This window comes from Oryctolagus cuniculus, chromosome 15 (genome assembly GCF_964237555.1).
Source record: "Oryctolagus cuniculus chromosome 15, mOryCun1.1, whole genome shotgun sequence".
NCBI lineage: Eukaryota > Metazoa > Chordata > Mammalia > Lagomorpha > Leporidae > Oryctolagus > Oryctolagus cuniculus.
The window spans coordinates 16,355,297-16,489,656 of NC_091446.1; the positions used below are offsets into that span (position 1 = coordinate 16,355,297).

A 134,360-nucleotide genomic window follows, 5' to 3' on the forward strand; every position below is an offset into this window, starting at 1 on the left:
CGGTTCAAGTCCCAGCTGCTCCTCTTCTGATCCAGCTCTCTGTTGTGGCCTGGGAAAGCAGTAGAAGGTGGCCCAAGTCCTTGGGCCCCTTCACCCACGTGGGAGACCCTGAAGAAGCTCCTGATCCTGGCTTTCGATCAGTCCAGCTCTGGCTGTTGAGGCCACCTGGGGAGTGAACCAGCGATGGAAGACCTTCCTCTCTGTCTTTCCCTCTCTCTGTCTGTAACTCTGTCCCTCAAATAAATAAAATCTTTTTTAAAAAAAAATCAAGGCACCAGCAGATTCAGTGTGTGCTGAGGGCCTGTTCCTTAGATGGCAGCTTCTTGTGGCATCCTCATATGACAGGAGGGCTAAGGGGCATCTTTTTTTTTTTTTTAAATAATTATTTATTCATTCGAAAGGCAGAGTTAGTGTAAGAGAGAGATCTTCCATCTGCTGGTTCACTCTCCAAATGGCTGCCAACAGTCAGGCTGAAGCCAGGAGCCAGGAGCTTCATCTGGGTCTCCGACGTGGGCCATCTTCCTTTGCTTTCTCAGGCCATAGCAGAGAGGTGGATCACAAGTGGAGCAGCAGGGACATGAACCAGTGGCCGTACTCCAGTAGTTGCCTTGGGCTACTGAATCCGCTAACCAGCTCTCGCAGGCTCTAGTTCCCACTTTGGGGGTTACTAGAGCTTTAGATGACTGCATTGGCCCCATCTAACAAACCTGTCTTACAAAGAGACCAAAGGCAAGATGCTTTGCCTCCCAGATACAGATGTCTAGCCATGCTCTGGGAAGTGAGACCAGCCTGCCACACCCTCCCAGACATACCCTGGGCAGGTGCTGTTCAGTGCTACTGCCCAGAATGAGGCTGACAGACACTGTGGTTAAATGAGGGGTCCTGTACTTGGCGAAGCAACAGCATTCAATGAAGCCTGCAGCGATTATCCAGTCGGCCAGCAAAACTTACCCTGTGCCCAATCAGAGTGATGGAGGTGTTTGCAGGGGGTTTGGAATGTTCCCTATTTAGTTCCAAAATGCACGTCCTTGTCTCCATGTTGCAGGCAGGCCAGCTGTCTCTCAGTGGGAGTGCATTTCTTTCTGAAATATGCTTATGTGACATTGTCACACCAGCTCCACTTGAAAACCAAGTTCACTTACCTAACCAGAAGCACTGAAAACCCAAGTGTCACTCTATCACTATAATGTGTGTGGCTTAACTGCTCACTGGGCAAGGTATAGATGTCTTTTTTTTTTTTTTTTTTGGACAGGCAGAGTGGATAGTGAGAGAGACAGAGAGACAGAGAGAAAGGTCTTCCTTTTGCCGTTGGTTCACCCTCCAATGGCCGCCACGGCTGGTGCGCTGTAGCTGGAGCACCGCGCTGATCCGAAGGCAGGAGCCAGGTGCTTCTCCTGGTCTCTCGTGGGATGCAGGGCCCAAGCACTTGGGCCATCCTCCACTGCCTTCCCGGGCCACAGCAGAGAGCTGGCTTGGAAGAGGGGCAACCGGGACAGAATCCGGCGTCCTGACCAGGACTGGAACCCGGTGTGCCGGCGCCGCTAGGTGGAGGATTAGCCTATTGAGCTGCGGCGCCGGCCAGATATCATTTCAGTGTGCTACATAAACAGAAATAAAAGCTTGGTAGCAGATCCTCCCCACCCCCAACTTTTATTAAAGATTTATTTATTTGAAGGCCGGTGCTGTGGCTCAATAGGCTAACCTAGGCTAACCCTGTCTTTTGGGGAAGAGTTTAGGGAGGGAGATGTGTACGGTAGACAGGAAAATAAGGCAGCCTTTAAGGTGAGGGAGGGAATTCTCACCATGCTGCTGAATTTACCTGGGCACTGCCTGTATGTGCCCATATGTGCCACTGTCTGCCTTGCCACACAGTGGATAAAATCAGGAGTTTCCCTAAGCAGAGACCACTGTTGAATGTCCCTCCAAAATCCAAACAGTGGCCATCACCAATCACCAAAACCAAGAGCAACAGAGCTGCTCCTGTGCTTTGGGGACAATCCATATTTTTAAAGAGAGTATTTCCCTTTGAGGGCCTAAGGCTGTTTTAAAAGATCCTTTCCCTTCCTCCCCGCCTCCCCACCCACAGAGTCACAGGCTCCAGAGGATATTGTAAAAGGAGGAGGCGGGTTGGATAAGTACTCATCAAATTCCCTCTAGACGGGTCTTACTTCGGGGGTGGGGTGGGGACAGCAGCCTGATGTAGATTAGGAAATGGTGTTCATTTATGATAAAGCTTGAGGTTGGGAAAAGGCAAATTAATAGTCTTTTGACAACGACCAACAGTACGTCATTGTTTTAAATCTCTAATCTGGCTACCATATGTTGTTTCTGAAGGATTAATTAAAAGATCTTATTTTAAGAACAAGCTTGACTAGCATTGGCAATGTGCCAGAAAATGGGGGGAGGGAGTAGTTAATATCTGCAGATAGTTATATCTAAAAACAATGCTCAATAAAATTTTTGAGTTTCATTATCTTTTTACTATATGTATTGCAGGTATACAAGTTGATTTGATGCATTTATCTTGTGAAATAATCATAATCAAGCTAATTACCATATGTCCATCACTTCATATAATTACATCCTCCTCTTCATTTTTTTGGTTAGAACACTCAGAATCTGCCGTCTTAGCAAACTGCAAGTCCATAGAGCAGCACTGTTAACCATGGTCGCAATGCTATACTAGATCTCCAGAACTTATCCATTTGTGTAACTGAAATCTGTACTCCTTGACTAGCATTTCCCCCTCTCCCTAGCTCCAGCTTCCCTCATTCTACGCTCTGCTTCCTTGAGTTTGGCTATCTTAGAATCTATGTATAAATGAGGTCCTACAGTATTTGTCTTTTCTCTGTCTGGCTTATTTCACTTAGCACAATGTCCTACAAGTCCGTCCCTGTTGTTACAAGCAACAGGATTTCCTTCTTTGTAAAGGACAAATAATATTCCCTTTTGTAGAGACACTACAGTTTCTTTATGCATTCATCTGGTGATGGACATTTAGGTTATTTCCATTATTGGTTATTGTTTGACAGAATTCAACACCCTTTCATGATAAAAACTCTCAACAAATTAATACAGAAGAAATGCACCTAACCAAGGCCAGATATGCCACGTCTATGGTTAACAGTAAACTCACTGGTGAACAGACAGCTCAACTTCCTTCCCTTACGATTAGGAAAAAGCAAGAGTGCTGACTCTTGCCACTTCCATCCCACAAAGCACTGGATATCCCAACCAGAGCAACCAGGTAAGAAAAGAGAGAGAAAAGTCATCCAAACTGCAAAGGAGTAACACTGTCTCTGTTTGCAGATGACATACATGGTCTCATATCCAGAAAACTCTATAAAGACTATACCACTAATCTGTATGAACTAACAGGCGAATTCATGGTGAATGTTATGGCACAGTGGGTTAAATTACCACTTGGGATACCTGTATTCCATATCAGAGTGCCTGGATCAGAAAGTACCAGCTACTCCACTTCTGATCTGGTCAGGTCCTGCATGGATGGCAGATGATGGCCCAAGTACTTGGGTTCCTGCTACATGCATGGGAGACTCAGATGGAGTTCCTGGCTTCTGATGTTGGCCTGGCCCCGTCCTAGATGTTGCAGGCATCTGGGGAGTGAGTCAGCGAATGGGAGACTGATATCTTTCTTTCTCTCTGTTTCTCCCTGTCACTCTGCTTTCCAAAATAAATAAATAAATCTTTCAAATAATCACAAAAAGAACTAACAAATGAATTGAGTAAAGCTGCAGGATTCTTGAAAAACCAAGAAACAAATACAGTTACTTAAAGAATATGATTAAAATTTTCTGGTTGTAGTATTATGACACATCTAAATTAATAGCATTTTGGAGGTGAGGTTTAAGCTGTACCACCAGTAAGCAAGTACTATAGAATTCAATATTGATTTTTTTAGAAAAACAATTGTAAATGTTTGTGTACAGTTAGTTTATAAGGTTCATGCATTAGTTTCTTAGTAACAAAGTACCACCAATCTGATGGCTTTCTTTTCTCTTTCCCAGTTCTGGGGAACTTAAGTCCAAACTCCTGGTGTCACCAAGGCTGTATTCCCACCGAGGCTCTGGTGAGGGATCTGTTCTGTTTCTCTCTCAGTTCTCATGGCTTCTGGCAATCTGGGCATTCTTTGGTTATGGTAGCATGACGTCAGTCTCTTTCTTTACATAGTCTCACCTTCTGTGTTACTGCGTCTCTAGGTGTTCACATAACCTTTCCCCCTTTTGTATCCGTTTCAATTTCCCTCTTTTACAACAATCATCAGATCTACCCTAATTAAGTGTGAATTCATTTTAATTATGTCTGTAAAGACCCTATTTCCAGATAAAGTTACCCACTGAGGTTCTAGGTGGACACGAATTTTGGAGGGACACTATTGAACCCAGTACGGTTTCCATTTCATCATCTATGAAGTGGGAATCAGATGGCTTATTCATGTTTGGTTTCAGCATAATGGGTACATTATTATTCTCCAATAAGACTCATTCTTTGAGTCTTACTCCAAGATCCAATAAGATCTGGAAGCCAAACTCCTGGAATTACTTTTATATAACCTGAAAATTATTCAACAAGGAATCTTTCTTCATGTACTTTCTTCAGATTAGCATTGGAAAATACCTTGGGAAATAATAGCAGTTACCAGGGATTAGTGGGGAGAGAAGGAAAAATAGGAGAGCATAGGACATCTGTAGGTAGTGAACGAGCCTGTATAATACAGTAGTGGAGAATATGTGTCACTGTACACTAGTCAAAATCCATAGAGGGGCCAGCGCTGTGGCGTAGTGGGCTAAGCCTCCACCTGAGGCTCCAGCATCCCATATGGGCACCAGTTCTAGTCCCAGATGCTCCTCTTCTGATTTAGTTCTCTGCTCTGGCCGGGGAAGGCAGTGGAGGATGGTCCAAGTGCTTGGGCCCCTTCACCCACATGGGAGACCTGGAAGAAGCTCCTGGCTTCAGATTGGCCCAACTCTAGCCATTGTGGCCATTTGGGGAGTGAACTAGTGGATAGAAGATCTTTCTCTCTGTCTCTCCCTCTGTCTGAAACTCTACTTCTCAAATAAATTTAAAAAAAAAAAAATCTATAGAACATATAGTGCAGAGAATGACCCTAATGAAGACTGTGCACTTTGGATGACAATGATGTGTCAGTACAGGTTCACTGATTATAAGTAATGTACTACTCCACTGTTAGATGCGGAGAGTGGGGGAGGCTGTGTGTGCTCGGTGGAAGGAGGTATATCACAACTCTGTATTTTCTACTTTTCTGTGAATCTAGAACTCTAAAAAGCAAAGTCTATTTAAAAACATTCAGTAAAGGCATTTAGCACTAGATGTTCTACATGTTTTTGGACTATGAGGGAATGAAATCAGAAATCAATAGCAGGGAAAAACATGGGAAACTCACAATATATAGAAATTAAACAACACACTAATAGCAAATGGGTCAAAGAAGAAACCAAAGAAAAATCAGAAGAGAGTTTGAGGTGAACAAAACTGAAGACCCAACATATCAAGACTTATGGGATGCAACAAAACTAGTGTTCAGAGGCACATTGCATAGCTGTAAATGCCTACACTAAAAAAGAAAAAAAAATCTCAAATCAATAACCTAAATTATATGTTAAGAAACTGTGAAAAATGAACCCTATAACAAGAAGGAAGGAAACTGTAAAGATTAGAGAATCAGTAATGAAATGGAAAATAGAGAAAATCGAAAGTTGGTTCTTTGAAAATATTAACAAAACTGATAAGCCTTTAGTTAGAGCAAGGGGGAAAAAAAGGAAGACTCACTCAAATTACTTGAATCAAACATTATGAACAGGCATTTGACATACTGGTTAAGACAACTGCTTGGGATGCCTGCTGCCCATATTAGAATGCCTGGGTTTGAGTGCTGGCCCTGTCCCCGATTCCAGCTTTCTGACAAGCACACTCTGGGAGGCAGCACGTCATGCTCAAGTAGTTGGGTCCCTGTCACCAGCTTGGGAGACCTGAATTTAGTTTCTGGCCTCTGGCTTTGACCTTGACAGCCTTGACTGTTGTGGGCATTTGGAGTGAACCAGCGGATGGGGGATCTGTCTGTCTCTCTCAGTGGCTCTGCCTTTCAAAATAAATTTAAACAAATTTAAGTAGAAACATTACTGACCTTATAGAAATAAAAGGGATTATTAAATAATACTATGAACAACTATAGGTCAGTGAATTAGACAATTTAGATGAACAAATTCCTAGAAATCCCCATTGCCATAAAGAAGTACCACAAACTGGAGGGCTTGAAACAACAGAAATGTTTCTTGCAGAATTCTGGAGGCATGAAGTCTGAAGGGAAGGTGTCGGTAGGGCTGCACTCCCTCTGAACACTCTAGGGGAAGATCCTTCTTGGCCTAACTTCCAGGGGTTGCCAGCAATTCTTGGAGTTTCATGGCTTGTGGCAGCATCATGCCCATCTCTGATATACGGCCATTTTCTCTCTCATCTTGATCACATGTACAAAGACCCTATTTCAAACAAGATCATATGCGTGGTTCCATTGTGGGAAGACACTACTGAACACAGTAAGACACACACTACTGAACTGAATCAAAAGAGCAATAGGCTTCTGAATACATCTGTAACAAGTGAAGAGACTCAATTAGTAACTGTGGGGAGCAACTCGGACTAGACTAAGTTACTGGAATTAAGACTTATTCTATGCATCTGCTCTCCCACAATATGGTGCTGAGAAGGGAGAAACAGCTTCTACACAGCTGCCTCCAGTTCAACCAATAAACTGTAGGACCTGCTCCTGATTGGAGGAGGGCAGCGTACTCGGCGTGTGGGTAGCCGAGTTGGGATTGGCGGAGGAGGACTATAAAGGAGGAGAGAGATGGCATGCATCAGGAACATCTAAGGGGAACATCTATCTGAAGGAACACCTGTGCAGCCCCCGAGAGAGCCGGCCGGCGGTGTGCCGCTCCCCCGCGGAAGTGGGGAAAGTGGCCAGGGGGAACCGCCCTTCCACGGAGGTGGAAGGGTCAGTAGCCAACCCGGGAAGAACCAGCAGCAAACCCGGGGAGGGCCGAGCAGACGAAAGAACAGCGCAGGGTCCTGTGTCGTTCCTCCACGAAGACGGGGAGCGACATAATGGTGCCGTGACTCGGATATGAAGCCTAGGCAGGGTTCAGTGTCGCTCCTCCACGAAGAGGGGGAGCGACATAATGGTGCCGTGACTCGGATAGGAAACCTAGGAGGGAAGAAACGGGAAGAAGTGGAAAATACCGGAGAGAGAGACTAGCAAAGAGCCTAGGGAAAAGCCGGACAAAAAAGGTGCTGGAAGAAGCTATCGAAAGCCTAGGCATAGACTCGGATACGGACTGTGGGAAAGAAGTTAGGATTTAAAGTGAAAGCAAGAAGAAACTTAGACTCAGATACGGACTGCAGGTTGAAAGTGAAAGTGAAACCTATAAGAAACTTAGACTTGGATACGGACTGTGGGGAGAGGCCAGGAGAAATGAGGGAGGAATATTGTTGGAAGAAAACTTAGGGAAATATACCGGGTAGAGAAAAATGTTAGGGAGGATGAAGCCGCGAGTGCAGGCCGAGGCGGAAACAGAAGCCATCTTGGAATTCTTCAAGTCAGCCCGGGGAGCAAAAGGCGAAGATCTGGAACCAGAGGCAGAGACTTGGGCCGCCAGGTTGGAATTCACCAGGTTAGTCCGGGGAACTTGGATTGAATGCTAGTGGCGGAAACGTGAGCTACGCTGTGTGATTCGCGGAAGCTGCCGCGTGCAGAGAGAGCACGGGGCATGAATAGATAGGGAACACGGGGCTAGTGCGAGGCCGTGGTGTGGGCGCGAAGGGGCGCGGAGACCGCGGAGTGCGTGCGCGAAGCCGGGAAGCCGCGCAGATGAGAGAAGTGCGGGCTGAAGTGGCGCAAAGCTGGGAAGCCGCCGCGGGGCGGCGAGGCGCTGGGAAGCCGCGCAGAGCCGTAAAGCTGCCGCGGGGCGAGGTGCCGAGAAGCAGCCTCGGGGCGGGCGCCGGGAAGCCGCAGGGATAAGAGAAACAGAAGTTTAGAAGTAAAATGAGAGAAATAGGAATGCCGGTAGATAGAAGTAAAATAGGAGAGATAGGAATGCCCGGAGATAGAGAAATAGAGAAAAATAAAGCCTCCCCACAACATGGCAATGAGAGAGCTTGGATTCGGTCTGCCTGATTAGGGAGGTGGTGAGCACCTGTGGGAGGCTAGCAGCTTATGCGCCGCAGGTCACCGAAGACAGGCACGAATTAACATCAATAAGTCTCCCCACAATACCGCAATGAGAGAGCTTGGATTCGGTCTGCCTGATTATTAAGGTGGTAAGCACCAGCAGGCAGCTCGACCAGAGTATGAGCTGCAGGTCACCGAAGATAGGCACGAATCAACACCAATAAGTCTCCCCACAATACAGCAATGAGAGGGCTTGGATTCGGTTTGCCTGATAGAGCTTGTAAGCACCTGCAGGCAGTTCTAGCAGGGAAGAGCATGCGCTGCAGGGCACCGAACACAGGCACGCATCAGCGCCTAAAAACCTCCTCACAACATGGCGAAGAGAGGACCCGGATTCGGTTTGCCTGATTGATAGGACTTGTAAGCACCTGTGGGCAACTCTAGCAAGCAGAGCAGAGTGTGTGCCGTGGGGCACCGAAGACAGGCGCGTATCATCGCCAAAAATAAAAAGAAAGGGGGATCTGTGGGGAGCAACTGGGAGCAACTCGGACTAGACTAAGTTACTGGAATTAAGACTTATTCTATGCATCTGCTCTCCCACAATATGGCGCTGGGAGAGGAGAAAACAGCTTCTACGCAGCTGCCTCTTGCCAACTTGAGTGATGACCTCCAGGAGCTGATCCTGCTCCTGATTGGAGGAGAGCAGCGTACTCGGCGTGTGGGCAGCCGAGTTGGGATTGGCGGAGGAGGACTATAAAGGAGGAGAGAGACGGCATGCACCAGGAACATCTAAGGGGAACACCTGTGCAGCCCCCGAGAGAGCCGGCCGGCGGTGTGCCGCTCCCCCGCGGAAGTGGGGAAAGTGGCCAGGGGGAACCGCCCTTCCACGGAGGTGGAAGGGTCAGTAGCCAACCCGGGAAGAACCAGCAGCAAACCCGGGGAGGGCCGAGCAGACGAAAGAACAGCGCAGGGTCCTGTGTCGTTCCTCCACGAAGACGAGGAGCGACAGTAACAAAGAAAGAAAAAATCAACAAAGAAAGCCTAGGCCTGGATGGCTTCACTATTGAATCTACCACACAAAATCTTCACAAAATTTTTTCAAAAACTGAACACTACTCCACTCACTGTACAAGGCCAATATTAATGATACCAAGTCAGACAAAGATTCACAAGAGGCTGGCGCTGTGGCTCACTAGGCTAATCCTCCACCTAGTGGCGCCGGCACACCGGGTTCTAGTCCCAGCCGGGGCGCTGGAGTCTTTCCCGGTTGCCCCTCTTCCAGGCCAGCTCTCTGCTGTGGCCCGGGAAGGCAGTGGAGGATGGCCCAAGTGCTTGGGCCCTGCACCCCATGGGAGACCAGGAGAAGCACCTGGCTCCTGTCTTCGGATCAGCGCGGTGCGCCGGCCACAGCGCGTCAGCCGTGGCGGCCATTGGAGGGTGAACCAACGGCAAAAGGAAGACCTTTCTCTCTGTCTTTCTCTCTCACTATCCACTCTGCCTGTCAAGAAAATAAAAATTCACAAGAAAAATACAGACCACTAACTTTTATGCATATGCACACAAAACTACCCAATCTACTAGCAAACCAAGCCCAGCCACAGAAGTAAAACAAATTATACACCATGCTGAAGTAGGATTTACCTTAGGAATGCAAAGTGGGTTCACTGTCTAAAAATCAATAAACATGTATCAATAAGAGAAAAATTACATGCTTATCTCAACAGACACAGAAAAAGCATTTGACAAAATCTAACACTTTTTCATGATAAAGCTCATCAACAAACTAGGAAAATAAGGGCACTTCTTCAACCTGATGAAGGGCATCTGTGAAAAACTCACTGCTAACACTGTGAGACTGAGTGCCTTCTCCCTAAGATCGGGAAGAAAACTACAGTGTTCACTCATGCCACTTCTACTCTACACTGGACGGTGGTCCTATCCAGGGCAGTAAGGCAAGAAAATGAAATACAGAACAAAAGGCATCCAGATGCGAAAGGAAGATGTAAAACTATCCACCAATAACACGATCTTGTATATAGAAAATCCCTAGGACTCCACTAAAAGATTATCAGAATAAAAGAGGATTCTATTATCAAAAGCAGTTTTAGCTACGGGGCTTTTTATGATGTTATTAGATTGAGGGAGTTGCTTTCTGAGTTTGAATGCTTTTGTCATGAAAGGGTGTTGAATTCTGTCCAGTGAGTTTCTGCATCTATTGATGTTTATGTAATGTTTGTTCTGTATTCCATTGATACGGTGTATTAAATTAATTGATTTTCAGACATTAAACAAATGCTGCATTCCTGGAATGCGTATCAGTTGGTGATTGTCCTGACGTCAACTGGTATGCTGCTGTTCACTTTCAGCCCTAACCAGTCAAAGTCAGCTCACATCCCACAGGTGAAGAATCATACTGGGTAGAGCTTGAGGGGTTCTGAACACAGAGCTCCTTTGTCTTCTCATAGAATCAGGGTGAGTCACCCTCCTGGGGCACCAATGTGCTTGCCAACAACAGAGCCCCAACGATCATGTCCAGGGTTCATTACATAGGCAGGGTTTGTTAAACACTGCCCTGTGACTAGCCCCTGGAAGTTGGGAGGTCAGGCTCAAGTTTAGCTGGCAGTGATGAGGATGCTGGCAGCTGCCCCTCCTGGGGACGGCCACAGCCCTTTACTGGGAACTTGAGGGAAGAGAGTCTCATGCTCTTGGTCACATGTGGAGTGGAGCTTCCATCACACTGACCTGGGGAACAGGCGGAGGAAGCGGGTCATGGCTCATGTGCCACCGTTTTTAATCAGTATTTAGTAGATTTGCTTGAAAAAATGTTTCATTAGCTGCATGCCGCTTGGGAGAATTCCCAGAGACTTTAAAGTTATTTAAAGATAATTTTTCACGGTTGTGGTTGTTCACTGAAGAGCTTAGAGCTCCTTGTGTGTCACTAGGGAAGAACACTTTAATCCCCAGCACTGGTCACCTGTTCCATGGCTCCATGACTTCAAGTGGCTGCGAACAGTGCAGGGACGGCTAGTACACGAAGACTGATAAAACGACCTGGCAGGCTTATATGTCAGGAATTGATATAGAAGAAAATGTTAAAATATGGAATTACTAACTTTGACAAGAGAAGGTTAAAGGCTGTGAAGAGCCAGTATACCTGCTCACTGAGTAAGAGATGAAGCGGATGACTACAATGCACAGCAAGGTCATAGATCAGACCCAGGAGGACTCTCCTGATAAGGCTGCTAAATAAGAGAATGCATTTTCTGCCAAGTTTACAGAACTGCATTTAAAATAGGCTAGCTCCTTATCTTCATGTGATTGATCTCATGAGTAACTAAAATGCAGCTTCTCTATCATCTCATTTGTAGAATTTCACAGAGGCACCTTATTAACACAGATTATTTTAAAAAAATATTTTTCATCTACTTGACAGGCAGAGGGAGTAGGAGAGAGAGGGGGAAGAGAAAGAGTGAGAGTGAGTGAGTGAGAGAATCTCCCATCTGCCGGTTCACTTCCTAAATGCCCACAAAAGCCACGGCTGGGCCAGGCATAGTCAGGAGCCAGGAACTCCATCCGAGTCTCACCTGTGGGGCCTAAGCACTTGAACCATCATCTGCTGCCTTCCAGGATCCATTAGCAGAAGCTGCGGTGTGGGGACTCCAACTGGCACTCTGATATCAGATGTGGACATTACCAGTGGTGGCTTAGCCCACCGCACAACGACTGCCCCAACACAAAATCACTAACATGAATTCCGAGTTGTACATTTTACTTCCTTACAACACAGACCCAACAACAACAATCCAAGATGATCTTAAAGATTGTAGCAGCAAAGTGCAAGAAGACCAAATACTCTTCTTGGCCAAGTAGATATCTCATTCTTCCTTCCAGAAAGTTAAACAAATGAAAGAAGCTGTTTTATTTTCTACTTGACTTTCTGCAAGGCTGTGTTAGGTGTGTTCCTGTAGGAAGACAACGGGGCGGGGCACACAGCCTCATCAGCCCCTTGCAATGCTTGGATTCTTAAGTCATGTCAGCTTCCTGAACAGGGTAAGCTATTGTTTGCCCCTTTCCAGGATGGTGAGATAATCTATACTTCAAATATTTACCCTTCTTATCTTGCTTATTCTAATAAGGGACTCGATGGTGGAGTCATTTCAAATGCAATGCCAAATATAGAAACAATTTTAATTTAAAGTTACAGCTATGTTTAATGACTGCTTTCCAATTAAAATACCAAACATATCAGGGGAAATGAGTGCATCTCACGAGTTGGCAGAACTCAGCCATGCTTAGGGATCCACCCACTCTGCCAATGGCAGTTCAGTGATTCTTCAATAAGTGGAAGTAACAGCAGACACATTGTACAGTGATGCTATCTGTTAGCTTTTCTTAGCATGTAAATATGTCTGACATATTTTTAAATCACAATTCTCAAAGTTTAAAGCATTTATTACAGTACTTGCTAAAGTTGTACCCTAAGCTCTAGTACAATTTGACTTTAAGGTCACTAATGGGAAACTAGAAATTACAACTGTAACACACCCAAATTATATACAAGGGGACCTTACAAAGCTCCTGGAAAATGCATAATATTTTCATTCCATTTTTTGTTACCTTTTTGAGATACACCTATTATAAAATTGAGGAATGTATACATAATTAGTACACATACCTTGAATGTGTATATATCTTATAATAGAGACACAGCATAGTTTGAAAGTTATGGAGACATCTTGACATCTTCAATTTTGTTTTTAGACTTATTTATTTGAAAGGGAGAGAGGGAAGGAGGTCGAGATCTTCCACCTGCTGGTTCACTCCCTAAATGGCTGAGTTCAAGGCCTTTCTATTAAGTGAGGGGCATGTTAGCTGGCACAGAGTTGGGTGTTCTGGACACAACACTGCTGTGTGACAAACTGACTTTCATTTTTACATTTTTCTTCAAATGTTCTATGATAATCAACATAAGCTTTTCTTCTCCAGCCAGCACTTATTCAAAATTGCCTCACATTGCTCCTCGGCCTTCTCATTTCCTTTTCCAGGATGCACACAGGGCAATTCAAGTGAGAGTAGAAAACAGGAGTAAACTTTCTCCCCCACTCAATTTTGCTCTACAAGATTACACTGTTAATTTGTTTTAAAGATTTATTTATTTTACTTGAAAGTCAGAGTTACACAGAGAGAGGAGAGGCAGAGAGAGAGAGAGAGAGAGAGAGAGAGAGAGAATCTTCCATTTATGGTTCATTCCCCAGATGGCTGCAACAGCTGGACTGCGTCGATCTGGAGCCAGGAGCCAGGAGCCAGGAGCCAGGAGCTTCCTCCAGGTCTCCCACATGGGTGCAGGGGCCCAAGGACTTGGGCCATCTTCTACTGCTTTCCCAGGCCACAGCAGAGAGCTGGACAGGAAGTAGAGCAGCCAGGTCTCGAACCAGCGCCCATATGGGATGCCAGCGCTTCAGGCCAGGGTGTTAACTTGTTACACTACAGCGCTGGCCCCTATACTGTTAATTTGTAAAAATTCAAATCACACAAAATTTGTGTAGATCAAAAATACTAGTTCCTTCCTATGTCCTTCCAAACTATGGAATTATTAGTTACTGTGCATATATATGTTACTATTCTTGTATGTTCCCAAGTGTGTGTGTGTATGTTTTTACATATATATGAAGTATTTGCTTTAAGCAATTCTAACATGCACGATTCCAGTTATTATGGTTTAAATAATGCTGGTCCTAGGCCGGCGCCGCGGCTCACTAGGCTAATCCTCTGCCTTGTGGCGCCGGCACACCGGGTTCTAGTCCCGGTCAGGGCGCCGGATTCTGTCCCGGTTGCCCCTCTTCCAGGCCAGCTCTCTGCTGTGGCCCAGGAGTGCAGTGGAGGATGGCCCAAGTGCTTGGGCCCTGCACCCCATGGGAGACCAGGAGAAGCACCTGGCTCCGGCCATTGGATCAGCGCGGTGCACTGGCCGCAGCGCGCTGGCCGTGGCGGCCATTGGAGGGTGAACCAACGGCAAAAGGAAGACCTTTCTCTGTCTCTCTCTCTCACTGTCCACTCTGCCTGTCAATAAATAAATAAATAAATAAATAATGCTGGTCCTCCAATAACATGGGTCAAATGTCTGTTACCATGGCATATCAACTTTGAGTACTAAGTATAAACTTCACTCCACAAATCACTATGTAGTAACAGATGGCCCCGTGATCAGTACAATGTCACATCTCTCAAAGCCTGCCAGTGACTGGCCACTGGGCATCCATGCCTCAGTTTATGCACATACAGCAAAGCAGACAGGCGTGCTGCCTTGTTTCCTAGATACAATGACATGACAGTTTACAAAAATGGAGAGTCTAAGAGGGTACTGGCCAACGAAGATAAAAAGTACTGTGAAGAAATATGAAAACTGATGACACTGGTAGTGAAATGTGAGCTTAGGGTGGGAATGCAGTTACTATCTGATGCTCTTGAAAACAAGCCAGAGTGAGTTAATCATGAACTTCAGCAAGGAAAGTAGTTGTGATGGAAAGGTGAGGTCCTAGACAAAGTGATCCTGCCGTAAAATTTCACAGTAAAGAACTCTTAGAGGTATTTCACAACACTGAAAGCATGAAAGAAAGGAGTCATGGGAAAGACACTTGCTTTGTCTTAGAAATCATATCATGGGGCTGGCACTGTGATGTGGCAGGTTAAGCCACGTTCTGTGGCATTGGCATCCCATGTGGGTGCCAGTTCATCTCCCAGCTGCTCCACTTCTGATCCAGCTTCCTGCTGGTGTGCCTGGGAGGGCAGCTGAAGATGGCCCAAGTGCTTGGGTCCCACATGGGGGACCGGAATGAAAACTGGCTCCTGGCTTCAGTTTGGCCCAGTACTGGCTGTTGTGACCATCTGGGGAATGGACCAGTGGATGGAAGACTTCTCTCTCTGTGCCTTTGCCTCTCCCTCTCTGTAACTCCATCTTTCAAATAAATAAATAATTTTTTAAAGATTTATTTATTTGAGAGAATTATAGACAGAGTACATGTCAATCTTTCCAGTCATTGCTTTTGGGTTTTAGGTCATTCTCAAGATTGTCATCATCAATTCCAACACTAGATATCCCCTTAGCTTCTTCTGACATTTTTGTAATGTCATTTTTATGTTGTCACAATTACTTTCTAAATCTTGTGTGTAAATGTCAAGTAGAGATCTAATTTTTGTCTTTTTCAAATGTTTCCAATACCATTCACTGAGTAGATTACTCTTCCCCAATATAATTTTTTTAAAAATCCCTATAGCAATGATGATTGTATGACTTGAAGTACCTGCTTGCAGTTTTTCTTAAAAACTAAATGTTATGCTCCTCATCTCCCCACAAGTTCAAATAAATTGTGGGTTGCAGGTCTCCAGGTTATAAAATGATGTCATGCTATACTTAAAACAGGAAGCATATTAAAAACAGAAGCGTGGCTTTACAGAGAAAATATTTAATCTATTTCTTGAAAAAAGTTTACAAAGCTTTAGAAAAGAGGCATCCGATTTCCTCTGGGACAGTACAAGCGCATTCTTGCTTTCTATGATCACACAGATTATATTTTCTTTTGAACTGGTGGAAAAGGCCCCTGTGCTCTCATTCCACACCGTCTTCTGCTCACAAATGCATTTGAAAAAGTCACTGAAGAATACAGTCTTGAAATAAATGTGGAAATATACTGTACAAAAATATATTAATCTGTCTATATAGAACACTTTAAAAACGCACACCAAGTAAATTCTTTCAGAACCAGACCATGTTGAGAACTTGTACATTAGGCTTTCATTGCATTTTCAACCATTAATTTAACAGAAAAAAAAAATCAAACCTTTGGAATGACAGGTATGAAGTCAGCACAGCAGACCAATTCTAGTGTCAAAAACAAACCCACACGCTTTAACCACACAAAAGTTGACAAGCAGTCTGAGTCTCTGCAGGTTGAGAAATCCATGAAATGTTACAACTGGAAACACTGACACACACACACACCTCAACCACACAGCACTCTGACTTGTCCACACCCACACGTGAAGTGACGAGAGCAGTCACCTTTCTCAGCTGGGTGTTTGTGCAGCCTAACAGTAAGAATTCAGATGTGCGGGTTTTTTATTCGCCTATGTAAAATATCGTGACATAGAAAGCAGAAGGAAACCATCTGAAGTCACATAGGGTATTTGCTCCCTTCCTTTTGAAAACAGGTATCAGGAATTCTAGAAAAAAATAGTCCACCACAACAAAACAATTCTGCCCTATCTGGTACTTGTGTAACCGTATTTCCTCATTGAAACTTCTACAGGAGCAACCACTGTTTTTAAAGAAAGGGAAGCCTGGATGTGAAGAGGAAGTGAGAGGGTATTCTTGACAGCTAAATTTTGACGATGAGTATCACAGGCATGCATGCACAATAAATTTCAACTCCATCCAAACAAGAACTTGCTAGCATTTTAAAAAGCAAAGTGAATGGTTCACGACAGGCAGCCCAGCCTGTACATGCTCATAGAATGTGCGTTTCTGGTGGGACTGAAAATCATGCCACAAATTCTAAAAACACAAGACAGTCACATGGCAGAGTCCCAGATTTTCAGAAACGAACTTGTCTGACGTTTCCTTTATTAGCGTAATTCATCAACTGATGTTTCGCCCTATGTCCTTCAACGTGTGTTTCTCAGAAGCACAGCATTCAAAAGATTAGAAAAGGATAACAAAAACGCTGTTTAAATTGGGCTATTTACATCGGAGGGCTGATTTTCTCCGTTTCTCAGCATTATGAGGTCTTGTTCACTTAAAAGTATGTAACCAGGGACATTAAAAGCAAAAGGTAGTAAGTCATTGATTCGTATTACTCAGAGTTCAAGTGTTTAACATCAAAAAGCATCTGACAATTTTGTTTAACTCTGTATGATTTAAAACACTAGACCTGTAAGTTGCTGTTTAAAGAGAAAGGTAACACACTCCACGCCTTGACAGATACAGGAATGCTGCTGGTCTGAGGCTGTGTAGTGCTCCGGCGTGCCTGTTTGGTGCTCTTCAGTGTCTGGTTGCTAGTACAGGTAAGGGGAGGAGGCCTGTGAGATTTTCCTTTTGGTCCTGGGGTTTTCAACGGAACAAAATGTCCTTTGGTGCACCTTGAGAGTGACATGCCAGCAGAGGAGAGGGGTACACCAAACAATGACTAAGTCGTTACTAGGCAAACATGTCTGGGGTTTTAAGTATCTAACTCTAGCCTTTGCAAATAACTGAACTGAAACCTAAGAGATGGAAGGGTGCAGTTAGAAAAGCTAAGTAGGGCTGGGCTGCCTCCCTGTTACACTTTGCCAGGCGCTCTGCCATCAGACCAGCCACCTGCGAGCCGGAGATAGGCAGTCTAAGCGGCAGGTCTAATGTGTGAAGGGGTCAAGGTCTGTCAATGATGGAATATACACAGGCACAACAGCCAAGCCCCAGCTTTCAACACTGTACTCTATATCACCCTCTTGCAAAGAAATGTGACAGCAAACTTAACTATTCATGACAAAACAGTGACCTATGACTACCCTTAATTCTTCATTTAAATAACCTTTGTCTCACAGGAGGAGGGAAAGGCATCTTGGTGACTGAGTGAATTCCACTTTTATAATAATAATAATAATAATAATTTCTGTTACCACTTTCTTAAACTTTCTTATGGATTTCAGGAAAGGGATTTTTACCACAAAGTTAACAACTGCCTCGCTGCGACTTCATTAGCAGACTGTTTCACAGCGGAAAGATGTCTGCTTCTGTACCTGAATGATCATGAGTTATACTTGCTGGTATGCAGCATTCTGCTTCATTATTTTTAATGCTCCTAATGCTGGAATAAAAGGTTGGCCCTGGCAAAATTTTTCCTATAATAGAATTGCATATATTTGAGTCACTGTGCATGTGTGTGTGGTGGTGGTGGTGGGGGGGGGCCTACACACCAGTGTTATTTACAAAGCAAGGAAGCTGAACAAACTTGGTATTTCTAGAGATCACTTTGGCTAATGAAATTTAAAAAAGATATGAATAAGCTTGTTAGGGTATAAGATAATCCAATGCTAAGTATTCAGTTATTCTTTACAAATAGGTCTAAATTATCTTTTGAAGATCAACCGGAAACAGCACTGTTAAATACTAGCACTAGAAAGTTATTTCTTTAATGCTCCACTTGTCAGAAAAATTAGATGATATCTGAAACTAACAAAGAGCAGTACATAAAATCTTGTCGGATATGACAAAGACCTGTTCCGAGGCCTGAATGGTAAAAGTATATAAAGAAAAGTCACATAATTAAATGAATTTATTTAAATTTCAAAAAACAATTATTGGCCGGTGCCGTGGCTCACTAGGCTAATCCTCCGCCTTGTGGCGCCAGCACACTGGGTTCTAGTCCCGGTCGGAGCACCGGATTCTGTCCCGGTTGCCCCTCTTCCAGGCCAGCTCTCTGCTGTGGCCAGGGAGTGCAGTGGAGGATGGCCCAAGTGCTTGGGCCCTGCACCCCATGGGAGACCAGGAGGAAGCACCTGGCTCCTGCCTTCGGATCAGCGCGGTGCGCCGGCCACTGGAGGGTGAACCAATGGCAAAGGAAGACCTTTCTCTCTGTCTCTCTCTCTCTCACAGTCCACTCTGCCTGTCAAAAAAAAAAAAAAAAAAAAAATTATTGGTAGGACTTTAAATTATTATATAAAGCTATTAAAGATTTATGTTAAAAAAATGGCTCTGAGGGCCAATATAGAGGTAGTTGACCTGTCATGCAGGCTCTGCTACTTCTGTGTGATATGGATTAAGCTGGGGTGCTGCTGACCCTCTCTGTGTCTGTTTCCTCATTGGTCAAACAAGCAAAAACAGTACCACCACTCAAGAAGTTAATACACACCAAGCACTGAGAGAAGTCCTGGCAAACAGAGCTCAGTGCATTTAGCTTATTATTCTTTTCATTCTAGTGTAAGGCTAGGTAATGGCAGACCTGTATCGGAACAAAAGATTCCCCACTCACTCCTCATACTCAAGTCATTCGACAGAACTAAGCGTTGGCTGGTACCAGGCCTGGCACTAGACAGCAGGCACAGTCCTTGGAGCTTTTTGGTCTTCAGATGTCACCAATTCTTCCAAGGCTATTTCCTCATCTAAAAAAGGGACACCTACCTGTCTCATAATGTTACTGTAAGGATCAAATGGAGCAACATACGTGAGAGCACTCTGAAGACTTTGTAAAGCATCACTGAGTGAGACTTTTTGGTTAAGGTGTATTCTAGGGGCCAGTGCTGTGGCGTAGTGGGTAAAAGCCACCACCTGCAGTGCCGGCATCCCACATGGGTGCTGGTTTGAGTCCCAGCTGTTCCACTTCCCATCCAGCTCTGTGCTATGGCCTGGGAAAGCAGTGGAAGATGGCCCAAGTCCTTGGGCCCCTGCATCTGCAGGGCAGACCCAGAAGAAGCTCCTGGTTCGTGACTTCGGATCAGCCCAGCTCTGGCCATTGCAGCCATTTGGGGAGTGATTCAGCGGATGGAAGACCTCTCTCTCTCTCTCTCTGTCTCTGCCTCTCTGTAACTCTGCCTTTCAAATAAATAAATAAATCTTTAAAAACAAAAAATATATAAGTATTCCGGTGTAAGCTGCTGGACACATGTTACAGGAATGTGATTCAGACTGGACTTTCTCAAGACAAGCTTATAACTCACAGTTCCAGAAGGTCCTTTAAAAATTTTTAATAATACTGTAGGAATGTTTCTTTGTAACTATAAGATTATTTATAAAATACTAATATGATTCATTATAAAACTACATTTCTCTTCTTGAGCCTTAAATTGATGGAAAATATTAATGTATCAAATAGTTCATAGAGAAATAATCACCTTTAGAAATTGCAGTTGCAAAGAAAATGTCAAGCTATTTGTGCCTATGGCCACAATTTTTTATTATTACTAAGCCAATAACTAAAAAGTTTTATAAATTACTAACCGCTCAATGATAAGGCAACTACGTAAGCCTCATTTTAGAGAGTCAGAATCCAAGTCCACGCTCTGAGCCACTGCACTACATTATACAACAGAAATACTAGAAGGAGAAAGCCATAATCATTTCTGTCTTCACCAGGTCGCACACTTAAGGAAAGAGAACCAGCAGATCAAAAGACGCCAAACAGTGTTCTGATCTTTGGTAATAAAAGTGACTTTAGGGAAGTTATGTAAGTGCTTATGACTCAATTTTAAGTATTTAAAAAACTTTAGTTCTTTTCCACTGGTTTTAAGAATAACAAACTGTTCACTTAAAAAAAAATCCAGAAGTGTAGAATTAAAATTAAAACATCCATCTGTACATGTTTTTAGGTAATTGTGAATCATGGAATTTAGTTGGCTTTTGATGATTGTTCTTAAGCAGGAAGCCAACTATGATGGACAGACTGAAATGTTTTTAATTTGCAGATATAAACTAGTAGTAAATATTGTGCAGGTAGAAAAGAAAATTATATTATAGAGGTAAATATTTTCAATATCTTCCCCAATCTTTCAACTATGGAAAAACAAGCAAAGAACAACCTGGTTCGGTGGAATTAGCTTCAAAGTATACTGCCCATAAAAAGAAACATGTAAGTAATTCTTGAATGGATCTTTTTATCTGTATATGCATACACACACACAGACACACATACTCATCCATACACATGTTAGGCTGTGTTCAGATGTACAGTTTTTTCTGAAGGCCTGATAATAGAACATCTAAATATATTATTCAAATAGTAAAGGAGAAAACTCATTGAACTTTGCCAAAGTTACACTTTACAGGTGATTAAACTGCAAGGTGTTCCTTTGTGAGTAGGTTAAATATTTGCTTGAGATAGAATATTCAAGATAAGCAAGATTCTTTATAGGGATATTAATCCTGAGTACAAAGTCAGAAAAAATCTAATAACTATGAAATATCACGAGGAGGGAAAAAAGTTAACAAATCAGCAGAATAATTTAGGGCAAAGATTAGGTATTATGTTGAAGTGTGTGTAACGCTACCTCACTGCCATTTTGATTAATGTGACCTACACTCTTTAAACTACCACCGAACACAGTAATTTAGGGAGAAAAGCACAAATTAAAAAAAATAAACACAACCCTTACAGAAAAGAGAAGGCAGACATGGATCAAGAAGTTTTAAAAATAAACTGTGTAGTACTTCCTCCTATATTAGAGGCTTATGCTAGTCATAGATTCTTGGAACCTATTTATATTGCTTTAGTGTGACTTATCAAAATAATACTAATCCACTATAAATAATATTTTCAATGTAAAAAACAAAGCAGAGTGGCAGTGGGTAAGGAAACAAATTCAATAAAACTATACTTTGAAAGTCACGAAAAGGATAAACTTAACAATAACCTAAAACTCTGTTTAAACAAAGGGAAAATTAAGGGACTCTAAAAGATATTATGGATTTTTAACATACATGCAAATATGTAATATATACTGTATGTTTGTATATTACACTGAAAAATAAATTATTAGTTATTTCTAAACTAGCAAGTTAAAATTAAATACACTTCTTTTAGAGAGTGAAATTGTTTATGTCCTGAAACAGGAAGTCTTTGCATCCTTTCAACTAAAATGAGATTAACTAAGGCCTATTTTCCACAAAAGAGAATGTAAATGTTATACATCCTTTTATGACAGAACATTTTTTTCCTGGTTGTTTGTGGAGAAAAAGGTTTATGAGGTAATTACTTGTGCATATAATTTTTAATTTTACATTGATGCTTCTCTTAAAAACATGTTAGAAGGCTGCTAAGTAAATCAAAGTCATAAGCTATCCATTCTCTTCATTCAGAGATTTAACCTTATGAATAAAACAAGCGAATACTATATTTCCAGAAACAGTGAAGTGGGCAGATGATGGTGCTAAAAAGATTACATTTCAAATACAGCATTGTTTTTGAAGGAGGGGAAGCATATTATGCCATACTGTCTATAAATATTTATTGAATAAATAAACATGGTTCACCTGTTGTTTTTAAAAAATCCTGTAAGTGCCTAAGTCACAAATACGTTCAATTAGTTTTAGGAAAAACAGGAATAGGTTAAATTATGGTAATTCAAAAAACTACCTTCAGTGGCTTTTTCTTTTGTGGCTAAAAAACCAAGATAGCAGTGTCATCAAATCACTACATATTTCAGGCTTAATATATTCAAGAGTAATATATTAGAATATACGATACTTAATATAGTATTTTGGTACTATAGTATTATAGCACCATAACAGTATGAAAGTATTTCACATTGGAAATTTCACTTTGAGGAGTTAAAAGTGATTTTTAAAAACATCATAGCAAGTGACCATAATTTAAAATTTGAATATAAGAACCACAAAACCCAAAATCATAACCTAGCAAACCTTCATTGAATACTTACAAATGAAATGTAAGTGCTAAAACAACACATATACCCATTTACATGAGATTCAGCTACACAATAAAGCCTTTATCACACACAGTAATGTATCCTTATGTCTCTTTCTCCATGGAAGTCATAATACTTCTGAGGACTCATTTGTTAACTGGAAGAAGTTTAGAGGAGTGGGTCTATATGCACTTAGAGATTCTATGTTCAACTGTTTCTGTATAAAGTTACAAGGCATTAATAATGGCATATTAAAACAAATAATTTATAATAAAAATAGATAAAAATTATCTTAAAAATATCTCAGTAGAGAAAATCACAGAATAAAGATCATATTTACCAGCCATGTATTCTTCAGTTTCTATTGTGATGAAAATACCTTTAGTGGGGCAGAAAATAGACCTCATGTCTTGAATGGCAGATGTCCTTATATAAACACGTGGACTAAAGCATAGGTTCTTTCTAAAGTACTGCGAAATGTACACATTCAAGTGTGCCAACAGCTATTAATAAAGGTAGCAAAAGTAGGTTAAAATACCTAGTATTACTATTATCAGTATTCACTGCAAATTGTGATAATGTTCTCTCCTCTACTGTGGACTTCAGTCTTATGCAGAATAGCAGCATAGATTATAATATTATGGTTCAAACGATGGTCAGTGAGTTAGCTTGCACACAGCCAGAATGAAGGAATTTTTTTACAATATAAAAAGTAAACAAGGAGCATTGCTTTATTTTAGTGACATCTGCTAGAAACGGGGAATGGCGTCTTGGTTTCCAGAGGCAGAAACTAAGTTTTCCTCGTAAGTCATAGTGACGGTCAGGAGGCTGGGGCTGTGGGGAGGACTGCCATGCCTTCTAGAACACATGCCTGAGCTCCACGGGAGCTGCGCAGCCTTGCTGCGTGTCACTTATCTGCAGAGGCTGCCTGAACAGGACTCCCTGCATCATACAAGCGCCACTATCCGCGCTGCAGTAATAGAGCAGAACACTGACACACACAACAGCGTCAAGGGACAAGCAATGGCCAGGAACTTGCAGAGAAATCGTTGGCTGGCTGGACATGCTCTCTATCTCTCCAGATGGCGTCTGTCCTTGAAGAAGCCATTCATTGCCTAGAAAACAAAAAATGAGTAAGACTGTAGGGAATTAGAAAAAAATCTCATGAAGACTGGATTCACTCAACCAACAAGTATTTACTGAAAGCACGTCAGTGTCAGGCATTCGGCTCTGCAGGAAGACCAGAACTACAAATAGGAGGCAGTGTCCACCACGAGCAGTTCCCAATCTGACGATTTTGAATTCAGTTATTATAATTCTTCCCTTTGTTTAAACACTACAAAATAAATTATAAATTTATTTCTACTGAAATCAACTTAAATATTGCAAATATGGTTATAGACCCCAAAGATAAAAGTTTCAGAAATAAAAAAGATGCTGGAGAAAAAGACCACTTTTATCAAATATATAAACCTTGAGAGACATAAAAACTACAAAATAGACTTTACATAGGGAATACAAATAAACTTTATAATTCTGCAGTGACTTTCTAGTTAAAATAATGATGAGTTATTGAGTTTCCAAAAGTAATAATAAAGAAACCACTGATTTCTTTAGAAACAGGTACAGGGTCCTTTCTCTGAAGGGAGGAAAGAACTTCCACTTTGACTATGACCTTGTCTAAATAAGATAAGAGTCGGAGAACTCAAAAGGCTTCCATAGCCTTGGAAACTCATGACTGGAGCCTAGGAGATTACTGATGCCATAAACAAGAGTGTCAATTTGTCAAGTCAACAACAGGAGTCACTGTGCACTTACTCCTCATGTAGGATCTCTGTCCTTAATGTGCTGTACATTGAGATTTAATGCTATAACAAGTACTCAAACAGTATTTTTCACTTTGTGTTTCTATGTGGGTGCAAACTGTTGAAATCTTTACTTAATGTATACTAAACTGATCTTCTGTATATATAGAAAATTGAAAATGAATCTTGATATGAATGGAAGGGGAGAGAGAGCAGGGAAGGGGAGGGTTGCGGGTGGGAGGGAAGTCACTGGGGTGGGGGGGAGCCAATGTAATCCATAAGCTGTACTTTGGAAATCTATATTCATTAAATAAGAGTTAAAAAAAAAAAAAAGAAACAGGTACAGGGTATACATAATCTCCATGGGCTCCCATTGTCTACCTGATTTTAATACGTAAAATTCTTCTTAGACTTAAATACAGATTATCTAACAAAAGTCTAGTAAACCACTTAAAATTGTTTAAGTAGTCTGGTGTCAAGGTTTTCTTTAAATGTCTTTATTCACTTCAAGGCACACACACACGTGCTTCGCAGTGAGAAGGCGCATATGTAAACTGACCATCAGCTCACGCAGGGGTAAGAGCAGTATTCCTGTCATTTTACACAGAGTGCAGTGAACACGATCTAAGACATATGAACGCCTGGGACATCCATACACAGCCTACACCACCTACTGAGCCGTGGTGAAACGCTGTCTACTGCTTGGCTTCTATTTCTTTCCTTTGTCCTCAGGATGAGTCAACAGACTCGGTACCTGCTTCTCTCAGTCCTCTACAATCTCCTTTAGTTTACTGCTTATAGGATTTTACTGACTGAAAGGAAAACTCAAGAAAGATATTTTACATAAGAAGGTTCAAGGCGGCTGGCGCCTCGGCTCACTAGGCTAATCCTCTGCCTTGCGGCGCCAGCACACCGGATTCTGTCCCGGTTGCCCCTCTTCCAGGCCAGCTCTCTGCTGTGGCCCGGGAGTGCAGTGGAGGATGGCCCAAGTGCTTGGGCCCTGCACCCCATGGGAGACCAGGAGAAGCACCTGGCTCCTGCCTTCGGATCAGCGCGGTGCGCCGGCCGCAGCCCACCAGCCGTGGTGGCCATTGGAGGGTGAACCAACAGCAAAGGAAGACCTTTCTCTCTGTCTCTCTCTCTCTCACTGTCCACTCTGCCTGTCAAAAAAAAAAAAAAAAAAGAAGGTTCAAGGCAACAACAGAAGTGCGGTGCTTTTATGTAGGAGCTTTTAAATAATTAAAAAAAATTCTCTATAAAAATCTTTGGCAAGCTTAGCTTCTTTCTGTTTTATTTAATGCTTAACTTTGCTAGTAAGAAAATCAGTAGAGAACTTATACTTTAAATCAGAGTAAGAAAATAATAAATTATGTTATTTTACTGTCCAAGTCTAGAAATAAAAATGTTTTAGATATTTCTCACATATATCATAGAGTTTGTAAAGTTATGATAAGAGGGGCAGGCGCTGTGGTGTAGTGGGTAAAGCGCTGGTTTGAATCCTGGCTGTTCCACTTGCAATCCAGTTCTCTGCTATGGCCCTGGGCTCCTGCACCCATGTGGGAGACCTGGCGGAGGCTCCTGGCCTCAAATCGGCACAACTCTGGCCGTTACAGCCAACTGGGGAGTGAACCAGCAGATGAAAGACCTTTCTCTCTGCCTCTGCCTCTCCTCCTCTCTCTGTGTAACTCTTTCAAATAAATAAATAAATCTTTAAAAAAAAAGTTACAATATGACAGTGGTGTTATTACACTGCTTTTTTGGGGGGAGCAGGAGGACTTAAAAACTTTCACATATTCTAACTACTTTAAATTATAGGGACCAAAATTCAGTTAAAAATAAGTGCTTCCATTTCTATTTAGCCAACTAAGAGAAAATGTTTGTTACTATAAGTATACAATAAATTCCATGAAATAGTTTTCAAAACCCTAAATTATTTGGCTAAACCTTATTTGCCTAAATAAAAAGAATGAAGCTGTTATCTTGGGTAAGTGATTAAAAAAGCTAAATATTTTCTCTATAGACTTTTTCACTTTCCTTTAATACTATCCATAATTTATGTTCAAAGAACTCAATTAATTTGTGCATCTGACAAAACAGTTAAAATAAACATACTAATTTGTCAATATGCTATTTTAAAAATTAATACACTATTTTTTAATCACACAGTGAATACAGAATGCTTTCAGACAGAAGTTAAACTGGCACCTATGATTTGCTGTGAACCTAGCAGGCTGTGGAATGGCCAGAATCTAAGTACTCTCTCCATAGGGCTACTCCCAAACATCAGAGTGCCACATGGTCGGCCTCTCCCTTGTGAACGGTAAGATGGTTTGGTTTCCCCAAGAGCTCAATCCCAAGAGCCAGCCTCCTAAACGCTCAGAGGCAGTTCCTCATGGCTTGCCTACTAAGATCTCTTCGGCCTCTTGGTTTGGACACAGAGCTGAGAGTTACAGGCCAGCAGCTGCTGCCCCTGAGAAGGTATGAAGGTAAGAAGGCACGGGGCAGGATTTGGGTCAAGTACAGAACAAAAGTGTGCAAGAGGGTATGAGGGAGGAGCAGTTGGGGAGGAAATGAAAGATTGGGTGAGATCGTGTGAAATGAGCGTGGGAGACTAGGACAGAGGAAGACCATTAGAGACAAGAAGTCGTGCTTTAGCGTTCTGGACCACTGCTATTTGACTTTAAAACTGCTGGCCCCTCTGTACAGTGTTGGAAAGCACAGCCACAGGCAAGCAGCCTTCTGATTTGCTATCATCAGTTAATGAAAGAAGGAGCTGGCTCACACTGATTCACACACAGAAAAGGAATGGAAGAATGAATAAAGTTGACTGGGAGAGGCCGGCGCTGCGGCTCACTAGGCTAATCCTCCTCCTTGTGGTGCCAGCACACCGGGTTCTAGTCCCGGTCGGGGCGCCGGATTCTGTCCCGGTTGCCCCTCTTCCAGGCCAGCTCTCTGCTGGGGCCAGGGAGTGCAGTGGAGGATGGCCCAAGTCCTTGGGCCCTGCAACCCATGGGAGACCAGGAGAAGCACCTGGCTCCTGCCATTGGATCAGCGCGGTACGCCGGCCGCGGCGGCCATTGGAGGGTGAGCCAACGGCAAAAGGAAGACCTTTCTCTCTGTCTCTCTCTCTCTCACTATCCACTCTGCCTGTCCAAAAAAAAAAAAAAAAAAAAAAAAAAAAAAAAAAAAAAAGTTGACTGGGAGGCGGAGGTACAGAAAAAGATACTTATTAAGAAGAATCCTCATTGTTGCTCTACTTCAGATCGGAACTCTGAGAAGTTCACTTTGGGAATAAGAAAAGAATAAAGACCAAGGTTAGAATAGGGGAAGAGGTACGTGAAATCTCACACCCCAAGAAAGCACGCTAAAAGCTGACACGTAACTTCCGGTGAGTCACGCTATTCTTTAATAAAAGGAGGGGAAAGGATCTTGAAGAGTAAAGAAAATTGCCAAAGTGGAGTTAGATCTGGATTCGGTTTTTCACATTCTCTCAATTTTGCTCAATTACAGAGTAAAAATGTCTCAAAACAAATGAGAAAAAGTACTAGATTAAATATCAGGAATTTATGAAGTATTTCCACTTGCAAGATCAACGCCCATACCTTCAGCTGTCACAAACCAGCAACTGGGCACTCCTTCGGTTAGCTTCGTTCCCGATGGCAGGTCTAGTCGTAGCTTGAACTGGAGGGTCTGGCCAGGACGCGCGGTCACAGGGGAAAGCCTGATGCTTGCGGCAGATTTAGGCAGCTTGGGTAATGTCTTCTGTGTTTCTCCCAGGACCGGACCATCTACCACAGAACTTGCAGATCTGAAGATGGGGAGCTAAGAAATAAGAAAATCTGTTATGAAAGTATACTTCGTAGTAATTGTGGAGTGAGGAAACTTATTTTTAGACTTTGGAAAAAAAATGAAGTTCTGTATCAATAACCTAATTGCCATTCTACTCTGAGTTAGAATGTTTACCTAAGACACCCTCAACATTATTTGGAGGTGCAGAAAGCTAATTTATCTTGGCAAAAAGATTATCAACTTGGGAAAGAGACAGAATTACATTAATTGTCCAACATGTTTACAGATGATGGGAAATGAAAACTAAACTATGAGTGCAGGAGAGACATTCTCTATGTGTAACTGAATTATTCATCTTATATAGAGATCTGTATGAAGAGAAATGACACTTGGGATGATATACCTTGTAAATTACTAGAATGTTAGGGAACAAAAAGCTTTTGTATTTTTTTCAGTTTCACCAACAGGCAACTTTTTTTTTTTTTTTTTTCACATTTGAGTCATCATTTACTAATTTCAGTTAGTGGCAATACACTGCTTAAGACATATTTTTTTTTACATTTTTTTTAACTTTTATTTAATGAATATAAATTTCCAAAGTACGATTTATGGATTACAATGGCTTCCCCCCCATACCGTCCCTCCCACCCATAACCCTCCCCTTTCCCACTCCCTCTCCCCTTCCATTCACATCAAGATTCATTTTCGATTATCTTAATATACAGAAGATCAGCTTAGTATACATTAAGTAAGGATTTCAACAGTTTGCTCCCACACAGAAACATAAAGTGAAAAATAATAGATGATTTTTTTTAAATGATGATGAAATCAGATCAGACCTATTGTCATGTTTAATCCCAGTGAGAGTCAAGTTGGGAATTGATAATTTCTTTTTTTTTTTTTTTTTACAGAAGATCAGTTTAGTTTGCATTAAGTAAAGATTTCAACAGTTTGCACCCCCATAGAAACACAAAGTGAAATATATTGTTTGAGTACTCATTATAGCATTAAATCTCAATGCACAGCACATTAAGGACAGAGATCCTACATGAGGAGTAAGTGCACAGTGACTCCTGTTGTTGACTTTACCAATTGACACTCCTGTCTATGGCATCAGTAATCTCCCTATGCTCCAGTCATGAGTTTCCAAGGCTATGGAAGCCCTCTGAGTTCTCCGATTCTTATCTTGTTTAGACAAGGTCATAGTCAAAGTGGAGGTTCTCTCCTCCCTTCAGAGAAAGGTACCTCCTTCTTTGAAGACCTGTTCTTTCCACTGGGATCTCACTCACAGAGATCTTTTGCCAGAGTGTCTTGGCTTTCCATGCCTGAAATACTCTCATGGGCTTTTCAGCCAGATCCGAATGCCTTTAGGGCTGATTCTGAGGCCAGAGTGCTATTTAGGACATCTGCCATTCTATGAGTCTGCTGAGTATCTCACTTCCCATGTTGGATCACTCTCCCCTTTATTTATTCTATCGGTTAATGTTAGCAGGTACTAGACTTGTTTATGTGCTCCCTTTGACTCTTAGTCCTTTCATTATGATCAACTGTGAACTGAAATTGATCACTTGGAATAGTGAGATGGCATTGGTACATGCCACCTTGATGGGATTGAATTGGAATCCCCTGGTATGTTTCTAACTCTACCATTTGGGGCAAGTCAGCTTGAGCATGTCCCAAATTATACATCTCTTCCCTCTCTTATTCCCACTCTTATGTTTAACAGGGATCACATTTCAGTTAATTTTCAACACTTAAGAATAACTGTGTATTAATTACAGAATTAAACCAGTCATATTAAGTAGAACAGACAAAAAAACTACTAAGAGGGATAATGTATTAAGTTAAGAGGCAACTTTTAATAGATGTTTCTCTTGAAAATTCTATTAGACTATGTCCATATTTTAAAAAACTGATTATAATTTAAGATTTTTCCAATCTTATTTTCAATGCCTTGAGAAATGTAGTTTTTAAGCTCCCTTTGGGCAATTATTCATAATGGATTCAGCACAGGAAACAAAGTCTTTACATTAACCCAAGGATCACTGAAAAGACAAAACAAAAAGCTGAACAACCCAATCTACCCTGCACAGCATGAGATGCAGCGAGCTTCAGTATGTCTGCATATTTAAACACTTACCTGAATCTTTATTTTTTCTTGAAAGTTCATCAAATTCTTTCCAATTTCCAGTATCTTCCTCAAACCCTCAGCATACAAGATAGAACTTGTATTTTAAAAATAACATGATTTCATTAAAGATATCCTGCAGGCATAGTCATCAAAGAAAATAATGCGGGTATCTACTTCCTACTCTAAGTGTATTAATTTCATCACTGGAGATGTCCTAACCCAAAATGCCTCTGTCAGTGCTGTGGGGATCTTAGCGTAGTTCTTAAAACCTTAGGCTTCAAGATTACTTACCACAGAAATCGTTTTTGTTTCTAAATCCATCACTTTAATTTGATGATTATTGGTGTCTGCTACATATAACAATTGACCATTTTCTCCAATACACAAGCCTCCTGGCTCATTAAAAGTTGATTCGGTGAAACTGGAACCGGTAACGTTATCTGTGTTTCCAGTTCCTGCTAATGTTGTACAGCTCTTTGTTTTAGGATCCACAATTTTAATCTAAAGAAGAACAAAAATGTATATATCTTTAGATCAATTGCATGCTTGTAGTATGAAAGTGTATAGTATCAAGCAAAGTAGAGAGTTCCTAATTGCCATTATTATTAATAAGAATCAAAAAAGGTAGTTCTATATATTTTTTAAAAATTCAAACATTACAATTACACAGTCTAATGAGAGATATTCCATTCTAAGGGCTAAAAGCTTTGTAAAATCTCAGTTAAATCTTGCCTTCTAGAAGCAATCTTTGATGAAGCATCTGGAATCAAAAACAATTAAATGTTACTGTTTTTCTTCACAGTGGGACACATTTCCAAAAGTGAAGTGACTTTTTTTTTTAAGGATTTAATTGAAAGGCAGAGTTACAGCAAGAGAGAGGGAGACAGAGAGAGAGAGAGAGAGAGAGAGAGAGAGAGAGAGAGAAATTATCTTCCATTCACTGGCTCACTCCCCAAATGGCCAAAAATGGCTGGGGCTGGGCAGGCCAAAACCAGGAGCCAGGAGCTTCATCCAGGTCTCTTACATGGGTACAGGGGCCCAAGGACTTGTGCTGGCTTCCAGTGCTTTCCCAGGCACATTAGCAGGGAACTGGATTAGAAGTAGAGCAGGGGCCAGCACTGTGGTGTAATGGGTAAAGCAGCTGCCTGCAGTGCTGGCATCCCATATGGGTGACAGTTCAAGTTCTGGCTACTCCACTTCCGATCTAGCTCTCTGCTGTGTCCTGGGAAAGCAGTAAAAGATGGCCCAAGTCCTTGGGCTTCTGCATCCACGTGGGAAAACCTGGAGGAAGCCTCTTATTCCTGGCTTTGGATTGGTGTGGCTCCAGCTGTTGCACCTAACTGGAGAGTGAACAAGTGCATGGAAGATCTCTCTCTCTCTCTCTCTCCCTCCCTCCCTCCCTGTGTAACTCTAACTTTCAAATAAATAAAATAAATATTAAAAAAAAAAAAAAAGAAGTGGAGCAGCTGGGATCTGAACCAGTGCCCATATGGGATGGGCATCACAGGTGGTGGCATAACCCTCCATGCCACACTGGCCCCACAGTGACCTGCTTTTTCAAGAGCATTTAGCACTGTTTGATGATTTTCTACCTTTTTTAAACTTACTGATTATTAGTTGTATCCCAATTACATTAAATTTATGGTCTCTTATCATGAATAATTAACATTTACCATCTACTGATTTTTTTTTTTTTTGACAGGCAGAGTGGACAGTGAGAGAGAGAGACAGAGAGAGAGACAGAGAGAGAGAGAGAGAGAGAGAGAGAAAGGTCTTCCTTTACCATTGGTTCACCCTCCAATGGCCACTGTGGCTGGCGCACTGCGCTGATCCAAAGCCAGGAGCCAGGTGCTTCTCCTTGTCTCCCATGTGGGTGCAGGACCCAAGCACTTGGGCCATCCTCCACTGCCTTCCCGGGCCACAGCAGAGAGCTGGCCTGGAAGAGGGGCAACCAGGACAGAATCTGGAGCTCCGACCGGGACTAGAACCCGGTGTGCTGGCGCCACAGGCGGAGGATTAGCCTAGTGAGCCATGGCGCTGGCCCCATCTACTGATTTTCTAAAAAAAAGTGCAATAAAAATGAAAGAGCTGAATAGACAAAAATGGAAATGCTGCTGAAAAATGGAATTATTTGCCAACAGGCACTGCATCTATTTAATAGCTTAAAAATGAAAATTTGTTAGTTAACATATTGATTTCTCGGCTATCTGCCTCCCCTTTATCTACTGAGCATATTACAAAGCAGTTTTGATGGATCACAGCCCCTGGAATTGGACTGGTGCTTCCCCAGAGTACCATCACAACTTCTTCTTGGCAAAGAAAGGACCAGAAAAGAAAAGAACAAGCTGGTGTCACATATGGTGTCAAAGACTGCTGTTCCTCTCTGTATTTTAGAGTGGCACTTGGAGAAGGCCCACAAGTCTTTCACCACTTTAAATAGCACATACAAAAGGCAAGGTGTTACATAATTTTGTCAGGGCTCACCTTGTGATTATAGGAGTCTGCCACATAAAGTAGATTCCTTTTGCTGTCCCATGCTACTCCAAGTGGGTGCTGGAGTTTTGCGTTGATTCCTACTCCATCAGCATCACCAAAAGCAAATAAATTCTATTTTTTTTTTTAAAAGAAACCGCAGTTATTAAGATTTTTATGCTGCTTTGTTAGGCTATAAAGTGAAAATTAAGATAGGTGAATATGCTATTGGAGTTAAAGGTGAAAATCTGATTTTCATAAGAATAGAGCTAGGTATATAAATAGAGCTTTCTTGATTCAGACCAGTGAGAAATGACAGAATTTAGAACCTGTATTAATCTGTGCTGCTTTGTAGTGTAACTCACAATGGTCACAGTAACCGATCAGGAATAGGCCAAGTCTGCTAGTGCAGTGCTTTTTCCAATCCACTGCCAAGCATCAAATTTACATTTTTCTCGTCTCTCCAGTAATCAATATTTTATCCCTTCTTTCTCCCTGAAGCCTTAACATTTACATACAATCAAGCAGAGTCAGTTTAACTTTCCTAGACGGTCGTGTTATTTATATTTCTTTGTGTGCACATTTCCTTCGGTTTGAGTTCCACTGAAACTCATGGATAGGTCAAGAATGATCTCCCCTCAATTGTATTAACTCCCCACACTTCAGGAACTGCCAGCGTGGTCAGTGTCTGAACGCACATGTGACGTGATGTCCTACCGTGGGGTCTCTTTCTCCTCCGACAAGATGCTTCACGGCTCCATCCTTCAGCGAGATGGTTCTCACAGTACTGCTCTCACTGTCTGCTACAAAAAGGCAGTTCCAGGGCTCCTCAGAGGCCAGAGAAAGACCTGAAGGCTGGGCAAAACCTGCCTTGTGAGGATAGGCATTGTTTCGATTCTCTTCATTCCCACTTCCAGCAAACCGAAGACAGGTTCCCTTTTTTAATTCACTAAAAGACAAGTTCACAGATGGGGTCAACATGTGGTATGTTGTGTCCACTATAGTTATTAAACACATGAATGCAAATGACTGAATCACTGGTGATAGGCACTGTTAAAAACAAAAGCAAAAACAAAAACTAGTGATCTTGGCTTAGTTAAACTGTGCAAATCAGCATTCACTGTGCTTTTTCTAATTGTTGAATTATTTAGCCACTGTGTAGGGATCTGTTCATTTTTCTTTGAAAATACATAAAACTGAAACTACTCTCAAAAGTCAGACAGGAAATCCCTGACAGGGTGAGAATTATAAAGTAATAACAGTGATCAGATTATTGATGAGATAGTTATTTCCCTACCTTACCCTCTTGACTTCCAAGCTTCATGTAATATTAGTTTCTAAAATGGAACTAAAAAGATTATCTTGATAGTGTAAAACATAAAATTTCATTAAAATGTTTTGTGTTCTTATTTAAAAGTAGAGTCTAGCAAAGGAATTAAAGAATAGTTTTTAAAAGACATTCCTCAGGTATTATAATTTTAAGAGAACAGTACAAGATAATTATGTTACTTTAACTGATCAATTTCTAATATACTAGGAAAATTTCTATTTAAACAGCTATTGCAATAATTCCTTTTGTAATGCAGAGAAAGCTTTATATATTTATATCTTTGTTTACACCAGAGGGAATGCAGAAGCAGTGTATTATGTTCATGAAAGGGAAGAAGTTGACTTAGGATGCAAAATGGGAGACTACAAATATCATTTCTCAATAAGGCACAACGTGCAAAAATCTAAAATGACTGTCACATATCTAAAATGATATGTGGCCAACTCTAAGTTAGTAGGGAGTAGGATACAGAAGCAATGGTATACACAATGCATAAAATACCATCATTTATTCAAGAAACTTACTTATAAAAATAAGTTAACCAGAGGGATATATGTAATAACTAACACACAGACCAAATATACTTGGAGTCTTAACACTTTAAAGCAGGAAACACTCTTAAATAAATAAAACAGTGGGGAAGAAGGTAACTTCTAAAATGTTAGGGGTCATTACCATCTGAAGACTGATATTAAATAAAGCTTCCTAGAAGTTAAGAGGCAAGACAATGTGATCAGAGTGACTATTTTCCTATTATGAATGACAGTGACAACTCTACTTATTAGGAAATTTAGGTAGCCCTTGACCATCTATGTCTAAAACAGCCACCACCCAGAACAGCGTATTCCAGCAAGCGGTCACTTCTGCCTGCTTTTTATAGTTATGCCCACGTGCAACGTTACTGCTGACCCCAGTGCTCAGGCTGCTGTCATCTCTTGCCGGGATAGCAGCAGTACCTCCTCCAGGGACCTCTGTCTCTAGTCCTGTCCCACTCTGAGTGCTGCCGTCACTCTTTTTTTTTTTTTTTTTTCTTGGTTAGAATTTTTTTTAACTTTATTTAATGAATATAGATTTCCAAAGTACAGCTTATGGATTACATTGGCTCCCCCCCCCCCATAACTTCCCTCCCACCCACATCCCTCCACTTTCCATTCACATGAAGATTCATTTTCAATTCTCTTTATATACAGAAGATCAGTTTAGCATACATTAAGTAAAGATTTCAACAGTTTGTACCCACATAGAAACACAAAGTGAAAAATACTGTTTGAGTACTCGTTATAGCATTAAATCTCAATGTACAGCACACTAAGGACAAAGATCCTACATGAGGAGTAAGTGCACAGCGACTCCTGTTGTTTACTTAACAAATTGACACTCTTGTTTATGGCATCAGTAATCAACCTAGGCTCTTGTCATGAGTTGCCAAGGCTATAGAAGCCTTTTGAGTTCACCGACTCTGATCATATTTAGACAAGGTCGTAGTCAAAGTGGAAGTTCTCTCCTCCCTTCAGAGAAAGGTACCTCCTTTTTTGATGACCTGTTCTTTCCACTGGGATCTCACTCGTGGAGATCTTTCATTTAGGTTTTTTTTTTTTTTTTTTTTTTTTTTTTTTTTTGCCAGAGTGTCTTGGCTTTCCATGCCTGAAATACTCTCATGGGCTTTCAACCAGATCCGCGTGCCTTAAGGGCTGATTTTGAGGCCAGAGTGCTGTTTAGGACATCTTCCATTCTATGGGTCTGCTGTGTATCTCGCTTCGCATGTTGGATTGTTCTCTCCCTTTTTTATTCTATCAGCTAGTATTTGCAGACACTAGTCTTGTTTATGTGCTCCCTTTGGCTCTTAGTTCTATCATTATGATCAATCGTGAACAGAAATTGATCACTGGGACTAGTGAGATGGCATTGGTACATGCCACCTCGATGGGATTGAATTGGAATCCCCTGGTATGTTTCTAATTCTACCATTTGGGGTAAGTCAGCTTGAGCATGTCCAGAATTGCACATCTCTTCCCTCTCTTATTCCCACTCATATTTAATAGCGATCACTTTTCAGTTAAGTTTCAACACTTAAGAATAACTGTGTATTGACTACAGTATTCAACCAAAAGTATTAAGTAGAACAAACAAACAAAAAATACTAAGAGGGATAACGTATTAAGTTGTTCTTCAACAGTCAGGGCAAGGGCTGATCAAGTCACCATTTTCTCATAGTGTTCATTTCACTTTAACAGGTTTCCTTTTTGGTGCTCAGTTAGTTGTCACCAATCAGAGAGAACATATGATATTTGTCCCTTTGGGACTGGCTTATTTCACTCAGCATAATGTTTTCCAGATTCCCAGGACCAGATGGATTCACTGATGAATTCTACCAGACATTTAAAGAAGAACTAACTCCAATTCTTCTCAAACTATTCAGAACAATCGAAAAAGAGGGAATCCTCCCAAATTCTTTCTATGAAGCCAGCATCACCTTAATTCCTAAGCCGGAAAAAGATGCAGCACTGAAAGAGAATTACAGACCAATATCCCTGATGAACATAGATGCAAAAATCCTCAATAAAATTCTGGCCAATAGAATGCAACAACACATCAGAAAGATCATCCACCCAGACCAAGTGGGATTTATCCCTGGTATGCAGGGATGGTTCAATGTGCCCAAAACAATCAATGTGATACACCACATTAACAGACTGCAGAAGAAAAACCATATGATTATCTCAATAGACGCCGAGAAAGTATTTGATAAAATACAACACCCTTTCATGATGAAAACTCTAAGCAAACTGGGTATGGAAGGAACATTCCTCAATACAATCAAAGCAATTTATCAAAAACCCAAGGCCAACATCCTATTGAATGGGGAAAAGTTGGAAGCATTTCTACTGAGATCTGGTACCAGACAGGGATGCCCACTCTCACCACTGCTATTCAATATAGTTCTGGAAGTTTTAGCCAGAGCTATTAGGCAAGAAAAAGAAATTAAAGGGATACAAATTGGAGCCGGCACCATGGCTCAATAGGCTAATCCTCCGCCTTGTGGCGCCGGCACACCGGGTTCTAGTCCCGGTTGGGGCGCCAGATTCTGTCCCGGTTGCCCCTCTTCCAGGCCAGCTCTCTGCTATGGCCCGGGAGTGCAGTGGAGGATGGCCCAAGTCCTTGAGCCCTGTACCCGCATGGGAGACCTTGGAAGAAGCTCCTGGCTCCTGGCTTCAGTCTGGTCTGTCTCAGGCCATTGCAGCCATTTGGGAGTGAACCACCAGAGAGATCTCTCTCTCTCTCTGTCACTCCCTCTCTCTCTCTGTAATTCTGCCTTTCGAATAAATAAATAAATCTTAAAAAAAAAAAAAAGAAAGACTGGGTGATGAGATGTGAGAAGTGATATGTGTCACTTTTGAGTAGGTGTCATAGGAGCTGTAAGAGCCAGTGACTGACTCACCGACCCCCTCCCTCTTACTCTGCCAGGATGACTGGCAAGGCTCCAGGCGTCAGCCACTTGGTCAGCCTGAGTGGCAGAGTAGTACTCCCTGACACATCGGTGTGACAGGCAAGAAATAAGTCTGTTTAAAGCCACTGGGAATCTGTGTTGGTTGTTACACAAGTATGACCTGGCATATCCTAACTCAAATAATGGGTATCATAAGGATGGAAAAGGGACTTCCAGAAATTCCAAGCAGTGCAGTCCACACAGAGAGAGACACAGGTGCTGGCACTGTGGTACAGCAGGTTTAAGTTGCTGCCTGCGATGCCAGCATTCCATATGGGCACTGGTTCAAGTCTTGGCTGTTCCACTTCCAATCTAGTTCCCTGTTAACGTGTATGGGAAAGCAGTGGAAGGTGGCCCAAGTATTTAGACCCTTGCACCCATATGGGAGACCTGGATGAAGCTCCTGGCTTCAGCCTGGCCCAGCCCTAGTTATTGTGGTCATTTGGGGAGTGAACTCTTACTCTCTCTCTCTCTCTGTAACTCTTTCAAATAAATAATCCTTAAAGAGACAGAGAGGGAGACAGAGGGAGGAAGGAGGGAGAGAGGGAGAGAGGGAGGGAGAGAGAGAGGGAGGGAAGGAGGGAGAGACAGAGAGAGGGAGGGAAGGAGGGAAGGAGAGAGACACAGTCACTTACTTTTTCTTTGGCAGTTTGCAAGAGTCCAATAGGAGTGCCCATATCTGATGGGTCCCTGCCATGGCTATCCATAGAATGTCATCTCTTTGGACCTCTGAACCTTTAGAAAAATAAAGAGCAATTAGTACATACATAGTTGGTAAATAGGAACACTCCAATTGCTTCGGAAATCCAAACCCATGAACGATAACAATATTGCTTATGAATCATTTGATACAAAATAAGATCATCTGCAATGTTTTCAGTTTTGAAAATTTTCTGTTATCTTTATGTATAAGGTCTGTTTCTTTAGATTTATAATTTTACCTGTATTTCACAGGAATCCAAAGTATACTTAATAGCAACACATTCTTCTGTATCTCTGGTTACAATATTTTTAAAAATTTTATTTCTTATTTTATGTGGCAGAAGAAAAAGGCTGACGCATACTCTTCAAAGAAACTCTTTACCAGTCAAATACTGAGCTCTTATCATCTAAGATATATTCTTAAGTAACTGGTTCTTTGAACAATTTCAATGAAAGAACTGTATGTTTTAAGAACTTAAGAAATATATATTGGTGCCACAGTATTAAATTTGTGACTTAGACACAAATCAAAATAGCTATTTAAAAATTAATGTGCATCATCAGCATCCCATATGGATGCTTGTTAGTGTCCTGGCTGCTCTTCTTCTGATCCAGCTCTCTGTTAATGGCCTGGGAAAGCAGTGGAGGATGGCCCAAGTGCTTGGGCCCCTGCACTCACATGGGAGACCCAGAAGAAGCTCCTGGCTACTGGCTTTGGATCATCCCAGCTCCAGATGTTGTGGCTATTTGGAGATGGAAGACCTTTCTCTCTCTCTGTATCTTCTTCCCTCTGTTAACTCTGCCTCTCAAATAAATAAATGAATCTTTTAAAAAAAATTTATGTTGGCAGGGTTGGCATTGTAGGGTAAGGTTACCACTTGCTATGCCAGCATTCTATACTGGAATGCCAGTTTGACCCCGGCAACTCTGCTTCCAATCCAGCTTCCTGCTAATCACCTGAGAATGCAGTGAAACATGGTCCAAGTACTCAGCCCCTGCCACCAGTGTGGAAGAAGACCTAGCCTGAGTTCCAGGTCTGACTGTTGAGGGTATTTGGGGAGTAAATCAGCAGATGGACAATCTAATTCTCTGCCTTCCTTTCAAATAAAATAAAATAAATAAAAAATGTTGAAACATCATTATTTGGTGGTGGCTAACAGTTAAGATGCTCGCGTCTCATATTAGAATGCCTGGGTTTGATCTCTGACTCCACTCCTGATTCTAGTTTCTTGCCAGTGTGGACAGAACCTGGAGAGTAGCAGGTAATATTTCAAGCAGTTGGACCCCTGCTACTGGGAGCCTGGATAGAATTCTTGGCTTCTGGCTCTGGATCACAAAAGCAACGAGGTAAGTACTATTAGTAGGCACAGTTTACAAATGAAGGAACCAAGGCTGAGGAGGGTTAGGTAACTTGCCAGGATCACGGAACCAGTAAATTACAGAACTGGAATCTGAACCAAGGCAGCCTGAGAGAAAAACCTACACCCTTAATCATTTCACACGCTGCCTGTTTTTAACACTATCTGATAAAGCTAAAAAAAAATTTATTTTTTACTTTTTCATACTCAATTATGTTTGTAAAATTAAACTGTACTAAAAGTGACAAGGATGTCATATAATCTGGGAAGTCACTGCCTAACTGCCTTCAAACTACATATAAATAAAGCTTTCCATAATTAGTTTTTAACATACGCATTGCTCTTCTGGTCATTCTAGGGCCACAAAGTGGGACTATTAGAATAAATAAGAAACCTAAGTCAATAAAGCATTATCTGGTATGTTAGAGATAAGTGACATTCCATGAAAGATGGACACATGTGACGCACACAAAACAAGGCTTGGAGATGACAATGCTCAAATATTAGCCATGATCATATAATGAATCTGGATCTGAATTCTACAGCATCCCAAGGGAAGTATCCCCCATGGACAGGGGACACTACAGTCATCCTAGAACATTTACATAAGGAGTACATTATTACAAAATACTTTTATGCTTAAAAGCTATGTAAATTTTTTAAAAGAAAAATATGTGCATGTTGGTGAATTACATTACTTATGAATTTAGGTATGGTAAAGGAAGCTTTTCAAATAATTTGTTACAGGAAAGGGGTTTGGAGATCTTACAGAGTTGAGAACTCATATACAAGTAAAATTTGCCATTATCTATAACAAGTTTCCATTCATGACAAAAAAAAACTCTTAGCAAAGCAGGATCAGAATACAACTTACTTTTTTTTTTTAACTTTTATTTAATGAATATGAATTTCCAAAGTACAGCTTATGGATTACAATGGCTTCCCCCACATACCGTCCCTCCCACCCATAACCCTCCCCTTTCCCACTCCCTCTCCCCTTCCATTCACATCAAGATTCATTTTCAATTATCTTAATATACAGAAGATCAGCCTAGTATACATTAAGTAAGGATTTCAACAGTTTGCTCCCACACAGAAACATAAAGTGAAAAATAATAGATGATTTTTTTAAATGATGATGAAATCAGATCAGACCTATTGTCATGTTTAATCCCAGTGAGAGTCAAGTTGGGAATTGATAATTTCTTTTTTTTTTTCTTTTTTTTTTTTTACAGAAGATCAGTTTAGTATGCATTAAGTAAAGATTTCAACAGTTTGCACCCCCATAGAAACACAAAGTGAAATATATTGTTTGAGTACTCGTTATAGCATTAAATCTCAATGCACAGCACATTAAGGACAGAGATCCTACATGAGGAGTAAGTGCACAGTGACTCCTGTTGTTGACTTTACCAATTGACACTCCTGTCTATGGCATCAGTAATCTCCCTATGCTCCAGTCATGAGTTTCCAAGGCTATGGAAGCCCTCTGAGTTCTCCGACTCTTATCTTGTTTAGACAAGGTCATAGTCAAAGTGGAGGTTCTCTCCTCCCTTCAGAGAAAGGTACCTCCTTCTTTGAAGACTTGTTCTTTCCACTGGGATCTCACAGAGATCTTTTTGCCAGAGTGTTTTGGCTTTCCATGCCTGAAATACTCTCATGGGCTTTTCAGCCAGATCCGAATGCCTTTAGGGCTGAGAATACAACTTACTTAATTTGAGAAAAAGTATTTTTTCTAAAGAACCTATAGCAAACATCACATTTAAAAGTAAAACACTGCAAACATTTCCTAAGAAATGAGGAAAACATACCTACTATCAACACCTCTGCTTAGCATCATATAGAGGGTCTAGCTTGTGTAACAAAGTAGGAAAAAGAAGTAAAAACCACAGATCATAAATAAATTCTAATTATCAGCAGATGACATGATTGCATACATAGAAAATCTTTAACATTTTACAGAAGGACTATCACAATTCATGAAAATTCCTGTGCATGTAAGGTCAGTGAGCAAGAATGAATCCTACTTCTATACCAGCAAACAAACAGAAAACACACTTTATAATGGCATTAGAACCCACCAAATACCTGAGGGTAATTTAGCAGAATATGTACATAAGCCTTTGCACTGAGCATTACTTTGGGAAGAACCACAGGTTTTTACGCAACTTACTCTCATTGAAAAGTGAGCCTTGGCCAGTGATAGATAACAAATGGACAAGGCATCAACAATTAAGATAAAATGACTCCATTCTTTCAGCTTCTAAGGCCATAAACCCTGGAGTCATCCTTAATTCCCCTTTCTGTAACATGCCACAAAGCACTCATCAGCAAATTCTGTTGGCTGTCTGGAATCCGGCCAATTGTTACCTCTTTGACCTTGATCTAAACCACCAATTACTGCAAGGATTACCTCCTACCTGATCTGCCACTCATTCCCATCCTGATCATGGCCTCTTCCATATGCATATCCTAGTGTAAGAAAATCTGGGAAGGGCGAGTTATGCAGATTTAGCTAGACTCGTACTAGTGTGTATCTGACTGAAAGACCAAATTTGGCCTCCTTATCTAGTTCTCCCATTAATGTAGCTGAGCTTCAGTAATAAAATATAAGCATTTATTTGTTCTTGGTCTTTGTTTTCTTTTCTTTTCTTTTTCTTTTTTTTTGACAGGCAGAGTGGACAGTGAGAGAGAGAGACACACACAGAGAAAGGTCTTCCTTTTCCATTGGTTCACCCTCCAATGGACGCTGCGGCCAGCGCACCGTGCTGATCCAAAGCCAGGAGCCAGGTGCTTCTCCTGGTCTCCCATGCGGGTGCAGGGCCCGAGGACTTGGGTCATCCTCCACTGCACTCCCGGGCCACAGCAGAGAGCTGGACTGGAAGAAGAGCACACGGGAAAGAAACCGGTGCCCCGACCGGGACTAGAACCCAGGGTGCCAGCGCCGCAGGTGGAAGATTAGCCTAGTGAGCAGTGGCGCCAGCCTGTTCTTGGTCTTTGTGTCCCACTACCTTTAGAAGCCCAAAGAATGAGAAAATGTATTGAAGCAGAGGCTGGCTCAGGCCAAGACTGGGGTGTTGAGGGTTCCATACCAACTGGGGTTGGTGGTGATAATGATAACCGTCCAGAACACTTTTTGGTCAAGGCACTGAGCTGAGCACTACTGCGCAGTTTACTTCCTTTTACGTAACAATTCTAAGTCTTATTAGCGTCACCTTCATTATATAAAGAAACAGAAATTCAAATTTAAATAATTCACTGAAATCCACATGGCTAAACTTGAATGTGAGTCTCACTAGCAAATCCAACTCAGGATCACAGGTGCTCTGGTTAAGACTGAAAGAACTGTGGAAGCTGAGTTTGTGTTCTGTCCAGTTCTCTGCTTAGACCCATTTCCTTCCACCTTCTGCCTCTGATCCATGGATTTGGCTCTGGCTTCAAGTATACCAGGGCATTTTCAGGAATTTGATCGAATGTACCCACAGCTAGCTTCTTGCTGCAGAATTTATAGCTGAGTTAACCCCTGTCTATCTTTCTGTAGCCCCTTGGAGTGTTCCACAGTGGTTGGGTAATCTCCTAAAAGTGTATTTTCCAGTCCCTTGACTTCCCCTTTTTGCATCTCTTGGTGACTTTTATGACAAAACTCTGTTTTACAGCAAACAATGATAACAGCAAGCACTTAAATAGTACTTTCTACGCACCAGGCACCGTTCTGTTAATTCTTATAATACTCTCATAAGCCGTTGAGTAGTTACTATTTGTATCTTCAGTTCAGATGAGGAAACTGAGACACGCAGAGGCCAAAGACCTTGTTCAGAGTCACACAGCTCTGAGACACGGAGCCCAGGCAGTCTGGTCTCAGAGCCCATGCGCACAGCCACCGCCAGAAGTTTTCACCCTGCCTCATCTTTCACTGAGAGCTACGGAGTCTGTTCTTGCAAACAACATGAGTTTCAAAAAGTAAACAAACAAATAACAAAAAAAAAGTGGCTCAGTATTCACAATGTCCATGAAACTAGTAAGAATCAGAGCAATCCAGAGCACACAGCTGCACCACTGAGTAGGGGCATTCGTTTTGCTCCTTCAACCACTCAGTATTTCTAACACTGGACAGTCACAAATTAAAAATTAAAAAAAAAAAAAAAAAAAGACAATGCCAAAAGCTGGAAGTGGGTTGGGAATAAATATTTTTGAAGGTAAAGCTTCTTGTAATTATCAATAAGGATCATAGACTTTCAGAAAAGAATAAGATCAACAAATGAAATATGAATATTACTTAAAATTCAGCTTTAAAAATATCTGTTATTTTAAGCAACTATGACTAGAACCCTCTTAATAGCATCCTTCCAGTCTCTAAATCTCCTATGAGGCAAAGCCTTAAGCCACTAGGGAAAAGCAAAAAAGTCATCCCTCAGGGAACAGGAAAAGAACAATTACAGCCAGGGGACAGCAGATGAAAACTCTCTACCCCTGGGGAGGGGCAGGGAACTGTCTTCTGCCCAGAGCCATCCAGACTCCAAGCAGAGGTCTCCCACTGCTGGGAGAGAAGCTGGACACTGCCCAAAGCAATCACAGACACAAGACAGAGTTCAGCTGCTGCAGGAAGGAGGGATAGGACCCATGAAGAAGCTCTGCACCTTCCTTCCTCCAGGTATTCAGGGCCTTCCTAAGAACTACTGCTGACCAAAACATGGAGGACAACCCCATCCTCGAGGGCAAGCCCGGTACAGAGTAACCAGAGCAGCAGCCCATCCTTGGGGGAGCTGTCAGAGTGCAAGGGAACACTGTAGGTCAGTCGAGCAGGGATGGCTGACCGGGACCATTGCACTGAGAAAAGCCTTCAGCACTCAGTGAACCCCCTCCTGACCCACCCCACCCAGCTCAGGCCACTTCAGGAGGCAACAGCAGCAGCTCAGTAGTGGAATCTGAAGGCCAGGCTTGCTGACAGTGACCACAGCAATCAACAAAACCGGGCCCGGCTCAGCTTCTGACCCAATTCACGCAGACCCTCACAATGATGCCATAAAAATACTAGTGATTTCAGCCTCCACAGTTCCACACAGAATGAAAAGACATACATAAAAGCAAGAAAAAAAATTAACAACTTTTGAGTGGTAAGAGAAATCAATAGACCCAGACTCAGAGAAAATCTGAAATTTGGAACTATTAGACAAATATTTTGAAATAACTATGCTCACTATATTAAAAGACTAGAATAAAGGATGGCCTAAATAGATGGGGAATTTCAGCAAAGAGATGGAATTTACAAGAAAGAGTACAATGGAAGATGAAGAACGATCAAAAAAGGGGGGGGGGGCTTATACTGGAATTCCTTCTCCAGTCTCAGCTGACGAGACACAGCTGAGGGAAGAATGAGTAATCCTAAGATAAACCAACGGAAGTGACCAAGTTGATAAAAAGGGGGAAACAAAGAGTGAAATAAAAAGAAATAATAAGAGTCGATAGCTAATATACCAAATCATCTCAAACATGGGTAACTAGTGTCCCAGAAAGAGAACAAAGAGAGAAGGGAGCAGAAGAAACATTTGAAGAGGTAATAAGTGAGGATTTATTGAAAATAATGAAGGACATCAAACCCGAACCATTAATTCAAGAATTCCAACAGGTTAACCCCTAGATATATCAGGCACACTGCTGAAAAATCAAAGATAAAATCTTGAAGGCAACAAGAGAAAAAATATATTTTACATGTAAAGAAACAAGAGAAAAAAAAATCAAAGCAGATCTCCTGTAGAAAACTATGCAAGCCAGAGAACAGGGTGATAGCCTTGAAGTTTTAAAAGAAAAAAAACAAAACAAAACAAAAAAAAACCAGTCCATACAGATATAGAGTAAAAGTATCTTTAAAACTGAAGGCTGATACTTTGCAGACCAGAAAAAAGCCGAGAGAAATCTCTGCCAGCAGACCTGGGTTTCAAGGAACATTAGAGAAACTTCTTTAGGCAGAAGCCTAAATCCCACAGACACTGGGGATTCTAAGAAAACAGCTATTCTGGAAAACTGGCAGTTTTAAGTAAAATTACAAATAACAGTTATCATACGACCCAGCAATCTCATTTCTAAGCATTTTTTCCCAAGGGAAGTAAATATATATTATCACAAAAAAACTTATAGACAAATGTTTACAGAAGATTTATTGTTCATAATCACCAGGATATAGAAACACCTAAAATGTCTATCACCCCCAAATGAATATATTATAGTATACCATGGACTACAACTTGGCAATAAAAAAGAGCAAACTATTGATACAGGGAACAGGAATCAATTTCAAAAGCATTATGTTAAATGGAGAAGCCAGAAATACTATGTAGAACTACACCTCTACAGCGGCTGGAGTGGGTAGCGGGATGGTGGGGGAGGCAGAACAGAGGATCTTGACAGAGCTTCAGGGGATGAAGGAAATGTTCTGTATCATCATTGTGGAAAATTAGAAGACTGTATAGATCTGTCAGAGTCACAGAACTATAAGTCTAAACCCAAAGAGGGTAAATTTTACTTTATGTAAATCATACCTCATTAATCTAATTAACTAATTTAACACCAAGATAATTTTAGAAATTTTGGATAGAAACATACAACTGTTTTCCCAAATAAAAATGCACTAATTGAATAAAATTTATTCCTTCAAAATTTTATCATCTGATTATTTCTAAAGCACAAGTACTTCATGCTATTTTATAGCACATTAATGGAAGTCACAGAAGTACATCATCTAAGCACACAAGGACCGACACTGTAGATTATCAGACAAGCAGGCTAAATAGCTGGATGTCACCCATTAAAGGTTATATAAGAAAAGCTAAATTTCGACCTAGGGAAAATGCTGATTAAAGGGTGAAGGAAGGCTAATGGAAATCAGGCACATTATCCTTTCTATAAATGATTCTAAATCAGGTAAAGTCTGAAGTGCTTAGAGACTGGCAGGGGTTTTGATTTTCATGATAAAACATCTTTCAGATTATTGTTTGCTTGAGTGCAGTTGACACAGACCCAATCCACAAGGTACATGTTAAAAAATAAACTCATTATACTTAGTAACTATTTTTGGCATATGATGAAGAGAACTTATTTACAACCATATTTAGAGCAACAATAAAAAAGAAAAATGAACGAAGATGAAACACTTTTGAAAACATCATGTTATGCCAATTATTTTTATGTTTTTATCACTGTAATGGCACAGTTAACTATTCAGGTATTATTTTTTAATTTTATTTTTCACTTTACTTTTTTTAATATTGTCATGTCTGTTCTGTCTTGACCACTACTGCATTTTCTAAAAAAAACTACATTGTAGGTTTTATACATAACTTGATTTTCTCACTCAAAAATACTCTGGGATGGGCTTCTGCTGAAGTGGTTAAAACACAGCTTAGAATGCCATATGCCATACTGGAGTGCCTAAGTTTGGGTTCTAGTTCTGTTTCTGATACCAGCTGCCTTCTAATGTGCATCCTGAAAGGCAGCAGGCGATGGCTCAAGTATTTGATTCCCTGCCACCCATTAGGGAGACTGAGATGGAGTTCCTGGCTCCCAGGACATCAAACCATTGATTCAAGAACTCCAACAGGTTAACCCCTGGATATATCAGGCACACTGCTGAACACCAAAGATAAAATCTTGAAGGCAACAAGAGAAAAAAACATATTTTACATGTAAAGAAACAAGAGGAAAAAAATCAAAGCAGATCTCCTGTGGAAAACTATGCAAGCCAGAGAACAGCCTGGCACAGTCCCATTTATTGTGGGCATGTGAGGAATAAAACTGGCAGAGAGATTTTTCTTTTCTCTCTCTGCCTTTCAAATAAATAAAAATAAATTAAAAAAAATTTTTTTAATTTATTTTAATTTTAAATTTTAATTTTAAATTATTTTAAATTTATATTTTAAAACATTTAAAGACTCTGATATCTGTCCATGCTGCAGTGTGTAGCTGTGGTCTACTTACACGGCAGAGCAGCCCATTAATAAGTACAAAGGTATCACAGTACCTCCTGTTAATTCTATCCTCTCTTCCATTCATAATGATGGTTGAATTATAAATACTCCATGAAATTTTTAAAATATTAAAAAATTTAACTGTTTAAAAGGCAAACAATTTTTTCAGATAAGTCTCCTCCAAGTTGTGTTTAGTCCCACATCTATTTAAACCACGTGTACCATCATGTACCCCTCCACCCGAGACGCCTGTATTCCGTATCTGAGCGATGGCTGAGTCTCCACTACTCTGCTTCCGATTCAGCTCCCGACTTACGCACCTGCAAAGCAGCAGATGATGGCTCGATACTTGAGTTCCTGCCTCCCCAGTGGGAAACCCAGACTTTGGCCTGGCCCAGCCCCAGCTATTACTGCCATTTGGAGAGTGAATCAGAAAACAGAAGAGCTCTGTGTCTCTCCCCCTCTGTCACTCAATCTGCCTTTCCAAAGAATCTTAAAAAAAAATTTCTTTTTCATAAAAACCTAGTGGATTTCATTCAAGGGTTTTAAAGTTTCACCACACTTTAAGGAAAAACTATCAGGAGTTGTTTCAAGAATTGAAAAGGCTTTATTCCCACATCAGAACATTGGCTTAAAAATGAACATTTATATTTCTTAAGTATTTTTAGAATTTTTTTAACAATTTCTAACATAAAAGTTTATTTTTCTATAAATGGCAATGGTAGCAAGATTTATAAAAGTTAATAAATTAAAGAAAATCTTTGAATTGTAACCAAATTGGCATCATAAGAGTAATCTGAAATGTAAAGCCATCAACTAAGCTAGTACTTAGTCACTTTTCAAATACATTATGACCACACAACCATTTAGTTCTCAAATTCATCTTCAATGCGGTCTGCTTTCTTCATTCATCTGATTTAGACATGCAGATAATCATCTTAACATCGCAGAGACAATGAAAAATAAGGGTACTAACAAGAAGTCCTGGATTTTAGTCAATTAATACAGGTATCAGAAATGATAAAATTAATATAAGCTTCATTATCAATATCAACATAATTCAGTAACTGCTCAACAGAAGCTATCCTATTTAAATAATTCACGAATTTTTAAGATCTAAACAAAAGCAGTTGCCTTTTTGAGTTGTATTTTTTTTCAAACTAGAGTAAACTAGAGTGTTATAGTTCATAAATCACCTTTTGAAATTCTGAAACTGTAACTCCTTCAATTTAAGAATAACTAGAACTCCATAATTGTCAGATGCAGCTAGGATGAAATTACTGTCCTCTATACACTACCCCCCATGTGACATGTCATTTGGTGTTAAACAAAGGAATATATTCTGTCTTGTAAATATTACTAATGCCTTTGTTTTCACACCACTAACTCCCAAGCCATAGGTATCAAAGTATAAAATAACTAGCAAAATAAATCCAAGTGAGTATCTCATGAAAATTTAATTATTCTGCATTTATCCAGCACAGTTTACTTACATTGAATATTAACAGGGTACTCACCTGATGTTCCACACGTCACATCCCAGGGGGAGCACAGTTTACTTACATTCACTGTTAACAGGGTACTCACCTGATGTTCCAAACGTCACATCCCAGGGGGAGCTAATGGGCTGCTGCTCCCCTTCTGCTCCTCCTTCTTTATCTGTTCCTTGAATTCCAATGCCAGCCACAGTGCTCACCTTCTCAGCTTGCAGGTCAATCTATGGGAATTTAAAGAATGTTTTATGCAATCCAAGTTGCTTTTCATTTTTCTTTTGGTATGTGAATATTTCCAATAGAACATGTAGAAGATCTACAATAGAATGTTTTTTGAAACTGCTAACTACAGGGTGAACCTGTTATTCAAATGCACAGAATTAGTCCTACTCAATTCCCCACCTGTCCACTCCCCCACTTTCCTCTTCTTTCTCCCCACCATGCCTCCACTAACACTGCTGCTGACTTTATCTTAACTAGAAAATACTTTAACAGGAAGCGAAACTTTAAGACATAATCTAGCAAAATGTTTAAAATTTTCAATGTACATATTTCAATTATGCTCAGCTGGTAACTGATACATATAGGACTTAATATGTGCCAAGCACTGATCCAAGAGTGAGCCCAGCCAGCCAGGCAGCAGGCCTCATCACAACCCAATGACTGTAGTTTTGATTCAAGAAAACTGAGCCACAGATTGTTAATTTGCTTTCCCAAGACCCCATCGCTAAGGCAGCAAGGACTTGTTGACAGTCAGTTCTAGGACATGCTTGAGACCAGTTCATGAACTGCAAAACTAAAGCACTTCATTAGAAAGAGCAGACGCTCTGCTTGCAACTTCTAAGATCCCTGACCCAATATTTTACCATGCAAACATACAGAAAAACTAAAAGAATTTTACGGTAAGCGTCCAGATACCTACCATCTCGTTAGATTCTATTATCAACACTGTACTAATTTGCTTTACCACATATTTTACCCAGGTATCAGTCCCTCAATTTAATTTATAATTTTGGTGCATTTCAAATTAAACTACAGACATCAAAACACTGTCAATAAAAGATCAGCAAACCATTATGATTTTAATTTACCCTTTTTCACTCATGATGTTGAACTTTTATGTGCTTGTGGTTGGTCATCCTTATATTGTCTTTTGAAAAATGTTCAAATTTTGGCCTGCATTTTTATTGGGTTGTCCTTTTTCTTTTTCTTTTTTTGTTTTTTGACAGGCAGAGTTATACAGTGAGAGAGAAAGAGACAGAGAAAGGTCTTCCTTTTTCCGTTGGTTCACCCCTCAAGTGGCCGGTATAGCCAGCGTGCTGCGCCGATCCGAAGCCAAGAGCCAGGTGCTTCCTCCTGGTCTCCCATGCAGGTGCAGGGCCCAAGGACCTAAGCACTTCTCCACTGCACTCTGGGGCCACAGCAGAGAACTGGACTGGAAGAGGAGCAACCGGGACAGAATCCGGTGCCCTGATTGGGACTAGAACCCAGGGTGCTGGCGCCGCAGGTGGAGGATTAGCCTAGTGAGCCGCGGCACCGGCCCCTCATTTTTCAATTATATATCATGAATACTAATCCCTTGATTTGTGAATTTAAAAACAAACTTATTTATTTGGCAGGCATAGAGACAGAGGGAGACATCTGCTGGTTTACTCCTCAAATAGCGTAAGGAATAGAGAACTCAGTCCATGTTCCCCACGTGGGTAGTAAGAACTCAATCACTTCAGTAGAGCCAAGACTCACATCCAGGTACTCCAATGTGGCATGTGGACGTCCTAATCTGTGTCTGTTACCACTAGGCCAAATGCCCATCCCTGTCGTGTGGATTTTTATTCATATTTTCTGACAGCTGTGGCTCATCCTTTTTTTTCTGTTTGTTTTTACATGCAGAGTGTACAGTGAGAGAGAGAGACAGAGAGAAAGGTCTTCCTTTGCCGTTGGTTCACCCCCCCAATGGCAGCCGCGGCCGGCGCGCTGCGGCCGGTGCACTGCACTGATCCAAAGCCAGGAGCCAGGTGCTTCTCCTGGTCTCCCATGGGGCACAGGGCCCAAGCACTTGGGCCATCTTCCACTGCCTTCCCAGGCCACAGCAGAGAGCTGGCCTGGAAGAGGGGCAACCGGGACAGAATCCGGCACCCCGACCGGGACTAGAACCCGGTATGCCGGCGCCGCTAGGTGGAGGATTAGCCTAGTGAGCCGCGGCGCCGGCCTGTTTAATTAATTCTAAGTACTCTGTTTTTATTGCTATTGTAAATAGAATTTTTAAATTCCAATTTCCAATTACTACTACTAAGTAAAAATATAGCTGATCTTTTTATATGGCCTTTACAGTCTGTAGTCTTCCTAAATTCACTTATTAACTTTAGTAGCTATTTTGTAGATTTCTTAACATCGTCTACATACATGACACGTCAAAGGCAAATAAAGACAATTATCCTGGGCTGGTGTTGAGGTGTAGCGGGCTGTGACATCAGGAACCCATACGAGTAACTGTTCGAGTACCAGCTGCTGTGCTTCTGATCTAGCACCCTGCTAATGTGCCTGGAAAACTAGTGTAGGATGACCCAAGTATCTGGGTCCCTGCCACCAAATGGGAGACCTGGAAGGAGATGCCGGCTTCAGCTCGGTCCAACCCTGATCACTGTGGCCACCGGGGAGGGAATCAGCACATGGAGGCGTGTGCTTGTGCACACATGCTCTCTCTCTCCCTGCAATGCTGCTTTTCAAAAAAATCAATTTTTTTGAAAGATAGCTTGTTTTCAACCTGTATGCCTTTTATTTCTCTTTCTTGTCCTATTGCAAAGGCCAGGACTTCAATACAATTGTTCCCAATCTTAGGAGAAAGCAGTCAATATCTTGCATTAAATGAAGCTGCTGGTTTTTACCAACACCTTTTATCATACTGAGGGCATCCAGTTTCATTTCATGCTTGCCTGAATAGGTATTAAATTGTTCCAATTTTTTTCCAAGTCTAGTAAAGCAATCATATATGGTTATCATCCCTTATTCTGTAACTCTGGTGATTTATTTTAACAATAACTTTTTGCATTATTCTTCAATGCCTGCTCTATAACTCCTGAAATTATAAAACAAACTTATCAGTTTATACTTATCTATTATTTTTATTGAACTCAAACTATGAAAATGCAACAGGAAGAAAAAAAATGCAATAGGTAGCTAGGGATGGGCCCTACAAAACAGATCTTGATTTAAGAAATATATTACAGAAATTGACATAATGAAAAATTCCTTTGACAGAAGGCATCAGGTCAAGGTAAAGTTATAAGTGAAGTCTAACAAATGTTCAAAAAGTGGTAATTCCTATATTAGGCAGCCAAAAAACAGAAAAAGAATGAAACTAGCTCATTTGATCAGGTCAGTGTTACCCTTATTCCTATACCAGATGTGAACAGTTACAATAAATTATAAATTCATAAAATTATTATAAATCATAATTTATGAACACAAATTTTTAAATATCATAATTTTAGATAACCAAATATAATTTGATTTTTTAAAAAATTCATGATTACATAAGGTTTACCTCATGAATAAAATGATGGTTCAATACCAAAAGAATCAATTAATATAATTCATGACACTAACAGACCAAGGATAAAAAATTATATATTTATTTCAAAAAATGTAGAAAATGCATTTAACAATATTATATAATCCTTATTTTAAAAATTATTTATTTGAAAGGCAGAGTTATAGAGAGAGAGTGGGCGAGAGACAAATACAAAGAGAGAGAAAAAGATCTTTCATCCACTGGTTTCTCCCCAAATAGCTTCAACAGGTCAAAGCCAGGAGACTGAAACTCCATCTGGGTGCCCCATGAGGGTGACAGGAGTCCAAGCACTTGAGCCATCTTCTGCTGCTTTCCCAGGCACGCTAGCATGGAGCTGGACTGCAAGTAGAGCAGCTGAGCCCTGAACCAGCACTCCTATGAGATGCTGGTGTCACATGTGATGGCTTAACCAACTACGCCACAACGCTGATTCCAAAAATTTTAGCAAGAAGAAATAGGAAAAAAAATTCCTAAATTACTAGATATTTACCAAAGCAACCCAAATGTTAAACATTTAGGGAAAATTTACATGCATTTGTTCTAAGATTATGAAATTGAAGACACCCACATCACTGCTAATGCTTAAAAGCAACAGAGGTCCTGGCCAGTGATATAACAAAAGGGATTAGGAAGTTTAAAAATTAGGAGGGAGTTTGTTTTTGAGTTTGCAGACAATAATTTATATATTAAAAAAAAGTTGTTGGAAGAAATGGACAAGCTGATCCTAAAAATCATATGGAAATGCAGAGGACCCAAGACAGAAAAAACAAAATTTGAAAAACAAAAAAATGGGAGGACTGATACTAGCTTTTCAAATCTTATTCAAAGCCACCAATATCAAAACCATGGGGAGGGGGCGTTGGGGTGAGGTTTTAGACCTGGTTTTGACTACACTCTCAGTTTCAGTTTCTCCCTGATGTGCACCCTGGAGTCAGAGGTATGGGTCAAAGTGGCTGGGTCCTTGCCACCCATATGAGCAATCTGAGTTGAGTTTTCAGCTCCTGCCTTCAGCCTAGCTCAGCCCCAGTTGTTACAGGCATAGGAGGTCTTTCTGCCTGTCTCTCAAATAAATAAATATAAGTAAATAAAAACAACAGTGTGGTATTGGCATAAACACATATAGAACAATGGAATACAACTGGACATCCCAAAATAAACCCACATATGTATGATCAACTGATATTCAACAAGGTTGCCAAGAGGATTCAACAGAGGAAGTATGATCAGTCCAATAAATGGTTCTGGGATAACTGCAAACCAAAAGCAAAAGAATGAAGTGGGCCCCTATCTTGTATCATATACAGACATAAACTCAAAAAAGAATAAAAGACTTACTTATGAGCCATAACTATAAAACTTTTTGAAAAAACAGGAGTACCCCTTGTGATCTTGGATTTAGCACTGGATTCTTACACAACACCGAAAGCATCAACAACAAAAGAAAAATACAGATAAGTTAGACATTATCAAAATTTAAAACTTTTGTGCATCAATGGACAATAAATGAAAAGGCAAACCAAAGAATGTGAAAAAAGTTTGCAAATTATGTATCTGATATCTTTTTTTTTTTTTTTTTTTTTTTGACAGGCAGAGTGGACAGTGAGAGAGAGAGACAGAGAGAAAGGTCTTCCTTTGCCATTGGTTCACCCTCCAATGGCCGGCGCGGCTGGTGCGCTGCGGCCGGCGAACCGCGCTGATCCGATGGCAGGAGCCAGGTGCTTCTCCTGGTCTCCCATGGGGTGCAGGGCCCAAGCACTTGGGCCATCCTCCACTGCACTCCCTGGCCACAGCAGAGAGCTGGCCTGGAAGAGGGGCAACCGGGACAGAATCCGGCGCCCCAACCGGGACTAGAACCCGGTGTGCTGGCGCCACAAGGCGGAGGATTAGCCTAGTGAGCCGCGGCGCCGGCCCCTGATATCTTTTTTTTAAATTATTATTATTTGACAGAGTTAGTGAGAGAGAGAGAGAGACAACAGAGAGAAAGGTTTTCCTTTCGTTGGTTCATCCCCCAAATGGCCGCCACAGCCAGAGCTATGCCGACCCGAAGCCAGGAGCCAGGTGCTTCCTCCTGGTCTCCCATGCGGGTGCAGGAATCCAAGCACTTGGGCCATCCTCCACTGCCTTCCCGGGCCACAGCAGAGAGCTGGACTGGAAGAAGAGCAGCTGGGACTAGAACCTGGTGCCCATATGGGATGCCAGCACCACAGGTGGAGGATTAACCAAGTGAGCCACGGCGCTGGCCCCTCTGATATCTTTTTGATAGCATACATGAAGAATTTCTACAACTAACAATAACCCAAATAACCCCACTAAAAAATAACCCAAACAGACGCTTCACAAAGGAAGATATGCAAATGGTCCATGAGCACAGGAAAAGGTGCTCAGACAGCAGCAGTCCTCAGGGAAATGCATATCAAAACCACGAGATGCCATAAGGATACATTCAGCAGGATGGTGAGAGTTTACACGAAAAAAAAAAAAAAAAAGAAACTAAGAAATGATGGTGACGGGAACAACTGTAACCCACAAATATTTCAGGCAGAAATGTAAAATAATGTAATTGCAGTGCCAAGCAACTTAACAGAGTCTCAAAAATTGAACATAAAACCTACAACAAAAATTCTAGTTCAAAATAGCTACATGAGAAATGAAATGTAGATGCCTGCAAAATGAACATATGAATGCTCACAGCAGGATCACTCAATAGTCAGAAAGTGTAAACAACCTAAATGTTCATAAGTTAGTGAATGGATAAAAAAACTGTGGCATACACACTGCTATCAAGCAACACTGAAGAATGAACTACTGACATGCTATTCCATCAACAAACTTCAAAAGCATTGCACAAAATGAAAGAATCCAGTACAAGAAACCATATATTGTGATTCTATCTATATGAAATACTAAAAAAAGGTAAATTCATAGAGATAAAAAGTAGGTTAGTGATTGCCCAGAGCTTGGGGTGGGAATGGGGATTACCTGTAATGTTATGAAGATTATTAATTGGGTAAAAATTTTCTAAAATATAATTATGGTTATAATTTTAAAACCTGTGAAATTTACTAAGCTACTGAATCACACAATTGAAAACGGTGAACATTCTGACATGTAAAATATACCATAATAAACTTGTTTTTTAAAAAAACCATGCACACAAAACACTATGACTCAGAAACACTATGTTTCTGTGGAGAAACAGAATTAGAAGGTAAGTTTAGGGTCCAGTGTTGTGGTACAGCAGGTAAAGCCACTGCCTGCAAAGCAGGCATCCCATAGGAGTGCTGGTTTGTGTCTTAGCTCTTCTGCTTCCTATCCAGCTCCCTGCTCATGGCCTGGGAAAAACAGCTGAAGGTGGCCCAGGTGCTTGGGCCCCTGCACCCATATGGGAGACCTGGAAGAAGCTCCTGGCTCCTGGATTCAGCCTGGCCCAGATCCAGCAGTTGCAGCCATCTGGGGAGTGAACCAGCGAATGGAAGATCTTTCTCCATGTGTCTGTCATTCTCTCTGTAATTCTTTCAAATAAATAAATAAATCTTAAAAAAATAATGCTTATTTTGGTGCAAAATTTTTTTAAATGCATGAATTTTTTTTCATAATACAAATTTTCCAAGCAGTTCTTGAAGACCCCTCATATCAGAATGGCTGCCTGTAGATGTGTTCACGTAAGGGGATTGACAATGGGAGTGGAGAATGATGACATAGTGAAATTTATAAATCAATAAATATGCTATTCCAAACAACAAAAATCTGCTTGGAATAGCAATGCCCATGAGCTGTGAATACAGGAGTAAGATCATCTTAATACTCTGTAAATGAGGTCTGAAATAACAGCAGAATACAATATTCATATTTTTAGAAGGAATGGAGGAAATAATAGTACCATCCCCTATTTTAACGGACACTATACTATACTAAGTCTTACAATCCAAAAACAACTTCAGGTAACCTAAATTTGCTGAAACTGTGCTAAACACATAAGCTTTGAAATACAGCATCACTGCCAAAGCTCAAGAACCCAGTAAGGAAAAACAATGTACAATACAGAAAAGAAAAACAGTGTACAATTCAAAAAGGATGAGTATTTCCCAAATATTGCTATCTTACTACTCAGTACACTGTTGGATGTCTACGCCACTACTTTGAATACAGATGCACAAAGGTAAAGCAATTTTGATCATTATCATTAAGAGTTCAGTAAGGGGCCGGGGCTGTGGTGTAGCAGGTGAGGCCGCTGTCTGCAGTGCCGGCACCCCATCTGGCTGTTCCAAGTCCTGACTGCTCCACTTCTGATCCAGCTCTCTGCTATGGCCTGGGAAAGCACTGGAAGGTGGCTGAAGTCTTTAGGCTCCTGCACCCACGTGGGAGACCTGGAGGGAGCTCCTGGCTTTGGATCAGCACAGCTCAAGCTGTTAGGGCATCTGGGGAGTGAGCAAGCAGATGGAAGACCTCTCTCTCTCCCTCTCTGCCTCTGCCTCTCTGTAGTTCTGCCTTTCAAATAAATAATTTTTGTAAAAAAAAGTTCAGTTAAGAAAAACACTTTTCCCAAAAAATATATGCCAGAAACATTAGACTTATGAAAAGCTCTGTCTAAAAAGGGCTCCTTAATCAAATAAACTTAGAAATATTACACAAACATCCCCCTGGTAACATACTCACATATGCACGTTTCCAAGAAGAGTCGTCAAGACATTAAAAAAATACATCTGTTTTATGAACACACAAAGCTCTTTCACATCACCATTTTATGTGTTAAGAGAAATACACACTTTTGAAAATACATCACTAAGTAGATATTATTTTCTCATAAATCCACTCAGCAAATAGCTATTCAACCCTTACCATGAGTGAGACCTGTTTAGGTGCTGGGGATTCAACAGTAAAGAAAACATGTTTCTTGTTTGACGTACATATTATTATGTATCCTATATATGCTTTTGTTGTATGTATATTAAGTGATAACACTGTCAAATAAATGAGGTTAAACATTCACATTAAAAGAAACAGTGAGGGGCCAGCACTGTGGCACTGCGGATAGGGCTGCCATCTGTGGTGCCGGCCTCTCATGTGGGCACCAGTTTGGGACTGGCTGTTCCGCTTCCAATCTAGCTCTCTGCAATGGCCTGGGAAGGCAGTAGGGGACAGCCCAGTTGCTTGGGCCCCTGCACCCACGTGGGAGACCCAGAGGGAGCTCTTGGCTCCTGGTTTCCAATCAGCCCAGCTCTGGCCATTGTGGCCATTTGGGAAGTGGACCAGCAGATGGAAGATCTCTCTCTCTGCCTCTGCCTCTCTAACTCTTTCAAATAAATAAATAGATCTTGGTGGAAGGGGGAGTGAAAAAAGGAAGAAAGTATCCGTAACAATGTTTGGACAGGATGGTCAGATGAAGGAACTTGGTTACTCATTTTCCAAACAGATGGCAAGTTAAAAGTCCAATAGACTTGGGGCCGGTGCTGTGGCGCACTAGGTTAATCCTCCACCTGCAGTGCCGGCACCCCATATCGGGGCTGGTTCTAGTCCCGGCTGCTCCTCTTTCAGTCTAGCTCTCTGCTAACGGTCTGGGAAAGCAGTGGAGGATGGCCCAAGTGCTTGGGCCCCTGCACCCGCAAGGGAGCCAGGAAGAAGCACCTGGCTCCTGGCTTCGGGTCGGCATAGCTCTGGCTGTGGCGGCCATTTGGGGGCGAACCAACAAAAGGAAAACCTTTCTCTCTGTCTCTTTCTCTCACTGTCTGTAACTCTACCTGTCAAATAAATAAATATCCTGAAAAAAAAAAAAGTCCAATAGACTATGGCCAATAGCCATTGAAGAGAAATGTTTACAATGACTATGTACATCTACAATGGGATGCAACATAGTCATATCATTCATGTGACTAATACGAAAAAATAAAGCAAGCAAGAAAAAAAAAAGCCACACCAGGAGTGGGGTTTGGTCTAGTGGCTCAGGTCCCACAGAGGAGGGCCTGGGACTGACTTGCAGTCCAGGCTCCTGATTAGCACTTCATGCTGATGCGGAGGTGAAGCAGCAGGTGACGGCTCAAGTGCACGGGCTACTCCCCATGTTGGGGACTTGCATTCAGTTCCTTGCTTTAGCTTTGGCCCGGCCCAGGTCTGGCAGTTGCAGGCATTTGGGGAGTGAACCAATGGATGGGGACTCTATTTGTCTCTCGAATGAAAGAAGATATAAACTACTATATATGGTATGATCCTATTTGTTAAAAAAAAATTCTATCTTAGGGCTGGTTTTGTGACTCAGCAAGCTAAACTGCTGCCTGCAATGCACCAGTTTTGAGTACTAGTTGTTCTGCTTCCAATGCAGCTTCATGTGAATGTGCCTGGAGACAATGGAAGATGGCCCAAGTCCTTTGGCCCCTGCCACCCACATGGGAGACCCAGATGGAGCTCCAGACTCGTAGCTTCATCCTGGATCAGCCCTGCCCTAGCAGCCATTTGGGGAGCAAACCAGCAAATGGAAGATCTTTCTCTTTCTCTACCCCTCCAAATAATTCATTGATCTTTAAAAAATTCTATCTAGAAATAATCTTTTTAATATAAAATTATGTGAGTGAAGTTTCTGAAAACACAAAAACTTTAACAGTAGTTGTCTATCTCAGGGGAACTGGTATTGACTGTGACTTTTTTTTTAACCTTTATTTATTAACTAGTGTTTTTTTTTTTTTAAACAAGAGCACATATTACTTATATAAGAGATAAAACAAAATTTAAGAGTAACAAATAAGTATTTCCAGCCAGAGCATAAGAGTTGAGAGGAGGCAGGAATTTGAGAAAATTTAACTGAAAAAGGACAAAGTGTCACTTTGTAAACTACTAGTTAAAAATATACCTCGGGGCCGGCACTGTGGTGTAGAGGGTTAATGCCCTGGCCTGAAGTGCCAGCATCCCATACGGGCACCGGTTCTAGTCCCAGCTGCTCCTCTTCCAATTCACCCATCTGCTATGGCCTGGGAAAACAGTAGAAGATGGCCCAAGACCTTGGGCCCCTGCACCCGTGTGGGAGACTTGGAACAAGCTCCTGGCTCCGTATCAGTGCAGCTCCAGCCATTGCGGCCAATTGGGGAGTGAACCATCGGATGGAAGACCTTTCTCTTTCTCTCTCTGCCTCTCCTCTCTCTGTGTAACTCTGACTTTCAAATAAATAAATAAAATCTTAAAAAAAAAGAATATACCTCAAAATGAGGAGCTTTTGCATGATTAAGTACATGACTTTACAAGGAATTAAAATAAAATTAAAAACAAAAGCAAAATCTTACTGGTTTTTTTCCTGTGGAATTACATACTGACACTCAGATATACTTCAAAGTAAAGCAAATACCTCTGAAAAAGGATGCTCTGACACGCCTGAGTGTCACCCTTAAACTTCAAATATTAAATATAGTAACTGTCAGTATTTCTGATGAGAAGTATTAAAACTTGAAAGAGGAAAATTACCTTTCTTATAAGGTGGTTTTCAGTATCTGCCACATATATGATATTATTCATTATGGCTACACCTTGTGGAGAATTAAAAGTGGCCTCCGAAAACATCCCATCCTTTCTTCCAGGGTTAGGTCCTAAAAGACAAGACAGTTATAAGACAGAATTTTTCCACATAAAAAGTTATTTTAAAAGGTAAAATCAAAGAATAACCAAAATCGTATTTTAGTGCTGAGGTTTTAACATGATACTCCGACAAACTAAAATGCTTCCCAATGGTTGAATTTTTCTCAAGACTGAGCTTTACTAATACAGCTTACAGTATAATAGTTACCAGTGCACTTAAATATAGTAGCACGTATCCCAAGAAAACTATAAAAGCATTTTAATTATCTAGTGTAGGAAAAGTTAAAAATAATTTTAATTATCCAGCAGCTAATCATTTTGGACAATTTTGGAAGATATACTCCTTCAACAATACAATGTAAATTATGATCCCTTCCCTAGAAAAATGCACATGCCCAAAATGTTATAAATAATCTCAGATCCTGATGGCCGTTCAAGCATTTCTTGAGTCCTCGAACTCCAGGTTAAGGATTCTTATCTTTGACTGTTCTATACAATGTCCCATATATACCCTAAGAGAAACAAACAGTAACCCTGGTATAACGGCCTGTCTCTCAGCAGTTATCTCTGAGGATTAGGGGACAAGCTACTCAAGCCTTCAAGTCAGCAGTTGCAAACAATTCCATTGTCCTGCATGTCAGTAAAATAGAACAGACAGTGCAGTGCAGGCAGTAGTATATGAACTCAACACAACAGTCTTGGTTTAAATCCCAGCTCTGCTTCCTTATAGCTGATGACTTGGGCAAGTTCTCTGCGTCTTTTAGTTTTTCTTCTGTGAAATGGAACAAATAATATTACCTAAGCATAGCACTGTGATAACAAAAATAAGTTACTACCAGTAAAATGCTTTGAATAAGCCAGGCGTATATTGTTTGCTATCATTACTACTATTAACATTATTGTTGCTAATATTGATGAGAGAGTTTCCTGGGATAGAAAAGGAGAGAGTTCTGTGGTTACTTCAGAACAGAAAATACTGCACATTGTAACTTCCTCTGGATATTCATGAGGCACATTAGCACAGTAAAAGATCTAGATCTTCTGACACTATCATTGAAAAAAAAAGCGTTAAATCACATCAAATCAGTGTTTCCTCAGAGTCTCTGACCAAGGAAATTTTTTTTAAGTACAAGAATATTTATTATTATGAAATAATAGTATTCCTAGAAATATGTTTGGGAAATGTAGCTTTTTGCTGTTTCTCTGTTAACAAAGAAGAACATTTCTATTACTTTGAAAATTATAACCTCTATTAAAAATTCTTCAAATATTTAAATTCAAACTCCTACAAAATATACTTTTAGAGTAACAATTCTCAGAGCTGCCTATCAGAAATCGAAATACCAAACAGCCAAAACAAACACCATAACACAACATATATTCTTAAAAAAAACCCACAAATATGAGATATAAATAATTCAAGAGCTAAGGGAATATCTTGGCATACTAAAAACAGCATCATGGCTTAGGAATATGATTAGCTTATTTGCAAAGGAAATTCAGATATCCCTATCTTTATTAATGCTACTCAGGCAGGATTGGTCACAAAGAGATACATCACTTTTTTCTTTGACTAATATATTTTTATATATCGGTTCAGTCTGAATAAACAGGATTAATAAGAATGCACTTAATAGATTTTATTAATAATGCAGGGACAAATAAAAGGCATTTTTAGATTTAAGGCTAGGGAAATAATGGAGTAGAATGGCCTATGCTTGCATGATCCTTATATTTTGCAACACCCAAAAGGAATGAAACCATAACTATGCTTAACTTTTTATGGAAGTAAGGAAAGAGAAGTAAAATTATGAGCAAATTCTGGCCTATTAATTTTATAACGTAAATGTCAAGTTTCTATATTATCCTGGTATTGAAAATGATTGGCTTTTTTAAATATACTTAAAAGTCATAACTTAGCAATTTCCTCCTTTTCACCTAGAGCTTTTTAGGTATTTTTATTTTTGAAAGAGTGAGGTTAATTAAGATACCATAAATTAAATAACAATTCTGTGATGAAATCATATATACTGCTTTTTTATAGTTACAAAATTTTCAATTTTAATGTGGATGCTTACCTGAGTTATTTAAACTATAAAACACATTATACAGCATGATTAGAAGCAAACTTTACCTCCAATGCTGTACTGAATTTGTCCATTCTTCCAGATGACCAAAATCCTATGATGTCCCGTATCTGCTATTACCAATCGATTAATAACTTGGTCTACAGTTACTTTGCCAGGAAAGAGCAATGGTGAAGAGGGCAAAGAATCTTTATAGAGCTTTATTCCAATTTTATGATCTCTGATCTGACCCCTGTCTTTGTAATACTTCAAAGTTATTGAAGTATATAAAAATAATTTATCTTTGTGTCCTTCTCCAATCAAAGAAAATAACATGTTTCCACGAGGTCCAAGGATGACCAGAGTCGGCCAGCAGGAAACTTCTAATTCTTGCCAAAGGCTGGCGTCTGCATCATTAACCACAGGGTGGCTGATATTGTAGCGAAGAACAGCACTCTTAATGTTGTCCAGGACTTTTTCATTTGGAAACTTGGCCGAGTGAACGCCAACTATCAGAAGACCATCTGAAAGGGAAAAATTGTTGTTTTGAATATCGTGAAACATCAAAGTATGAATATCATCATCTAGTCATTAGGTTTTGGATCATTAATAAATATAAATAGTCCATAGAATGTAAAAAAAAAAAAATGGAACAAGGGTAGGCATTTGGCATAGCAATCATCAGTTAAGACACCTCTGTTCCATATCGGACTGCTGGGATGCAAGCTCCAGCTCCAGCTCCTGACTCCAGCTCAAGTGGCTGGCACCCTCCCACTCTAGGGGGAGACTCTGAGTACCTGGCTCCCAGCTTTGGTCCCAGTCCAGTCCAGGCTGTTGTTGGCTTTGGGGGAGAAAACCAGGATGGCAGGGTTCTCTCTGCCTCTTAAGCAAAAATGGGGGGTGGGGGGTTAGTAGACCTATGTTAGCATCTTCAACTGAATTTAAATGCATGTATAAACAATAAATTTAGCTCTTATGACAATCTTGATCATGTCGTAAAAACAGGTGACCAAATGTATGTCACTACTGCAGGATTAAAATCCATTATGCCTTTTATTTAGATCAGGAGTGGGCAAACTTTTTTTCTGCCAAGAGCCATTTGGGTATTTACAACAACATTCATTGGCCCTACAAAATTATCAGCTTAAAAATTAGTCTGCTGGGGCTGGCACTGTGGTACAGTGGGTTAAAGCCCTGGCCTGCAGTGCCGGCGTCCCTTATGTGTGCAGGTTCTAGTCCTGGCTGCTTCTCTTCCTATCCAGCTCTCTGCTAATTCACCTGGGAAAGCAGCAGAGGATGGCCCAAGAGTTTGGGCCCCTGTTTCCAAGTGGGAGACCAGGAAGATGCTTCTAGCTCCTGGCTTCAGATAGGCCCAGCCCTGATCACTGTGGCCATTTGGGGAGTGAACCAGCAGATGGAAGATCTCTATCTCTCTATGTCTACCTGTCTCCATAACTCTGCCTTTCAAATAAGTAAAAATAAATCCTGAAAAAAAATTAGTCTGCTTTACATTTATTGAATTTCAAGTCCTGCCTGCAGTTGTCTTCCCAGGGCCAAATGATTTCATGGGCCTTATATAGCCTGTGGGCTGGACATTCCCCACCCAGTTTAGGCAAAGCTATAAAAAAAAAATAGTGTTTTCTTATGAAGAAGTTGAAGGGGCCAGTGCTGTGGCGTAGCGGGTAAAGCCACTACATGCAGTGCCAGCATCCCATGTGGGCACCAGTTCAAGTCCTGGCTGCTCCACTTCTGATCCAGCTCTTTGCTATAGCCTGGAAAAGCAGTGGAAGATGGCCCAAGCCCTTGGGCTCCTGCACCCGTGTGAGAGACCTGGAAGAAGCTCCTGGCTTCAGATTGGCGCAGCTCTGGCCGTTGTGGCCCATCAGGGAGTGAAGTAGCAGATGAAAGACCTCTCTTTCTCTCTGCCTCTTCTTCTCTCTATGTGTAACTCTTTCAAATAAATAAATAAATCTTTAAAAAAAAATAGAAGTTGAAATAATTTCCACATAGAAAAAACTCCTTCAAAATTCAGTGACTATGGGGAACTTACCAACATATTTGTCATATAATTCTCTGACATTTTTCTGATCTATCTAACCTTATGTTAATTACAGATTAATGAGTATAAGCAAGTTATTTCCATAATGATTTTTATTTATTTAAAGGTCTTATTATACAGTTATCAGGACAAATCTACTTATACACAGTACAACTGCTGGACACAAAACAAATATCTTTTACCTAATTAATATTTTTTCAAGAAGTTAGTATACTAAAAAATGGGAGAAGAATTAGGTTGGATTTAAAGAAAAATTCAATATTGCCTACCAAGGTAGAAGAGATAATAATGGCTATCTCCATCAAAAACTACTCAATTCAGCATGAAAAATACAACCATACACATCAGAAGGTATAATTCCACAACAGCCCATCCCTCTATTACAACTACTAACTCTAAAACAGAACACATGCACAACCACAGATATACAAATACCAATGTCGGGGCTGGCACTGTGACGCAGCAGGTTAAAGCCCTGGTATCCCATATGGGTACCAGTTCAAGTCCCGGCTGCCCCACTTCTGATCCAGCTCCCTGCTAATGCACCTGAGAAAGCGGTGGAGGATGGCCCCAGTCCTTGGGCCCCCGCACCCACTTCAGATAGGCTCAACTCTAGCCGTTGCGGCCATTTGGGGAGTGAACCAGTGGATGCAAGACCTCTCTCTCTCTCTCTAGGTCTCTATCTCTCTCTGTAACTCTTTCAAATAAATAAAAATAAACCTTAAAAAAATGTGTGAGGCCTGAGAAAGTAAACAAAAAAAGGCAGATTACAGGAGAAGGTGTCAAAACTCAGATGGGCATTCATGTAAGGAGATTTCCCACATTCATTTTGTCCCCTCCCTTCCTGTGGCTTTGCCCGTAGAACAGACTCTAGTTTTAGAGCCACATACTTGGCTTAAATGCCAAGAGAAATCCCACTGCGAGGAACGAGGGAAGTAGGAGAGCCTGGCAGAAACTGAACAAGGGGAACAGAGCTGGACAAGTGATTCCCCACTCTGAGATGAACACTCAAATTACACACGTGTGAGATGGACCCAAAAAAGAATGGAAAATACTGGAGAACTGAATTACTGAGCTGACAGAGGGACATAGACAATGAAGAATGAGACAGATCTTATAATCTGAACTATGATGATTGAATGTCTACTAAAACACAGCTATTAACGTTCTCTAGGCGGCTACAACAGAATCCAGAGGCTATGACAGCTTCCAGTGTCTAGGATGCAACACAAAATTACTTGACGTTCAAAGAACAATGTAATGTGACCTATTATCAAGGGGAAAGAAATCATTAAATACCAATGCTGAAACAAAGTAGATGTGTGAATTAGCAGACAGAGACTTTAAAGCAGCTATGATAACTAAACTCCATAAGGTAAGGAAAACCAAATATAAGATGAATGAAAATATATAAAACATAAATAGAAAATATAAAAAAACTAATAAAAAATTTACAACTGAACTACTTGTGTAGTATATTTGAAATAAATGTACTGAATGAGTTCAATGGTAAAAAGGAAGATAGAAAAGTCAAAGAGACTAAAGAAAATTTAACAATGATCAACAAGCAAAGAAGATTGAAAAAAAAAATGAACAGAACCTCAGGGGCCAGTGGAATAGTTTCAAAATATCTAATATAAATGTAACTGGAGTCCCAGAGAGGAAAAAGAGATTAGGGCAGAAAAACAAATCTGAATAATGCCTTACTTCTGAAATTTGATTAAAGATTGACAAATTTTCAAATTCAAAATTGGCACATATCAAATAAAAGAAAATCATTTCTATACACATCATAAACAAACTGCTGAAAACCAAACACACACACATATACAAACGTGCACATCCCTGGAAAGCAGCTAGAGAAAACTATACAGTGAGGACTGCTTGCCTGGAACTGGGGGGAGTGGCGGTGGTATAGGAAATAGGAAGGACTGCACATCTGTTATCTTAGGCAAGTTGTCTAACTTCTGTCCAAGAGTTCTTCCATTTGTAAAATGAGGGACATAATAACGGCCCCACAGTGCAGACTAATTAAGATGATCAGTGTAAGGCATTTAACACAGTGTTCTGTATACAATAAAACCTCAACATATCTTTTATTTTCTAACGTCATAAATATAACAAAAAAGAAAAAAATACATTTCAAAATAAGCCAGACAAAATAGCAAAGAAATACATCACGTTGAAAAGCAACAAATACAACCTAATAAGTATAATAGCACAAAACTTGTAACATTCATATGAATAAAAATGAATTTAATTCATTTTCTAAAATAAAAAAACTGGTTTTGGTCCAGCAGGTTAGGCCAGGGCTTACAATGCTGCCATCCCAATTCAGAGTGCCACTTCGAGTCCCAGCTACTCTGTACTTCCCACTCAGCCTCCTACTATTACGCCTGAGAAGGCAGAGGAAGCTGGTTCAAGTGTCTGCACCCTTCCCACCCAGGGAGAGACCAGGATGGAGTTTCTGGCTCCTTGCTTAGCCTGACCAGACCTGATTGTTATGGCCATCTGAGGAGTGAACCAGCAGATAGAAGATCTGTCACTCCCACCTCTCTTCCTTTTAAATAAATAAATTTTCAAAACAACTACAAATAACGGGATAATTGAAGGTACACAAGGCAAATCAAAACAAGAATACAAGGGCTGCCAGTCTCCTCCCTCAGCTTCAACTTGTGGGCCAAGTATTAAGGCCCATCTGCAAGTCACCTTATTACCTACTTGGGAAGTTTATATGGGTTCCAGTTCATTCCTGTGGGTTCCGGCATATGCTTGCAGGTTCTGGTTTGCCCCTGCTCTCCCCTATTGCTGCTGCTGCTGCTGCTTCTTTTTTTTTTTTTTTTTTAATTTATTCATTTGAAAGGCAGAGTTACAGAAAGAGGACAGAGAATCTTCCATTCACTGGTTCACTACCCCAGTGGGCATAACAGCCAGGACTGAGCCAGGGTGAAGCCAGAAGTTTCTTCCCAGTCTCCGGCTTGGGTGCAGGGGCCCAAGCATTTGGGCCCCCCTCCGTTGCTCTCCCAGGCATATTAGCAGGGAGCTGACTGAAAGTGCAGCGGCTGGGACTCCAATCAGTGTCCACATGAGACGCCAGCACTGCAGGTTGGGGCTTTTAACCTGCTGAGCCACAGTGCCAGCCTCTCTCCTACTTCTTAACTTCTACAGGTTTTTTTTTTTTTTTTTTGACAAAGTTATAGACAGTGAGAGAGACAGAGAGAGACAGAGAGAAAGGTCTTCCCTCTGTTGGTTCATTCCCCAAATGGCCGTCACAGCCAGAGTTACACCAATCCGAAGCCAGGAGACAGGTGCCTCCTCCTGGTCTCCCATGCGGATGCAGGCACCCAAGCACTTGGGCTATCCTCCACAGCAGATCGCTGGACTGGAAGAAGAGCAGAGGGACTAGAACCGGCACCCATATGGGATGCCAGCGCTGCAGGCAGATTAACCAAGTGAGCCACAGCGCTGGCCCAACTTCTACAGTTTCAATGTACTTTGTCCTTCAAAGTTTCATGTGTTGGAGGTTTGGTTTTCAGTGTGCAATGCTGCTATAAGACCATAAACAGCAGATATGTTCAAAACATGACAGTAATGGGAAAAGACATTTAGCTGTAAGAATGCATATTTAATTTAGTGACAGCTTAATGAACTTCTATGTAATAACCTGTGTAAGTCTGCTTTTGTAAACATAATTGAACTTACTTTCTGATTAATATAAAAATCTTTTTTTTTAATTTTTATTTATTTGAAAGGCAGAGTTACAGAAAGGCAAAGGGCAGAGGCAGAGAGAAAGAGAGAGAGAGGTCTTCTACCTGCTGGTTCACTCCCCAAATGGTCGCAATTGCTGAAGCTGGGCCAGTCCAGGGCCAGGAGCCAAGAGCTTCTTCCAGGTCTCCCACATGGATGTAGGGGCAAGGACTTAGGTCATCGTCCGCTGCTTCTCAGGCACATTAGCAGGGAGCTGGATCAGAAGTGAAGCAGCCAGTACTCTAACTGGTAACCATATGGGAGGCCGGCATTGCAGGCAGTGGATTTACCTGCTATGCCACAGTGCTGGCCCCTAAAATTCTTTTAAGTTAGGATTTTCAGGTAGTAGCCAATTATTGAAGTAATGTTTCCTTGAAATTAAAAATGCTAAGACCACTTACAAAATTCATTTTTTAAATGCTAAAAAAATTTACTGACAACAATACCTAACAGCCAAATACAGAAAACAGGGTAGTCAGTCACTATTCTACTTCTCTAAAAAATGACATATTTGGGTAAAAGATTATATCTAGTGGTATGCTAGTAAGCCAGCTCTTTGAAGGGGGCAGGCAAAAGACAACTGTGGTGTAGTGGGTAAAGCCGGTGACTACAGTGCTGGCATCCCATATGGGCACGGGTTTGAGACCTGGCTGCTCCACTTCCAATCTAGCTCTCTGCAATGGCCTGGGAGGCAGTGGAGGATGGCCCAAGTCCTTGGGCCCCTGCACCCACATGGGAGGCCTGGAAGAAACTCCTGGATCCTGGCTTCAGATTAGCCCACTCTGGCTGTGGCAGCCACATGGGGAGTGAACCAGCAGATGGAAGACCTCTCCCTTTCTCTCTCTCTGCCTCTGCTTCTCCAAAACTTTTCCTTTCAATTAACTGAATAAATCTTAAAAAATTAAAAAATCACTCTTACAGCATTTGTTGACTTCCATGAAATAAACACTGCCACTGCGCCCAATTTTAAACTTACAACTGGTTCATAAAAATTCCTAGATATTTAACAAATGGCTGTCACCAGCCTGTGGGAGCCAGCTCCAACACACCACTGACTGTACCCTTCCCAGTGGGCACAATTTTGCCCTATAACATTCATTTTAGAATCAGGGATTAAACTCCAGTTTTGTATTGAGTTTTTCCCCATAAACTTGACTATCTTAATCAGTTTTAAGTGTGAAGTTCAGGGAATTAAGTACATTCATAGTCATGAACTCTTCCCATCTTGCAAAACAGAAAAGGCATTCATCAAACAAGAAGCCTCCATCTTTCCCCTGCCACCACCATTCCACTTCCGGCCTCTGAATTCGCCTGTGCTAAGTATCTCATCTAAGTGGAATCAGTCTTTTGTGGATGGCTTATTTCACTAGGTACATTGTCCTCACAGTCCATCTGTGTGCTCAGAATTTCCTTTAAGAGTGAATTATACTCTATCACATAGAAATGCTGTATTTTACTTATCCATTCATCTGTCAATAGACATTTGTGTTGGGTCCTTATCTTGGCTATTGTGGATAATGCTTTGCTATGAATCTATTCAAATTCTCTATTTCTTTGTGGTTATGTCTTGGTAGGTTTTGTGTTTTTTGGAATTTCATGTAGCCTATCCAATTTGTTGGCATGCAATTACACTCTTATCTTTTCTTGCTTCTACAGAACTGGTAATACCCCCACTTTCATTTCTGATTTCAATAAATTTGAGTCTTTTTATCTTAGTCCATCTAAATAAAGGTTTGTCAACTCTTGGTTTCATTGATTTGCTCTATTTTTTCATTATCTATCTTGTTTCACTCTGCTTGAATCTTTATTCCTGTCCTTCTGCTAGCTTTGGATTTAGTTCCTCTTTTCTCAGTTTCTTACACTGTAAAACTGTTGCTAGAAATAATTCTTGTTTGTGTTTCAATGTAATCATTTATGATTGCAATTTCCACAAGCATGTAAATTCTCCATTTTTCCTTGTTAATAATTTCTTTTTTTTTAAAGGTTTATTCATTTATTTGAAAGTCAGAGTTACACACAGAGATGGAGAGGCAAAGAGAGAGAGAGAGAGAGAGAGAGAAAGGTCTTCCATCCACTGGTTCACTTCCCAGTTGGCCACACAGCCAGAGCCCCACATGGGTACAGGGGCCCAAGGACTTGGGCTATCTTCTACTGCTTTCCCAGGCTATAGCAGAGAGCTGGATCCGAAGTGGAACAGCCAGGACTAGAACCAGTGCCCATATAGGATGCTGGCACTGCAGGCAGCGGCTTTACACACTACGCCACAGTGCCAGCCCCATCCTTGTTATTAATTTTTTTTTTTTGACAGAGTGGACAGTGAGAGAGAGACAGAGAGAAAGATCTTCCTTTTATTCCGTTGGTTCACCCTCCAATGGCCGCTGCAGCTGGCGCGCTGCGGCTGGTGCACCGCGCTGATCCGAAGCCAGGAGCCAGGTGCTTCTTCTGGTCTCCCACACAGTTGCACTCCACTGCACTCCTGGGCCACAGCAGAGAGCTGGCCTGGAAGAGGAGCAACCGGGACAGAATCCAGTGCCCTGACCGGGACTAGAACCCGGTGTGCCGGCGCTGCAGGCGGAGGATTAGCTTATTGAGCCACGGCACCGGCCCTAGTTATTAATTTCTAAACTTCATCGTCTTGTGAAATAAGATATCTTAAATATTTTAAGTCTCCTGAGACTTAATTTGTGACCTAATCTATAGGCTATCCTTGAAAATGTTCCATGTCTGCTTAAGAAGAATCTATTCTGCTGTTGGGTAGAGTGTTCCATATCTGTTAGATTTAGTTGATTCAACTATATTTTCAATTCCTCTATTTCTTTACTTTTTTCTACCTGGTCATTCTACTCATTATTGAGAGTGGGAAGCTGAATCCTTTAACTATTTTTATAGAATTGTCTATTTCTCCATTCAATTATGTCAATTTTTGCATCATATATTTTGATGGTCTGTTATTAAGTACATAAAAGGTTTACAATTACTACATCTTAATATTATTTTTACAAATAGTATATAATGTCCTTCTTTGTCTCATGCAATCTTTTTTTTTTAATTTAGAGTCCATTTTATCTGATATTAACATAGCCAATTCTGATGTTCTGGTTACTGTATGTGTGGAATATCCTTTTCCATTCCTTCATTTTCAGTCAACCTACGTGTTTTGCTGTTAAGCTGGTCTCCAGTAGACAGCATAGAATGGGATCACCCTTTTCTTACATTCTGCTAATCTCTTTTGATTGGATGGTTTAACCATTTACATTAAAACAATTATTGATATAGAAGAACTAAATTGCCATTTTGCTTTGTTTTCCACATGGCTTAGAGAAATTTTATCCCTTATGTCCTACATGATTATATTTGTATTTAGTTGGCATTTTTTAAGAACACTTAAATTCCTCTCTTATTTCCTATTATGTATATTATTTAGCTATATTTTGAGTGGTTATTATGGGTATCACACTTAACAACCTAAAAAGATAACACTAATTCAAATTTACACCAGATTAATTTCAGTTATATACAAAAACAATGGTCCTTTCACAGCTCCATATCTACTTCTCAACTGTTGTCACAAAATTACATCTCTATACATTGGATGTCCAAAAATATAAATGAATAATTACTGTAATGTGTAAGTCTCTGAGACCATGAAGAGTGGAGTTATACCATTGTTAAATTAATAGTGTCTTTTGTAATCATCCATGTAATGACTGACATCTTTTTTTTACCTCCTCATAGATTTTGAGTTATGCTGTAGTATCTGTCATTTCAGCTGCAGTTTTGGCATTTCTTTCAGGGAAAGTTTAGTAATGAACTCCCTCAGTTTTTGTTTATCTGGGAATAATGATTTTCTTCCTTTTAAAGGACAGCTTGCCAGTTGTAGGATTCTTAGCTGAAAGTTTTTTTCTTTTAATAATTTAAATATATTGCCCCATTGCCTTCTGGCCTCCAAAATTTATGATGAGAAATTTTGCTGATTATTGGAGATTCCTTGCCTATGCTAAATTCTTTCTCTCTTGCTGCTTTCACAATCCCATCTGGCTTTCAGCACTTGGATTCTAATGTATCTTGTGTGGGTCTCTAAACTTCATGGATATTGACATTTGGTAAGTTTTGGGCTGTCCTTTCTGCAAAGATTCCGTCACAAGGTGTACATTTTTCTACCTGGTGGTGTGCCCTAGCCCCTTTGGCACTGTTCCCTTTTCTTTCTACTTTTCTTAAATCTTTTTTGTTTCTTAGGCTCAATAACTTGTAGTTCTTCAGGTTTGCTGATTCTTTTTTCTGCCTACTCAAATCTGCCTTTTAATTTCTGTAGTGAAATTTTCATTTCAGTTAGTATACTTCTGGCTCATAAAATTCCTTTTGGGATTTTTAAGTTCTCTCTTTATTATTTCTATCTTGATCATATACTGTTTACTTGTTCTATGTCCTCCTTTAGTGTTTTATCTTCATGACAGCTGTTTCTTGTATGATTTGTGATTTTTTTTTTTTGTTAAAAACTAGACATTTGCATCTCAAAACATCAGGTTGTCCTTTTCTCCCAAGGTCTGCTGGTTCCTGCTTTTCTGACTGTCACACTCTCTGCCAACAATCGCTCTGAGGAGTACATTTAAGGAGTTTTCAGGTCTTTTCTTAGCCTGGACCTTCCCCGGGTATGTGTAATGACTTTTCAAGTTCCCTTGAGTGTGCTGCTGCTTCTCAAGGTTCTAATCTTCAATGTTTGGCTCCCACAAGAGAAAAATGAAGGGGAACAAAAAAGAAATGGTCTTTTAAATGCCCTTTTAGTCATTTTAGCAAGGTATGCGTGTTGGGGGGGGGGGCTTACAACAATGAGGGAATGTACAACAATGGCCATTGTCTTTGTCTCTATCTCTGTGATCAGTAGAAACAACCCATGATCAGAACACAGATCCCTGACATGGGAGAACAGGGCCCTTTTGTCCATCATGGCATCCAGAAGCTGCAAGCCAGCTGCTCCAGGAGTATGTGCACCACTGCCTGCCATGGAGCTGGAGCTAGGTGGTGGCTATTGTGCTAAGAGCTGACAGAATTGAAATGAAACACACTCCACAGTTGAAATCGTCCCCCTGGTAGTGGTAAGCCTGCAATATAGACTCCAGAGTTCCAAAGCAGTTACGTGAGATGGATTCTACTGGTGTACTAGTTTAGGTAGGGACAGATTTCTGCTGCTTCCCACTGTTCCACCTTCCCAGAATCCTATCTTTATTTTTTAAAGTATTTTATTTCCCAAAAGTGTATTTGTATGTAAAAAAAATTTTTTTTTAAAGATTTATTTATTTGAAAGGCAGAGAGGGAGAGGGCAAGCCTCCATCCACTGGTTTATTCCTTAAATGGCCACCAACAGTCAGGGCTGGGCCAGGTCAAAGCCGAGGCCAGAGTTTCATCTGGGTCTCCCAAAGGGGTAGCAGGGGCCCAAGCACTTGGGCCATCCTCTGCTGCTCTCCCCAAAAAATATTTTCAGTTTTTTCTAACAAAGTGCTTTACAAACTGTTTCTAGTAAACTGATAGAAAATTATAAGGATCCATTCTAGGAAGTCATTGAATTTGCTTCTGATATGGACTTAACCAATTAAGTTAACCAAATTAGCCTTTTAAGGGTGATCTTGGGTATGGAAAAAGCTAATTTTGGTATTCTTAACCTAACATGTACTGCCTTTCTAACACACAAATCTTATCATCCTTCTACTAAAAAACAAATCAAAATCTACTTTTGGGGGCTGGTGTAGTGGTATAGAGGGTGAAGCTGCCCTAGGGGCACCGGTTTGTGTCCCAGCTGCTCCACTTCTGATCCAGCTCCCTGCTCTCCCTGCTAGTGGCCTGGGAAAAGCAATGGAAGATGGCCCAGTACCTGGGCCCTTGACACACAAGTGAGAGACCTGGATGAAGCTCCTGGCTTTGGTCTAGCCCAGCCCTGGCTGCTGTGGCCATCTGGGGAGTGAACCAGTGAATGGAAGATCTCTCTCTAACTCTGACTTTAAATAAACAAATAAATCTTAAAAAAAAAAAAAAAAAAAAAAAAAAAAAGGATAGCCCCTACTCTCAAGGTCTCCATATTCTCAATGGAAGAAAGAGTCTAAACTATTAAGAATGCCGTACAACGGACTTCGTAACATGTTCCTCATCGAACCTATCTCTGTCTTCCTTTATGTTCACCACAAGCCCTATGATCTTCACGTACTAAACTACTTACATGACCCTGGAGCAAGATGAGGCCATCTAGTGGGGCTGGGGGGAGGGGGGGGTCTGTGGTCCCCCAGACGTGGGTAGAATGTCCACAACCAGGCTGCCAGCTGTGCCTGGAAAGCCTGTCTCCACACCAACCGGCATCTCCCTCACTAACTGCTTCTTGTGCTGCACGTGTGACCTTGCGGCTTTAAGTCACACCTTTGAGGGGGTGCAATCTTTCACCATCTTTCACCCAGAGCTGGCAGGGGAGGGGCTGAGCCCCTGGGGAGAGTCGGACTGGCTCCAGGAGATCCAGGCTACCTTATGTGACCTTGCCGTTCTCAATCATGCCTTCAAGTTAGCTGCAATCTTCCACGCAGAGCTAGCACAGGAGGGGGCTGAGCCCCTAAGGGGGAAGACTGGCCATCTCCAGGAGACCCCCTGTTATCTCCATGCGCTCCAAGCCAATCAACATACTGTATGTGGAACTCCCATCCAATAGGCACCCCCAATAGGACGAGCCAATGAACAGACAGTAATGTCTTTTTTTTTTTTTTTTTTAAACAGGCAGAGTGGACAGTGAGAGAGAGAGAGAGAGACAAAGGTCTTCCTTTTACTGTTGGTTCACCCTCCAATGGCCGCTGCGGCCAGTGCACCGCACCAATCCGAAGCCAGGAGCCAGGTACTTCTCCTGGTCTCCCATGGGGTGCAGGGCCCAAGCACCTGGGCCATCCTCCACTGCACTCCCGGGCCACAGCAGAGAGCTGGCCTGGAAGAGGAGCAACCGAGACAGAATCCGGCACCCTGACCGGGACTAGAACTCGGGGTGCCGGCGCCGCAGGCAGAGGATTAGCCTAGTGAGCCATACCACTGGCCAAACAGTAATGTCTTAAAAACCCTGGATACTTCCTCGAAGCCAGTGCTTGGTCTCCTCTCGGACCAGACACTTTTCTGTCAAACAGAAGTTTCTGTCTATTTGCAAATCATTTCCTGGCTTTTTATTTCTATACTAAGCTGAGGAAAAGAAGCCAGCGAAACTCACTCCTGTGACTGCTCTCCCCTCCGTGACCGGTAACCCAGGATACGACTGCTCCTCCTCTGTCCTTCCACCTCCTACCTGACACTTCCTCAGCCAGGAGTACTCCTTCTGCCTCATTTTCATTTTCAGCTGCACTCTAGATCGGGTTTCAAGTTCTAGCTCAATTGTCTACTTCACTGAGAAAGGTTTTCAGTGTTTCCAGGCAAAGCAAGCTACTCAGTGCCTCAGATTCCATCATGCTTTTCAGTCAACTTTGTTACATATTTTCTCAGCAGTTAGCAGAGTACCCTGTACACAACATGTACATAATGTGATGGCTTGAACAAGAAACATAGGCTCCAAAACCTAGGAGATAATAAGATACCCATATTTTTTTTTTTTTTTTGACAGGCAGAGTGGACAGTGAGAGAGAGAGACAGAAAGAAAGGTCTTCCTTTTCCGGTGGTTCATCCCCCAATGGCCGCTGCGGCCGGCGCATCACACTGATCTGAAGCCAGGAGCCAGGTGCTTCTCTTGGTCTCCCACACAGGTGCAGGGCCCAAGCACCTGGGCCACCCTCCACTGCACTCCCGGACCACAGCAGAGAGCTGGCCTGGAAGAGGGGCAACCGGGACAGAATCCGGCGCCCCGACCAAGACTAGAACTCGGGGTGCCGGCACCGCAGGCGGAGGATTAGCCTAGTGAGCCTCGGCGCCGGCAGATACCCATATTTCTTAAATCCATACAGATGAACTTTTGAAAACAAGATTCAACTGCTGGGAACATTCAAGTTCTCAATACATCTTTGGATTGGTAATTATAATATAAAACCTATTCTACAATTTAAATTATTTATTTTTTATTTTAAAGGCAGAGAGAGGTGGAGACAGAGAGAGATTTGTTGGTTCACTCCCCAGATGTCTACAACAGCTAGGGCTAGGCCAGAACGACACCAGCAGCCGGGAACTCCACCCCGATCTCCCACCTGTGTGGCAGGGACCTGACTACAGGCACTCTCACTGCTGCCTCCCAGGCTGCGCATCGGCTGGGAGCTGGAGCTGCAGAGGAGCCGGCAGCTGAACCCGGCTCTGATACACAACGTGGGCGTCCCAGGTGCACCTTGACCACTGTCTCAAATGCGTACGCCAACACAGTCTATTACAATTTAAAAAGATGAAATTTTACTTGTACTATAGTTTTTATATCATCCCTTTTTAAAGCTAAGGTTCAGGATATACTTAAATTTTTGTATGTATATATATGAGGGTTATTCAAAAGTTTCACGGAAAATTTGCTGTATCTTCAATTCGACTCTTCCATGAACTTTCTGAAGTACCTACACTTAGTCTATTCCTATCTCTAGTCTCACAGATCAATGTTCTTATCTCTTTTTTTATCTATTCCAAAAACAGAGTTCCAATTCATTTTAACCTAATTAAGGGGAACCTTTAAATTCATTTCCTTACTAGCTTCATAAAAAAGTAAACAAGAAAAAAGATCTAAAAATTTTTTCAAAATTCTAGAGCAAATACTAAGTGAAATCTTTTATAGTTTCAGAATGTGTAATACCATAAAAGAGGACTTTCTGTGTACTGTGGAAAACATTAGCTGTAAATCATTTTTTAATGAAGCAAGGTCATAAAGGCTATTAGAATATTCTGCATTCCACTGTAGTTCATGTCATCTGATATTAACAAAAATCTAATCACATTTCCAAATAAGAACTTCAAACCTTTATATCGCAGTGAGATGAATACAAAATTAGGGTCATATGTTTCATTTTTTTCATAGAACACCATAAAGTAAGTCTAGAAACACGAAAAGATCTTTTAAAATACTTGTTCATAAAAAAGTAAATTATGTCCTATCTTCAGAGAAAAGCCATATCCGAAATGCTGGTTTTTTAGGTAAGCAAACCATTAAGTTCAACCCTTCTTGAGAAGGCACATGGAGTCCCTAATTCATAGGCTGGAGACTCCTTGTAGTACCACTGAAGTCTTGCCAAAGGTCCATTCTCCCATGAGCAAATGAGTCAGCGACTCTTTCTGCGCCTACACCAGGAGTGAGAAACCAGAGAGCAGATACCTTTATCAGAATAGGTGTGCTCTAAGGCATGCAGGTCGGGCAACAGGTGTATACAGTTTATGCAGCAGTAGGTGAAGAAATCAAGGACGACCACCTTCCCGCACAGGTCCTTGTAGACGGAAATAGGCGCTTCTGTGTTCAGCCATTCTAGTCCTGAAACTCACACAAAAGACTGATTACAGGAAAAGCAAAAAAAATTGATCTAAACCTTCCCCCAGTACATGTGAATCTGTTTTTTGTACAACTAGCGCACGCAGTCAAGGGACTACAGATTTTAGCATCATTCAGGCGGTGGTGAATTTACTGTTATTAAAGAGCACCTTTTTCTATCAGTAAATAAAAGACACGATGTCTCTTCATGACTGTGACAAAACAGGCGTTTGTGACTGGAAGCAGAAGACCAAGAAGGCAGGGCTGTAGAGACTCAAAGGCGGAAGCAGGAAGAGAAGGAGGCAATGGCAGCTCAGCTAAGGGAAGTGGAGGGGTGGAGGGTGGGAAGCTGCTATTAGGAGGCATCCGCACACACAGCAAGAAAAAGCCACTAAATTCCTTCAGAAATGTGTGACAGTCCATGCATGAAAGGAAATAAAACAACACATTTATGCAAAAACAAGAGGAAATCTCAAATATGCAGAGAACCTAACTGCATACACAATTAGGTATTAAGAATGAAGATTAAGCTTAAAAACAGTAAGACAACTAAATCTCGAAAAGAGTGAAATGTATACAAGGATAGACATACACAATGCCTAAGCCAATTTCATGAAGGAGAAGCTGGAATGTCCTGAATTTAGATGAGATACTAAATAGAAAATACAATATCCGAAATGCAAAATTCAGAAAATACAGTTACTGTTACAGATTTCAGGGAAGCAACATTAATAACGATGAAGAACATGTTCCATCTTCCCAAAGAAAATATCTCATTAATCTGTACTTTTGGAAATCAGAATTTACAATTACTTGACTATGAGTCACAATTTCAACTCCGTACTTATGCAGAAAGATTTAAACTAATATTAAAAATACAGCATCTTGATTTAACCATTTTAAGAAAACAAAGATGTTAACTTTATTGCTCCTAAATGAATAAGTGTAGATATTCAAATTACTCATACCTTAAAGGGGGTATTTGGAAATATTTTATAGAAACCTAAAGCCAAAATCGGGTGGACAAATAAATACAGTAGTTCCCCTCTACTCGGGGGGACAAATTCCAAGACCCTGACTGGATGCTGGAAACGGTCAAATGGCCAAACCCTACAATGCCTTTTCTATTTAATTAAGCACATATTGGGCACAGTGGCTGATAATTTTTTGCAGTTTAAGGTGCAACTGGAAAACCAGCACAGATTTCTTTGCAGTTTTCACAATTTCAAAGACGGAGATCCTTTCTTACGCAGATCTTAGAAACCTCCACATGGGAGACACCTCCTTTCCTTTAGTGGAGAACTTGCACCTTTTCACTTACAGCAAGCGCTGCTTAGATTCTCCGGCATGTCTGATTTGTCAGCAGCACTATTCTTGTGCTTTGGGGCTGTGATTAAGTAAAGCAAGGGTTACCTGGACACAAGCACTGTGATATCCAGAGAGCTGATCTGATACTGACACAGCTCCTACAGTATGTGGTGCAAGGGAGGATGCACACCCTGGGCGCCACACAGCAGGAAGGCATGGCGGCATGGCATTTCAGTGCACCACGCAGAATGAAGTGCAATTAAAACTTACAAATTGCCTGTTTCTGGAATTTTCCCATGCAATATTTTCAAACCACATCTGACCACAGGTAACTGAAAACACAGATAAACAGGGATGACTGCAGTAACTAATGCCTAATAATAGTAACTGCAGGTGCTCAATTATGACAAAACTCTAGAAAAAAAAATCTGAAGCCAAACTAGTATTTCGGCCACACAGTCCAAACTGTGAGGTTTCAGAGTAGTGACCCTTTAGTCATCCATTCTGACAAAGTCAGTCATATACCAGATCAAGTGTGACATGGAACACAACACTAATTAATGGATACTCAGATCTCACATCGTATTTGTCAAACATGTGTTTATGAATCTGTCTTCTATGACTTTTCTGTAAAAGTCAAGAGTGACAGATTGAGAGGTAGGGAAAGAATCAAGGGCCAGCACTGTGGCACAGTAGGTTAAGCCTCCACGGTGGCGCCAGACTCCCATATGGACGCCGGTTCAAGTCCTGGCTGCTCCTCTTCCAATCCAGCTCTCTGCTATGCCCTGGGAAAGCAGTAAAAGATGGCCCAAATCCCTGGGCCCCTGCACCCGTGTGGGAGACCCAGAAGAAGACTCCGATCCTGGCTTCAGATGGGCTCAGCTCCAGCCATTGTGGCCATCTGGGGAGTGAACCAGCGGATGGAAGACCTTTCTCTCTCTCTTCTCTGTCTGTAGCTCTACCTCTAAAATAAACAAAACCTTAAAAAAAAAAAAAAAACTTCAGTTACTGTGTTACGAGCTTACCAGACTTAATGATAGTAACAGTATATTTATGCCCGGCGCCGCAGCTCACTAGGCTAATCCTCCGCCTGCGGCGCCAGCACACCAGGTTCTAGTCCCGGTGGGGGCGCCGGATTCTGTCCCGGTTGCCCCTCTTCCAGGCCAGCTCTCTGCTGTGGCCCGGGAGTGCAGTGGAGGATGGCCCAAGTGCTTGGGCCCTGCACCCTCATGGGAGACCAGGAGAAGCACCTGGCTCCTGGCTTCGGATTGGTGCGGTGCACTGGCCGCAGCGGCCACTGGAGGGTGAACCAACGGCAAAGGAAGACCTTTCTCTCTGTCTCTCTCTCTCTCTCACTGTCCACTCTGTCTTTCAAAAAAAAAAAAAAAGTATATTTTACAACAACAATTAATACAATAAACTACTAACACTTTGTAAGTGTCTTCTGAATTAAGAGCTTTTAATGTTACCTCCATACCGTAACTCTGAAAGGGAAATACTTGTTCCATTTCACAAGTGAGAAAAGTAAGGCTTGGATAAGTCAAGTAACACATTCAAAATTACATAGAAGGAATGGGTTAACAGGGATTTAATCCCAGGTCTGTTGGGATCAAACCACTACACTGCTCTGCCTGCCATACACTTTTTTTTTTTCTAAAAAACGAACAGTGTTGGAGGAAAGTTATATTTATGACTTCCCAATTACAGTTTACTGATAAAGAAACCAAGGAAATGAATATTCATTTTTTCTAGAAGTCTGACCTCAATAATCAGGCCCAGTACCAAATCTGGTTATCTCAAAGACAAAGCCTGATTATGTGTGTTACTTGTGGGTCACAGAGGTCATATCTCATGGCAATAAAAATGCACTCACTGTAAATACAAACAAGCCCCCCCCCCATCCTAGCTGGTGGTCTGCTTGCTGAGGGCAGTGTACAATGTAACAACCTTCTAAGTTTTTCAAAAGCATGTATATATTGAGGTTTCTTTGACGGGGTAACACCCACTCAATTCTGCTGTAAGAATTCCACAGTATTTCAAATCCAATATAAGATTAATATCAGAAAAACGAAGCCCTTGTCAGCGCCAGTGCAAAAAGCTTGGAAAAACACCCAAGACAGACTGCAGTTAGAAGCAGGGTCTACATGCCTTCCGTGAGATCACTGAACCCTGCCGCATCCAACCAATTAACTATACATGTGGTGTCAGTGCGATGCCAGGACACGAGCCAACAGCACCAGGCAAAAACAATGCCACTCCCAACCACGGGAGGTACAGTTTCATTCCAAGTAGCGCTCCTGGGCCAAACGCTCACACAGGTGGGCCCGGCTATCGTGGACTCAGATCTTAACAATGAGAAGACTGGGGACCCGGGGAGCAGAGCGCGCGGCCAGTCTGGGGTCCGCAGGCTGGCACTGAACCCTGGCAGTTTCTTACGGGCGAAGGAGGCCCGGGGCAAGGCGCTTGGCCAGGTCCCTTCGGGAACCCCACTTCCTGACCTGTGAACCCAGCACCTCCCCGGGCTGCAGGGACATTAAATAGGCTGACAGGCACTGCCATGGTGACAACTGCGTGTGGCACACAGAGTGACCTGTGTCAGCTAGCAGGAGGAGGAGGAGGATGACGACGCTGGGAACCCGATCGTGGGAGTGCGGGTGGCCCGGGGGCCGCTGTACATTCCTGGAGAGTCAGGCCTCCGCCCTCCAAAAACCCACCGCCGGCGCCGCTCGGGGACACCCAGGCCCCGCGGAGCACGCGACCCCGCCTCGCCCCCCGCCCCAGAGGAGGTCCCCGCAGCCCGCCCTCACCTTCCGGGAACTCGGGCACGGACAAGTCCTGCTCCCAGCCGTCCACCTTCTGCAGATACTGGTAGACCAGGCCGTCCTTCTCCTGCGGCGTGACGGCGTCGAGCAGGGCGTACTCCAGCGAGGTCTGCGCGGGCAGCAGGCCCGCCAGGCTGCAGCCGCGGGATCCGGGGGCCGCCATGTTCTCTCGCGGCTCGCGAGGCGGCCGTGGGAGAGGAAGCGTTTACGGGCTTCGGGTTTCCAGCCGGCACAGTCACCTCACCCGCCACCTGACCCGCTCAACCCCACCGACACTTTCTTCTTTGGTAGGCATGCGTTCAAATGCCAAAGTCCAAGTAATCGCGATTCCCAGGCACGGAATTATACTCTTCGTCCCGACCCACCCCGCCCTTTCTCGGTCCCCTCGCCGCCGCTAAGCCTGGACATTCAGAGCGCCAGATTCGACATGGAAAAAGCGTCTGGAACAACGTCCTAGATACTCTAAGGGAACATTCCCGCCACCTCCACTTTGGAAACCAGCAGGGGTTAGAGTAAAACATTTGAAAATAGTCCGTAGAGCTAAAGGAGACACTAATGAGAAACTTTTTAAATCCCCCGCCTTTAGATCGCTATCCGCAGATTCGACACAGTTTACGCAGCCGGGAAGCTTTTCCCGCCAAGACGCGAAAGGTAACAGAGGTAGGGATATCCTCAAGGGACAAGGCTTTTTAGGTTGCGGGTGGCTGGCCAGCGCTTTGGCTTGTACATAAACACACTGTTGCCCCCGCGCTGGGAGTGCGGAAAGTGCGGGCGCGAATGGACTGTCAGCCGAGCCGGGAAGGGGGCCCCGGCGGGGAGCGGACGCAGCTGGAGCTGCTCCCCCAGGGCGCGGTGGCAGGTGGGCGGCGGTGTGGGGACTTGGGGGCGTGCCGCTGAGTCTTCGGAAAGCCGGGGCTCTGGCGGCGTTTGTTGGAGCTGTCTGTGCTGAACCTGCCGAGGGCGAAGGTCCCGCTCAGCGGCTTGGCGGCCTCCGACATTCCGAGGAGAAAGCCCCGCCGGGTGGGGGCCGGGGTCTTTGGATCTCATGGCGAGCAGGCTGGCTGCCTTCAGGACAGTCCTCCTCCGGGGAGTCCTCCCCGTGCAGACGCGGCTTCACCTGCGCTCTGTTCACTGTGCAGGGTCTGCTCTTCGCTGCTGGAGAGGAGGAGGGTCCGGGCCGGGAAACTGACGCTGTCAAATACCAGGCCTCTTTGATGTCTGTGTGGCTGATGGGACTAGTAGCTGTTTCGTGTTTGGAACACTTGCGAAGCCAGCTGGACAGGTGTCCACTCGAAAGAGAACTGGCCTTTGCTTCCTCAGTTTTCCAAAGCTCCTAGGATTAAGCTGTTGAACCTGGCGCTTAACTTGCGAAGTCTTGCTGATTCTTTTGAATCAATACCTGGAAAAGGCCTGACTGCCTGAATGAGATAGAGCCACAGTGGGCCACCTCGCAGATGCTACCCCTGGGATAGGTTCCCGTGATTCTATGGTGGTGTAAATGGAACGGCAGTGTTTTCATTCCCAGCGCTGTAGATATCCACGGAGTTAGCGGATACCTTGTTGCCTTGGTTTACTTATCCGCAAAACAACTCCATTGAAAAACTTGGCAACAAGAAATGGACTCTATGTATTAAAGGTTAGTGCTTCTTTAATGATAAAAATCATTTTGCCATGTTGGAAGACGCAACTTTGGAAGAAGAGATCTGGGACTACAAATCTAAAAGAAAACCAAAACCAGTACATCCAAGTGGTTGCTCTGAAAATATTCCAAAATCCAGTGAACAAGCAACAGATGGCAGAAACCAGCCCAAACCAAACAGAAACAAAAAAAGAACCAAAGGAGCTAAAGCAAAGGTGAAAGACCATGAAAGGCACCTTGGAGAGACAGACTGTCAGACTTGCATAGCAGCCAGCCAGGGTTCAGACTGTGGAGATGGGATTCCGCAGTCCCAAGACACACGGGGCACACCACGAAAGCGCTGTAGGACTCGCCCAAACAAGCAAGTGTCCCCAAAGACACGGCCGGTTTACAGTGGACACTGTCCAAATTGCCAGATGCCTTTTTCTTCACTGCTGGGCCAAACCCCCCGGTGGCATGTTTTTGAATGTTTGGATTCTCCTTCCGTTTCTGAAACAGGTAATACAAGAGAAAAAGTAGGGGTCTCCACATGTAGGTTAAAAGGTCTGCGTTGGGTCAGACACATCAATCCAGTGACCTGAAGAGCGCAAGCAGTGAACAAGCCAAAGGATGAGACCCTGCACCAGTCAGTGGTATGATTGTGAAGTTGCAAACCTGAGACGGTTTAAGTGCATTTTATTATTTCATAAAAATTTATAAACATAATTGTTTTCATAAAGGTTAATTGAACTCTTACTGTGTTAGGTATTTTCCTCTGACAATGACCATAATAAGGTAGGTGGTTTTTTTAATTTTGTAGATGAGGATTCTTAAAGTTAAGTAAATTGCCCAGTTTATTTACTTTTGTGGAATTATATAGAAAATTACAAATGTAGTCTGGTTTCTAAATACGGTTGTGTTGTAATCATCATGCTACTGTGCAGGAAGAGAAGTTAGGAAGGAAACATAGTTGATTAAGATTCTTTTTTTTTTTTTTTTTTTGGACAGGCAGAGTTAGACAGTGAGAGAGAGAGAGAAAGGTCTTCCCTCCGTTGGTTCGCCCCCCAAATGGCCTCTACGACCAGTGCGCTGTGCCGAGCCAAAGCCAGGAGCCAGGTGCTTCTCCTGGTCTCCCATGGGGTGCAGGGCCCAAGCACTTGGGCCATCCTCCACTGCACTCCTGGGCCACAGCAGAGAGCTGGCCTGGAAGAGGGGCAACCGGGACAGAATCCGGTGCCCTGACCAGGACTAGAACCCTGGGTGCTGGCACCGCAGGCGGAGGATTAACCTAGTGAGCCTTGGTGCCGGCCTGTTGATTAAGATTCTAATGCAAATGCATTGATATGTTTTCATTGTCTTTAACAATGTATAATAAATGTTGAATTTCACAAGTATCCTACTTGGAATATGTGGAGATTGGATTGTAATTTGCATATTTTAAACATCTCAATTTTGTAAAAAATTTGAAAAACAATCTAAAAGAGTATTTGATTTTTTAAAAAAAAAATTTACTTATTTATTTGAGAGGTAGAGTTTCAGACAGAGAGAGAGACAGAAAGGTCTTCCATCCGCTTGCTCACTCCCCAAATGGCCACAACGGCTGGAGCTAGGAACTTCTGGGTCTCCCACATGGGTGCAGGGGCCCAAGCACTTGAGCTGTCTTCTGCTTTCTCAGGCCATAGCAGAGAGCTGGATCCAAAATGGAGTAGCCAGGGTATGAACTGGCACCCATGTGGGATGCCGGTGCCACAGGCAGAGGCTTAGCCTGTGCCACAGTGCCGGCACCCAGGTGTTTGATTTTAAAATAAGTATCTCTTGCAAAACCAGGTTAGATCAAGGGTTGGTATTTTTTTTAAAACTTATTTGAAAGAGAGGTCTCTGGTTCAGTCCCCCCTCCCCCACCACCTGAAATGCCCACCACAGCCAGGGACTCAAACCCAGGCATTCCAGCATGGAACGTGGTCATCCCCAGTGGCATCATGACAGCTGTGCCAAATGCTGCTGGTCCGTCTCCCTCGACAAGTGTTGGTATTTGATGATGATCTTGATCGTGCAGTTAAAAATAACTATTGTCATGAAGCCTCAAAGTAGGACGTGTGGTTTTCTACCTGTAGGCTAATTTATAGTGCTGATGTTGTCAAAGCTTATGCTATACTTTTTCTCTTTTAAAATTTTCAGAGTGTCCTGATGGTCTTCTGTGTACCTCAACCATTCCTTCCCATTACAAGAGATACACTCACCTCCTGCTTGCCCAGAGTAGGGCTGGTAATAGTCCACCCAGCAGCCCAGTGTGTGAGTCAGGTGGTAGCTTCAGTGAGACTAATTCAGGCTTGCTTTGTTCTCTTGAGGAAAAATGCTCTCTGTATCAGAAACAAACTGGGAACTTAAAAAATGTTCCAAATGATCCCTTGTTAATGACAGAATGTCTAAAAAAATCTCATTCTCCTACTGAAACTGATAAAAAGATCTCTTCTACAAATTCTCAAATGTCCCAACAAGTGCTGCAATTTACAGATGCAGTTAAGAAAGACGAATTGGTAGGAGCTGCTTTGCCTCTTGCCGATGAGATGTTGAGCAGCCAAAGCAACTCAAAACATATAAACTTGTCATTGCCAGAAAATGACGTTAGCAACTGTGAAATCTCCTATTCTCCACTTCAGAGTGAGGAAGACACTTCTGATACGGATGAAAAGCTGGATGATTCACAGCAGGATCTGTTTTGTACTGAGAGCTCTAAAGATGGCAGCCTAGAGGACGATGGCAACTCTACTCCATTTGAAAAACTCCATGGGTCCTCACTGCAGGACCAAGAGGACAGCGTCCACGAAGCAAATAGCTTCTTAACCCAGGACAAGTACAATGAAGAATTGTACAGGTCCAGTGCTCTAAATAATTTGTCTCAGCTTATCCCCCAAAATGAGAGTATTATTTCATATGATGAGTCAGCAAGTAATGATCCTTATTCTCTGCTGTTTCCACCTGCATTAACAGAGGCGTCTGCTGCCTCTAATTATCAGGCCCCTAAAACAAAACTGGGTAAGCCAGAATTTCACTCATCTCAAAGGGATAAACAGAAAGAGCGGATTGAAGAGTCAGCTGTTCACAATCAAGCTTCCCTTCCAGCACTTACGAGCGAAGTCACTTTGCATCCAAGTCGAAGTCAAAGGAGAGCGTTATCGGGTGAGAACCTCAGTGCTAAGAACAATGCGAATTCAGCATGTTCCTGCAGGAAGACGTTAGACAATATGCCAGGTGGTGGTAAAGTCACAGTTTTAAATAGAGAAAGAATTCCTAGCACACCTCCTGCCACCGAGTCTTTGAAAATATTGCCCTCTGGTCCTAAGTGTGATTCAAGACAGCCTTCTACTAAGGTAATGAAGCAAACGGATATAGGTGTGTATTTTGGACTACCACCCAAAAGAAAAGAAGAGAAATCGCCGAAGAAAAGTGCGTTAGAAGGGGTGGACTTAAATCAAGCTCAAAGTCCTAATGCAAAGAGGTCCCGGCAGTGCAAGAGGAAAGCAGAAAAATCTTTAAGTGATTTAGAATTTGATGCAAAGAATGTAAATGAGAGTCAGCTCTCTGTGGAGATTCCTATTGAGAGGTCACAGCGTCAGAGAAAGCGACATAAGAAGTCAAATTCGCTACAGGAAGAAGTACATCAGAAGAGGTCAGATCACCTTGCTAGTAATCCACTATCCAGAACAGTCGATTTAAGTGAAGACCAAGTCTTCGTAAGATCTGCTTATGGTGGGCTACAAAGAAGAAACTCAAAAATCTCAGAGTCATCTGATGCAAGAGAATTAAGAAAAAGGACTTGCCCATTCTATAAGAAAATACCTGGTAAGTTGAACTATCTGCTCAGTGTAACAAAAGACAACTTTTTAACATTATGGTCATTGATCCTGGTGTGTATGACACAATTTGTATCGTATGTATTTTTTTTTAAAGATTTATTTATTTTACTTGAAAGAGTTACACAGAGAGAGAAGGAGAGGCAGAAAGAGAGAGAGAGAGAGTCTTCTATCCACTGGTTCACTCCCCAATTGGCCGCAACGGCTGGAGCTGCGCCACTCCGAAGCCAGGAACAAGGAGCTTCTTCCAGGTCTCCCATGTGGGTGCAGGGGCCCAAGGACTTGGGTTATCTTCTACTGATTTCCCAGGCCAGAGCAGGGAGCTGGATCAGAAGTGGAGCAGCTGGGACTTGTATCGATGCCCATGTGGGATGCCGGCAGCAGCTTTACCTGCTAAGCCACAGCGCTGGCCCAGATGTCAAAATTTTTTTACACCAAACTAATTTTTTTTTTTGACAGGCAGGGTGGACAGTGAGAGAGACAGAGAGAAAGGTCTTCCTTTACCGTTGATTCACCCTCCAATGGCCGCTGCGGCGGGCGCACTGCACTGATCCGAAGCCAGGAGCCAGGTGCCTCTCCCAGTCTCCCATGCAGGTGCAGGGCCCAAGCACTTGGGCCATCCTCCACTGCACTCCCGGGCCACAGCAGAGAGCTGGACTGGAAGAGGGGCAACCGGGACTAGAACCCGGTGTGCTGGTGCCACAGGCGGAGGATTAGCCTATTGAGCCTCGGCGCTGGCCAAAACTAATTAAAAAAAAAAAAAAAAGTATTTATTTTGAAAGATTTACAGAGAGAAAGGGATGAGAGACAGAGATCCTCCATCTGTTAGTTCACTCCTCAAATGGCTGCAATGGTAGGGGCTGAGCCAGCCCAAAGCTAGGAGCTTCATCCAGGTCTCCTGCATGAGTGGCAGGGACTTAAACACTTGACCCATCCTCTGTTGCCCTTCCCAGGCCACTAGCAGCCAGGAAAGGAACCGGTGTCCATTGTGGGTGCCAGAGTCTGAAGCACCAGCTTTACCTGCTAAGCCACAATGCTAAACTTATCTTTTAACTCCATCTCCTACAAACTTTTTGAAGCATGCTCTAGGTTTTTTAGTGGTTTTTTTTTTTTGGTTGAATTTTTTTACTCCATTCAATTCATGAAATTTTTATTAAACATATTCTGTGTACAAGTTACCATACTAGGTAGGAAGATATTACAGATTATAGAAAGATTAGTAGGAAAGCAGTAGGGATTCAGTTGCATGCAGAAGAAGGGGAGGCATCTGTAGCTATTTAAAAAAGAAAAAGGCAGTGTCTAAGCTCTTGTGAGAAAGTACCAAATACTCATATCTTCAAAGAGAGAAATATGTGTATTTATTTATGTATATGTGCAGATATATGTGTACATATAAATTCCAAACATTTTAAATCATATTAGAACTTGGTTTTTGTATTTTCAGAAGATTATAATTTCTTACGCCTACACAGATGAGTTGGTAGAAAAATGTGTCATGAATTGAATTGAATTTTGAAAAATTCAGTAACTTCTGAAAAAATATAGAGCAAAAATATACTTGGTTTCAGAAAGATTTTGAAAAAATGTTTTATTAATGTTCTAGATCTATACTTTGTTCAGATTTTTTGTGTAGACAGTAGCATTTATATGTCATTACATCAGTTTTGTTTTTAATAATTATTTCTATTTTTTTCATTTAAAGAAAAAAAATCTACTCATTTGAAAGGCAGAATTAGAGAAGGAGAGAGAGCTTCTATCCACTGCGTTGCTCCCCAAAGGGCTGTAATGGCCAGGGTTGGACTAGGCCAAAGCCAGGAACCTGGAACTCCATCCAGTTCTCCCACGTGGGTAGAGGGGCCCAAGCACCTGAGCCATCTCTTTCTTTCTGTCTTTCTGTCTTTCTCAGGCAGAGTTAGACAGAGAGACAGAGGCCATTTGGTTTACCCCCCAAATGGCCGGTGCGCTGCGCCAGTCCGAAGCCAGGAGCCAGGTGCTTCTTCCTTTTCTCCCATGCGGGTGCAGGACCCAAGGACTTGGGCCATCCTCCACTGCACTCCCGGGCCACAGCAGAGAGCTGGCCTGGAAGAGAAGCAACCGGGACAGAATCCGGCACCCCAACCGGGACTAGAAACCAGGGTGCCGGTGCCACAGGTGGAGAATTAGCCTAGTGAGCCATCTGGCCCTGAGCCATCTTTTCTGCTTTCCCAGGTGCATTAGCAGGGAGCTGGATCAGAAGTGGAACAGCTGAGATTCAAATCAGCACTCATATGGGGTGCTGTCATTGTAGGCATTGGCTTAACTTGTTACACCACATTGCCAGTCCCTTGATTAATTTTCTATACTTTAAATGAGCCTAAAACTAATATGCCATGTGTTGATAACCTCAGTAGACCTGTGAAATTCTGCTTACCAGCAGTCAGCACCCCTATTTCCTGGGCGCATTTTAGAATAGAATTTATTGGCCTTTTTTTCATTATTGCTCCTTTAGTGGGATGCCATAGAAGTTTTCTCTTGTCCCCAGCCCCATACCCATACCTACTTCCACACTGCCATGAAGTTCAAAGACCATAGGTATCTTTTATTATTCTGTGGCTTTTGGAGGACCAGAGACTTTTATAATATTTAAGGTTTTTTTGGTCCTCAACCACTTTTTGCCCACATAAAAGCATATGCATGGTTGTCCCCATTGGGAATTCATGTTTTTGAAGAAAGTTAGCCTTTTTGCTGTTTTGCATAAATAAAGAATTTTAGCTGCCTGGCGTGTGTCATGAAGGTATTAACTAAACAAGCAATTGATTTGTAGCATTAGGATTTTGATTTTTTTTTGGGGTGGGGGAGAGTGCAGTTATTTACAAACACAAAAATCTCTGGGGTTATTTAGTAGAAATATGACTTGTTCCCATTTCTGGTATAACTTTTTGCTAAATTTATGTGTGATGCATTTTTAAATACATTAGCGTTAAATTGGAAATGAGATATAAAGGTGATAGAGGGCTCATTATGATCAAATTGATACCTTGTTGGTGCTCACTCGACCTGCTCTGTTGCTGTCTGTTGCAGGAACTGGCTTCACGGTGGATGCCTTTCGGTATGGCATGATTGAAGGCTGCTCCGCCTATTTTCTCACACATTTCCATTCTGATCATTATGCGGGGTTGTCTAAAAACTCCACATTTCCAGTTTATTGCACTGAGGTAAGTTTTAGTGTTCTAAATAAGGACTTTGTACATCAGGGCAGATTTGTAAGCAATTTGCTTAAAAGGAAACAAAAACTGTAAGATCTGTCATTCTACTAGAAAAGATAGGAGATTCCACACTGAGGTTCTAAAATGAGTTGATGTCAGTTTTTAAGAAACACGTTTTATTTCAAGGAAAAAATTGGTATACAAAACAAAAACAAAAACAAAAAACAAACCTCAAATGCATTCTGTAGACATTCTTTGAGTGCTAAATAGATACACATGGCAAAATGCCTGACTTCTAAGGAGCTTGAAGCCCCCAAGAGAAAGACTCACAAATAACAGCATACCAGGATTGAAGTTTCAGTAGAGAATGAATAGAGTGCCTGGGAACAGAGAGAAGGGAGCGCGTTCCTCTCCTCCAGGCTAAGGTTAGGGGAAGTTTTATAGGGGAAGAGATACTTTGAACTGATTATTCAGAGGTACACATTTTAACCTCTGGAACTCAGGACTTTAGCTAGAATTTGTTTTAATCCTCACGGTGCTCCAGAAGTGTCTTGTTTTTATTAGTGAGGCATCTGAGGTTTGGAGACGTTAAGTGACATCTGCCAAGTCATAACAAGTGGCAGAGCCTGAGTTTGAATGCAGATCCCTCTGACTCGAAATCCAGCAGAGGAAGGAGGAGAAAGCGTTTCAGGTGAGAGTAGAGTTTATGTGAAGAACAGTTAACAAGCCTTTCTAGGCATTTCAGATAATTCAGAATGGTGAGAACTGGAGACAGGGAGTGGCGAGAGAGAAACCCACAGGAATGAGCAGGGGTTTTGTACCACGTGCTGGGAATGATGGACTTTCTCCAGGTGAGGGAGAGCCAGTGACTGTTCAAGCAGGGGGGTGACATGATTGAAGTAAGAAGTTGTTCTGGCGTGGTGGCGGGTTTATGTGAATCTAAGTGGAAAAACAGGGAGATTATTAAGATACTGTAGTTCTAAATTAGACATGAAATAAAAGTGTTTATATCAGCAATAAGCATATCCTGTTTTGCAGATAACTGGCAATTTGTTGAAAAACAAGCTTCATGTGCAAGAACAATATATCCATACGTTGCCAATGGACACTGAATGTGTAGTGAATGGTGTGAAAGTTGTTTTGCTTGATGCCAATCAGTAAGTATTAAAAGTTATCTTAATAGTAGCTCATTCTTTAAATGTTCACAAGGAAAACACACTGGCATGGTTATGTAACAACTTTTTGATTAAAATTAACATGTTTGATATTTCTTACAACTTGAGTAAAACATTTCTATTTTTGAAAAAAAAGTTCTCAGCCTGCGCTGTGGCATAGTAGGTTAAGCTTCTGCCTGCAGAGCCAGCATCCCATATAGGCTCCAGTTCGAGTCCTGGCTGCTCCACTTCTGATCCAGCTCCCTGCTGTGGCCTGGGAAAGCAGTAGAAGATGGCCCAAGTCCTTGGGCCCCTGCACCCACATGAGAAACCTGGAAGAGGCTCCTGGCTTCAGATTGTTCCAGCTCTGGCCATTGCGGCCATTTGGGGAGTGAACCAGAGGATGGAAGACCTCTCTCTCTCTCTCTCTTTGTAACTCTGCTTCTCAAATAATAAATAAATCTTTAAAAATAAAGTTCCCAAATGTAGAATCAGAAATTAAATCTAGATAGCTTCTTAATGTTATCTAACCCATTTTTATCCAGTTTAAATTGCTACATTTGACGTATGATATTCGATCTTATTACTTTAAAAACACTTTAGCATAGTGCTGCTAATCTTCACAAGATCACCATTTGGTATTTTATTTATATACGTTAACAGCTTGTATTCCATTTAATTCCGAGAATTGCTCGCGCGCATTCTTGTGCACACACACACTCACACAAACACACACACACTCAAACCAAGAAATCGTTCAGGCTTTAGCTATTTAAGATCTGGGAGATTTTTTTTTTCTTGCATATGATACTGTTAAAATTGGGCTTGGGCTGCTCAGGCTGAACAACCAATTCACCAGAGATCAGAGTTGAGGCTAGCATTTGGGAGAGAAGCAGAGAACTTCAGTCTCAAAAGGGCTTTTCCCAGTTTGTAAATTAGCGGGAGGACTTTTTTTTTTCTTTTAAGATTTATTTATTTGAAAGTCAGAGTTATACAGAGAGAAGGAGAGGCAGAGAGAGAGAGAGGTCTTCCATCCACTGGTTCACTCCCCAGAGGGCTGCAACGGCCGGAGCTACGCCGATCCGAAGCCAGGAACCAGGAGCTTCTTCCTGGTCTCCCATATGAGTGCAGGGGCCCAGGGACTTGGGCCATCTTCTACTGCTTTCCCAGGCCATAGCAGAGAGCTGGATTGGAAGTGGAGCAGCCAGGACTCAAACTGGTGCCCATATGGGATGCCAGCACTGCAGGTGGCGGCTTTACCTGCTACACTACAGCGCCAGCCCCACTGGAGGACTTTTGAAGGGAGCAGAAAGGGGCAGTAAAGGGAGAGTCAGAACCAAGGGAAGCAAGGGATAGGGCTGGCTGCATGCGGGGCTCCAGCCAGGCGAGAAGGGGCTGGGTAGGGTCACAGCGGGTACTTGAGCTTGCAGGCACAGATCTAGTCCTCTGGCCATGCTGACTGGAGTGAGCCAGATCACTGCAGCTTCAGCTGCCTCACTCAAGGCTGCTTTCTGGAATTCTCAGGCAAGCACTGTTTGTTTATTGAACTGAACAGACATTTTAATTAGTCACAAGATGAGCAGTTAGCTTTTTGTTAATTAGAATGTGAAAGGGAAAGGAAGATGTATTCATTATGTTTACAGAAATGGGTTCCATTTTTTTCTTTTTTTTTTTTTTAATGTAAGTACTCAATGACGCCAAAATGCAGTTGTCAACTGTGCTTCTCCCTGTTTTCATAGAATGTCAGTCTCCTGTACCAAAGAGATTGCAGATGTTTAAAGAAAAATGTGAGACTAAATCTAGGTTTCCTAAAATCCAGACCAATGCTATTTAGGTTGCCTTTAAGTTTTTGCATGCTATTTTTTTTCTTACCTCTCAGCTTGAGTGCTGATTAATGTTTTATTAATTTGAGAGACCAAGAAACAGAGATCTTCCATCAACTTGTTTACTCGTGCAAATGCCCACAAGAGCCAGGGGCCAGACTAGAGGCCACAGCTGGGAACTAGGATCTCGGTTCAAGTCTCCCTTTGGGTTGTAGGAACCCAATCATGTGAGCCATCACCTGCTGCTCCCCAGGCTCTATATTAGCATAAAGCTGGAGTCAGGAGCCAGAGCCAATGTCAAACCCAGGTATTTCTACACAGGATGTGGTCATAACTGACGGGCCGAATGCCTTCCCTGAGTTCTGATTTCTTTAAGTCAACTTGATTGAGGAATTCAGTATAGATCAGGTAGTTAGCATAACCTATTTGATCAAGTTAGTACCACAGAGCCATGCCTCAAGCATACAAAACAGTGTTTGTATTGCACAGTGTTTGTATTGCAGGGGCTTAGCTTGGAATTCCAATTTCCCAGGAGCCAGCCAAGTGCTAGTCCTGAAAGCAGGCTTTCTTGCGAATATATTAGTTTGAGCAACCCAGAATTGCTAAGTGTAAATTTCCTCAAAGTATTATATTTTGTCTGTAGTTCAATGCTGTGTTGCGATGGTCACCTGACGAAGTATGCTAACTTGTTGATTTAAGTGCTCTGTGTTAAGAATATTCCTTTAAAAAACTGTTTGTGTCCAGCTGTCCAGGTGCCGCCATGATCCTTTTTCATCTTCCTAATGGTACTGTCATGTTGCACACTGGAGACTTCCGGGCAAACCCCAGCATGGAACGTTCTCTTCTTGCGGGCCAGAAAGTCCACGTGCTGTACTTGGACACCACGTAAGAGAGCCTTTGGAGGCTTCCATTTCTTAGGACAGCGCTGGCTGTGTATTTCATGAATAATTTGAGTGTTTGTGTGGGTCATCTAAATGATGGCTTATCGCCTCTTTTTACTTTAAGGCTATTTATCAGAAAGATGCTATTTTAAAAAATCCTTGCTTAAGGGAAAATTTGTTATTATATGACTTAATTGACTACAGTTCAATTATTTTGCCATTTATTTTTGAAAGTACATTTATATAAGAATCTTATTACTGGCCAGTGCCACGGCTCAATAGGCTAATCCTCCACCTAGCGGCGCCGGCACACCGGGTTCTAGTCCCGGTCGGGGCGCCAGATTCTTTCCCGATTGCCCCTCTTCCAGGCCAGCTCTCTGCTGTGGCCAGGGAGTGCAGTGGAGGATGGCCCAGGTGCTTGGGCCCTGCACCGCATGGGAGACCAGGAGAAGCACCCGGCTCCTGCCTTCGGATCAGCGCGGTGCGCTGGCTGCAGCGCACCAGCCATGGCGGCCATTGGAGGGTGAACCAACGGCAAAAGGAAGACCTTTCTCTCTGTCTCTCTCTCTCACTATCCACTCTGCCTGTCAAAAAAAAAAAAAAAAAAAAAAAAGAATCTTATTACTGACATAAGGAAGAAGAATTTGAAGGACAGCCTTCTTTAGGAAAGCAGCCATTTAGATTAACTGTTCAAAGTTATCTGTGTAGCTATTAAATATAATTGTGAAGAGAAAACAGAGGCCAGAATTTGATTCTGATTCTCAGTATTTAAAATTAATTTTGTTCTTTTCTCAGAGAGGTAATATGTAAATAATAACTTTGAATTCCGAAGTACTATCAATATTATGACATAAGCTATCATATTATAGTGTTATATATATTTCTTTGCGACTTTATTGTCATAATTGACAGATAAAAGATGTATGCATTTACATTAAATTATATATATAATATACATTAAAATACCTTATCAATTTGTTAGAGATAATTATATTAACTATTTCAACTTGTTTCAAGAAGTAGCTTTGGTGGGTTGGCTTTTCCACATCTAGTTTTCTCACACTATGTCTAATTTTTCTGTTCTTTTATATATAATTTAAGTAGTAAATTATGTAACAATAAGTTAAAAAAAACTACCTTGCTACTTGATACTCTTCTACATGCAATTCTGAATTTCTTTGTGGATTTTTATAAGTTAAAAGACTAAGTTTTTTCTTCTTTCCTGGTGGTTAACTATCAAAAACAATTTTCAAAATTGGGAAAAATGTTTCTTTGGTATTTGTAGTTTATTATTTCTTTTTTTTAAGATTTATTTATTTATTTATTTGAAAGGCAGGGATACAGAGAGAAAGAGGAGAAACAGATTTTCCATCCACCAGTTCACTCCCCAAATAGCCACAATGTCTGGGACTGAACCAGGCCAAAGCCAGCAGCTAGGATCTTCTTCCGGGTCTCCCATGTAGATGCAAGGGCCCAAGGACTTGGACCATCTTCTGCTGCTTTCCCAGGTGCATTAGCAGGGAACTAGATTGGAAGTAGAGCATCCAAGACTTGAATCCGCACCCATAAGGGATGCCAGTGCTGCAGACGGCAGCTTAACTTGCTGGGCCACAGCACCAGCCCCAGTTTACTAGTTTTTTTTTATTGAAGAACTGCTTACTTTTCATTCCAAGTGTATACAGATAGTAGTTTAGGCTTAATTTTTCACTATGTGTGTCAAGTCAGACCTTATTGGATATGTTGTATTCCTGTATCTGTAAGAAGAGACTGTATCAACCATGTATTAATTGTTTGATCTAAAACCACTTTATTAAATTCATGTTTAGTTTCAATAGTTTAATTCTTCCTAAAGCAGAACTCTTTAGTCCAAATATAATTGCTATCAATATTTTCTGTGATAGTGACTGAGGTTATAATTCATAACTGAAATAGCTATCTGGCTAGAAACAGTCTTGGAAGAAACAGGTCTTCAGATTGCAGTTTTTTAAATTGAGGTTAATGAAATGAAAAATTTATATGAAAGCTTATAATTCCATCACAAGTTAGCAATAACTGGTAATAACTATTTTAACCTCAGGCAGTAAGATAAAAGATAGCTGTCATGGTTTTAACATATTATATCGCCATTGTATGGGACTTGCTAAAGCTTATTTTTCTAAAATAGGATCCAATTTAAGACTATGGCTTTTTAGTTGTTCTTTTAATAAGTACGTTTCCATATTTCAGGTATTGCAGCCCAGAATATACCTTTCCATCTCAGCAAGAGGTTATCCAGTTCGCCATCAACACTGCCTTTGAGGCTGTAACGCTGAACCCACGTGCTCTCGTTGTCTGTGGCACCTATTCTATTGGAAAAGAGAAAGTCTTCCTAGGTGGGTGATAGCTGTATCTAATTTACATTAATATATTATACAGTTCAGATTCTTTTTTCATAAAGCCCTTTCAGTCTCTGTGGTTGCACTTGGCATTTATTTCCTGAAATGATTCAATGTTACTTTTAAAGCTGAAGGAAAATTTAAAAGTTTGAATCATGTAAACTTCGAAAGACTTAACTTAATGGGAAAATCGTAAGCATGTGTATCTTAACCTTTGTATCTATAAGATGTTTATAGCACAAATATCCATGTTCCATTATTTTTAAATAAACTTTAACAAATGGTTAATGCATAGTTAGTTATAGTGCTGTATTCTTTGAGGATAAGCATTTAATTATTTTAAACAACAGTTTTAATTTTTGTTGGTAAATGACCTCTGGGTGTGTAACTGCAGATTGCCTGGGCAGTGTTATACTGTGTTTTCACAAGCTTTCCCTTTCTTCCTAAATGTTTTCATATTGTGTTAAACATTAAGATACAAGTTGAACGTCTGTAATCTGAAAATCTGCAATCCAGAATGTTCCAGAACCTGAAACTTAGTGTTGTTTAGGTAATCAAAGTATTTTGGGTTTCAGAGCATTTGGGATTTTGAATTTTCAAACTAGAGATTTCAACTGGTAAAGTCTTTGCAAATATTCCAAAATCTAAAACACTCAAACTTGAAACACTGCTGCTCCAGGCATTCTGGATAAGGGATGCTCAACCTGAAAGAAGTGAAAGTGTCAGGATTTTAAGTTTCCCAAATCAGTTCTTCCCTTTCACCACCCCTTTCTAAATATCTTTTGAAGTTTTCAAATAATAAGTAACAAGGCTTTAAAAATAAATTATTTGACTTTCCCACAATTTATTTTATCCAGTCAACCTACAGAATTGTTCAGCCTTTTTAATATATCATTAAAATGTGAATGTTTTGAATTTATTTCTATTTTGTAAATTCTTATTTTAAAAATTAACTCAGTTGTGGTTTTATTATTTTTTCACAAGCTGTCATTTTACTGTTTTTAACATTTTCCTTTCCCTCAGCCATTGCTGACGTTTTAGGTTCAAAAGTGGGTATGTCCCAAGAGAAATATAAAACATTACGGTGCCTCAATATACCGGAAATTAATTCCCTCATCACTACAGATATGTGCAATTCATTGGTTCACCTTCTCCCAATGATGCAAATTAACTTCAAGGTAAGCATCCAAATGCTGTGTCTTCTGAGACAAACTCGAAAAGAATGTGATGATTGTGTACTCTGAAGTTTTACAGAAATGAACAGACGATAGCAATTAACAGCAGAAAAGGATATACAGATTTATTAATTGCCCAGAGGACGATCACAGGAGTGTGGTTACCCAGTGAGAACCACGTGCCTTTACACTGTTCCTCACAGCGGAGAGGGGGAAGGGAAGTGTGACAATTTTGAGGTGAGGTTCATGATTTTGGGTGATAAATGGGCCAAATACTCATACAATAGTGAATGATTCAGTTTGGGAATTGAATGGACCTGGGGACAGAGAATAGCTTGTGACAAAATCCAATTGTGGTTATATTCTTTAATCTTCCTTCCTGCAGAATGAGTTTAGCTAGCGAAAGCTCTGAACGGACCAAAGGTAATTCTTTGGTGCGTTTGGTCTTTAAGTAGATAAAGCAGCACCACAGTGAAGTCTTTTCCAGCATCTGCTCCTCTCCTGAGGTCTTTAATTTAAAACAATCAGCATACCAAGGTGCGGTATTTTGGGGTATTGTTTTCTGAGCCCGAATAATTGTAAACTGCAGTCCCATTTTACATTCATTTACCTTAGAGGAACACAATTACAGTAGAGTTACACCTATAGTAAAATTTTCCCTAAAAAATCTTTTAAAGGGAATTGTAAGTGCTTTTAGTTTGTCTGTATGTGCAATGGCATAGTGTGATTTTTGTGCCCACCAGGAATTTAAGAACTAGAGAACTAGTGTTTCTGTATAGAAAGGAGCAAAAATAGAAAGGAATGTACCTGTCTGGTTATTGAAACCTCGTGGCTTTAAGACAGTTTTCCAGTTCTTTCTAGGTGAATGGGGAAATGAGTAGAAGACTCTCTGGAGGTCTTACTTTTCTTCAGGTCTATTCTGTTCTGTGTTAGCATTTCTAAAACATTGACATATTGAAAACTGAGAGAATTAAATAAAATAGTGAAAGTGTATCCTGAGAAAAAGTTCTAGTATTCATTCCAAGGGATATATTTGCTATGTGTTCATGATATAATTTATATTGAATTTTTTGAAATAATTCAGGATGCTGACTCCTGTGTCTGTCTTATAAATAATAATCCACGTTGTATAAAGACAATTAATGTTTTAGGTCTTTCCCTTGAGTAAGGAAATTCTCTGTGGTATAACTGCTCCTTTGTTTGTGAGATTAAGGTAACATTTTTGTGGCTTATTTTCATGAGTATGTAATTCATAAAAATTTTAGGAATAACCAAGGTATAATTTTGTCCATTGTTGTTTAAGCTAGCTTTGCAAATCTATTTTAAATTTGAGAGGCATCCAATTTCTCTGGAGACTAATGAGACGCCAGTTAATCCTAACAATGAAAACTGCTATCCAGAGGAGGGTATACCTTCTTTTATTATTTTTAGTTTGCGGTTTTATTTCCCACTAACTTCGTTTATTCCAGCTGAACAAGTTATTGGGGTGGAGGAGTCAGGGTATTATATAAATGAGAGGCATAAAGAACTTTCAAGAAAGAGTGTCCAGAAGTACTATACGCTCCAGAGAGATCAAATAAGAAGAGAATGACAATTAGAACTTCTTTGATGACCCACACCAACACTGAGTGAAGTGATGTCAGAGGGCAAAGACTTGGGGAATGAACGAAAAGCTAGTTCACCAAGGAAGATGCTCAAATGGCCAATAAGCATGTGAAGAGACTCAGAGTTGTTAGCTATCAGGAAACTGTAATCCAAAGCCAGTAAGATGTGGTTAGCCAGAAGTCGCCACAGAATGGCTACAATAAAGACAGACAGCAACAATCCGTGAGCATATGGAGAACTTGGGAGCCTCATTCTTGGCTGGTGAGACTGGAAAATGGTACAGCTGCTTTAGAAAACAGCCTAGTAATTCCTAAAAGTTGAATGTGGAGTGACCCTGTGACCCAGCCATTCTAGTCCTGTAGACCCAAGAGAACTGAAAATATAGGTGCACACAAAAACTTCTACAGGAAAAATCCATAGCAGTATTATCTAAAATAGCCAGAAGATAGAAATAATCCAAATGCTCATCAAATTATCAATGAATAAATAAAATCTCTTCTCTCTATTAAATGAAATATGGTTTAGACACTGTGAGTGGACCTTGAGGTCATCATGCCAGGTGGAAGAAGCCAGGTACAAAAGGCTACATATTTTATGACTTCATTTGTCTGAAATGTCCAGAATGCTGAACTCCGTAAAGATAGAAAATAGACGAGTGGTTGCCAGCTCTTAAAGAAGAGTCCTAGGGAGTGAATGCCAGTAGGTGTAGGGTTTCTTTTAGTAGCAGTGTAAATGTTCCAGAATTAGTGTGGTGTTACCTCAACTTTGCGAATATACTAAAAACTTTTAAATTATGAAGTTGAATAAAAAAGAGTGAGTTTTCTGCTTTGCAGAACAGAAAGGAGAAGAGTGAATAGGAAGTGAGAAGTGGAGACAGGAAGCAGAGCTTGGCCAAGAAGCGGATCCAGATATGCTGATGGCAGAGGGAGGTGCAGAAAGGGAGCTGCTGTAGTCATAGGGGTGAAGATTTTTATCTTGTGAGAGGTAAGGAGCAATTAGATGAGGTAAAGTTGATCTAGTAATGTTTCTGAGCAAGATCTGAAGTGCAGGCAGGGAAACTGACTCATCAGCCTGGCACGGGAATCAGTTCCCTCACCGCCTGCAGCTTTGCAGACTGGTTTCTGCTACCCGAGGCCTTTTAAAGATCATATATTTACAAATTCAAACTTAACAAAAATTAAAATTTCTAGATAGCTATAAATTCAGATTGCTTTTAGTGAATAAAATGTTTGAATTTCTTTAAGGCTTATATCCTTGAAAAGGGAGTGATCTGGAGTTATTAAGCCTATTAAATTTTTTGTTGTTATCTTGAGAGAGAGAGAATTCCCAATAGCTGATTCACTCCCCCAGGTGCTGGCAAGGAGCTGGGAATTTAATCCAGGTCATCTGTGTGGGTGGCAGTTACCCATCACTTGGTCCATTGCCACTGCCTCACAGAGTCTGCATCAGCAGGACACTGGACTCTGAGTTGAGCCAGGACTAGAACCTAGGCGCTCTGATGTAGGATATGGGTGTCCCAAGTAACATTTTAGCCACTCTGCCAAATACCTTCCTCGAGTATATTTTCAATACTCATTACATCTGCATTTATCACTTCTAAGATTTTATACTAAAAAATGAGTCCTTTGTGAAAAGATAACCCTGAAGGCCCCTATGAGCTGATGGTGTCATAGATAACAAGAGTTAGAACAAGTTAAGAAATAGCAGTTGGAGGTGGGCGTTATGGTGCAATGAGTTAAGCTGCTGCTTGGAACTCCCACATCCCATATCAGAGTGGAAGCAGTGGGTGATGGCTCAAGTTTTAAGTTCCTGCCACCCGTGTGGGAGACCTGGTTGAAGTTCCTGGCTCCTGGCTTCAGCCTGGCCCAGTCTGGGCTGTTGTGGCCATTTGGAGAATAAATCAGCAGACGGAAGATTGCTGTCTTACTCTGTGTGTGTGTGTGTGTGTGTGTGTGTGTGTGTCATTCTGCCTTTCAAATAAATAAATAATTTATTAAAAGTAGGTGGTTTCTATTAAAAAAAAGACCCAGAAGCTGGGGGTTTATTGCCCTCTAAGTGGAGATTTATTTACTGTAAGCTTCCAGAAGGTGGAGACTGTATCCCCTCTCCCCTTCTGACAGTAGCACCTGATGTAATTCTGGGACAGATATTTCCTGGAATTGCCTTCAGTAGTTCTGCCCCTTCCTCCATTAAATTGACCATGTCATGGTAACATTTTAAAAAGATCCTGTATTCTCAAAACACAGGCCAGAAGTTGATCGTTACCATGCTATATTTTAGTTAGTAATTATAGCCAATTTTGTGCCAGCCAGAATTGTTTTGTTGCAACAGAGGTGATGACTTTTTGTGAAGAGGTAAACTTAAAACCAGTTTACAGGATGTGCAAGGCATGCTTGAAAACCCATGAAACACTGTCAGTAGTACCATTCCTGCTGTCTGGTTCACCAGCATCATTTTTTCTAGATCTGAGAAGAATGTCGTCAGTGTTTTGATTGGTATCCCCATTGAATCTGTAAATTGCTTTTGGAAGAATGGACATATTGATGATGTTGATTTTTCCAATCCATGAACATAGAAGATTTTTCCATCTTTTTTGTCTCTTCTTCTTTTTCTTTCTTTAATATTTTGTAATTCTCATTGTAGAAATCTTTTACATTCTTGGTTAAATTTATTCCAAGGTATTTGTTTTTATTGTAGCTGTTGTGAATGGGATTGATCTTAGAAGTTCAATCTCAGCCTTGGCGTTGTCTGTTTATACAAAGGCTATTGATATTTTTTCTCTAATTTTAATTATTTTTCTCCTACTAGTTTTGGGTTTGGTTTGCTGTTTTTCTAGATCCTTGAGATGTATTGATAGGTCATTTATTTCATGCCTTTCCAATTTCTTGATGAAGGCACCAATTGCTACAAACTTTCCTCTTAACACTGCTTCTGCTGAATCCCATAAGTTTTGATATGTTGTATTGTTGTCTCCATTTGTTTCTAGAAGTTTTTTGATTACTCTTTTGATTTCTTCTATGACCCACTGTTCATTCAGGAACATGTTGTTCAATCTCCATGTGTTTGCGTGTGTTCTAGAGTTTCCTGAGTTGCTGATTTCCAGCTTCATTGCATTGTGTTCAGAGAAGATGTGTGGTGTGATTTCAATTTTTTTGAATTTCCTAAGACTTGCTTTATGGCCCAGTATGTGGTCAACCCTAGAGAAAGTTCTGTGTACTCCCAAGAAGAATGTTTATTTTGCAACTGTAGGATGAAAAGTTCTGTAGATATCTGTTAGATCCATTTGTTCTATAGTGTTGATTAAATCTGCTGCTTCCTTACTGATTTTCTGTCTGATTGATCTATCCATTGCTTAAAGTGGGGTATTGAAGTCCCCCTTTACTATTGTATTTGAGTCTATCTCTCCTGTTAGATCCTTTAACATTTCTTTTAAATAGCCAGGTGCCCTGTAATTAGGTACATATATGTTTATAATAGTTATATCTTCCTGTTGAATTGATCCCTTAATCATTACATAGTACCCCTCTTTGTCTCTTTTAGCAAGTTTTTTTATTAAAGTCTATCTTCTCTGAAATTAGGGTGGCTACACTAGATCTTTTTTGGTTTCTGTTGGCATGGAACATCTTTTTCTATCCTTTCAGTCTGCATGCATCTTTGTTGGTGAGATGTGTTTCTTGTAGGCAGCAAATAGATGGGTGTTGTTTTTAATCTATTCAGCTAGTCTGTGTCTTTTAACTGGAGGCCATTTACATTCAAGGTGTCTATTAATAAGTAACAACTTTGCCCTGTCTTTTTTCCAAAAATATTCCTATGTTTTACTTTGAATTTCCTTTGAACTTTCACTGGGAGATTTTCTTTCTTCACCTTCTTTCATAGTGATGCCTATGTTTCTGTGTTTCTGTTTGCAGCACATCCTTAGGCATCTTTTGTAGGGCCAGACGGGTGATGGCAAAGTCTTTCAATTTCTGTTTGTTATGGAAGGTCTTTATTTCACCTTCATTCATAAATGAGAGCTTTACAAGGTAAAGTATTCTGGATTGACAGTTCTTTCTCTTAAGACTTGGACTTTATCTCACCATTCTCTCCCAGCCTGTAGGGTTTCTGATGAGAAGTCCGCTGTGAGTCTAATTGGAGATCCTCTGAAAGTAATCTGGTGTTTCGCTCATGCACATTTTAGAATTTTTTCTTTATGTTTTACTGTGGTGAGTTTAATTGTGATGTGTTGTAGTTAAGATCTTTTCTGGTCATGTCTATTCGGGGGTCTATGTGCTTCTTGTACTTGGATGTTCCTTTCTTTCTCCAAATTAGGGAAGTTTTCTGTTATTATTTCACTAAAAAGGTCTTCTAATCCTTTCTCTTTTTCCATGCCTTCAGGAACACCTAGAACCTGTATGATGGGTTGCTTGGTAGTATCCTGTAGATTCTCAACAGTGTTTTTTAGTTTTCTAATTTTCTCTTCTTGTTTTTGGTCTGACTGTATAATTTCCTGTGCTTTGTCTTCTAAGTCAGATATCTTTCTTCTGCTTTACTGATACTGTTAAGGCTTTCCACTGCATTTTGTATTTGTTCTATTGAATTCTTCATTTCATTTTGATTTCTATTTAAGATCTCATTTTCATGGGAGAAATTTTCTTTCATGGCATGTACGAATTTCAGTAGTTTGTACATTTGTGCTTCTGATTACTTCTATGTAATCCTATGATCAACTTTTTGAATTCCATTTCTGGCATTTCTTCAATTTCATCATCTTCATAATCTAGTATTAAAGTATGTGATCCTTTGGGGGTGTCATGTTGTCTTCCTTATTCTTGTTTCTTGAATTGGTGTGTTTGTTATTCGGCATTTGTGGAAATACTCATTGGTTTCTTCTTTGCCTTTTCCGCTGTGGTGGCTTTTGTCTTTGTACTCTACCTCTGTAGATAAGTGGAGTTTCTGCATTCAGTGAGTATCTGGAGGTGTGTGGTGGGTGTGGCCAGGGAGTTTTGTTCAGTTCTCCTGGGTTCAGGGCATGTCTAAGGTGACACACCCAGGTTTGACATGGTAAATCTTTTTTTTTTTTTTTTTTTTAATCAGAAGGGAGGTTTTTTTCTGCTCAGCTGAGCTCCTTTCTTCAAAGGAGACCTATGCCTGAGTGCTAGCCCCAGTGCATATAATATTCGTCTGCTCTACCCCAAGGACCACACAAAGGATCTGTGCAGTCCTCAGGGTGAGCTCAGATTCCCCAGCAGTGTCCCTCACCAGGTAACCAGGATGCCCTGAGCGTGTGAACTCCCCCACAGTGACTGCCCACAGTCCCAGCCACACTGTGAGTCCTCCCACACAGCCTCAGTTTTTTTCACAGTCCCGGCACACAGGCCTCCCACAGTCATAAGCACTCAGCTCCCTGTTAGTTCTCCCCATCAGAGTGAGGAATCTCCACTTGCTGGTTGCTGCGTGCAGAAATGAGCTGGCTCAGCTGTTAGGTGTGTCCAAAATGGCGACTGCTCTTTCGGCTTGTTACAGGACACCGTTGTAAGGTGATCAGGGAGAAAGAAATGTGTTCCTCCTTTCCTTTTTCCTCCTCAAGTTTGGCAGATACGCTATACCCCATGGGGCTCCAAGCTGGGTTCCCTCTAGGCTCTTCCTGCAGCTTTATTGCCAGTGGCTTGGGCTGCTGCAGTCTGGTCTCACCTCACACTTCAATGCTGGTGGGGAGGGTCGTGGCTGCTGGGGTCCTGAGTTGTGGGCATCTGTGCCCTCCATGTAGGTTCACTGTGTCCCTCTAATTTGCATAGAGTTCCCTCTGCTGTTTTCTCCCTAACTCTTCTCTGAGATTGTACTTTTCTCTGCACTTTTTTTTTTTTAAAGATTTATTTATTTATTTGAAAGTCAGAGTTACACAGAGAGAGAAGGAGAGGCAGAGAGAGGGAGGTATTCCATCTGCTGGTTCAGTCTCCAGTTAGCTATAACAGCTGGAGCTGTGCAGATTTGAAGCCAGGAGCCAGAGCTTCTTCCAGGTCTCCCGTGGAGGTTCAGGGGCCCAAGGACTTGGGCCATCTTCCACTGCTTTCCCAGGCCATAGCAGAGAACTGGATCAGAAGTGGAGCAGCCGGGACTTACATCCACATGGGATGCCGGCACTGCAGGCGGTGGCTTTACCCATTATGCCACAGCGCCAGCCCCTCTGCACTTTTTTTAAGCTATCTTCTCTTAGACTAGAGCAGTAAGCTCCCTCCCTACTCTGCCATCTTGTAACTGTCTCCTAAACCATTCTTAATAAATTTCCTCAGGAAGGTAGTTCTCAAATTATGATTTATGGATTACTGGTGACTGTTGACAGGCTTTTATGCAGGCCTGGTTTATGTGATAGCATCCTAAATTTTTATGATACCAGCCTGTGCCACATGATGTTTTTGTGGTAACTTTTCCTCAGAAAAGGCAAAAATTTGTTCTCCTTTAATTCTATGTTTTTGCAGAGACAAACAGGTATGGTGACATGCTGACATTTTGATTCTCAGTTTTAGTATTATACTTACTCTAAAACTCAGTTTCTTACTATTTCCTGTCTTTGTGAGGACAAGAGTAGGAACAATAGCAATTAAGCAAATAACTAAACAAATAACATTACATTAGTGAGGTCCTAGAGTGACCAAGGCAAAAACTTTAAAATTTGCAGTACCAGAGAAGTTATAATGGAAACTTAGTTATTTAAATTTTCTTTGGTAGGCATGGTAGTTGGTAAAAACAAAAACAAAAACAAAAAATAAAAAAACCTGTTTTATGGTAGCTATTCTTCTATTTCACTTCAGATTAAATAAAATGTTACCTGTAATATGAAAGAAACCAAAGGATTTTTATCAGTTTATCAGTGGAATGAATTTTATTGTTAAAGCCTTTAAAACTGGATTTTCATCTTAAGACCAAAGAAATTAGTTATTTTATATTCCTGTGACATTTCTTTTTAAAAATATTTACTTATTTATTTATTTGAAAAGCAGAGCAACAGAGAGAGGTGGAGACAGACAGAGACAGAGATCTTTCACTCCCAAAATGGCCACAACAGCCAAATCTGCGGTAGGCTGAAGCCAGGAACCAGCAGCCAGGGACTCCATCTAGGTCTCCCACATAGGTGGCTGGAGCCTAAGTACTTGGGTCATCCTCTGCTGTTTTCCCAGGCACGTTAACTGGAGGAAACTGGATCCAAGGCAGAGCAGCCAGGACTTGAAGTGGCAGTCTAATATGGGATGCCTTTGTGGCAGGTGACAGCAAAACACACTACACCAAAATGCCAGCCTGATCTTGTGTTGTTTTTGTCTTCAGCATTTGTCTTTCAAAGATTGAACTCTGGTCATTTATTTTCTAAGAATTTTATCAAATGTCGTTGTGTATTATGATTTTAGTTTGAGGACGTTCTGTTGCACTCACGATTTATGAAGGGAGCGTATTACTTCCAATTGTTGTAGCATGAAGAGTTTTAAAAGTAATCTTTGTGTGGAAAAGGAGTAAACACAAGAGAATGCTATTATGCTTTTGTTTAAATGTATACCTCTACTGAGTATAATACCATTCTTATAAAAATTATTTCTGTCTTTCTAGCCATCTCTCAGTCTTTTGTTGGTGGATATTCATGGAGTTAGGTTTGTATGGATGTTTACCAGTGTTAATGTCAGTATCTCTGTAGAGTAGCTTTTGGAGATAGAATATTTTTGGCAACTATCACTTATAATTTTATACATAATTACATATATAATAAGTATTTTATATATTATTATGTATGTGTATATTACATAATTACATTATAATTTTTACACATAACTAGTTGTTTAAAGTCACCTCATTTTTTTTTCCAGACTAAAGTTTATTCAACTTCAAATAAGTAAAGCAGAAAAAAAGTTTTATATTTTTTTTTTAGTGATCCTTTTTCTTTAGAAGTATGGCATGAGATTGTTGCGAGCTAATGTTTAACAAGTGAAAAACTCCCTGTGACTGTGCTAGCGTAATATCGTTAATCATTCCATTTTATTCCACATAACCTATCTCCGTTGACCATTAAATCATATGTTATTTTCATTTCACAGGGATTACAGAGTCATTTGAAGAAGTTTGGTGGGAAATATGATGAGATTTTGGCGTTTCGACCGACGGGATGGACTCATTCTGACAAGCTAACAACTATGGCTGATGTTATTCCCCAGACCAAAGGAAATATTTCAATATATGGTATAATGATTAAAATTTGTCATGCTTAATGTTTATAATGACTTTAAATTCTTTCTGAAATGCTATAAAATTGAGACTCAAGAAAATAGGCACTCAAGAGTAACATCTCCCTGCAGCTCTAATCCTGTCTTGTCCATTGTAAACTGACATAGAGGGATTGACAGTAGGTGGATGTTGACCTGCGCAGGTCATCCATCTGTGTGATCAGTGATAGAGGAAATTCAAGAATTTCCTGGAAGGAGGGGTGCTGTAGTTTCGTGCTAGAAGCCCAGATGACGCTGAGATACCGAGCGCTGGAAGAGGAAGGGCACGATGTGGTGATAACAAGAGGTATAAACCCAGCTAAGCTTTTCTCTCTGAAGAGCTTCACCACGTCCCTGAGTTGGGTTAGTACATGGTTGGTGGCAAAATGTTTACTGCATGGCTGCCGGTGACTCACCCTCAGCCTCGTCTGAAAACCACAGTTTACTCAAAGCAGGGTCTTTCCTCCCTTTTGCTGGGTACCCAATTTTCAATAAAGATACAAAGGGATTATTAGGATTTGGTTTTCTTTTTCTTCTTTATTATTTTTTATATACGCCAGGGTTGTGGACTGGGATCTGCTTACCCATGCTTAAAATTAAGTCTTCTGCTTGTTATTCTTCACATTTTACCCATACTTCTAGATTTTCCTGAACTTCATTACTGAGAGAAGTGTCTAAGAGAAAGAATTTTTTAAAAGAAGAAAATTCTAATTAAACAAGGCTCTGTAAAATGCATGTTACTAAGTATATATGTAGAAAAGTAATAGTTTCTTTTTAAAGATTTCTTTATTTTGCTTGAAAGTCAGAGTTACACAGAGAGAGAAGGAGAGGCAGAGAGAGAGAGAGAGGTCTTCCATCTGCTGGTTCACTCCCCAGTTGCCATAACGGCCAGAGCTAAGCCAATCCGAAGCCAGGAGCCAGGAGCTTCTTCCAGGTCTCTTACGTGGGTGCAGGGGTCCAAGGGCTTGGGCCATCTTCTACTGCTTTCCCAGGCCACAGCAGAGAGCTAGATCAGAAGTGGAGCAGCCAGGACTCGAACCAGCACCCATATGGAATGCTGGCACTGCAGGTGGCGGCTTTACCCACTACGCCACAGTGCCAGCCCCGAGTAATAGTTTTAAACTTCTAAATTTTACGTTATTTTACTTTATAAAAGATGTCAACAGTGTGGTTTCTTTATAAAAGATATCAACATGGTATTTTCTAAAGCACTAAAGAGTTTTTGACAAAAATACTTTGGATTGTTTTTCTCTTTTATGCTTTTGAATTCTTTTATTAGTTTGGTTCTTAGTAGAATATGTCTCTTCTTTGATGTTGCAGGAATTCCTTATAGTGAGCACAGCAGCTTCCTAGAAATGAAACGCTTTGTCCAGTGGCTGAAACCCCAGAAAATCATACCTACCGTAAATGTTGGCACTTGGAAGTCTAGGAGCAGAATGGACAAGTATTTTAAAGAGTGGAAATTGGAAGCTGGATATTGATGATTCCATGGAGGACTCAATTGTAGCTAAGTACTTTAGGTGTGGCTCATTAGTAGTGGTATCTATAGGGATATGAAATAACACTTTATGTGAAAAACCTCATGAAAATCACCATATAGTTTTTATTTTCTCATTTATGTTCGAACAACATGTTCATGGTGCTGAATGCCCCTCATCATCCTCAAAGAACTGAGACTGGGATCTCATTACTACCCATGACGGTGATGCAGCTGTATTCTGCGCAGAGCTGTAAGGGAGGAAGCAAAGGCAAGTTCAGGGACCAAAAGGATTCATGACAATGGATAAACTAGATGGACAGCATAATATATAATTATGTATCTTTAAAATTATAAGATTAAACTTTTATATATACATACTTAAATAAAAGTTAATATGAGCTTTTCTATGGTGGCTTTGGTGTTTTGTTTTCTTTATTTTTTTTAAGAGGGATTTTAGGTACACAGCAGATCTGAGTGGAACAGTCTGTCTCCCCAACACATGCACAGACTCTGATTATCCACATCCCCACCCTAGTGGGGCATTTGTTGCAGTTGATGATCCCACACTGACACATCATAATCACTCAAAGTTCTTTATTTACATTAGGGCTGACTCTTGGTGTTGTACATTCTCTTGTTGTGACACATGGTCATTGACATGGGTCTACCAGTGTCCTGTCATCCAATATTGCTGCCCTAAAACTTCTCTGCTTATTCATCCCTCCCTCCCCAGTAACCCCTGGCAACCACTGATCTTTCTCCACAGTCTCCCCTTTTCCAAAATGTCTTGTAGGTGGAATCCTACAGTAGCTAACTTTTTCAGATTGGCTTCTTTCACTTAGTAAAATGCACTTAAGGTCCCTACGTGTCGGTTCATAGCATGGATCGCTCCTTTTTTTAGCGCTGAATACTGTTCTGCCAGGATATACCCCAGCCTATCTACTCACCTACTGAAGGACATCTTGTTGCTTCCAAGTTTTGGCAATTGTGAATAAAATTGCTATAAACATCCATATGCAGGTTCTTGTGTGACACAGTGACACATTTTTTGACTTCCTTTGGGTAAATACCAAGGAGTGAGATTTCTGGGTGTATGGTCAGAGTGTGTTTTGTTTTATGAGAAACTGCCAAACTGTCTTTCAAAGTGGCTGTATCATTTCATGTTCTGTCAGCCATGAATGAGAGTTCCTGCTGCTCAGTATCCTTGCTAGTGTTTGTTGTCATCAATATTCTGGATTTTGGTCATTTTTATAAGTGTATGTTGGTATCATTTCGATTCGCATCTCCAACATGGTATATGAAGTATCTTTTAATATGCTTATTTTTTATTTGTATAATCTTTGTTGAGGTATGTGTTCAGCTCCTCCCATTATTAAATTGGGTTCATTTTTTTTGTTGCTGAATGCTAACATATATATATATATTTTAAAGTTTTTATTTAATGAATGCATTGTTCATAGGTACAACTTTAAGAATATAGTGGTTCCTTCCCCCATACCAATAATTTATCAAATATGCGCTTTTATTTTTTAATATTTAAAATATATATTTTTATTTATTTGAAAGTCAGAGTTACACAGAGAGAAAGAGGTCTTTCATCTGCTGGTTAACTCCCCAGTTGGCCACAACAGGCGGAGCTTCACCGATCTGAAGCCAGGAGCCAGGAGCTTCTTCTGGGTCTCCCACTGGACGTGGGCCATCTTCTACTGCTTTCCCAAGCCATAGCATAGCACTGGATTGGAAGTGGAGCCGCCAGGACTTGAAGTGGCGCCCATATAGGATGCCAGCACTGTAGGTGGCGGCTTTACCCACTACACCACAGCGCCAGCTCCCAAATATGCCTTTTGCAAATACTTTCTGCCAGTCTGTAGTTTGTCGTCTTATTCTCTTTAACAGTCTCTTCTGTAGAGCAAACGTTTTTCTTGTGTTGTAGAAGAGTAGTGGGAGGATACATCCTTGCCTTATTACTGATGTTACTGGGAAAGAGTCAATTTTCTCATTATTAAATATGATGTTGGCTGTGGAGTTTCTATAGATAATTTTTATAATGTTGAGAAAGTTCCCCTATATTCATAATTAACTCAGAGTTTTTAGAATGAATCAATGGTTGTTGGGATTTGTCAAGTGTCTTTTCTGTATCTATTGATAATCAGTGAGTTTTCGTCTTTGGCCTTTAAAAAAGTTTTTTTTTTTTTAACTTTTATTTAATGAATATAAATTTCCAAAGTACAATTTATGGATTACAATGGCTTCCCCCCCATACCGTCCCTCCCACCCACAACCCTCCCCTTTCCCACTCCCTCTCCCCTTCCATTCACATCAAGATTCATTTTTGATTATCTTAATATACAGAAGATCAGCTTAGTATACATTAAGTAAGGATTTCAACAGTTTGCTCCCACACAGAAACATAAAGTGAAAAATAATAGATGATTTTTTTTAAATGATGATGAAATCAGAGCAGACCTATTGTCATGTTTAATCCCAGTGAGAGTCAAGTTGGGAGTTGATAATTTCTTTTTTTTTTTTTTTTACAGAGGATCAGTTTAGTATGCATTAAGTAAAGATTTCAACAGTTTGCACCCCCATAGAAACACAAAGTGAAATATATTGTTTGAAAACTGTTGAAATCCTTACTTAAGGTATAATAAGCTGATCTTCTGTATACTAAGATAATCGAAAATGAATCTTGATGTGAATGGAAGGGGAGAGGGAGTGGGAAAGGGGAGGGTGGTGGGTGGGAGGGACGGTATGGGGGGGAAGCCATTGTAACCCATGAGACGTACTTTGGAAATTTATATTCATTAAATAAAAGATAAAAAAAAAAAAAAGAAATATATTGTTTGAGTACTCGTTATAGCATTAAATCCCAACAACCATTCATTTATTCTAAAAACTCTGAGTTAATTACAAATACGGGGGAACTTTCTCAACATTATAAAAAGTATCTACAGAAACTCTACAGCCAACATCATATTTAATAATGAGAAACTCTTTACCAGTAACATCAGTAATAAGGCAAGGCCCCAATAATGTACAATTCTTTATTTACACATTGTTGGATTCTATTTACTAACATTTTGTTGATATTTGTGTTTATGAAAGATAGTGATCTGCTATTTTCTTACACTTCCTTTGTTTGTTTTTTATAATAGAGTACTGCTGGCTTCATGGAACAAGTTAGGTAGTATAACTTCTTTCATTTTTTTTTTTTAAATGTTGGTTTGTAGGAAAGGCAGAGTGATAGGGAGAGACGTAGATTTTCCATCTGCTGGTTTCACTCCCCAAATAGCCTTAACAGCTGGAGCTGGGCCAGATTGAAGCCAGGAGCACAGAACTCCCTCTGGGTTTCCCACACGGGGTAGCAGGGGACCAACTACTGGACTGTTTGCTGCTGCTTTCCCAGGCACAGCAGGGAACTGGATTGGAAGCAGAGCAGCTGGGCCTCCAGCCAACATTCTCTGCTCCCATATGGTTCACAGGTGGTAGCTTTACCTGATGTACTACACAGACCCCTTCCCTCTTCCTTTATCTCCCAAAAGAGACTGAGGAGAGTTGATAAAATTTCTTAAATGTTCAGTGTAGCTCACCAAATTCATCTGAGTGAACCCATCTGAGACTGGTGCTTTTTGTGTTAGAAGTTAATTTATTATTGTTCTAATTTTTCAAAAGATGTAGACCGATTCAGATTGTATGTTTCCTCTTGGGGAATTTTGGTAGGTTGTATCACTGAGAGAATTCTCCCATTTCATCTGGATTATCAATTTTTTTCTTTTATTATCTATAGCTTTTATAGGATCACATTTAGGGGAAGAAGAACTTCTGGGGTAGGGAGAATGGTAGCATTTATGTTCTCAGTTGACTGCAATTAAAATTTAAATGATTGTAATTTGCCTTAAAAACTTGATGTCTTTAACTTTTGTAAGTTATTAAGAATTATAACTAGAAAAACTTTATGCAGTCTATAATAAGTTAGGTACATAGTTATTTAAGGTCATTTTTATTTATTGAGTGTTTTTTCCCAAGAATTATCATTTTTTCATCATTTTCAATGTTTACTTTGAAAATCCAAGCTTTTAAAAAAATTTTTAGTTTAATTTTTATTTATTTGAAAGCCAGAGAGAGAAAGATTGATTTTCCATCCACTGGTTCACTCCTCAAATGCCCAAACAACCAGAGTGGGCCAGGCTGCAAACAGGGGCTCAGAACTCCATCTGGATCCCCCATGTGGATGCAGAGACTCAAGTACACAAGCTGTCACCTGCTCCTCTCGGGGTGCGCATTAGCAGAAAGCTGGATCAGAAGGGGAGTGGGGACGGGAACTCAGGCACTCCGATATGGGATGTGGGTGTACCAAGCAGCGTCTTCGCTGTGCCAGATGCCTCCGCCACCCCCGCCCCCAGCAATATTATATTAACAGCAGCCTCAGCTTTTTATTGTCCCTTGCAAAAAAATCTTTCCACATTAACACCATTTATGACAACTTGGAATGATTTTGTTTTTGCTGCTGTTGCGTGAAAACATGCAAAACCTCCTTTGAGAAGATACCAAATAGTTTTATAAATAAGTCACAACCACACTCAAACTTTTCTAGGCTGTCTTGAGAGCTGTATATGAAATTTTATTTCTAATACCTAGCACTTTTTGGTAGATAAAAAATTTTCAATTTTAAAGTGAAATGCAAAAAAAAAATCAACTCAAAATTTTTAACATCCTAAAATATAGAAAAATGAAAGTAGAATCAGACCAGCAAAGAAGGAAACATTTTACTTTATATTTAACACTTGAAAGTTTGATCCAGTAATTAAAACCTTTTCCAATCTCTATCAGTACTTTTTAGATCTAGTCATCACTCTGTATTTAATTAGTTATCTAAATATGAAACTGCTGTTCAAGACAACTAATTTAAACTATTGCTTTGTTCACTTACTGATTTACATATTCCTGTGGATCAAGTGCACCAGAATCCCCCGATTTAGTTCTGAATAACCAAGCAACAGACTAAGGAACTCGGAAAAGAATCATCTTCAGGTACTAGTTTCCAAAGTTGTCTATCTTGAAAGAGTGCTGATGTTAGCTTGTATCTTAGCTGATTGTTTTATTCTTACTCATTTGGTCCATTTGCTCTTAGAAATGAATCTTTGGCTGGCGCCGCGACTCACTAGGCTAATCCTCTGCCTGCGGTGCCAGCACACTGGGTTCTAGTCCCAGTCAGGGCGCCAGATTCTGTCCCGGTTGCTCCTCTTCCGGTCCAGCTCTCTGCTGTGGCCCAGGAAGGCAATGGAGGATGGCCCAAGTGCTTGGGCCCTGCACCCGCATAGGAGACCAGGAGGAAGCACCTGGCTCCTGCCTTCAGATCAGCATGGAGTGCTGGCTGTGGAGGGGTGAACCAACGGAAAAGGAAGACCTTTCTCTCTGTTTCTCTCTCTCACTGTCCACTCTACCTGTCAAAAAAAAAAAAAAAAAAAAAAGAATCTTTATGACAATAAAAAAGTGACTTGGAGTCAGCAAAAGCACGAGCTATTGGTATGGATAATAAAACAGTGTAGGAATGAGAATTACTTCTGACCTAAATACTTAGAAGCTTTTAATTTGGTAATGATTTAATATGCTTAATTGTTTCATCTCTCCCTCAGTATCTATCCTTCTTCTCAAAAAGCAGACTTTGGCATAGTAATGCATTCTGCCTATGAGTTTGCAGTTGTTGTTTTTTTTAAGATGTATTTATTTATTTGAGAGACAGAGTTACAGAAAGGCAGAGGCACAGAGAGAGAGAGAGAGAGAGAGAAAGAGAGAGTCTTCCATCCGCTGGTTTACTTCCTAAATGGTCACAATGGCTGGAACTGTGCGAATCTGAAGCCAGGAGCTTCTTCCCAGTCTCCCATGCAGGTGCAGGGGCCCAAGCACTTGAGCCATCTTCTACTGCTTTTCCAGGCCATAGCATAGAGCTGGATAGGAAGTGGAGCAGTGGGGACCAGCTCCATATGGAATGCCAGCACTACAGGCGGCAGCTTTACCTGCTGTGCCACAGCACTGGCTCCATTTCTGTTTTTGATAAAACAGAATATCTTACAAAACATTTATTATGAAATATACCAACTGAACACAACCAAGTATAACAGAAAATTACTATTTTCTTAAACATTCACGGATGGGCCAGAACTAGGGCAAAGCAGGGGCAGTGCCTAAGCTGCTGGATTTAAAGAGGCACTCCTTTCCCAGCTGACCTTGCGCTTGCAGGGCCCTGACAGTGAATGCCTCCTGGAATTTTCTGCTAGGAAACCTTCACTGCCTTACCTTACGCCCAGCCGTGATTCATAGCATCTTATTATGCTCTTTTGATGTTTGCATGAATAAAAATTGTTTTCTAATTAAATATTATTGTATTTTGTGTAAGTTGAAATATAAATATAATCTGAATTTAAGAGAGAACATTGTAAGAAACTTCCAGATTCATCAATATCAAGCTACTCAGTACCAATTTTTCTGAAGTATCAAAACACAAATTCCTTTGAGATCCTTCCCCCAGTATACTGTAAACACTTAGAAGGCAGGACCCACGTCTTACTAGTTTTATGACTTCAGTGTGTTGGCCAGGAATGGTTCTCATAAATAATAAATGCTTGAGTGGATCTTGTATAAACAGTGACAGATATCTATCTACATCCTAAGAACTGACTTCCAAATTTCTTTTATTTGTTTTTCTTAGGTGAAAATGTTTTATTCTCTAAAACCTATTGAAAATAAAAATAGATCCAACCTAAATGCTTAGTTAATGATTTGGGTACATCAAAGCATCTGTTACTGAAGTCCAGTTCAGTGTAGGAAGAACTTAGAAAGTTAGCTTTTATTTTTGTTAATATCTATCACTTTAGCTTGTCACTCAATTCAGTCACTGAACATCCCTCCAGGAACTTAAGTTACATTCTATCAGTCAACTGTTCTGTGTCCTCTACAGTTTTTAGATAAGAATAATTCAATCTAGCTTGCATTTATTGAGTGCTTTTCTGTATTGGAAAATAGAAAAGAATATTCTTTGTTAGGGGATCCATGCATAGTCTTGGACATGAGAGAATGAGGAGAGAAAGCATGTCTCTGGGTTCCATATAAATCACACTGTCATAAGGAGTATGTTCCTAAACAAAGTGCCAGGTGAGCATTTAAAAGTAAGAGGTTAATTCTGAGAAGGAAGGATCCCGAGAGACATGGCTTCTGATGTGGACAGTAAAAGCTGAACAGATTTGTCGTAGACTGGAGAGCATCCCAGGGGCTAGTAAAGGCATGGAGGTGTGCGACCAGAGGTGTGGAAGGAGCTGTGTTTTGTTGGTATTGACACATGAAGCTCAGGCTAGCAAGGACAGGCCGTGAGGATGGCAAAGGTTCCAATTCCATACTCAGCAGTTTGTAAGATGTTCTGAAGACAGTTGGAAGTTCTTGAAGATTTGGGGCAGTCCACATACATTTATGTATTAGAAAAGAAGAATGAGTAATAGATAAATAGAAGATGGATAGATAGCAATATAGATACAACTATATAGAACAAATAGGATATGTATTGTAATTAGACCGGAGAACTGGCCCAAGCCTTGGACCTTGAGAAACTATTGCAATTGTGGAGTCTGTGAGGTATTGAAGTTTAAGACAAGGTCTTTGTCTTTGAGAAACTTAGAGTTTCCTTTAGGGGCTGGGTAAATGTAATTATTTGTAAATTATTTAAGAGGGAAATTTGGTTTCATATTTGGCAGGTTGAGCATGTATGATTTATTTTATTTATTCGAAAGACAGAGTTACAGAGAGAGGTAGAGACAGAGAGGTCTTTCATTCGCTAATTCACTCCCCAGATGGCCACAATGGCCAGAGCTGCGCCTATCCGAAGCCAGGAGCCAGAAGTTTCTTCTGGGTCTCCCACATGGATGCAGGGGCCCAAGGACCCAGGCCATAGCGGAGAGCTGGATCGGAAGAGGAGCAGCCAGGACTAGAACTGGTGCCCATATGGGATGCCAACGCTTCATGCCAGGGCTTTAACCCACTGCGCCACAGTGCCGGCCCAACAATTCATAATTTATAGCTGAACTGATCCTTAAACAGGTCATTTGATCGGCATTGAACTTGGTATTACATAACTGCTATCCTTAAATTTTGGACTTTTTTTTTGTGAGTTTAAATTCTCATAGAACTATAGTAGATTATGTAGGGATTTAAAAACACTATTTGTTTTCTTCCAAATATGGTAGACTTCTTTTTTCAAGGAAAAGAGAAGTTTAGTAAAAGCCAAATTGCATTGTCTGTGTAAGCCCTTCTGTTATTTCAAAATAGAAAGCAAGAGCTTAAGATCATAAAATGGCATCAAAGCAGGGCTTTAATACAGTATTAGATAGTGGTATTAAACTGTTTTTTATATTCATTTGAAAGACATGTTATAGACTTCCTGTTGAGGCTCCTAGCTCAGATAACATATCACATGGGATAAGCATATAAAATTGTAACTGAACTAAAAGCAACAGTGTGTGGAAGGGAATAAAAGCCAAATACACTTGTTTTGCATATGCAGCCAATTTTTTATTAGTGTCGTTTAGCCATGAAAAGAGTCCCAAACTCTATTTTTTAAAAAAAATTTAGCAGTTTTTATTGAGGTATAATTCACATACCATGCTATTCACTCACTTGAAATATACAATTCAGTAGTTCTCTCTCTCTTTTTTAAAGATTTTATTTATTTTATTTGAGAAGTAGAGTTACAGATAGTGAGAGGGAGAGACAGAGAGAAAGGTCTTCCATCCACTGATCCACTCCCCAAATGCCCACAACGACCAGAGCTGTGCCAATCCAAAGCCAGGAGCCAGGCGCTTCTTCCCGGTCTTCCACGTGGGTACAGGGGCCCAAAGACTTGGGCCATCTTCTACTGCTTTCCCAGGCCATAGCAGAGAGCTGGATTGGAAGTGGAGCAGCTAGAACCAGCACCCATATGGGATGCTGGAGCCACAAGCAGAGGATTAACATACTATGCCATGGCGCCAGCCCCTCAGTAGTTCTTAAAATAGTTACACAATCTCTTTTAGAATATTTTTATCATCCAAAAGCAAACACTATAGTTATTAACAGTCACTTCTCAGTTTTCTTCTACCCACTTTCCCCCGACCTTAGGCAACAACTAATCTTTCTATTTCTATAAATTTGCTGTTTTGGACATTTCTTATAAACAGAATGATATAACATGTGGTCTTTTGTAATTGTCTTTTTTTCGCTTAGCATAGTGTTTTCAAGGTTCATCTATATTGTAGCATGTTTCATTCAGTACTTCATGCCTTTCTATGGCCAAATATATTGCTTGAAAATATCCATTTTGTTTATTCATTGCATTTTTGGTGGATATGTGGGTTATTTCCACTGTTTAGCTAGTAGGAGTAGTGCCGCTATGATCATTTTTGTGTTGGTTTTTGTGTGCATGTGTATTTTAATTTCTCTTGGATATACACCCAGGAGTAAGACTACTTGGTTGTGTGCTGTGTTCAAACTTGTGGAAGAGTTGCCAAGTGGCTTTCCTAAGTGCTACACCATTTTATAGTAGTCCCACCAGTGATGCAGGTGAGTCCCTTTTTTTTTTTTTTTTTTTTTTTTTTTGACAGGCAGAGTGGACAGTGAGAGAGAAAGAGAGAGAGAGAGGGAGAGAAAGGTCTTCCTTTTCCGTTGGTTCACCCCACAATGGCCACTGCGGCCGGTGCACCATGCTGATCTGAAGCCAGGAGCCAGTTGCTTCTCCTAGTCTCCCATGGGGTGCAGGACCCAAGCACCTGGGCCATCCTCCACTGCACTCCCTGGCCACAGCAGAGAGCTGGCCTGGAAGAGGGGCAACCGGGACAGAATCCAGCCCCCCCGACCAGGACTGGAACCCGGTGTGCCGGCGCCGCAGGCGGAGGATTAGCCTAGTGAGCCATGGCGCCAGCAAGTGAGTCCCTTTTCTTAAATCCTTACCAACACTTGTTATTTTTTTATTTTATTTATTTATTTATTTGACAGGCAGAGTTAGAGAGAGAGAGAGACAGAGAGAGAAGACAAAGGTCTTCCTTCTGTTAACTCACTACCCAAATGGCCGCTGCGGCCAGAGTTACACCGATCTGAAGCCAGGAGCCAGGGGCTTCCTCCTGGTCTCCCCTGCGGGTGCAGGGGCCCAAGCACTTGGGCCATCCTCCACTGCCTTCCTGGGCCGCAGCAGAGAGCTGGATCGGAAGAGGAGCAACCGGGACTAGAACCGGCGCCCATATAGGATGCTGGCGCTGCAGGCGGAGGATTAACCTAGTGAGCCACGGCGCCGGCCCCTCCAGTTTTTAAGTCTTAAAAGTGTAGCATGCTATCATTTATCTCTGAAAGCTGGATAATGAAATAGATAACTTATCTGGGCCCCTTTAGCCCTAAATCCTGTAATGATATAATTCCTGGTTAAGATTAAACTTTTTAAAAAGCAGATATGGTAAAAGCATAGTCTTTTAAACAGCCCATGTCGTGAGAAAAGAGAATCAGCCAAGAAACTTATCTTTTTATTTCAAAGCTGTTGACTTTTATATTAGGACTCTATACTTATTTGAGGTTGTGTCCTAATAATTTATTCATATGTATTAAAAATTTTAACAAGTTTCTGACAAAGAACAGATGAAATAAACCAGGAGTCGTTAGAAGTTCAGCACTAGGTTTTTTTGGTCACCATTTGAAGTCCCTGGATGAGAGGAAGCAGATGGACTTGGTTACATTATCCTTGTTGTGCAAACAGTTGGGAAAAACGTTAAACACTTTTGCTATCTGTCTGCTTCTAGGCTAGGAATGGCACTTAGTTTACCATGCTAGCCTTTTCAGCTGTTCAATATTTAATGATAGAAGCTTGACAAAGTCTTTGTGTATGTGTGTGTACATGTGTGTGTGCATATGTGTGCGTGTGTGCGTGTGTGAGTGTGTGTATGACAGCTCATCGGCTCCTCATTGGGTAACTCAGTTTATTCAGGAGACCTTTACTGGGTGCTAATTATGTGTAAAACACTCCTGGGCAGAGAACGGGCTTTGGGTTCCTTAGGGGAATTTTCAGGGAGAAGGTAGCATTTGAGGCAGGTGGATTTTATTTTTTTTAATAAAGATTTATTTCTTTATATGAGAGGTAGAGTTAGAGAGAGAGAGAGACAGAGAGAAAATTCTTCCATCCACTGGTTCACTCCTCAAATGGCCGAGTCTCCCACGCAGGTGCAGGAACCCAAGTACTTGGGCCATCTTCTTGCTTTCCCAGGCCATAAACAGAGATTTGGATCAAAAGAGGAGCAGCTGTGGGGCTGGTCTGTGATATAGTAAGTTAATCCTGCATACATGGGGCCAGCATCCTGTGTGGGGGCTGCTTCTAGTCCCAGCTGCTCCTCTTCTGATCCAGCTCTCTGCTATGACCTAGGAAAGCAGTAGAAGGTAGCCCAAGTGCTTGGGCCCCTGCACCCATGTGGGAGACCCAGAAGAAGCTCCTGGCTCCTGGCTTTGGATCAGCTCAGCTTTAGCCATTGTGGTCATCTGGGGAGTGAACCAGCGGATGGAAGATCTTTCTCTCTGTCTTTGCCTCTCACTGTCTGTAACTCTACCTGTCAAATAAATAATTTTTTTTTTTAATGAGGAGCAGCCAGGACACAAACCAGCCCCATATGGGATGCCAGCAACACAGGGTACATGGATTTTAAACAAAAATACAAATGAGATAAAACCTAAGAGTAAAAATTATAACTGAAAAATACCATCAAAGATGATCGTGAATAAAATCTTCCTCTCAAAGAAGATGTGGACAGCATGCCTGTATCCAAGAAATAATTTCAGATTGCACTGAACAAGTGCAGGCAGTAAGGTGAGTCATTGGAAAACAGCCAAAAAGACAGAGATGTCAGCTTTTCAAAGTCCAGTGGAATCTAGAAGGACGCTAGCATGAAATCACAATATGTTGCAGCAGGAGTAGAATGGTGGGGCAGAGTCAACGCAGTGGATTCAGTGATGAGGAAGAATTGGGCCCTGTAAAGCTAAGCCACCTCATCATCCCCTCCTGGCCTTCAGTCACATTCGAAGGAACAATAACTTGACAATGACATATTGAAAGCCATTTTAATCTTTTCTGTAGCCTCACAAAAATGTCAAAGGGAGAGTCTCATTTTCAACACATGTAACAAGGTTAAAGGTTACCGTACGAGGAGAGCATTCTTCAGCTAAAATGTTAATTGAATTTTAATTAAGCTGAGGAAAGGGCATGCTTTTCTCCTCTACATCCTAAGATTTGCTAACATGGTGGTGAAGATATTTAGAAAGAAAGAGGTTCACAAGGGTAAGAAGATAATAGGGAAGACATCAAGGAATGAGAGATTTCAACTAGATTTTAGAAGACAGAAAAACATAAACTGGACAGAATGGATGATTTAATAGATGATATGATTAGGAGATAATAAATTGAAGGTGTGTGTGTGTGCACATGAATATGTGGTTATAATCATGTATGAAAAATACAAACGATGTTATTAACTAAGGCAAACTAAAAGCTGTACAAAACAAGGAAATGCAACCATAGCACACGACTTGGTTCTGCAATGAACATTACTTACATACTCACCATGATGTGAGTAGTGATTAATGATTGAATTATCAAAAGTAGTGATATAATGCTATTAAAGAATAGGGGACGTGGGAGTGTGGCAGGGAACGATCAAGTCAGTTCCCTGCTGAATACTCTCCCATGGCTCCCAGTTATAATTAGAGCAATGCAATTTCTTGCCATGGTTTACAATCTCTGTCTTGTGTGGTCCTTGTCTGCCTCACTGATCCCTCAGCTCCTCCAACTCTCCTCCTCTTTAGCTTCTTTTCATTAAACAAGTCAACTTTCCCTCCTCAGAACCTTTGCCATTGATCTTTCCTCTGTGTAAAAATGTTCTTTTGCCAGAAAAATAAGGTAAGTCTGATACATATTCTCATCTGCCAAAGTAAGAGAATTTTGGCTTAGCACATGGCTACCCAAAGTGAAAGCTCCATTTCAAGTTTCTCTTTCAGCTAGGTATGTCTGTGTGACAAAGGTCTGGCCAAAAAATGTGAACAGAAGAGATAGGGAATTGCTGACCTATGCCTTTTTTTTTTCTCCATAGGAGATGCAGGCAGTGACTTAACTGCTACACCACAACACCAACCCCTTTATTTTTTAAAGATTTATTTATTTATTTGAAAGGAAGAGTCATAGAGAGAAGGAGAGACGGGTCTTCATCTATTGGTCCACTCCCCAAATGGTCACACTGACTAGGATTAGGCCAGGCCAAAGCCAGGAGCCAGGGTCTCTCCCACATGGAATAACTAGGACTAGGCCAGGCCGAAGCTTCCTCTGGGTCTCCCACATGGGTGCAGGGTCCCAAGCACTTGGACCATCCTCCACTGCTTTCCCAGGTGTACCATCAGGGAGCTGGACCAGACGTGGAGCAGCTAGGACTCAAACCAGCGCCCACATGGAATGCTGGTGCCACAGGCCTTGGCTTTAACCCACAGTGTCAATCCCTGAGCTGTGCTTTTTTATAATTGGGTTCAACTCACACCTCTTTGCTCCATCTTGACATTTGAAGCACAAATGTGGTAGAGCCATCTGGGACTTTTCCAGGTGAGGGCCTGGAAGAGAAGATGGAGCAAGAGCTCCTGAGTGTATCTGCCCTCAGACTACTACAGGAGTCAGCAACGAGAGCCTGGCAATGTGGCTTAGTAAGCTAAGCCTCTGTCTCTAAGTTCCTGGCTCCTGACTTCAGATCAGCTCAGCTCTGGCCACTGGGGAGTGAATCAGCATATGGAAAACCTTTCTTTTTGTCTCTCCCTCTGTCTGTAACTCTGCCTCTCATATAAATAAATAAATCTTTTTAAAAACAATAAAAAAGATTCAATAAAGAGATTTCACTAAGCCATTCTTACAGTGTCTCTGTGTCACGCATCCAACCCATATTCTAACTACAACTCTTCCCCTAGATCTTCACATTGCGGGCCTTTCTTATCGGTCAGGGGCCGACATAGGTGTCACCCAGTTTTACTGTCTTTAAGACACATAGTGGTATATTAAATTGTTTTATTTAATTATTTGCTTTAAAAAATCTTTCTCCTAGAACTTGAGTTTCATAAATGCAGTGATCTTGTCTGTCTTGTTAATTGCTAAATCCCTAATGCCTGGACCAGTTTCTGGTATGCAGCAGGTGAGCAATGTCTCTATATTGAACAATTGACTGCATTATACTGGGAAATCAATAGCTAAAAGTGTATGCTACTTTTAATTGATTTACCTATTTTAGGAGGAGCAACAGTTAAAATATTTTTTTTTTAATTTTTTTGTCAGGCAGAGTTAGAGAGAAAGAGAGAGAGAGAAAGGTCTTCCTTTTCCATTGGTTTACCCCTCAAATGGCTGCTACGGCCGGCGTGCTACGCTGATCCGAAGCCAGGAGCCAGGTGCTTCTCCTGGTCTCCCATGTGGGTGCAGGACCCAAGCACTTGGGCCATCCTCTACTGCCTTCCTGGGCCACAGCAGAGAGCTGGACTGGAAGAGGAGCAACCAGGACAGAATCTGGTGCCCTGACTGGGACTAGAACCCGGGGTGCCAGCGCCGCAGGCAGAGGATTAGCCAAGTGAGCTGCGGCAGCCAAAATATTTTTTTAAATATTGACACATCTGGTGACCAGGGCTGAGGTTGGGTCATGTGCCACAGGGGTGCTTTTGTTTTTCATTATAAACCTTTTTGATACTATTTGCCTTATTAACATGCACATATACCACTTTGGAAAAGATCAGATTTGAAAATAAATCAGGGAATGGGCACTTAAGCTCATGATTAAGACACCCTTATCCACATAAGAGTACCTGTGTTTGTACCCAGTCTGGCTGCAGATTTCAGCTTCCCACCAATGTAGGCCTTGCAAACCAGGTGCAGATCTAGGTTAAGGTCCCAGCTCCCAGCTTCAGCCCTGACCCAGTCCTGTCTGTTACAGATGCTTGGGGAGTGAACCAGCAGATGGGAGTTCTCTGTATCTCAAATAATTAAAATTTTGAAGTATTAAATAACTATGCAGTCATTAAAATGATATAGTAGAAATACATTTAATGACATGGAAAGACTTTGAAAAAAAGAAAGACATCTACAATCTTAAAACTTAAAAAGGAAATTATGTAATATCAATATATAGAACAAATTCCCATTTGTACACATATATGCAACACCATATGCATAAAAAGGTGTTATGTTTTAGTTAATGCATATGTCAAATCCCTAATTTTGATACAAGTGGATATCCTATTTTTATTAATGGAACCAGTGTTTCCTACCTAACAATGCTAAGAGATTATTTAGTGAATTTTTGAAGGGACACAGTTTTGATTCCTTCCCAGGGTTCCTATAGGCTTTGACCCAGCCCTTCTTCTGAGCTATTTAATGGAGAGTTTTGTACTTATCCTAAGAGCAGTGAGGAGCCCCTGAAGTGTAGTAAGCAGAGGAAGTATAATAATGTTGGTTTTAGGCAGATTTGTGGGAATGGTTTGGAAAGGCATGCCTAGACTCAGAAATAAATTAGAAAGCTTTTAAGGCACTCAAAGCAAGAATGGATGGATGCCTACAGTAGGAAAGCAGCATACAGAGGTAGGTAGGTGAGAGTGAGTGTTGTGAGGGCAAAAATGGTTTGACCTCACTTCCCACTTCATCCTGGGGCCTACCTAGCACAGACTCTGGTGAGTGTCGACCCTCAGTAATGTCAGTGACCTGAAGAAGAGGAAGGGATGCAGGAAGCAGCTCAGGAATGAGTCTGGGTGAGCCATGGGTTGTTCATTGAGCCGTGACAGGAGGACCAGCGTGGGGAGAGGGAGACCAGTGAGTTCAGCTGGGACACACTGGGCTATAGGTCCTTGGTGTTCTTTCAAGTGAAGGCAATCAGTGAATGGTTGAATATTACAGTCTAGAATATTTGTGTCAGAGCGTGAAGGGTCATCTACATCTGATAGTACTTACAGCCGGAGTACATGGCACTGCGCTGGAATATATAGTGTGAGTGGAGGAGAGAGGACAGAACCTCTAAGCCACTCCCAACTCCAATGACAGTGGCCCAGGGAAGAGAATATAAAGGAGCAGCCAGAGGGGCAGGGGGAGAATCTGCTGTCGCCAGGGGGTGGCAATGAGCAGTGAGAAACACTGAGGTCAGTTCTGGAAAATGCACGTCGTATTGAGACCAAGAATCAGTGATCCAACACCCTTTCCTCCATTTTGAATTTTTTTTTTACCTCTAATTTTAATGAGTCTCTGAACTTGCCCTGTGGCTAAATTGTCATCTTCTTATCAAAGTTCCAATGACTAGTTTGGCATCAGGGAGGTTTTTCTACTGGGTCACATTTGTAATCCCTTCAGCACCAGCTGGCTGCACCTTGCCTGTCTCTCCAGATTCCTGGCTTTCCTGCTTTGTGCTCACACTCACAGTCCATGTGTGTCATTTTCATCTTTCCTGGAATAAAGACACACACACACACACACACACACATACAAAAACTCCGGAGAAGGATGAGTATTATAACATTAAAAATGTGTTGTCATCATATTCTTGATTGCTGATTGATACAAGGGTGCTTCAAGATATTTATTGAAAAATGAAATTAAGAAATTTATTCTGATGCAAAAACTTGAAATCCATGCATAGTTTTTTTCATAATAAACAATTTCTGTGGACTTCTTTAAGACCCCTCATATGCATATATTTTAATAACTTGCATCAAAATAAACCTATCTTTTAATTTCACTTTGCACAGGTGTTTTGAAGCACTCTTGGATTGTGTGTTTTTCTCAAAATTTTGACCCAGTTAAACAAGGTGAAATTGGCCAAATGAAACGGGAGCATGTCTTAGTCTGTTTGTGCTTCTATTACAGACTGAGTTTGGGTAATTTACAAACAATAGAAATCTGTTTCTCTCAGTTCTGGAAGCTGGAGAGTCTAACATCAACATGCTGACAGGTGTAGCATCTGGTGGGGCCCAGTCTGTGTGTTCAACATGGCACTTTGACCACCAAATCCTCACATGTGGAATGGATGTAAAGGCCAAAGGTCAGACCATTTGTGCAGCCTCTTTTATAAAAGCCTTAAAGTAACTTGAGATGATGAGCCTATAGCCACACAGCAGCCCATCAGTAAGTGAATGAAAGACCAAGTGAACAGTGCACATGTGAACATAACGCTGTAGTCCCTTCACAGTCTCAGGGTGTAGGGAGCACAAAGGAGCAAAACAAATCCACAAATGCAGATTTTTTTTATTTTGATAAAGAATGTATGCTTTAAATAATTGACAAAATCTATATGTGACATCAAAAATGATGATTTATACTTCAAAACCATTTAATTCAAACCATTTACTTTAAAACCAGATTTAATCGAACGGTGCAATCCATGAACATGCTTTGGCAAATCTATGGAAGCTCTTTGGTGATCCCTGCTGGGCGATATGACGTTGTGCTGTCCACTCCTCCTCAGCACGTGGAGTGAGCAGTGGTCCAAGAGGCCTGAGTGGAAAGCATTTAGCTGGAGGTTGGAGATGGCGTTGGGAAGAAATTGAAACTGCTCATTCCTGCCCATGGGAGGGACTACTGCCTGTCATTCCTTCCTGTGCACTCAGGATTCCCTCTTGGCCAGGGGTAGCCAGGTTCCCAGAAGGAAAATGGCTTAATTTCCTATTCAGAAAGGCACTATAGGTGCCTGGCTGCTAGCGGAAGCACAGAGCACAGAGCTATTCTGCTTTTGGAATTAAAACAGCTTTGTAAATTCCCGTTCTCTGTCTCCCAGGATTGTTCTCACTGGATAGCACCTTTACTATGAAGAGGTAGGTCCAAACACTGCCCGGATTCAAACCCCACTGTTACTCATTGACCCATTTTTGCAACACCTTTCTTTACATTCCGCCAGTTAAATGTCCAAAAGACAATGAGCATGTTCCTCTGTTTACCCCCTGAGGGGTCCATGGAGACACTTTTTTCATCATTTCCTGGCGGGGGGAGAGAGGCTGTTGTGAACCGCCATCTCCCTGCTCAGATTACAGTGCCAGGAATCACAGGGCAGCTGGTTTGCTTCACTGATAGAAGAACGACAGACCTTGCTTGTAAATAGCTTTGTCTGCGTTCACGGCCTCTTAAACTACTGCCCTCACGTCCCAGAGGCTGCTTCAGGAGCTCTGCCCTCTCCTGGGCTCTGAGCTGCCCTGTTACAGATCTTGACCGTGAGTTCCTGGAGGTTTCCTCTGTGGCTGCCTTGGAGTCCTGTGGCCACTTTTTCCTTAGCTCCTGTGTGTGATGGCTTTGAACTTGGTGGAACTCTGTAGACTGCCATACATTTGCTTCTTCCTATCGCAGCAGGGAGTGGTGGGGAACTATGGGAGAGGAGTGCTCCCTTGCTAAAACCTAAGCAATGGTGTGCTATTGAATTTCACCACTGTTTTGCAGTGTGCCTATCAAAGTCATCTTAAAAATAAAAAAGGTAGTTTGTTTTCAGCCTGTTCCAGCATGCTTGTGATAGTTGTCTCTTGGCTCTTCTGGAGCTCTGAATCCCCTCTCTAAGATCTGTGAGCAGTTGATGCATACCTACTCCATCTTGTTAGAAATAGTTACCTGGCAGACTTCATGTCAGCCTCCACGAAAGAGGGTTGGATAATGACAGAAGAAAAGAATATCTTCCTGAATGAACAAAAGAGAAGGAGGAGGAGTGGATGGAGGGGAAAAGGTAGGAACGAGGCAGGGCAAGGAGGGGGAGCAGGAGGAGGAGAAGGCAGTCAGATGATGAAACAGGCTCTTTTTTGAAACAAAGCATTTGTCTGTTTCTCTTCCCAAGACATCCAGAGCCCTCCCATTGCAGAAAGTTAGGTTCGCTGACAGAAGGGCCTTTCAACTCCCCATGGATTTCATTCTGAGCCTAGACAGAAGTTACTCTGATGACAGCTTGGCAAGTGGGTGAGAACAGCTAAGACAGCTCTTCTTCATAGTAGCATTTCTCAGCACAGGATCTGTGGGCCTTTCTCACAGTTACCAAAGACCCTAGTTTATATAAACAACAACAAAAGCAAACAAAAAAGAAGACATTCCTGGGCCTAAATTGTTATCTCTCGGGGAAGGGGGTCCAGGAATGTGAAATTTTTAGGGGTTTTGTTTCTTTGTTTGTTTTTGCTTTTTTAAAAAAGATTTATTTATTTACTTGAAAGTCAGAATTACACAGAAAGAGAAGGAGAGGCAGAGAGAGAGAGAGATTCCATCTGATGGTTCACTCCCTAGTTGGCCGCAACGGCTGGAGCTGTGCAGATCCGAAGCCAGGAGTCAGGAGCTTCTTCTGGGTCTCCCACATGGGGTCAGGGGCCCAAGGACTTGGGCCATCTTTCACTGCTTTCCCAGGCCATAGCAGAGAGCTGGAGTGGAAGTGGAGCAGCCAGGACTTGAACCGGGCCCATATGGGATGCTGGCACTGCAGGCGGTGGCTTTATCCACTCCGCCACAGCACCAGCCTCATGCTTTCATTTTAAGATGAACTCCCCAGATGATTCTTGGTGCCAACAAAAATTTGGGAATCATTGCTTTCATCCACAGAACCCAGATAAGTGATAAAAGTTATCAGTGTTTTTTTTTAAGCCTTTGAATCATCAAGCAAGAAGTGTGGGTGTTGTTTAACTCAGCATCCTAAAATATGTGTGTACAACTATTGGAAAAGGAAAAAGTTGCCGCAATGCTGTGCCACCCAGCCAGACATCATAGAAGATAGCAGTGAGATGGACCACTAAAGAATAAGAATGAGGAACCTCACCTGCTGGTAACTTTAGAGAGTTAATTATGGATACAGAAAAAGGTGACACACCTGGAAACAAAGTTTGAATAAGGAAGTATCTTAGGGATATTTTAGTAGCGAATTCCTACACAAGCTGCCTCTGTCCATACTGGATATACTTTTTTTAAAGACTTATTTATTATTTTGAAAGAGCTCCAGAGAGGCTGGCGCCGCGGCTCACTTGGCTAATCCTGTACCTGTGGCACAGGCACCTGGGTTCTAGTCCTGGTTGGGGTGCTGGATTCTGTCCCGGTTGCACCTCTTCCAGTCCAGCTCTCTGCTGCGGCCCAGGAGGGCAGTGGAGGATAGCCCAAGTGCTTGGCCCCTGCACCTGCATGGGAGACCAGGATAAGTACCTGGCTTCTGGCTTCGGATTGGTGCAGCGCTGGCCGTAGTGGCCATTTAGGGGGTGAACCAACGGAAAAGGAAGACCTTTCTCTCTGTCTCTCTCTCTCACTGTCTAACTCCATCAGTCCAAAAAAAAAAAAAAAAAAAAAAAAGCGTTCCAGAGAGAGAAGTAGAGACACATAAAGGGAGACATCTTCCATCTGCTAGTTTAATCCAAATTGGGTAGGAAACAATTCTCCATGTCTTACTGGTAAATATTTATATTGATAAATTAGGGAATTTTCCATTTTTATTCTATCCTAATAGATAGAACTTTGCTTACCAACTGACCAATGTTTTGCTTTATTTTGCACTTTTGTTTTTCTGAAGAGAAGGCAAATGAGAAAGATCCAGTGGCAAAGGAAGAAGATCAGAAGTTGGTTAGAAAGAACAATATGCAGACATCTTGCTGTGGGAAAAAGCTTGGGGGCATCTGAAGTGCTCAGCAGAAACCAGAGTGGACGTAGTGTGGGAGCCCAGGCTGCGGGCAGTGGTGCTGGCACACAGGGCCTGATTGACTATGGCAAGGACATGAGGTTTCCTGATAAGGGGAATGGAATGCCACTAGAGGGCTCTGGGAGTGACCTGACCCACATATTCAAGGTATAAACTTGTCTCTCAAAATTTTCAATAAGTAAAATAGAGTAAGAAGAAAATATAATCATTCATATATTGTTCTTATCTTGATTTTTTGATTGATCAACTCTTTGTTGCCACTAATTAATTGAGTAGATCTGCTACTATTTTGAAATAAAGAGATATTTCAAGCAATTACAACACTTTTTTAAACTGGTCCTGCCAACACTTTTTTTTTTATAAAAGATTTATTTTTATTTATTTGAAAGACAGAGTTACAGAGAGAGGTAGAGACAGAGAGATCTTCCATCCACTGGTTCACTCCCCAGATGGCCGCAATGGCTAGAGCTGCGCTGATCCAAAGTCAGGAGCTAGGAGCTTTTTCCGGATCTCCCACGTGGGTGCAGGGGCCCAAGGGCTTGGACCACCTTCTACTGCTTTCCCAGGCCATAGCAAAGAGTAGATCAGAAGAGGAGCAGCTTGGACTAGAACCGGTGCCCATATGGGATACCAGCTCTTCAGGCCAGAGCTTTAACCCACTGCGCCACAGCGCTGGCCCCAAACACTTTGGAGATAACTAAAAATATAGCAAACAAGTGGCACTGAACTCCAGGTCATAGTGGCTATTGGATGATTGGTTATTATGAGTGCAGATCATGCTAACTTCAGTGTGGGAAGGAGACATACAGACGATGAACATAAAATCGGCAGTGGCTATAAACCTTCAAAAAGGATGCGTGAGAAAGAGAACAGTCAGTGGAAACAACAGATCTTGTCATAAAACGGCTACTACATTTCAAAGCTGTTAACTACGCATCTTTTTACATAATTTTCCCCCCCAAATTGGTGACACCCAGACACCTAATAAGTAATAATTTGCCAGCTAAGCTAGACTCTAATTCATCCAGTGCAGAAATGGCTTATGGGGCTGGCACTGTGGCATAGCAGATAAAACCATCGCCTGTGATATCAGCATCTCATAGGGGCCAATTCCAGCCCCAGCTGCTCCACTTCCCATCCAGCTCCTTGTTGATGTACCTGGGAAAGCAGCACAAGACGGCCCAAGTGCTTGGGCCCTTGTACCCACATGGGAGACCCAGATGAAGCTCCTGGCTTCAGCCTGACCCAGTTCCAACCATTGCAGCCATTTGGAGAGTGATTCAGTGGATAAAAGATCTCTCTGTCTCTCCCTCTCTGTAACTCTAATTTTCAAATAAATAAAATAAATCTTTAAAAAGAAAAATGGCCTATGATAGTAATACTGCAGGGTGTGCTTTCAATGCTGTGCCTTCTCTGAAGGATTAGAGAAATCCCAGTGTCTTTCAATAAGATGTTGTCATCTGAAAACTGATTTAGGACTTTCTTGAACTAATTTATGTTTTCAATCTATAGCTCCAGGTAGGATGAGGAATTCCTTAACTTTATAAGTGTGTAGACATTCATTTATCTTAAATTCACTTCTTTCAAATTATACTTTCAAAGTATCAGTTCTGCTCTGCTCTCAGTCTACCCAAGCTTGGTGTCTTAGGACCCTCCCTGGCTGGGCAAAACTGCATGGACCAAGGGGGACAACACTACTTCTGCGCTCCCAGAAGAGAGTTAGTTGAGGAGGGGACTCATGTGTAGGGGCATTGCCCAGACACAAATCAAAAAGGAGCCACTGATTACCAGTAGCAACAGTGTGGACTCCTGAGGAAAAAGGAAATCAAAATGTTAAGAAAGCCTTAAAGAAGGCCGGTGCCGCAGCTCAATAGGCTAATCCTCTGCCTGCGGCGCTGGCTGGCACCCTGGGTTCTAGTCCCAGTCGGGGCGCCGGATTCTGTCCTGGTTTCTCCTCTTCCAGTCCAGCTCTCTGCTGTGGCCCTGGAAGGCAGTGGAGGATGGCCCAAGTGCTTGGGCCCTGCATCCGCATGGGAGACCAGAAGCACCTGGCTCCTGGCTTCAGATCAGCGCACCAACGGAAAAGGAAGACCTTTCTCTCTGTCTCTCTCTCTCACTGTCCGCTCTGCCTGTCAAAAACAAAACAAAACAAAAAAAACCTTAAAGAAAAGCAATTTAGTATAGTCAGGTTCAGGATCAAACAGCCTTGGCTGGAATTCTTGCCCCTGTGTGGCATGTTATTTTACCTCCCCATGCCTCAGTTTCTTCTATAAAGCAGACTAGTCGTTAGGTCTTATTCATGAGACGGTTGTGAGTGAAAAATGAGAAGATGCACATATGTTATTTGCTTAATACAAAGCAGATGCAGTCAGCACATTCAAATGTTTGCTCTGATCCTCCCCAGCCACGTTCTTATTTTCCAGAATGTCATCTGGCAGCCCCTCCAAGTTTTATCCTGAGCAACCCTGACGTGGCAACCCTCAGTGCTTCGGATTCAGCTCCGACCCTCTCCAAAGAATCTCAGAATATGGCGATTGATTGAATGATTCTGGTACATGACAGTTAGTATGGACTTCAGTTTGCATATCCCTTTCTGAGGACACTATACATTTTCTCAGTGCTTGCTGTTAGTTGTGATACTTTGAGTTCAAGCTTTCAGAAAACTCTACAAGAACAATTTCCCTGTAGTCTATGTGACAGCTAGATCCCAGGACTGTCTAAGCATGGTGTCCTGGGTGTCTTAGCTACCCTGAGAATCTTCTCCTTCCACTCTGATCACTCTCAGAACTCAGTGAGCTCTGTGCCATTCCTTCCTACCAGTTGGGCATTCTGCTTTTGAGAAAGGCAGCGTGATGTGCAAACTTGGAGATTTCAATTCTGGATCACCAATAAAAAATGTAGGACTATTCTAGCACAGATGCCCGAGAGGCTGTTAATGCGTGTCGTTTTCAGAGGTGAGTCATCCATCTCTCCTTCATCTTTGATTGGGTTCTCAGTGCTGCTGACTCTGGTTTATTTTGGTTTGGGTACCAAATCCATGGGCCAGAGCTAACTTGCGTGTTAGCTTCAGACGCTCTCCCATTGTGTACTTGAGGTTTGGGCGCAGTTCACTTTAGGCTCCTGGGACCCGTTACTGAGGATGAGCGGAGCAGTCAGCTGAGGTCTTCGCTGAGCCCCAGGAGCACACCGTGGTAGCTGTTCCTCCAGCTCTCGTCCTCAGGCGTCCTGCCACCATACACGTGCGGCTCTAGTGCCAGGGAGACATGAATTACAATCCTAATTGTTTTGCTGCCTTTACCATCTCAGGGACTACTGGTCAGGCACCAGGCAGCACTGCTGAATTTGATAACTTAAATTCCCAAGTGCCACAATGCTCCCAAATCCCTAGGTTCCACAAGGATTACTTGCAAAGCTCTCCCTCTGTTTGTGGAGGTTGCCAGCCTTTGAAATATTAACCCTGTGAGAATTTAATCCAGTAAGAGATACGTGTGTCCTTTGTGCCTTAGAATGAGAAATTAGGGAACGAGTACAGTGAGCCGCGTCTTCCCTGTGGTGAAAGGAACAAGTGTGGCCACTCTGTAGTTTAAAAGCCAAGACTGAATCCTGTCATATCCTTGGCACTGCTTTGTTCTGACTCCAAATTTGGACAATACCAGTGAAAGTCAAGCCTTTCATGGATTAAAATAAACGATGGTCAGTAATCTTCTTGCTTGGCTAGTGCTTTATTATTTACAAATCCTGGTCTCACTCGTCTCACTTAGCCAAATCCAGACCACTATGTGTAGATATCCTGAAAGCCCTCTTCAGAGCTTTGGCAAACCAGTTCCTCTGTCTAGAACCAGGTCTGAGCCAGCTAGGAAAGTTCCTGGAAGTAGTCTGGGATGGAAAAACACTCCCATATTTCTCCCCATATCCATCTATCTCCACAAACACCACTATTTCTGCTTTTGTGGGTTTTACTCAGGCTTGTAACCTGCTGTCTTTATGTTGTAGGGACCATGCAGGGAACTGGAGGGAGAATGACTTCAGCCCTTGTGCTCCATTTCAGTAGCAGTCTTTCAAGCCATCAGATCTCCTATAAACTTCTTATGTTTCTTACCAATTCACACAACAGATCTGGAGTTAGGAGTCCTAGGTTCAAGCTATCATTTTTCTACCAATTGAGTAACATTCTGCAAGTCTTTCAACTTCCTGGGGACTTCAAACTTTATGCCACAGATCAGAACGTTAAGTCTGATGGCTCCCACACTCATTCCAACCCCAAACCTCCATGTATTGCAGAGAATCTCTGAGTGTCTGCTATGGAGGAGACAGAAGTCTGGTGCCCACCTGTCAGTAACTGTGGGACTGTTGAGTTAAGACACACAAACAAGTTTCTGAATCTGGGGCCACGTGTTATGAAATGCCCAAGCATCTGACTGCTGAGGCTCCCAATTTTGATTGCAAAGCCTGAAAACAATACTGAATGCAGTTTGTAAACAAATCTGTGAGCTCTTGGGAGGCCAAATATCATCACCAGTCTTTTGCAATTTGTTGGAGTAGGGACAGACATCTGCAAATTTGTAGATATTTACATAGATGAAATGCAATACTCTAAGGGGATTAAG

General features: G+C 41.5%; 2 protein-coding genes across 5 annotated transcripts; one reads left to right on the forward strand and one right to left on the reverse strand.

Moving 5' to 3' along the window:
* Nucleotides 1-15,653: 15,653 nt before the first annotated feature.
* Nucleotides 15,654-81,857, reverse strand: NHLRC2 (NHL repeat containing 2). Its single transcript, XM_008270532.4, has 11 exons — nt 81,680-81,857; nt 77,415-77,567; nt 62,391-62,846; nt 60,146-60,267; nt 49,223-49,352; nt 38,250-38,349; nt 33,515-33,746; nt 32,810-32,932; nt 30,617-30,826; nt 28,008-28,227; nt 15,654-23,715 (listed from the first exon to the last, which is right to left on the reverse strand). The coding sequence occupies exons 1-11, from the start codon at nt 81,855-81,857 to the stop codon at nt 23,459-23,461; spliced, it is 2,181 nt and encodes a 726-aa protein (XP_008268754.3). The 3' UTR covers nt 15,654-23,458.
* A 225-nt stretch (nt 81,858-82,082) lies between these two features.
* DCLRE1A (DNA cross-link repair 1A) lies at nt 82,083-109,471 on the forward strand. Of its 4 annotated transcripts, none has more exons than XM_051823653.2 (10): nt 82,083-82,345; nt 82,834-83,831; nt 85,491-87,155; nt 90,227-90,360; nt 91,390-91,508; nt 94,073-94,213; nt 96,436-96,581; nt 97,608-97,762; nt 107,422-107,563; nt 108,907-109,471. In XM_051823653.2, exons 2-10 carry the CDS (start codon nt 83,366-83,368, stop codon nt 109,065-109,067), a joined length of 3,129 nt encoding a protein of 1,042 aa, XP_051679613.2. In that variant the 5' UTR covers nt 82,083-82,345; nt 82,834-83,365; the 3' UTR covers nt 109,068-109,471. The 4 variants fall into 4 exon arrangements, with proteins under 4 accessions (XP_051679613.2, XP_069913291.1, XP_002718799.3 ...); XM_002718753.5 differs by having other exon boundaries at nt 82,217-82,354; XM_070057190.1 differs by lacking the exon at nt 82,834-83,831 and having other exon boundaries at nt 82,094-82,345.
* Nucleotides 109,472-134,360: the final 24,889 nt, after the last annotated feature.

Coding starts and splice junctions, on each gene's coding strand:
- DCLRE1A (XM_051823653.2), top strand. CDS start 83,366: ATGTTGGAAGACGCAACTTTGGAAGAAGAGATCTGGGACTACAAATCT. Junction 94,214..96,435: donor GTGCTGTACTTGGACACCAC/GTAAGAGAGCCT, acceptor TCCATATTTCAG/GTATTGCAGCCCAGAATATA. Junction 96,582..97,607: donor AAAAGAGAAAGTCTTCCTAG/GTGGGTGATAGC, acceptor CCTTTCCCTCAG/CCATTGCTGACGTTTTAGGT.
- NHLRC2 (XM_008270532.4), bottom strand. CDS start 81,857: ATGGCGGCCCCCGGATCCCGCGGCTGCAGCCTGGCGGGCCTGCTGCCC. Junction 38,350..49,222: donor TGTGACGTTTGGAACATCAG/GTGAGTACCCTG, acceptor ATTTTTCTAAAG/GTTCAGAGGTCCAAAGAGAT. Junction 33,747..38,249: donor TGCAAACTGCCAAAGAAAAA/GTAAGTGACTGT, acceptor CTTGTCTTTTAG/TGAATTAAAAAAGGGAACCT.